The following is a 144179-nucleotide window of genomic DNA, read 5'->3' as shown; positions in this document are numbered from 1 at the left end:
TATGTTATATGTGACCTCACTAGTCTAAAAATGACAATCTGATTAATATTCCATTTGTGGATTATGAGTTATGACGCAAAATCTAGCCATTTTCATCCATCTCAGTGTGCGGCCATTTTGCCACTTGCTGTCGACTTAAGATGACATCAGTGTTGCTCTGGGCTCAGGCAACAACCAATCACAGCTCACGTGTTTTCTGAAGCTGAGCTATGATTAGGTTTTACATGTCATTTTCACAGTAGTAAAATGGCCGCCTTCTGATATTAGTAAAAACGGCTAGATTTTGCTGCTTAACTCATATTCCACTTGCGCAATATTAACCAGAATACCATATTTAGACCAGTGGGGCTGCCTAAAACATATTGTGAAACATTTATTGGGAAGGGGGTGTTAACGTCCCCTTCAACCATGTTACCAAGGGTATACTTTAATAAGATCTGTTTCGATTTATGCTGTTTTTTCCCCCTAGTTTTTCAAGCTTGTAATTACTCCATCTTAGTGTAAATACGTATACATTTATTTAATATATTTTAAGAAAACGGGGATCAATAGCTCAGAAACTTGATGTGATGGAGAAAAACAGAGGTCAGTTTTGGATCCGGCACCCCAAAATTTGTTCAAAACAGCTGTCAGACCTAACTCCAAAAAAATTGCATCTCTCAGTGTCGTCGATGCCATCCTTCCAGAGAATATAACCACCACACTGCATTATCAAAATAATCAAGAACTTAATTTTTTATTATTTAAAAAAAGAAGAAGGGCAAAACGGCAGTTAAACAGTGCCACATCACAGATTTGTGGCATATGTAAATAATGTGGGCACAGATGAGTCTAACACATCAAATTAAATATTGTAATACCCATCTAAAACAGAGCAGTCCATTTGCAAACAGAGGTGTCAAATCCAGGTCCAGAAAGTAAAAACCCTGCCACAGTTTGGCTTTTGCCACAGTTGCTTCTACTCCCAGCACTCCCAGGGAGCTGCCGTTTGAATAGAAGCATCTGTGGCCAAAACCAAACTGCGGCAGGGTTTTTACTTTCTGAACCTGGATTTGACACCTTGTTGCATTCGATCCAATGCCCTGAGAAAGAAATGACCTGGATGATTGGGAAATCCACAAGCAAGACAGAGATCTCTGTTTCCTCATTAATATTTCATTCAGTTGGAAAAAGGTTACATGCATTCCCATCAGGCAATAGCAAAAGCACCCACTGTCAAGTCTTCACATTCTCAACTAACATACCACCTCCCATTTGTTGTTCGAATGACACCTATCAGCTCAATGACACTGAAAACAAAATTGCCGACACAATTAGAAGGCTGTGTTCTCTCTGCCTCCCACCTTTGTACAGAATGTGTGAGTGAGGGTGGCAGGCGTCATTCTGTGTGGTCCACATTTACAAAGAGAATACCAGCTGCCAGTGGGATCGTTGTAATGCTGCGTAGGCCTGTGGTCTGGAGCTGACGCGGAGAGATAATTGCAATTCAAAGGGACACCTCTGGAATTGTCTTCATCCGCCGGTGCCAGCCACCGAGCCGTCCATCATATGTTGTATGTACTTGATGACTGACATTCTCGGAGGACAACCAAAGGCTATTAGCAGTGTATGTGGAGATCTGATGCGCAAACGCAGAATCTCACACTGAGTGCGATACACGGTCAAAATAACGCTTGTTTTTCTTCACTTCCCTGCCCATTATCATCCTTCATCCCCTCCTCTTCCTCCTGTGTGTTCTAATCTCACTTCACACTTGCTGGCTCTGACATATGAGCATGTTTCCCCTGAGAGAACAGAGTGAAGCTTGAGTGACGGGCGGAAGCTTACAGTGTAGAAGGTGGACTGAGTCTATTTAATACTACACCTGTCCTATTTGAGGCTTTGGAAAGGCAGCGTATCCGCCCAGTGGCGTAGAGACGGTTTCCAGTGCCAGAACGAGTCAAGCGTCCTCCGCAACCTCCAACGTTGCGTCATTATGGCCATTAACTCATTGCTCCCAAAAACAAAATAAAGCGTTCTATTTTAAATATTTCCATTATCCCCAAAACATATTTATATGTTTTTATGTTTTTTGTTTTTAATGCTAGAGCAGACAGAAAGCCTTGATGCACCTTCTGACCTGAATGGGTCGCTTAAAGCAATGGTAGTTATTACAAAAAACGTCCAGCAGGTGGCAACAGAGTATAAGAGATCAGCCAGGGCCATGTTGCAACAAGCTCTTTTCCCCAGTGTTTTCAACAGGTTTATGAATTATGATGAAACTTGGCTATATTCTAATGCTAATTGCTGCAAAACGGAAACAGATACAAATATGCTTTTTTTTTCTTGATAAAAGAAGAGAATCTGATATTTCTTTTTGGAGGTTCCATGTTTTTATAGCAATAGAACACAATGTTCTGTGGGCCCTGCGGAATCATTCAAAATCCAGTAAAACAGCCGGGATTGTAGGGGAATGCTTCATTGAAAATGAGTGAATGAGTTAAGGCCCAATAGTAAAGTTTATTTCTTTAAATATATATTTATATTAGGGCTGTCAATTGATTGATTTTGCAGTTGTAATTAATTGCATGATTTCCATGAGTTAACAGCAATTTAATCGCACATTTTATGTGTTAATTGGACATTGTGTAACACTACTACTGCCTACTAGACTATTCGGTATGTGGATAAGTAGCTTTGAGTTTGTATGTTTGTTTGTTTGCATGATCCACACTCTTCCATCTGTCCAAACATGGCAACATGCAGTAGAACAGCAACAATCAACTGAAACAAACAAAGTAGGTCAGGTGTAAAAACAGCAAATCTTTTTTCGATTTTGACGAAAAATTGATGCTATTTTTCTACTGTTCCCATGAGCTGGATCCAATGAATTACTCCTTCCTGGAAAGGTGTCTTTCATATATTCATATTCATTCTCCCTGGGAGGCTACTCTTGTGATTTTGTTTTCTTTGCATGGTTAGTCTGAAATTGAATTTCAGGCTCTTATTTCCTTTGCAAATTAAGGCAAGTCATGAAAATGTCAGTGTGCGCCTGTCATATGCTTTCAATTACTCTGCGATTAGCCCACTGTTTTGATAGATTTTAACAGCCATTGTAAAAACAACCAGTTAGTCTATTTTGAAGGGCTTGTCTAGATTTACGGCAATTGTGACCTATTCCCAACCACATACTTTCTATTTATTAGTTGACTTCCAATTAAATCTTGTGGGCTATAAACATAAAGTTATCAGGTTGCTTTTATGTGATAGTGAAGGATTATGTCGCTATTCTTGTTGCTCAAAGAATTATAACATAAAAGTAGGAAATTATATGGGGCTATCATCTGAGCAAAACATTAACAATACCAAGTTCTACATGTTTTTCTTTCCTTTGTTACCAAGGCCAAATTCAAAGTGGCTTGTGGGGCATACATTTATTTACATGTTGTGTAATTGTTGCATCATGTTTATGCTTTCATTTTATTCTTAAGAAATGTTTTTGAGCAACACAGAGTTCTAGTAGGGACCACAACTGTCTCACACTTAAGTGGTCTCCGGTTCCAATCTCTTCTCAAGACTTCCTTGTGGAGTTGTTACACCATCTTACTTCCACATTCCAAAATCACATAAGGAAGGTTAATTGAAGATCTCAATTGTCAGTAGATGTGAATGGTTGTTTGTTAATGTGTCCTGATTGGCTGGCCACCAGACCAGGGTGTACCCCTAGTGTAAAAGCTGGAACAATACAAGAGCATTTTACTTGCATTCTTCAGCCAGTAAAATGCTATAAATAACAACATTTAAGCTGTCAACTTGAGGAAATGTTCTTGCCTTCCTTTTTCTAACACGAGAAAATCTGTTCTCCTGCCGGGAGAATGGTTTGAGCCTTAGTTCTATTATACTCCAGATGACAGCTTCTTGACAGAGCTGCCTTGGCCCTCATTGCGACCACCCAATGTCCTACAAATCATAGCGTTTAAGGTGAAGAGTATCTGCTGTGCATTACTCTATTTCCCTATTTTGCCCTAGATTAGGTTGAGGGTATTTGGTTTAATCTATTTACAAACCCAATTCCAAAAAAGTTGGGACACTATACAAATTGTGAATAAAAAGTGAATGCAATTATGTGGAAGTGCCAACTTTGAATATTTTATTCAGAATAGAACATAGAGAACAGGTCAAAAGTTTAAATTGAGAAAATGTATAATTTAAGGGAAAACTATATTGATTGTAAATTCCATGGTGTCAACAAATCTCAAAAAAGTTGTGAAAAGGCCATTTTCACCACTGTGAGGCATCCCCTCTTCTTCTTACAACAGTCTTCAAACGTCTGGGGATCGAGGAGACAAGTTTCTCAAGTTTAGAAATAGGAATGCTGTCCCATTTTTGTCTAACACGCATCTCTCTAACTATTCATCTGTCTTGGACTTTCTTTGTTGCACCTTCCCCTTTATGATGCACCAAATGTGCTCTAGAAGTGAAATAAGTGGACTGCAGGCTGGCCATTTCAATACCTCCTTCCTTTTCCTACGCAGCCAAGATGTTGTAATTGGTGCTGCATGTGGTCTGGCATTATCGTGTTGAGAAATGCAAGATCTTCTCTGAAAGTGATGATGCCTGGATGGGAGCATATGTTGTTCTCCAATCTGAATATACCTTTCTGCATTGATGATGCCTTTCCAGATGTGGAAGCTGCCCAACAACAACAACTTGGGTTGTCCTTGTCCTCTTTAGTCAGTATGATATTGCGCCCCAGTTTTCCATAAAGAACTTGGAATCGTGATTCATCTGACCACAAAACAGGTTTCCACTTTGCCACACTCCATTTTAAATGACCCCTGACCCAGAGAAACGCCTGCGCTTCTTGGTCTGCTTTATAAATGGCTTCTTCTTTGTACTGTCGAGTTTCATCTGGCAACGGCGGCTGGCACGGTGGATTGTGTTCACCCACAATGTTTTCTGGAAGTATTGCTGAGCCCTTTCTGTGATTTCCCTTACAGTAAGCATTCCTGTTTGCGGTGCAGTGCCGTTTAAGGGCCCGAAGATCATAGGCATTGGAGGAATTGGTGATTCTCTACCCATCTTCGCTTCTGAGAGACACTGCCACTCCGAGAAGCTCTCTTTATACTCCAAGTGGCCAATGGACCTCATTAGTGGTAACTGGTCTTCCAGCTGTTTTTTTTTTTACAAGTGCAATTGATTTTTCCAGCCTCTATTGCTACCTGTCCCAACTTTTTTTTTAGATTTATTGGCACCATGAAATTTACAGTCAACATATTTTTCCCTTAAAATGATACATTTTCTCAGTTTAAAATTTTGACCTGTCATCTATGTTCTATTCTGAACAAAATATTGAAATTTGGCACTTCCACATAATTGCATTCAGTTTTTATTCACAATTTGTATAGTATCCCAACTTTTTTGGAATTGGGTTTGTATTTGAAAACTGCCGGAGCATATCTGTCAGAATCCGTTTAGATTTTATACTGACAAGAAATGGTTGAAGGTTGAGTGCTGACAAGGCTTCTTTTGTTGCTCTTTAATATTGTAATGTTCTCGCCATATAAAGCATATTCATCCCTTTTTTACTCTGCTTATCTTGTTCAGGGTCCTGAGGAGCTGGAGCCCATCTCAGCTGACCTTGGCAGAAAGGCAAACTGCACTCTGAATTGGTCACCATTCAACAGCCAATCACAGATAATATAAAAAGACAGACAACATTCATAGTGAATGGAAAATAAAACCACGCTTTCTACTGCATATGGAAGACAGGCAAGCCAACCACTACTTCATTGGTGAATGGAATAGACTCATCACACCTGTGATCCTACTGAGGATAAGCGGTGCAGAAAATGGATCCATCCATCCATTCATTTTATTGTTTAATATATATATTGAAATTCACTACAATGGGCTAAAATATGTTCAAAAGTCCTGTGGAGCTCATCAATTAATTTGCCCTGGCAAGCTTACTCACACAAACATAGTGAACGGCGTAAAATGAGAGTCACAATTTTCAAGGAAAAAACTCTGCAAACTCCGGCATCATCTTTAAGTGTTGTGAAAACCTCAAAGACTCAATGGAATATCGAAAGATAGCCAGAGTCCAGATCTCAGTGGATTAGTGATAATCCCTCTTCTAAAACCTGATCTTGTTTGGAAGAGAAAGCTGACACTGTGAATAAGAAATTGATTTGTCACTATAAAATGATCTCTCCCCTAAGTGAGACACAAATTCTGTCTGTGGGTGGGCCTGGTGAAACGAGACCAATGTTCAGTCAAGGATTAATTGGAGGGCGTGTAACAGTAATACAAAATGAAGAGAGACTCGGTATGTTGAAAACACATTGTACTGAAATAACTGTGTATGGTGATCAGCTTGTCTGTATTTGACTGTTGTCAATTTATTATCTTTACATCAACATAATGACTAGAAACTTCCATGCCAACTGTTTAAGGGGCATTTCTTCTATAAAATAGCACTTAAGGTTTTACATTACATAGGTAATTTGGTTGAAGTTTTACACTGGGCTCCAACAACGACCATTTGTTTATAAAATCAACATTTCGTTTGTATCTTTAAAAAAAAAAATGTTTTTTTTAATTTTTGGGCCGTAACATCACGTCAAATTGTGACGTCTAAAGTCTAGTTACTCTGTGTGAAAAGTAATTCTAGTAGTGTTCCCTATAAAATACAATATATACATATAAATTGTGTGATTTTATCACACCTCTTCCCTTAATAGATTTGAAATATGTAGGCTAATATATAGGTCAAAAACAAAAACACCAGTTAGACTTAATCATAAACCTAAGAAGACGATTGAACCATCCCCTCCCCCAAAAAAGAAAAAAAATCCCAAAACAGAGGAACCAACGATATGGAGTTGGACTTTACCGACCTCGGTAATACTTGTTGATGACATCATTGTATCTGCCATAGTATGACAAGGGCTTCAAAAACATCTGACCATGGAGCTGGAGTCTCTGCAAGTTGTACCTGCGTCAAATTCGAACAGTCATCCATTTTCCCTGCTTTCCCGGCTGCTTGTGAACTAGCATGTTAAAGCTATGTGCTAGGCTAGCTGGGGCGGCTTTACACTTCCCTTCCACAGTGCAGAGCTCCTTCTCAAAATCATTAATCAAAATCATTAATCATCACCTCCATAGTGGCGAATAAGCTACACTTCAAGTATTGTTAACACTCAAGGAGGACAAGGAGTATTCACACACCAAGCAAGAAGAGAAAACAGGAGAAAGCAACAAAGCCATGCTAAATGCTAAACATGAAATGCGGATTGGCAAAATACCAGAATAGTTATGTGGGTAGAGCGGTAAACTTTTAACGGAAGTTTGGCTACAATTTTCAAATTAGCAACTGAATTCAGTTTATAAAGAATATAATACAAACCACTCTTATGTTCTATTGTAACATAAATCACATTTTCCTGTCATCCAGTCAGTGGACAGTGTTTAGGTCAGTCGTAAACAAACAACTACACTCTCCTACAGCGAGTCCAGGTAAAATGTGCCTAAAAAATGGGACTGCAGTCTGATATTTTCTGGACAATGAACGAATATTAAAGAGAATATAATTGAACTGAATTGTATTGCTTGGTGGAAACAAGACTCCGTCTGCTTTCTGACCCTGACCAGGAGAAGTGGTAAAAAAAAAAGAATGGATGGTAATTGTCTCGCTCTTTCACCCTGTCTAACCCTATTCTATATGCTTTTGGGCTTTAGCTTCCCTTTCCCCAGCTCATCACAGTTTGTCACATCATTTTGGGGTCAGTTGGTCCAGACGCTCTGAGCAGGAATGCGCCGCAGGTTCTGAAAACAGATGTGACAGACATATTAAAATGAGTGATCTGGATTACCCCATTGCCCTCCATCACTGTAGCCACACTATGGCACTATGATGTCTTCCCTAATTGGGGCACAAATGGCCTTAAAGACAAGAGCGTCTAAATTTTTCTTCCTGATCAGCCAGAGGTCTCCTGTGCTGCTTTGTCAATGCGTTTGTTTGTGTTTTGGATTGTTTTTGTTTTCTTCGACTTGTGGATCAGGTTTTACTTTGAATGTTCATAAAGGGGCTCCTCAGTTTACGACAGTAGCAACATATGTTTTGAGATCACAAACAGTGGGCAATAAACGAGCTGCATAGCGTAGCAGTACGTTGCGATGTTCACACTGACTGTCACTTCATTTTTACATTTGATTGTTAAACAACTACAGTACAGTATAGCTCTTCATAAAACGTTCATACAAATAATTACTATAATTTTGACTTTAATGTTAGTATGCTTAATTTATGGGTGGCATGGCTTAGTGGTAGAGTGGCCGCATCTCCCAACCCCGAAGGTTGTGGGGTCAATCCTCAACCTTGACCATGTCGAAGTGCCCTTGAGCAAGATACTGAACCCCAATTTTCTCCCAGTGGACATGGCAGAAGCCTCTCATTGATGTATGAATGTGTCTGTGAATGGGAGCCTTTGTAAAACGCTATTTAAATTATGTAGATCAAAATGTTATGTGCACTCTATCTACTTTAACTTATTTGTTATTACATAATATACTTATTTAACTCGGAAAAAAATATTGTACATTTTATTGTAAATGTAGAACAAAAGTCATGCGATTAATTACTATTAAAAATCTTAATCCCCTGGCACCCCTAATTTGTATTATATTTCATTGTACAGTGTTCATTATTGTTTTATAGTTCACTGTTAGAATTCCTACAACACTGACAGGAATGACCTCCAAGCGTAAACGTGGATTACCCTTTGGAACTTTCATTTGCTCTAAAAGGACAAACAAACAATTAGAGAGATCATTTTGACCTGTGTCACTACTCTTCAAAATGGATGAAAGCATTTTTTTTTTCTCCTTCAATGCCCATGTCCATGTTTGAATTGTAAATTTGTTGGCATGAGGTGAAGCTGGAGCTGCTGTTCTAGAATTATCTATTCTGTTGGAAGGGTTGCCAGGATGCGAGAGTCTTCCTCTGAGGGCTGCTGCTCTGCAAATGCTGTCTGCTGCGATCCAGCCTGATCAATGGGTTGGCTCTGATGCTGGTGCAGCTCCCTCACTGGCCCCCCGCGGGACAAAAGGAACAAGGTGAAAAGAGATGCATTTTTCTTCAATGCTATTAATAGAAGATCAAAGTTTGCAGGATTACATGTCACGTGTACTCAATTGCCAACTTTTTCAAACCTTTTGTCTTTAATTCGCCCCCTCAAGTCGGCCTGCGATACACATCAGCATCTGCTTCTCACTGCATTGTAATAGTGTATGCATGAGCAACGAGTTACGTTGTGTTGTTTCAATGATGCTGACCCGTGCACTTTCTTCGGGAGGGGATGAAGGGTGGGTGAGTGTGTCGGAGACAAGGACTTGTCTGCAGGAAAGAAAAGGGCCGTGGAAAGTAAACTAGCTTGAAACTACCTTCCGTCATGGATAACCAAGGCAGCGCTTTTTATTACTGGCATTTCATTTCAGGATATTTATGGCAAAAGGACGTGTTGATGAGACACATGCAAAGCGTTTGCCCCAGAGATTGCGGGCTTGTGCGTGAAAGTGAGAGAGAGTTAAATGGTGCGGAGAGAAAGTGAATTGTGGCGGGAAATGGCTTTGGCGATATGCTATTTTATTGTCTATTTCACACTTGTATGACTTTGCTGACTGGGTTGTTTGAAGCCATTTGTAACAAGAAGCATGTCGTGGTCGAAGAATGTGATAATCTGGAAAATCTTCAAAATGACTTCAGAATGTGCTTCACATCCTGATATCACACATGATTGTGTCAACACCACCTACATCATGTCACTGTAACCGCAGTTTGGCAATTTATAGACTTCATAGAACAATAGCTTCTTCTTTTTTTAATCTCAATTTATTATACTCCTTACAGTAGCCTACCTGTAGATCACACACATGCAGGCTAATGCCTTGCTCAAGGGCACTTGACAGCAACTAGCATTTCTCCAACAACTAGTTGCAATTTTTGCATTTTTATCCAAAAGGGGACTTTAATTGTATGGACATTGTACAACTGTACATTTCATTACGCATTTCATTCTGACAGCATCATGCAGCATGAAACAAATATGAGAGCAGAGCGTTTTCATTTATTGATTGACACTTAATTCTATGTATTTATTTATTTTTGTATTTATTTCCACATGTATTTTTATATTAACTTTTTGAATCTCGTTTTTATTTTTGTATTTATTTTTACTTACTTTCATATATAGTTTTTATTTCCATTTATATTCATACATTTTTTGTATTTAATTTTTTAATTATATTTGTATTATTTATTTATTATTTTGCCATTTTTGGTCCTCCATAGAACTAATGTCCTCTGACTCCAAATCCTTTATATTTGGAATTCTGTCTTGCGATATTCTATGTGACTAAGACGTGATATTTTATTAACTGCTACATACAGCTTTCTGTTAAAGGTGATAAGACAAATCATTTAGGATTTTCAAGGTTCTGGGATGGTCTCGGCCCCTCTATCCCACTAGACTAGATTCACCCCTGCATTGAACAAAAGCTGACCATTTTTAAAACCGTTACTCAAAGATCATTATTGTTCCTTGACAAAGAGCAGAAAGTGTAAGAAACTATTTTCACCTTCTAAAATTTAATCATGTTCATTCCCCACATTATTATGCCCCCAAGCTCCAAACAAGCATGTCCTCCATTTTTGTTCTGTGGGGTGCCATTAATGGTGTGTACGCACCATGCGCGCACGAGTGAGTGCGTGCGCGCGTACATGGGTTTCCAATCACAGGATGCTGAAGACGGCTCGGTGCCCTAACGCTTGAAGGCAGCCATCTGTCAGCTGATGCTTGCTTGGCCGCAGTTATCCGAATGCTCTGTGGTTGGTCCAGTCTGCTCCACCGCAGGTCCAACTGTGGGAGGGCGGCCAACCCAAAAAAAGCATGCATCGCTTTTTTCTGCCACATGTCTGTGCAACAGCTCACTACTTTCTTTAGCACTGAGTCAACCTCATCGGTCTCACTTTATCTCAGATGAGTGCGCACTTTCAATCTTCGTTGTCGTTGTTTTTTCTCTCAAATTTGTTATTGGAACCATTGACCAGCTGAGTATCTTATGAGCATTTTCAAATAGAACTTCAACATTTGCCTAAATCTGTTTTGATTGGCATTTTTCCAATATTTGGATAGATTGTGAATAAATGATCTTCTGACTTTGTAAATTTGGTTTGGAGGAACTGATTTCCTTTAACTATTATTTATTATCATTTAAAGGTATAGTCAGTGATCCCTAGCGCCATCTAGTGGTAAATTAAAAATGCATTAATTTAAAAAACGACTATGTCAATAGTATGCAAAAAAACATATGTTGTATCGCATAAACATATATATTTTTTAAATAATCGTTAATTATTTTACATGGCTGTATAGTCGCATCTTACTAGAGGCTGCCATGTTTTGCCGCCATTTTCCTGCTACGGATACCCAAAGGACAACTTCGCGAGCGTAATTATGCTGCATTCGAGGATGGTCGGAAGTCGGACTTTTCCGACTTCAAACCAGGAAGTGTATACGAGAACGCCCCCTTGAACGGCAAAATTCCCCTTGCGAAGTCGAAAGAAAAAAGTACCCCGACTTCACTGACCGATTACAATGTGACGTCACTCTACAACGGCGAACTCTTTGGAAACACACACCGTGAATGGTAAAACACAATTTTCTCAAGTATAAAACGAGATAGCTTTCTTCATTCATAAATATTCGCCAAAACTCCATGTAACACAACATACGTGAGAGTATGCCGCTATCGCCCTGCATGAAATTATACTGTGAACTACTGAACTGTATGGAATGCTTATGAAATAAGATACATTTAAAAAAAAAAAAAGAAGCAAGAAGGCAAGTTTGCTGGAGGTCAAAATAAAAAAACAATTTATCACTATCCGCCGTTTTGGTTGTTTAGTTTTGCCTCAATTGCTTTTAGGTCAGAACTGTGAAAAAATAACTCGGATATATCTGACTTCCGACCATCCTCGAATGCAGCATAAGACTGCCGCTTACCTTCCACAGCTGGGGCCTGCAGGTGGTCGTCGCTGAGTCCCGTGATTCGGGCACCCTTTGCTGGTCACCTTCTGCTTTGCTCTCACAAGGTTTTTTATTTATTTACTAGCTTTTCCCGCTAGCCGCTATTATTAGCCACTCCAGCCTATGGCTCCGACTAACTCCCACAAGCCGCTCTTGTTAGCTGCTCTAGCTAAATCCGGCTTGCTCGATCATTCAGCGTCGCTTGCCGGGCTTCCCACCAGCTGCCAAGTCGCCACCGCTCCCTGAGGTGGTAGGTTTGCAAAGTGTGGTCTCTTTGAGCCACTGTAGTATTACACACTGTGCCTTTAAATGTAATGCTATGTGGTAGGAAGAGCGCCATCCTAGCAAGGTGCCACAACCCACAAATATTTAAATATACCGTTGTGAGGTGTATTGAGCGTCCGCATGTCAAGCCTCGATGGTGACAGGGGTCCCTCTTCCTCTGATGTCATCAAGATGGCAGCATAGTGCCTCAGTCGTTGCTCCAAACAGATAAATGCGTCTCGCTGCGTGTGAGCCACGGCAAGCACGATTCTTCAAGCTTCTTACTTGGCCCAGGGCCCGGGTGCTAATCTGATCAGAGCCATGCTAATGGCACAAGGCAGCCCTTCTGAGCAGGCAGCCAGCCAGGCCAAGAGGCCTGCATCAGTAGTAGAGGTGACATCCTGAGAGCTGCACTCCAAATTAATTATTGAACAGCACCCAGAACGCTGCTTTATAGCGGACTCATTTGGCTGGGTCTTCTCATTAAGAGTGTGAAACAGATGTGCAAATCTGCCACAGCTTGATTATCGTTAGTCTGAAAATGAAGAATGAATATGTGCCGTTGAGATATCATGGCTCATGAACCTACTATTTTATAGCTGACTTTTTTTTGTTGCTTTCTCTGAGCTGTTGTTGCTCTTGTATGTTTGTACATGCTCTTTGTTTGGGAACAAGCCCAGCATGCGATGACATAGTCCACTTTATTATCAGACGTCGATTATCTGTACTGGTGGAAAGAACCTGCATGCTTGTGTTGTTGTCTTTGTGTGGCCTTACAAGTCATTGTTCTTTTTGAAAACAAGGTTGCATACCAATTGGTGACATTTTCTGACTCAATGTTTATGTGCTGTTTGGCCACAGTTAGCATCAGTTTTATATGGCCACTCATTTCTTGTTTCCTTGTTCAGATATGACATTTTTGTGTCATCAACAGACTTCTGATTCTCTCTTCAGGTCGGGCTTCAGGAAGTTTGGTCTGAATTTTTTTTGGTAGCTCTTTACTTTCCATTCCACAGCCACTTTTCTGTTTTAGTTTATTTTCATGTTGAAATCACACGGATTTATATTCGTACAGGTGCGTAGTTCTTAGTTAAAATTAAAATAGAATTTAGGTTAAACGATAACTTATTTCCATCAAACCATTTTTTTAGATTTACAAATCTCAATTGTCTAAATGGACAGAAATTCCTGAAAGCTATCCTCAGAAACCAGAATGTTTGTGTGATCTGCAAAGAGGATCCATTTCAAGAATTTGGAGACGTTACTAATGTCATTAATACACTGTTCATGTCAAATAACAGTGGTCCCAGCACTGACACCTGTGGGACATCACACACGATTCGAACTGACAGCGAGGTAAAATAAATGGTGTATTTTGAACCCAAGTGGATGGTAAGCTGTCAACTAGGTGCAATTTGATTTGGTACTTTGGCTGGACTATTATGTATTTTAAAAGTCTGGACAAACCAAATATATATATTAGGGGTGTCAGGCGATTACAATTTTTAATCATAATTAATCGCATGACTTGAATAGTTAACTGACAATTAATCACAAATTTTATATCTGTTCTAAATGTACAATAAAATGGACAATACTCCCCCCCCCCCCTAAATTTTCTTACTCAACATAAACGTGTGTGGGAGTATGATGTTGATTTGTGTTGAGGCCTTTTTTCTGCCACTAGATGGCATAATTGCATTCGAAAGACATTGGTGACAGCTCAGTGTATTTTTCTTTTTCATATTAAGACTTATCTAATCTTTACCATTAAGCAACTTTAACATTAAGTAACTTTCAAAATGTAAATTACAACTTGACCCCAGTCTCCACAAATAAAAGCATTATTATTAAATGTATTACTGCAAAATTTTGGTGTGGACGTGTCTGCTGCGTTGCTACTGGAATTCTCCCAGTGCAGGTTTTTCCAAATAAAAAAAAACAGTGACATTAAAGGACCTTAATATTAACGCGCTAATCATGACAACCCTACAATATATTTTTTTTATGTTACTGTATATTTGCACTGAGATTGTATAGTGTTCTATTTGGGTGACATTTTGAGCAGGTGAGTTGTTAAGCTGACATACACAGAAGCACAGAAACGAACAACAGCTGACAGTTGATGACCAGCCCTGTCCAGCTCACTGACAGAATAAGTTGCTTATCCTGATGCAGCTGTGCAGAAGTCTGCTAGTGAGTTCGAACTTAGGTTACTTGCTGACTTTAACTGTCTTCCAGTGTTGACTCATGCTCAACAACAAAAGCCCTAACCGCCGACACGGGGGAGGCACAGCTCGGTGTGTAGTGTTTCTCACCATATACTTCAGCAAGATAAACCTGCTGTCACACATGTGACCCTGACGCAGGAAAATGTTATCAGTCATCAACCTCAACAAACAGTCTACATAAGACTAGGGGCAATAGAGCAGAAAGATGTCTGAAGTGATCACAATCAATTGGCTTGTTTTCTCCCAAGAAGCAACCAAACATTTCCTTCAAATATGACAAATGACTAAGAATATCTCAAATGTTTTTCTCTCTCATAATGTCAGCGCAATAATATATATATATTAGTGCTGTCAAAGTTAAAGCGTTAACTGATTAATTAATCAATTTTTTCTCGCATTAATCATAAATTAACGCAGATTAATCACACTAATAATTTTGACCATAGATTATCTTTTAGCGTGACAGATGGTGGCTACGTTTAAGGTAGCACACGTTGTGTTTTAGCAATAAACATAATTACATGCATTAAAGTAAAGCATTTAATAAATGTTTGCGTAATACATTTAGAATATTTGTTCATGTTAAAATATTGGGGTCATTTTTTTTCTATTTTAAATTATGCATGTAATTAACTGATTAGAAAAAGAGGAGGATGAGTGTGCAGTGGATCAAAAAATGTTGAACACGTCCTGACGTCCCACATTAAATGTCAAAAGACACATAACCGGCGCTCTTCAAATTTGGCGGGGAAAAGATGTTGATAAAAAAAAGGCTTTTTTTTATTAAGCGATTAATCGTGATTAATCAAAATTCTAAGATGTGATTAATCTGATTAAAAATGTAATCGTTTTACAGCTCTAATATATATATATATATATATATATATATAAATATTATATACTGTATATATACTGTATATATATATATATATATATATATATATATATATATATATAAATATATATATATATCAAGAAATATGGACACGTTAGACATATTTTTTGAGTAAATGTTGATTTAATGCTATGTGGAGAGACGTCCTTTTAATATAACTTATATTTTTTTCCCACCAGTTTTAAATTTTTAATTTTTAGAACAAACTATACCAGGTCTCCACAAGTGGCAATGCAATTTACTGCTTGGTGGCAGCCGTTTTTGCACATGGCAGCTTCAGCTGTTCCAGTTCTCTAAGGGCAGCGGTCCGGTGCCCAATCTTTTTTGCACCAGACCACTTCCACATGTATTTTGACAGTCCGCCGAAGCCTGGGTCCAACCTAGATGACCGGCCCGTCGCTGTCATCCCCGCATTTGGCGGCTCAGCCACCACTTGAGTCTCGCTAGTAATAGATTCCATGACCTTCAACAAAGTCAAGCTACCGTAAAGTTTGTTCATTCACTCTGTGATGGCAACTTCAAAATAAAATCCTCAAAATACTGCATCTGGACATTGATGCCTTAGAGGTATTTTATTCTGAAGTTTAGACTAGGAAGCAATCATTGAGGCTGCTCGCTTGACCGCCTTTTCCAAGAGCTGCTGCAATTAACAGACACCTTTGGAACACAAACGTGTATTGAGGCAATCGAACCTGGTACGCACCTGCCCTATGTGCTCTCCTGTTTATAAGAAAGTGCATCTAGACTGCTGCGGGCTGATGTTGCTATTGGAGACCACCTGCCACCATTGATTGTCTGTGCCCCGTCTCTGCCCCTCATAGCGGTACAGGACCTCAACAATGTAGCTGAATGATAGTCGGACTCTTCAACCAATTTCTTCGGATGTCGTGAACACTGTGAATAAGAACTTGTGCCCTTTTTCATCCAGGTGCTAATCCTTGATGTGATGAAACGATCTGCTTCTTTCTGTGATGCACACTTTTGGATTCACAGACCTTGTTTTTTCTTATAATAACATATAAATAACATAGACAAAGGCGTTGATACACTTCTTAGCGGAGTTTTACTGGCTGACTGCTAAGTGTTTAATTTCATTTAATCAGTTGGCTAATTATTCCAATTCACACAAACAATTCTGGGTGTCACGACGCATGTGCGTGCAACTCCCACATACAAACATCACAAATATTGAGACCACCTGAGTGTGTGGCCATTCAACATTCATCTGTGATGTGACAATGCTATGACCCATTCCAACTCGAATCCGAAGATTCTGATTGGACGCTCGTTTTTAACGGCCAATTGGCATCTCTGTTTGAGTCACCACCAATTCGTGCTCCGCCCTAGTTTTCAGACATTTAGAGAACGTAGACCACTGCATGTGTTTTTCTCTCCAACACAGTGCAGTGAGTTTTCCAACTAAATTGTACACGTATTCACGTTTCAGTTCATTAATTCAAGTCAGTTTGCTATGTGACACTAATGAGTGCATAGCAAAGGTTGAGTCCCCGGACCATTTGCTTGCAAGTCACAACACAGCTTTTCCCTCTTCTCCAAGCGTTATTAGGTCTCTCCCCATCCTCCAATTACAGTATGAACTGTTCTGCTAGCCTTTCATCCAATCACTTGTACATTGACGTTTTTTCGCCCTTACATTTGCTGCTCAGTTGTAGCCGAGAATTCTGTGAGCCTGAAATACAGGGCCGACCCAGGGCATAGGCAAACTAGTGGGTCGCCTAGGGCGCCATCTAGTGGAGGGGGTGCCAAATTCCAGGGCACAAAAAAAGATAAAAATATTTTCCCCCTCAGGTTTTCCAAAATAAAATATGTAAATGACCCTGCTATTATTTTCGTTTTTGCATTTTTGTATTTCAGACTTGCGTTGTTTTATTGTGCTATTATAATATAGTTGATACTTTTATTTTGAAGGATACAGGAAATGGTCTCATAAACCGGTAGGAACTGACGTAAGTAACCAACGTACTGCCATGCCATTCGGAGCGCCGTCTTCCAAGTGCAGAGAAGACGTGTGCGCGCCACAGGAAAGAAAGCTAAGAAGGGAACAAGGTTCGTATTGGAGCAATGTTTCATTGTTTAACTAATGTTGCTATATTTCATGTTCTATGTGTAATTTACTGCATAGTAAAACGTTACCGTTTTCGTCCAGTTGAGTGTGCTAACGCTCCTTGGTAAATATTTAGCATTGCTATTGCTCAAGTTTCTGTTTTATTGACTAAAAATCTATATTTCTGTATGGTTTATTTTTGTTTGAAGGTATTTATAAAGGCAATAGGCAAGGTTAAAATGTTTATTTACAATATAAATTGTATTCAAGAGATTGTCAAGGCTATAAAAGGTAATCATTTAAGGCAATTCATTTATAATATATGGTAGGGTGACCAAATATGGCCTATTTTGGGAGGACAGGCCATTTTCTTACATCTAGTTCGGGTGTCCGGGGTTTTTATAAATTCATGAAAATGTCCGGTTGGCATTGCGTGACTAACTGAAGGTGAAGTACACTGGGTAACAATTTCAAGGCCGCGGCAAGTGTCCTCTTTTTTTGGAAATGGGAATATGGTCACCCTATTATATGGCTTAAATAAGGTAAAAGGATACACAAAACATACCATTTGAGTTATTAATGGCAATTTTTGTTTATTTGTATTGTAGCTCTTACAGTGTGTTCACATCAAGGAAGGTCTAATAAAAGTTGTGAACCATCAGTTGGAGAGACCACCTTTAGTTCAACCGAGGATGCTACAAAATGTTTTAGAGAATATATATGTTTTATTTATTTTACAATAATATATTACATTATTTATCTATGTTATATTATACCTCATATAAATTTGATATATATATTTTTAATGACTTCTAGTCCAAATAAATATGAGCTCATGACCTGGCATCCTGAATCTGACCTGCTGCTGCTGTTTACAGTGAAAGGTAGGGGAGGTGTCGCACATCAACTCAGAGTGTTAGCGCTATTGATAGATGGATGGCTCGCTTATGTTGTTGTCTATACATCAAAAACCATTACAATTAAAAGGTCCAAGCCCTCAGGTACTGCATTAAGAAAGCGGCAAAAGGAGGAGGAGGAAAAACGGGCCCAGGGTAGAGAGGCATGTATGTCAGTCAATCAGAATTGTCTATAAAAAATTAACATCAAAATAGCGTAAATTTCCGTAAATTTTTCAAAGTTTCACGTCAATTGTTAACAAAATGGGCGTCCGTCATTGACCTCATTATTTTTATTATTTTTTATATGTATCTTACACAAATATATTGTACATAGTTTGAAAACATTTTGTAGTTAATAATGGCAGCACAGATTGCACTAAACAGTTGCATTGCACTGTACTTATGCCATTTATTTGTATTACTTGTAGTTATCTGGGGGTTACGATCTACACTTTCGCCTATGGCACCAAATCACATAGGGCTGAAATATATTGGTACCTTATACCTTCTATGTTACAAAGGTTTTATAATTTATATGATCAAAAATGATGAGTACAGATCATTTGTCCTCAATCTATATAAATGATCAAATTAGCTGTGACAAATAACATTGTCCTACTCTCTTTCATTCCAGGGCTAAAGTATTACACATGTTCTCACAAGTTTCTTTTTAGTATGTAGTTATAGCTCTCTGCAGGCACTCAAGCATGCCATCCACAACTTCCAATGACTGATCATGAAAGAATCTACAACATCATAACATTTACACAAGCGTCACACCTTGTTTTGACACTGGAAAATGCCTGTGGCTGATTTCCAACTGTTGTTGTTTTAAGACTTTGTTTGTGATGACAGATGACTGTTACGCCAGTAGGAGTGAAGTAAGAAATTGCGCTAAGACACCTAAAAAACAAGTTTTGGTTCTTATCAGAAACCATCACCGGAGCATTCACAGTTATACATGGAGGTTTGTACATTCTTCTGTTTTGTTTTGATGTTTTTGAGAATGTATGTGGAAAGCGTTGAAACAATAATAATCAACTGGAACCTCATATCAAAGCTGGTCAGGTCGAAGGTGCTTGTTCTGAACAGCGCGACAATGGTTCAGGATTGTATCTGTTATCTACAGTGAAGAAATTCTGACACTCCCAAAAACAAAAGCAAAACAAAGATATGAGGGATCATTTCCACCACCATTTTCTGGAGCAAGCAGATCGCTATCAGCAGACCTGTATGCAAGTAAACAGTATGCTATTGTATTATGCACTGCAGGCAGCAGGCGTGCCTAACCAGTATAAGCACAGCACACCAACAAAGGGACACAACAGAAACATCCCTGCTAGGTCCACCCAACAATGAATTGGATTCTTCCTTTTACCAACGAAAATTCCCAAATTTTAGATCACCAATGCCATCCATTCATTCTCTGTACCACGTATGCTCACTAGGGTCACTAAGAGCCTATCTGAGTGGACTTTTGGGTGAGATGCAGGGTACACCCTGAACTGGTCGCTAGTATGCGTCAAAGTGAATGCATTTGTATGCATGTAGAGTGTTATATCTATATATGTTTTCTATTTATTGTGGGAAATCATTAACATTAGGGGTATGCATCTTTCCACCTAAAACGATTGGATACCGTTTTTGGTACGTGCGGTGCAAAACGATTCAAGAACAATTCGGTTTGATTTGACTCAGTGGGATTACAATTTGATTCGATATAGGGAATGTTGCAATGACTTTTTTTGTTTGACTGCCGTGGCTCAATAGGTAGTCCAGTAACTGGAAGGTTCGATTCCCACTCTCTCCAAGTCATGTGTCGTTGTGTCCTTGGGCAAGACACTTCACAAACATTGCCTCCAGTGCCACTCACACTGGGTTGTACGCATGGTGCGAATGTTTGGTGGTAGGCGCACACTAGCAGCCACGCTTCCGTCAGTCTGCCCCAGGTTAGGTGTGGCTACATGCGTACTTGAGAGCCTATCCCAGCTGTTTTTTGGGCAGTAGGCGGGGTACACCCTGAACTGGTTGCCAGCCAATCGCAGGGCACACAGAGACGAACAACCATCCACACTCACAACTACACCTACGGACAACTTGGAGTGTTCAATTAACCTGACATGCATGTCTTTAGAGTGTGGGAGGAAACCGGAGTACCCGGAGAAAACCCACGCAATCACGGGGAGAACATGCAAATTCCACCCAGGAAGGCCAAAGCCCGGACTCGATCTCACATCCTCTGCACTGGGAGGCGGACGTGCTAACCAGTCAGTCACCGTGCCGCCTATTATTATTATTATTATTATTATTATTATTATTATTATTATTATTATTATTATTATTATTATTATTATTGCTATTAATAATAATTGTTGTTTTACATTCAATTGAATGAACTTGTCAGTACAGAAAAATGTGACACTTCCTTCAAATATATATTTCTCCAATAGAATACGGTTTGATAATGATATGTATTTTTATTTCAAACTGAAATGATTGTATTCGGTTCGATGCACTCAGATATTTTAAATAAAACAATGATTTTCCGATTCAAATAAATTTTTGTTACGCCCTTAATTAATATGATCAGTGTCATCACATAAATGAATATTATTAATTATAAATATGCAACACATTATAACAGTTTTAAAGCCACTTTAAGCAAGTTTTTTCCTTTGTTACCCAAGAAGTCAGTCTCATTTTCAAAAAGGTTGGCGATTTGGAGCCTTCAAAGGACTCGTTAGGCATTTTTTGGAAATATGGAGGAAATCACAGAGAGAACATGCAAACTCGACACAGATGGGCCGGAGACCAGATTTGAACCCCTGACCTATGAACTGTGAGGACAATGTGCTAATTTATACAGTATATTAGTTGTTTACAATATGTGAACTGCTTTCGTCATCATCTCAATGAAAACCAATATTATCATATGCACTTTGCTGTTTTTTTCTTCAGCACCTTGCCGCTTTAGTGTGTGAAGATTATAATGAAGATACCTGTGGAAGTGACAGCAGCACCCTCACAGCCTTTATGTCAGCTGCTCTCCTCCCATTCGTCATTGTCACAAGCGGAGGGAGACCGCCGCTGGTATTTTTAGCAAGCCGGCGCTCGACGCATGTGATAGATGTCACCTTCATGGCGCTACCTTGGAGACTGTACCAGCAATCCTGCCCCACTAACAAGCTGCAAAGTGCTCTGGATGCTTAGGGAACGGGTGGGAGAAGCGTGTGAGGGTTGGAGGGTGTGTGATTCCAGATTGTGTGCGGAATAAAAGATATCTGATGCTGACAACAAACAACTGTGCTTATCATGGCTTTGGATTTTTCACACCTGCTTGCCACTTGCTTTCTCGCCTCTTAATTAATGCAGCACTTTTTGTGGTTTGCTTGCTCGGTATTTGTTTCACTGCTTTGTTGCCTCATTCAAATAGTAGTTGATGATGGATGAGAGGAAGTGTGGAGAAGACATGGCTGACAGCAGGATTTATAAGATAGGCCTCTGTAAGTGGATGTAAATGGCTCAATGCAAACATGACTTGAGCCACCCAGCAGCAAATACTAAAGAAATATACGGATAACATCAAAAACTGTGCAAATAATCTGAAAACTACGACAACAACCACAGTATAGAAGCAATGAGCAATGCAAGCGCTCATAAAATAATCTACATTCAGTAAACTCGATAAAGTTTGTCAAACAAAAATTTTTAAGGTTACTTCAAATGTGATGATTTTATTCTCTAATCTTACAATAAACCATGATCCTAAATTCCAATCATATCTGAATAATAGCAACATATATTTCATTTTGTGGCTGTATTTTCCATAATATCATAACGGTACTCACTGCCATTATAATCACATTTAATTTGCTTTATGGCTGTCCAGAAAAGTAAATAAGCTTATTTAATCATTTACACAGACTAATCGTCTCTGTTTGCGATCCATCCATTTCCAGGAAATATTTTCAATTTTGATTTCCGTTAATATTTGTCAACTGTGGGCATGTGAAGACCTTTGAGACTCTTGTGTGATTAAGGGTTATAAATAAACTTGACTTGACTTGAACGATTCTCATTCACGTTACTGACCGAGTCCCAAATATGTCAAATCCAACTTGATCAAAATATTAACAGGTAAATAGAGTGTAAGAGCGCTTTGTCTTCAAACATTTACTCAGCCAAATTCACTTTATTTCATTCAAACATATTGAGGTGTCGAAGCCTACACTGGCCGTTGACACAGCATACCAACCCCACGGGAATAATAAATAACTTACTTTCAGCACACTTTTTTTTATTTATGAAGGTTTGAACATAGAGAATGTTTAAACAAGAGAGAAATGTAAGAAAATGTAAATGCCTCGATGAGAAAAGTGTATAAACTGTGGTGAGGGGTTTTAGAGCCTTAAAACATTTATAATAAATGTAAAACATAAAGCTAACTACTTCATTTATTGCGGGAATTTTTTGGAACCTAACCCCTGCGGAAAACGAGGGAACACAGTATTGCCAAAGTCCTAAACAAAACTGTACAAATATTAATAATAATGTCTGTTCCCAAGACATTTACTCCTGTCTGCCACTTACTTTGCAGATGATCTAATCTTTTGTAGCAGTCTTTCATTTCCTGTCGAGTATAAATAAAACTCTTTGCATGACATGCTTGAAATTGTACTAAGTAGGCCTAAACAGAAGTCTCTTGTTCCTATCCTTTGTCCACTAGCTTTGCATCAGTGAAAATATTCTCTCTACATTAGCGTTATGAAGAGAAATGGCAAAAAATAACTCTCCAATCTTAAGCATAGTTCAGAAGTCAGTGCCTTGTTTAACAATGTGAAATGCAAAGGCTCTCCATACAGCAATAACTTTGAATTTCGCCCCACTTAGTTGGGTGTGACAATCAGTGGTACTTGAACTTAACTTTGACATCAATTTTTGCATTAACAAAATAGTCCACTATTTTACCTGAAGAGCTTTCCTCAACAGCCTTTAGTTTTTTTCTTCTCTTACGGAGCAGTTGAACTTATATGGTGGTCCAAATCGCCGGCCCCTTTGTTGGCAATGGAGACGCACGTGCCAGCTTTGCACACCAAACATTCTGCTTCGAATGAATCACAACCATAACGGGAACGTGTATATTTCTTCTTGAGGTTGTCCGTAAACAAACATACATTTTCGTTTCAGCATTTTGTAGGTCTGGCCGCGGCGTCATTCCTGCTTGACTCTCCTTCAGCTGCTTAATGCCGCTGTTCCATTAGCCCCGCGCGGCACGCTACCACACCACACCGCACCTCACGGAACAACACAACACGGCCGCCATTGCATTTCCATTTACAGCAAGGAAGGGGGAGGGATTATTTGAACTGCCCAAGCCAAGCTTGCACTCCCGCAGTGAGTGCGGCTCTGCCATAACATTTCACAAGTGGCAAGTCACGCCAACATTGAACCGTATTTACAATTTCATATAGACCACAATGGATGAAATATTGCAATCTTGATTTCTTAACCAGCTCGGGAAGATCGCCGCCTGCGCTATTTCTGAATGGAGAGCTTAGCTTCATTCATTTAACTGCGGCTCGAGCTCTCATTCAAGTGAATAGGAACCTTTTAAATTATAAATATAGTTCAGCGTTGGTGTAAAACATTATTATATTTATTGTATATACTATATTTTTATGTCTTTGGCAAAGACAGGCAGGCGCCTCTTGCCTGGCTTGCGTAAAATACGGAAATGGGCGTGTGCCACGGCGGGATTTGATTGGCAGATAATCTGATAAATGACAGCGGGTATAGAGACGCTAAATCAGCTGTTGAGTGAAAGAGTGCTTTCGGAGTGAAACGGCTAGCGTAGACAGAAAATCCGGACATTTCACAGGGAATTTGAAAATCCGTCCAGGTAATTTTTTTGCCCCCAAAAGGAGGACATGTCCGGACAAAAACGGACATTTGGTCACCCTAGTTTGGTAACCATGTTACAACTAGCTTGTTGTAGCTTTGTCCTTTCTAATGCTAAGCTAGTTCGTCTCTACGGTCCGCCAGCGTCCATGTTTACAAACAAATCCCTTTTGTCTGTAGTTAAGAGAGCGTGAGAGGCGGCCAGCATCCATGTTTGCAAAGTCCATTTCGTTTGTTGAGTGAGAGGCCAACAACTAGACGTTAAAATTGTGAATTAGCGTTAGTACAACGGCCTATCCACTACTCATTCAAACCCCAAAATTTATACATTTGTTTTTGGGAGTGGATGACAAAGTAGTAAAAAATATATTTAAACTTTTTTTACTACTTTGTTATGCACTCCCAAAAATAAATTTATACTTTTTTTAACATGTTTTTTTTTATGCTAGAGCATACAGAAAGCTTTGATACTGCTTAAGAGGTCGCTTAAAGCAATGGTAGTTATTACAAATAACGGCCAGCAAGTGGCAGCAGAGTATAAGAGATCAGACATGTTGCAACAAGATCTTTTTCCCAGTGTTTTCAACGGGTTTGTGATTAATGATAAAACTTAGCTATATTCTAATGCTAATTGCTGCAAAACGAAAACAGATAAAAATATCCTTTTTTTCCTGATGAAAGAAGAGACTCTAATCTTTCTTTTGGTAAGTTCCATGTTTTGAGTCGAACACATGTGAAGTTATGTACTTAACAAAAAAAAAGTGATATAACTGAAAACTGAAAAAAAGTTTTATATTCTACTTTCTTCAAAATAACCACCCTTCGCTCTGATTACTGCTTTGTACACTCTTGGCATACTACCTCTTAAATTAATCGAGAGAATTTCAAGGGTGTAAAAAAACTGATCAGAGCAAATGGGCCCTATTTTGAAGAATCTAGAATCAGAATATAAAACATGTTTTCAATGATTTCCCCCTTATTTGTTAAGTACGTAACCCCACGTGTTCATTCATAGTTTTGATGCCTTCAGTGAGAATCTACAGGCTGATCTGGAGTCAGCCACAGTGGACATACTATCTCCCTGCTGACAGGTGTCATCAGCTCCAGCTGCTTGGGGGTGTTTGCTCTTGTAAGGGGTAGAGGGGAAGCAAGGGGTGTTAAGTGCTGCTGGGGGAGCGGTGATGTCGGGAGTAGGTCGGTGGGTTCAGCGGCTGATAGTAAAAATATTGGGCGGGGGTGACAACATGACCATATTGAAAGCAACTTGAAGCAATCCATGTTTCAACACCCAAGTCTCCACCTGTCATTTCCTCTTAAGCCCCTTCAACCGCCTCTTATACCCCCTTCACACCACACAAGAGGGAGATGGCTGACGGGGGGCCTGCAGTTAAAGGTCAACGGTACCAACCTAAAATGAGGCGCGACATAACTGCGGCATGTTTGCTTGGATTAGATCTGCATTGTCAGATGATTGGAGGTGGCCCGTTGCGAGGCATTTGCACTTCCATATATAGCGCACCATGCACAAGCCAAAAGACACACACACCCTGTGTCATCCACTTTCACAGCCATCATGCACGTCTATTAAAGTGCCACACTGGTACATTTCAGCTTGACCTTGTTTAACAGTGCTGACAAGGCAGAGAGCTCAGTGAGAGAAGCCAGTCCAGCAAAGTCTCTCTGCTGCTTGGCTCGACTCTTAATAATCACATTGTCATGTGACCATTAAATCATTTGTCAAGGGGTGTTTTGTGCCATTACCATGCCTTCGAATTTTGGGATGAATTGTAATCACATCAAATGGCGCATGGTTTCCAAATTCCAGCCTTCCTGTGTGGAGTTGGCATGTTCTTGTCATGTTTCAGTTTTATGGGATTGGGTTTTTGTTTGATTTTGGGTGTTCATGTTCGTTTTTTTTTGTGTGTTCAGTGTTTTGTTTTGTGTTCCTTGTCTTTCCCCTTGTCTCGTTATGTGTAACCACGTCCGCCTGTGTGTCTCCCCTTCCCTTGTGTGTCAACCTAGTGCTGGGCGATATGGAAAAATTATTCTATCACAATATAGGCTATTTTATATCACAATGACGATGTGCCGCGATATATGTTCAGTTGTTCTAAAAAATATATATCTACAACACACTATGACTGTTATGTGTTTAAGTGACATTTAACAGATGTGTATCAAATGAAAAATCCATCCAGTAGTAGTGCTGCTATATAAAATGCAAACAGAAGAGGCACATTGACATATTTTTCACAAAATGTATTCATCTGAATAAGAAGGCTAAAAAAAAAATGTTCGGACAGAAATCAATAAAAAAATAATAAAAAATGATGAGCTCTAATGTGCAATGTAATTTTGAGAACAGTTATTGTGTAGATTTCAAAAGTCAAAATCAAAACTCAGGACTGGATTGTGAAAACAAATAACATTTAGTCATGTTAAATGTATTCACTTAAGTATATCCATCCATTTTCTGTCTCATTTATCCATCCATCCATCCATCCATTTTCTTGACCGCTTTTCCTTACAAGGGTCACAGGGGATGCTGGAGCCTATCCCAGCTGGCTTCGGGCAGTAGGCGGGGTACACCCTGAACTGGTTGCCAGCCAATCGCAGGGCACACAGAGACAAACAACCATACTCACAATCACACCTATGGACAATTTGGAGTGTTCAATTAACCTGCCATGCATGTCTTTGGAATGTGGGAGGAAACCGGAGTACCCGGTGAAAACCCACGCAACCACGGGGAGAACATGCAAACTCCACCCAGGAAGGCCGAAGCCTGGACTCGATCTCACGTCCTCTGCACTGGGAGGCGGACGTGCTAACCAGTCAGCCACCGTGCTGCCCGCTGTCTCGTTTATCAATATTAATAAACGTTAAATCCTCCCGGCTGACGTATATGACGCCTCAACACCTCAAGTGTGTAATATGAATTTGCTAAGCGTGTAGCATTAGTTTCTCTCTCCAGATGCTCATTAAATTGCCTGCTATTTTGCTGTTCAAAGTTGGACATGCTCCACTTTACCGTGGTTCCAACAAGACTTTTGTGAAAAGTGTAATCAATCACCCAAGCACATTAAAGCCACGTCCACGATAACATTAGCCGGTTAGCATAACAAAGACAGCTTCTCCATCTTTCTCACTTGTTAATCACTCCTCGTAATTGCTGCGTGAGAATGTCGGTACTTGCAACTTTTTTACGCTGCCATGGAGGCTATCATTACTAACTTTAGGAGTGAAAGCGCAAAGTGTTTATGTGCAATATTAGCCAACTGAAGCTCGTTGCTATGCTAGTAGGACCGATCTCGTCTCGACTTGGGCTAAAGTAGTAGGATGCGTTATTTGCATTTACTCACCTTGTTTTCCATTCATTTTCATTGACTATAAGCGGTTCAAATAACGGATGGATGGGTGTATGATAGTAATGTATGACGACTATGTATCATGATTCACTGTTCAGGCTGCCACCTAACAGCTGTGTGAAATAAGCATGCAAATGAATGCTTTTGCCCGTCAAATCAGCGTTCTGTCACTAATTTTGTTTGCTGTAAGTGACAAATGGCGATAGACACGATAGGAAAAAAATATACAATACGACATTTTTTATCGTCTTCACGATAAAAAATGTCGTATTGTGATAGGACCTATTGATGATGACATCACGGCCACGCCATTGTTACAGCCAAGCGAGGCCATCGTCACAGTCAAGACTTCAACATAGTCATATCCACAGCCCGAGCCAAGTCATAGTCACAGGTAAGCCAAAGCCAGCCAAGTCAAGGTAAGTCACTCCCCGTTAAGGCAAGTCAGGTCCTGTCACGGCACGCTCGTTCCAGTCCAATCACGTCAAGTCTTTGTTTTTCTGCTCGCCTGTCAATAAATCAGTCTACGTTTACCCATCACCTCTGTTTGATCTTTGAGCCTCCTTGTATTTGGGTCGACATCTCTCAGTCCTCCTCATATCCATGACAGTTCTCCGCATCCATCTCTGGCTTCCTACCCAAAAACATGAGTGTTACGTAGGTAAGTATTTGAATGTGAATGGCCGTTATTGGGTAAATTCTTTAAGTCAACGCCCCCCCCCACACATTTTTTTTTTCAAGAATATGTTCTATACAGCCACATTAGTCTAAATGTGGTATTTAGGTTAATATTGTGTTAGTGAAAAATGAGTTAGCAGCAATAAACAGCAGTTTTTATCACTATAAGTGGCAGCCATTTTGACATCACAGTTGCTCAGGGCTCAGACGACCAATCACATCTCACCTGTTTTTTGAAGCTTAGCTGTTATTGGTCGTTTCCTGAGCAACTGTGATGCCATTTTCATTTATCAGCAAGTGGCAAAATGGCCGCCCCCTAAAAAAAGGATAAAAACGGCTGGATTTTGCTGCATAACTCATATTCCACAAATGTAATATTAATCTGAATGTCATGTTTAAACTAGTGAGGTCACATATAATATATTCTTGTCAAGAAATATTTAAGGTTGATTTCCCCTTTAAAGTGAACGAACAGTGAAAAAAAATCTACACACTGTCTCTTTAAACACAATGACAAAAAAAATGTGAAGGACCTTTCTTTCTGATGCAGATGATGATTTGCCAATGTGTCAAACATACAATAGCACAATCTAAAGTCATAAATAAACCAGCTGTTTTCAAGTTCTTCTTTGTGTCCCAAAACTTTTGTCTATAGAGTGTGGTTTCAATCCCCACATCCCATGAGCCACATGGCCTCGCGTTAATCTGCTTGTGTCTGTCAAGGGTGAAATGCAGCTGGCACGGATGTATCATGCTCACACCGGGAGTCAAGTTTGCTTAGGGTGTGAAAAAATGATCTGCCAGCTTCAATAAATGCTTCTAAGCAGTCTGATCAGTCACAGGCTTTCCAGCTATGTGAGGCCTGATCTGACTAAACCATCTCATTAGCCATAGGGGAGCTCATATTTGCAGCACAGTTTATCACCGACTACATTTAGATTCAGGAGGCTGCATTTTCCAACCAGATGAGGACCACGAGCCATTTATCCTGTGTTTTCCATTTGTTGTGCCATTAATGTGGAAATAAGCAAGTCAGAAGTGGTGTGTGATATTTTGCCATTTGGCAGGGTACTTGGGCCATTTTTTCATAATGTGTGTGTGAGTGTGTGACATGGCGTGTAATAAACTCATGCACATTTTTGATGTCCTTCGAGGAGTTTGGGAAAAGCTCCAGGATTAAACAAGTGAGTGTTAGATTTGTCATTTTCATCATAAATCCATCTTTTCCACCTCTTGAATTGAACTTGATATGAACTGTGCCGAGTATGGAATTTTATTGACAATAAATAACTGGAGGGAGCACATACCTCACCGTAGGTATACTTCTCAAAACCGGAGGATCTATTCGACTATTCTTGTCTTTTCATACTTCATACTTCATACTGGCGATTATTGGAACTATTAAACTTCTTGTCTCCAACCACTGTGATGTCACTGCCCATGTTATGCGCGATGCTCCAAAAACTAATTTACAAATGCACACAAAAGTCATAAATGCTTAAAGGTGCAATGTGTAATAAGTGACCACTAGATGTCGCAATAATATAGAATGCAGCCGAAGCGCATTTATTTCGAAGCACGCACTCTACTGTGACTCAAAGAGACCGCACAACACAAGCCTACCACCAATTCTTATTTTGCGTGATCAAACTAGCATCTCTGCGCGCGACGGCGACTTGCCAGCCGGTGTGAAGCCCGGCGAGCCACGCCAAATGAGCCAGATTTAGGCAGAGTGGCTAGCGGGAGTTAGTTGGAACCATATGCTGAAGTAGCTAACATTAGCAGCTAGTGGGAGAAACTAGTAAAAAAAAAAGTTAGTAAAAGCAGAAGGTGAGACGCGACGGGCCTGAATGACAGGAGTTAGTGACGACCACCTGCAGGCCCAAGCTATGGAAGGTAAGTGGCGGTCAACCGATTGGGTCCGGCACTCGATGCAAGCACCACCAAGGCTAACTACGTTCACAAAGTTGTCCTTTGAACATCCGTAGCAGGAAGATGGCGGTGAAACATGGCAGCCTCTAGCAAGATGAGACTACAACCATGTAGTGATATTATTGCATATTAGTGATTAGTAGACCTACAATTGTTTTTTTTTAAATGTACATTGTACATGTAATAGAACAGATTTTTTTTTGCATATTATTGAAATCAATAGTGGGTTTTTAAATTGAATGAATTATTACTTCACCACTAGATGGCGCTAAAGATTACACACTGTGACTTTAAGGCACCTACATTTTTTACATGCTTTGTTGGCTTGAAGACTTGACTTGGAGAAGTCCCATTTTACACTTTTTTTTTTACCCAAATCACAGTTCAGGGGACCACAAGTAGGGGTTGAGGGCCTGTCATAGATCATATATATGGAGGAACAAAGCTGCCCAAATTAAAAATAAATGAATAAAAGTGAAAATAAAACCGGATATAAAACATATATTTCAAGAATTAAATACAAATATAAATATATATATATATATATATATATATATACTGTATATATATATATATATATATATATATATATATATATATATATATATATACAGTACAGGCCATAAGTTTGGGCACACTTTCTTATTCAATGCATTTGCTTTATTCTCATGACTGGTTACTTTGTAGATCCTCACTGAGGGCATCAAAACTATGTATGAACTGATGTTGAGTTATGTATTTAACAAAAAAAAAAAAGGTGAAATAACTGAAAACATGTTTTATGTGATAGACTGTTCAAAATAGCCATCCTTTGCCCATGGTTACGTTTTTGCATACTCTTGACATTCTTAGTCTAGGAACTACTTAAAGACTGTTGGAAAACCCTTTCAGGTGACTACCTTTTGAAGTTCATCGAGAGAATGCCAAGAACGTGCAAAAAAGTAATCAGCGAAAAGGGTGGCTATTTATTTATGTTTTTATTTTATTATTTTCACCTGTTTTTGTAGTACATAACTCATCGTTTCGATGCCTTAGTGAGAATCCACAATGTACACAGTCAATGTGTGTCCAAACCTTTGGCCTGTACTGTATACTGTATATCTATAGATAAATAAATAAAAGTAAAAATGAATATAAAAATAAATGTCAAAACAAATAAATAAATATATATAATTAAATATTAATCAATAAATACAAACGTCTGCTTTCTTATTTATTTATTTCATGCTGCAGATGAAATATTATTCAAATGAGGGGGCGGTCCTAAGTGTGTCTTGGGTTTTATACATATATATACATATATATATATAAAAATGGCAGTTTTTACTCCTCAATACATATACAGTAGCAGCTACTGCGGATTTGGACTCAAGAAACAAAATTCCAAGCAAGCGAGTACACAGAAGCTGTTTTTCATGTTTTCTGTGGCCATAAAAGTTTTTATAAACAAGGCCCATCATTGTTGTATGTAAAATAGTCTGCACGGTCAAACAGAGACATGTGGTGGGGAATTACAAGGTACAATGTGAGAGGACAATGCCAGCAGTGATGAGCGCAGGCATGCATCCCTGGCCAGGTGGCGCTTCAGGAGAAAGTGCCAGGAGATGAAACCAGCTCAGTGTCAGCATTTTAATTTGATCTGCCATGTGCACATATGTCTTTAATGTCTGCAGGGAGTCACGTATCCATTGATGTGCTTCCCCGACAGTCTGCAGTCATACTGGTTTGCACTGCAGGCTAATCTGTAGCGAGTCGCACGCAAACCTGCACCACGTCGGCGCTTCTATGAGTGATCTCCTCTCTTCTGATCCCTGGCCCTCAGATGCCCACTGCATGCCAATTTTGAAAATGCTTTGTAGTAGTTTCAACATGCCCATAAGGGGAATGGAGGAGTAAAAAGGAAGGCAAGCCATACCAAGACTGGAAATTGTTGTCAGGGGGAACAGCAGCCGCACTGCATGCTGGCTTGAATCAAGCATACTGACACTGACAGATCACATGAGATTCAATGTGTCCTTTTTTTTTGTGCAGTACAGGAAAATAAAGTAATACATTCTGAAATGTTACTTTTTCCTATTAATTTTATTGATACAGCATCTTTGTGGTAATGAGAGGTTCTTTACACCTTTTTCTTATAAGTACAATGATAAGAAGACTTTCCTCCTACGGGTAATAGAGAGCAGTAATTCAAGTACATTAGTAATGTTTAGAGACCAACTTGACTTATTATCTCATGCAGTATTTTTGGGGAGTATTTTCACTAATGTGCTTGTTTGATTTATTTTATACTTGCTATCTGTCTAGTCTAGGGTTTGGGATAGGGGTGCACTATTTTTCATCAGTGTTACTCGGGGACCACATAGGACCAACAGATGTATGACAATTATGCTATTTTTTACATGGATACATTATTTTCTATTACATATGTCAGTGCATGTACAGTATAAAAGATCCACTATCCTAAACCAATCAACAACAAAAGGTTTGAAGCAAAGAACAAAATAAACACTTTTTGTCACCCCACCCCCCAAAAAAATAAACTCAAAAATTATTATTCAAGGACGACACAAAACTGCCATACAGCAAACCAACAGTAAATGCAAGAACTCATTTTGTGCATTTTTTCACAAAAATCAAGGCACTCACAATATTAATATTATTGATGTACAATGTTTGTCTTGCATATCATTACAAATCTGCCAATGTTTTTAGGCCTACTTAAGTATAGGACAGTATAAGACCCCGTATAAGCGCAAGAAATGTCTGCCATCTAATGTTGAATGGTGATATTACAACTTAAAACTACAGTTGATGCACATTCGCAGTGTGGCACCTACAAAAAAAAATTCTGTATTTTTTTTTAAATAATACTTTTTTTTCTGGGATAACCACGCTACAGAATTTACTGTGCATTTAATGGCACAAAAATGCTATGAATCATCAGCAAAATTCACATGCACATCTTTTCTCATGTCAACTTAACCCTCTGAAAATATCAAAACGATTAAGTATTTTGGATTTTATGGGCATCATTTAAACCTTTTTCTCAGCATGTGTGCTCATAACAAGCACAACTGTAAAATATGAGCTTGTGCTTGCACATGGTTAAGAGGTATTTTTCCTCCCTGATCTTGGAAATTCAGAACAAATCTGCTCGATAATCACAGATGTCAAACCTGTTCAATATTTCAAAATGCAATTCCTTTTGTGTGTGGTCAACATTGAGTCGGACCGAGCCACAGGCAAGTCATTTACCACAATGAAAATGACAATGAGAAGAGTTGCAACCGAAAAGTATTTTGAGTTTTTTGAGTACTGGTTTACTGTAAGTCTGGATGTGCCGTGGCACCACATTGCCTCACATGTCAGTATTGGTATATATATATAAAACAGTTTAAATATTACCAATCATTATCTGTGTATCCCGCTTAACTGCTTGGTATCCCATCATTTTCCCCGCCATATAAAAGTGTCCCTGGATTTAGGTATCTGTCTACACGCAGGCCTATGCTATTCATTCTAAATGGTTCAATTCTGCTGTTCAATTTCATTTGTTGAGCTGCTGCCTGATAACAAAAACTCCTGTTTAAGAGATTTCATGCACATGCATTTAACAAGTGTGTCATAAAAACACAGCAATCTGCATTAAATGACAATGCATGCACTCACAGCCTGTAAACACATTTCATTCTGCATCGAAAACGGGAGGAAAAACAATGAACAGCAATGAATGTAAGTGCATCTTTAGACTGAGTCACGCCAGTAAAACAGGTCGCGTGTCTATTCAGTATCTGTGCAATTTCACCATTTGAGTTGTGTGAAGAGCCCTCCAGAACGCTCCATGGACGATGGAGTTGTCGCGCCTCCTTTCTCTTCCACTCCACAGCCTATCCACATTAACTCTCCAGCCCATTCAGCTGTGATTAGAAAAGCCTCTCAGCTCCAGAGTTTAAAATCATTTGACCATAATGAATTCCAATCACTCCCTTTCTCCTGCCCTCTGCTCCCACTTGTATTCGAGGGCCTACAACAATGAGTAGAATGGAGAGACAACCAGTCAGTTTTTTATAAGAAACTAAAGCAGAATTATGTCGTGACCTTAAAGCTTAACGTAACAGCTTTAATAAGCTTTCACGAACCGTAACAGTGGAAACAAACGACTTGGACAGTTTTCTTAAAGGGTTCTACCTCAAATTACATTACTTACTGTAGCTGTACCTACATGTTCACACTTACTTATTCGTTTTTAATGGCCCAAAACCCATCTTGGTATTGCTAGCAAAACTATGTGAGTGTTATCTTACCTGCCTTTGGGTTTTGTAGTGAAGTTTGACATTGTTGTGTCTTTAATCTTTGAGCCACAAACCATTCATTTTGCCAACTTCATTGCCATTATCGACACCTTTAAAATAATCGCCTAAGTAATTCTTAAGAATTTTCAGAAAACTGAATAATTTGCATCATGAGGCGATGACTTAGGCAAAAAAATGACATAGGCAATTATTATAAGAGGGTGATGTTTAATAATCCCCGGGGCTCCTTCTATCGCTGTCGGTGTTCCGTAACTCTGACTGGGTTGCCAGGTGTTGATTTCTTTCATTCCTCCCTAAAAAGAGAAACTGTGTTAAAAATGAAGATTTCCAACTGTAAACAAGTCGCAAGCTCACAACTTCTTCTTTGCCTTCTTTTCCTCTTCTTTGCTTATTTGTATTCGCAAGGAATCTTGGTCTTTTAGTGTAAAGACCTAGATACACCAATCCAACGTTGGGAGTCGGACAGCGTTGGGCCGACGGCATGAGGCTGGTTGGGTCTGCAGCTGCAGCTTTTGGCCCTCTTCTGGCGCAGAGGGCTCTCTGAGATAGTGTTTTCGTTGCTAGGTCGCCCTGTGCTGAGCCTTAGATCATCTGTTTTGTTTTGTTTGAATGTTTGTTAATGCACTTTTTTTTTATGGCCGGTATTGTGGGGGGTGGTGGGCTGGGGATTTGTTTTTAAACTATGTAAAGCATTTTGAGTTTCATTTTTATGTATGAAAAGTGCTATACAAATAAAAATTGATTGACTGATTGATTGACTGATATTGTGTCTTTATGGCAAAAATGCTACAGTTTGTGTAACGTTAACTATTCATGTGAGACAGACACCAGTCATAATGCTTAAATAATGTTTATCTCCAGCTTGCAGTGTTCAAAAATACACATCCGTGTAAGAACATTAGATGACACACACATAGTTCCGCTTTATCCAAACAAGTAAGTCCGTGCTTCTGGCGTGTACCGACAAGAACCACACGAGCGAGAAGGAAACTGACGGTACTTTATTTAGCTGGGTGAGTGACATGAATATAATGTATTTCATTGATCGTTGAAAGTTAGAAGCAGAAATTACATCTATTTCCCCCATGTTGTCATCCGTGCTTCGCCCTCTTTATATCCGGTTATTCCGTATATATATATATATATATATATATATATATATATATATATATATATATATATATATATATATATATATATACACACACACGTATATGTCAATATATTCATATTATTTCTCATATTTAGATCTGCTCTGCTCAAGTACACACCCTCATTCTGCCGAAAACCCAATGTATTATACCTGTTGTGGATATTTTGTTGTCGCATCACTAATAAGTAATATGTCATTCTGCTTGTTGTTTTGCGTGGCTCCTTCATCCCAGTGTCGCAGTGATGATGCTGACAGTGCTGTGATGATGACCTTTCCCCATTGCCATGCCATGCTCCCATGTCCCTGTGGCCGGCAGCACCCGTCACCTATAATCAGTGGCACACTTTGACCACCAAGCTGCTCTCTGAATCTGACCAGTCCACACAAAAAGAGACGTGCAGGTTGTGTATAACCTTACATTAGATTTTTCCTACTTGAGCTACATTTGTACCAATCCTTGTAGTTTAGAATAGTACAAAGAAAAAGCAACAATTTAGAATTCCAGCTGAAGAGACAATGAACAGCGTTACAGTTCCACTCTTTTTTTTGTATTGTCATCAGTGTTGTTACAGATTACTTGAAAAAGTAATGTGAACACTAATTACTCCTCAAAAAGTAATCTAATTACTTTACTGATTACTTTATTGTCAAAGTAACTAAGTTACTTTTGACCAATTTCTGCCCTTTGCTGCCTCAACATAAGAATGGCAACCGGTTACTTAAATAATACTTATGAAAGTGCAAAAACTTGAAACATGAACATATTTCTTTGTTTCTGTTTCTCTGGTTTTACAACACACAAATTGGTTCATAACATGTTACACCTGCAAGCTGGTTACAAACTGTAACCATAAAATTAAAATGTAGGCTGGATGCAACTGTAACTATAACATTTTTCTATTTTCTCAAGTACCAGAGCTGAACTACAACAACAAGTGTTTCCTCAAATTGGATGTGGAGTTTTAAGCGGTCGACAGTGTTTTTGAGCCAGCGCAAAGTTTGCAACGCACTGAGAGGTCTTTGTCATCTTTACTGGACAAAAATGTGAAGTAATGGCAAATGCACCCGTTTGAGGAGCGCCTCCTGCTTCTTCCATTGTTGACGTCGTAGTGTCTATTGTTTTGGCCAGACTCCGTGCACTCACACATGTTGTTATACGTGACCTGGCATTGCGTCTTCCGCTGAGAAAACCTGACATGCGATGTAACGTCACTCCCAAATGCAAGAGAAACATTTTCTTCTCGAAATTCTCTTCAAAATGGACAACAAAATTCTGCATTCTACATATATTATGAGGTAATAAAAAATAGTAATGTACAGCCACTTAGGAAAGTAACTTTAATCAGATTACTGGTTTGGAAAAATGAACGCATTAGATTGCTCGTTATTAAAAGAAAGTAATCAGATTACAATACAAAAAAATCAGTGTTGTCATGTAGAAAAAGCTATTGAAATCCTGCAGTCAGTCATTTCTTTGGTGGCTGTAGGTGTGCAATAATGTGACTTTTGAAATGAATGGTCAGTAGTCATGTGATATTGCAGAAATCACTTCTTTCTGGCTCCACACTCCATCAAATAAGGCTTTTGTTAACTTCACTGGACACTTGCCACAGTCTATTGAGAGCCAACACAAACTTATTTCTTGCTCAAGTAATTATTTGCAGGACTACTTTTTACTTTTACGCGAGACATGAATTCAAAAGTAACAGTACTCTTACTTAAGTACATTTTTGGTTATCTGCCCACCTCTGTTATCACGTAGTGGAACTACAAATGAAACTGCAGCATCACTTTTATTGCTTTATTGTCCCACTGCTGGCTCTATTTCTTGCAGTGATGCTAATTGTGAGGTGAAACGGAAACGTCTATTCAACTTTTAGGTCTGATGGCTGCTAACAGGCACGCTTACATACCGACACAATATACACACACACACGGAGGATTATGGGTGTATTGAGCCACGTATATGGCTTCCTGGTCTCAGCACGGAGGTTGACAGATGTCAAACTGAATGTGTGTATTGAGGTTGCGTGTGTGTTTGTGATTTCTGACCGAGGCTGACAGTCCAACCCGCATCCTCCAGGGGGGAGGTTTGTTAGTGACGAGTGCCGACATGAATAAAACACACACGCACACACAAACACACACTGCTTTGCTAATGCAAAAAAAAAAGTCAATGCATTTGTACAAAAATAAATGAAGCATGCTGAATGCTGTGGAAGTTCAAGTGGGGATAAAATGACCCGTGCTAATCAAATTATTCTTGATGATGAGCCTTTTAAAAATGTTATTGCTGTGGCCTGTGTGTGTTTTAAGGTCATATGATATGCTTCTCTGCTCCAGCACATTGTTACCATACCCGCCTCCCAGTGCAGAGGTTGTGAGTTTGAATCTGGACTGGCTTCAGTGTCCTGTGCAGATAAAAAGTGGACAACGTAACAGAGCCAGCCAAAAATGAGCCGGCAGCAGGAACAGAATGTGGAGCCAAGAAGCTGGTAAGTAGCTGCATGGCATGTTAACATCTGTTGAACCAAGATAGCAATAGTATTTTACATTAGTTTTAGCAAAACTCCTGACCACCTGAATGACTGGCTATGCATGCATTTTTTTCTTACTGTCAGAGAAGGAGAAGGAGAAGGAGAAGTTGTAAACATATAAACATTACGTTACATGTTTATCAGTGTTTTTGTTTTCTTATCATGAGAGTGTATTTCAATGGTCGTATATATATATATATATATATATATATATATATATATATATATATATATATATATATATATATATATAACCTGGTCACAAAGACAACTGAGAACGACTGATGCCCTCCAAAAGAAAATCATATTCTGCAGACTACAAGCTGCAAGTATTGAATCTTCAATGTGTTAGCATATTTTACACCTGTTTAGCCTGTTCTCAATTATTTTATTAATGTAATAACTTGCCTTCCAAGATGAAGTAATTCTATTTTTGGTCAAGTAGTTTGGAAATTGCCCGCAAAAAATGTGACTTATTATCCCGTGTGGCATATGTATATATGTGTTTATTTAATTTTTTATTTTATTATGCATTTTTGACCTAGTACGATATATACTTCGAAGCAACTTATAGTCCATAAAATATGGTACTAAAGGTAGACTACAAAAAATTATATGAAATTTAGTTCAGAGGGCTCAATTGTAACTTCACCAGAGGCCAGCGGGGCAAAAAAACAAAGAAGAAGTCAATCAACCCTATTTGGGCTTGACATCACACCAGTTGTTCTGTACTCTCCTGTCCTAGAAGAACAATGTTGAAATTAAGATTATAATGTCTTTATATTTTGATGAAAAAAGCTGTTATGCACTAGGAATGATAAAGTTGTAACAGTCTGTGACCCACCTCAAGCATATGTAGCCTACCAATTTTCTCTTCTTTCTTTGACATCTTCAAATAGTCAATGTCATCTAAAGAGTTAATGTAAGTCTGTAAGTATGGCTTTTAAATTCTCAACCAGTCTTAGTGTCCATCTAATAATCCCAAACTGCTAAATCAATGACCACTTTGCTGGACGACTACACACCATTGTTTTCTACTTGTTACACAGAAACAGAGGACGGGTATTTGACTCCAGTGTTGGAACTGTATTTGTGCGCTTGCGTGTGCGTGCGTGTGTGTGTGTGTGTGTGTGTGTGTAAGAGAGAGAGAGTGTTAGAAAGAGAATCATTGGTTGCTTGGCAGCAGTGGTGCTGGCTTCATTAACCTCCTAATGACAGGCTGATGGAGGTGCCTTAAGAGGCACTCTTGTCTCTCTCTCTTTTTCCCATCCTTTATCTTGAAGACACATCTCCTGCTGATTGCCATCTCTCAGTGCAATGCCAATGACACGAAGAAGAAAAAAAATCCATCCATCCATTTGTTATACTGCTTATTCTTTGCAGGAGTCTATCCCAGCTGGCAAGAAGCAGTGCACTTGATGGAAAACCAGTCAATCACAACGAATGACAGCACATGGATGAAAAAGTCAACCCAATAGAACAGCTTTGGCAGGAATTTGATCTAAAACTGAAAGCCAGGCCTTCTGCGTCAGTATGCAATCTCACAAAGGCGCTTCTCAAAGAATGGTCAATAATTCACTTGTGGAAAACCTTCCCGTAAGAGTTGAAGCTGTTATAGATGCAAAAGGTGAGCGGATGTCATATTAAACACTATGGATTACAAACGGTATGTCACTAAGGTTTATATGTGAGTCAAGGCAGGTGAGCAAATGTATAGTGCTATCAAAAGTACAGCTAACATGCCTGTCCTGAACTAGTTCATTTTAAACAACAGGTTTTTTGACTCAAGTTAATGAGGTCATTAATTCAATAAACCCGGTGGTCCCGGTTGCTTGTTAAAAACATAAGCTAATATTAACCTGCTTAAACCATAGTCGTCTTGCTAGGATATAGCTAGTTGCTAGCCGAGGGACTAAGTAATGTCCTCTGTATACTTGATATTTGTATTGGCAGGTGAGATGTCAGTCTTTGTTCATAGACGCACATATGTATAAAAAAAAATCCTCATGGATCACTTAAGTATTAGTTCACACGTTCAGGAAATGCTTAGTAGAGAATGTTTTAAGCGCATGCTTCTATTCACTCTAGGTAATTGGTTGGCTGAAAATCCCCACCACACTAAATGTTCCAGAGAATTAAACCATAATAGTGGGGGAGAAAAGGACAAACAGTATCTCTGAATAACCATCTGGCGAGCCTTACTTGGACTGCTGTCCATCAACATTGAATAATAATGGAAAGATGGGCTTCAGGAGCATATTTGAAAACCAGGAAATTCATCTATCTATTCTCTGTGATAGGGTTACTTCAGCTAACAATTGGTGGCAACGGTCGACAAACACAATAACTTTTGAAGATATTGGCAAAATAAAGCCATCACCAGAATACATGATCCTTATTTACAATAATTCCTGGATGAAAATAATCTGCATTGTGCTGCTTGTAATGTCATTTTGCGCTTTCTGACTCTACTCAATTTATTTCAACCCACTTTGTTCTCCACATGTAAACACAATGCATTGTGTTTGCAACCATTCACCCACACTCATCTGTGTGATACCCAATTCTTCCCTCCTCTGCTCTTGTTATCTTACCTTACCTTCTCTCATTCCATTAGTAAGGGATTTTCAAGGTCTTGGAAGCAGAAGCCCATTTTCTTCATTCCCTCTCAGTGGCTTCAGCAACGGGATTCAGACGAACAGCCTCAAGCTAATGTTTTTAATTCAATTCAGCAATCCATCGTCAAACACCCATACAGGCTCTTTTAAGGAGGGGTGTTATTATGCATGTGTATGCATCCATGCAGGACCATCTTTAACCTCAGGGTTCACATCTGGCAACCCATGATAAGAGCAGCCAAGTCGAACACACCAATCACAACCACAAGTACAAGCACACACATGCTAAAATTACACAACCACAGTGCTTGAGAAAAAAACACATGCATCATTGCTTCCACCAAGGAGGTTATGTTTTCATTGGTGTGGGTTAATTTGTTTGTTGTGTGCAATTTCCTAAAAACTCCATTAGGAAGTCAAACCTTGGATTGAGAAGGAGAAGTGTCACACGATAGCCCCATTCTTTGGGCCCCATCTCCGTAGACTAGCGCTTGGCGTAAAAATGAGCGTAACCTCGCGTAGACGCAAGTGTACAGTACTTTACTGTGTTTGGGGCCGTGTTGCACCTCTCTGGGTGTTCCAGCACACAAAGCGGCTGCCCCCAAAGCACTTGATATTTTACCCATAAAAAGTAAACTGTGTTTGACGTAATAATGGAAGCATCTTTGTTACCCTCCAGTTGAAAATTACAAGTCCAAGTGGTTCTTGTTACAACAGGCATTTATTGCGGTTAGGGAGAACTGTAGAAAATACAGAAAACATCATATTAAAAGAGCTAAATAACACAAAATAATTCTCATAGACAACATAAAGATATTAAAATATCAAAAAATAACTTCCATTTCCATGATAAACGCCTGTTAACATCCACTACATAAGCCTGCTAACACGCTAACGATGATAGCATGCTAACGGACTAGCTCTAGCGAGCTAACGATAGTACACTACTTCCAAAAGGCATCGTAAATACTAACACAAAGAGTGCAAATCATTGCAAATGTTACCTTATTGGCCGCATGTGCAACAGAGGAGTAAAATAGCTTCTTCCAACAGCTACAACAGCAGCTCTTAAGGCTGGCTTTCAATAGTTTTACAAGGAATGACGTAGCAATGCGTCAATCATTAGCGTTCTCATACAACAAGCACATAACAAACATTGGTTCCACTATAAAAACAAACCGTCAAAACAACAAAATGCTTACAAACACATAAACTAAATCTTAATATTTTTTATATAATTACATGTTTAATTTGAAAGCTGACTCTAATGGCAGCTACAATCTTTATTTTCGTGCCTGGCAAGTCTAGTTTAGTGTGTCAAGTACTAGGCATTCCGCAGTACTATGTGTCCCCCAACCTCCTGATGGAATTATGCTACACGCCCAATGTATCATATCGTTGCTGTCCTGTGAAAAACACGTCTGTCCATTTTTGTCTTTTTTATTTTTTTACATTTTTATATTTGTGAGATGAAACTGAATGCACACATCTCCGTTTTGTTTTTTTTAATGGACAGAAGTGTTTTTCACAGGACAGCGACGATAAGTGTGCAATGTGCTACATGACTAATTATAAAGACATCTGAATTAAAACAGTATAGTATGTACTGTATGATCAAGTAGAGAAGAAAAGAGGCAGACTTGAGCGGCAAAAAAAAATAGACGACAGAGAAATGACAGCATTAAAAAGCAAAACGAGACCAAAGATAGAGAGTGAGCTTTTTTTGCTCGCAGATAAATGTGTAAGCAAGCCCCTCAGTCAGGCAGTCAGCCAGCCAAACAGAAATGTAGCATCCATGACATTGTGTGCGACACTGTTGTGTCACTCACACACACACGCACACACCTTACAGAACAAACACACCCTGTCGGCCCAGATGACTATCATTACCCAGCTAAATACATCTGGCCTTGGGAGCAGGACACACTCCCATGACTTCCCTCTGTGATGATGTGATTTTTTTTCTCCCAAACCTTTTTCACGCTCTACCTCCTGCCTATTACTCCCCCACCCTGTATGCAGGCACACACAAATACATGGCGCACAGACAGACAGAAATAAAGGTGGACAGCTCCGTATAACATTCCCAGTCTTCTGGTGGCTAATTATTTCAAGCAGAACTAAAAACGGTGTTTACTGCTGAAAAAACTCTTTTCTTTTCTACATTTCTTTTTAGTGTTTTCTTTGACAGTCTATCACCTCATTTGTTTTGGGTCCTTTGGACGTATTTTTATCCTTCCATCTATTATCTGAATTGCTTAATCTCCAGTACAAATCAAATGTATGGTCAGCAAATGTAAAATAAATGGTTGTCACAATCCAATCAATAGCTTACTAGTTTTAAATGGCAATTATTAGTTTACATCAGGGATGTCCAAACTACCGCCGGGGGGCCATTTGCGGCCCACCGTCCATTTTCTAGCGGCCCTTCATACAAAAAGTAACTTTGGCCTAATTTTGTAGATATACAAAGAAACTATTTAAAACTGAAATTAATGAAGTCAGACATTTCAGTTTTAGAAGCAAGAATGTTTTCCTCTATGTTATGCCTCAAGTAATTACTGCTTTAAAAATAGTATTTTTTTTTATCATTGATTACTCTTCCTTTGATTCTAAATGTGGAGATCAATTCAAGGCTGGGGAGGATCTATTCTAGTGAGATACAGGGATGTGGGCCGACCCAAAATCTTGAAAAATACTTAACTGTCTTGTCTAAAAATAACTAAAAACCTGCTAAAATAACTACAGTACATAATTGATTGACTTTTTAATAAAATCAGACGAAGTGGCCCTGGTGTAATTCGATTATTCTGTATGCTGTCCTCAAAGCAAAAAGTTTCCACACCCCTGGTTTACTTGAACAACTGCATGTAACACTTTTTAGAGTGCTCTGTAGATATTACTAATATATTACAAACTTTAACACATTTATAACCCAGATTGAAAAGTCAAATATAAAAAATTTAAAAAAAGATACAATTCATTGGGGGGAAAAAAGTGGTGATGTTATAAATTTTATTGTAATACAGGCAAAACAACAAGCTGTCCCTCAAGAATTAATGTGTAGTCTTAAAATGAGCCAATAATAATAATAAAGTAACACCTTTGATTGAATGTCTTTCACTAGCTGGGGGGAGTCTCTTTCTGCTCACATTGCCTAGCAGCCTAATTGTGGTTTTCATAGAAACGACAGAACAGATAAGCAGGTGGCTTGCAGCAGTGCATAAGCATTTAAATAAATGACATTGTTATTATTATGAATGCGTCATATTGGACCATGTTGTGACGTCACTAAAAGACACTGGCAAGACAAAAGAGAGAGAAGGGGGCGCCTTAGGGAAATGGTGGAAGTGACGAGGGGTTACATTGTGAATTATTCATGATAGCAGCCTCGTCTGGTCCTCTTCAGATGGATTCATTATAGGGGCTGGCTAGGAAATACAAGAACTGTCAAGAAAAAACATCAGCGACACAGTGGATAATAGCATAATAGCAAGTGTGTGCTGTGTATATACCGTGTGTACGTGTGTGTGTGTGTGTGTTAGACCAGCTCCTGCCCTGAGCAGTCGTGGAGAGGTGACCCTGCCACGGTAATAATGTGCTGAGGATTACAATTTGATGGAACCAAGCCACAAGGGTTCTTTCCTGCCCACTCAAATGACAGCTTGTTGCTGCTGGGACTGTACAAGGCCCGCATGATACGCACACGCACTTACACACACCTCTCCTGTTCTTTTTTGTTCACAATGTGGTTCTACAGAAGAAATGTGTTTCGAGAGATACAAAGCAGAACGAGATCATTAATGTGAGAGATTAGAATGAAGATAAACTACATGAATACAATTCTGACAAATGTAAACATTACGCCAACATGTAAAGTTGTTTAACTCTTTGACTGCCAGACGTTTTCAGAAAAGGGATGCCGTGGGTGCCAGCCGATTAAGCATTTTTGACTGATCTTTCAAGGTCCACAGAAAATTATGTGTTTGGACTATGGAAACACACATACTACCAAATGAAAGATTGGACTCTCATCTTTCATCAGAAAAAAAAGTTTGTTTCTACCTTATTCCGTTTTTCAGTAATCAACAATAGAAAATGGTTAGTTTCACCTCTGTTTTGAGAAAAAAAAACGTCTTTTAACGTATTTGGCACTCCTCCATAGGATTTTACTAAACGTTATTTAACGTTTTTGGCAGTCAAAGAGTTAAAAATGAAATAAAAAAAGAGCTGAAGAACTTGTAAAAGTGGTCATCCAGCTAATATCTGCTGCTTTGTGGACCACATTACACACGTCTGAAATTGCTTCAAGTCATTATTACACTTCCGTTAGTCTACAAAAGTGTGAATGAACATTTCACCTCCTCTTAATCTCACTTGCGCAGAAAGAAGTCATCCTCCTGTCTCAGCTCTGCCGTAGTAAACACATCCAATTAATTAGAACAATGTGATAGTGTCATTGAGGATAATTGTTCTGTAACGCACAGGGAAAATGAGAACGAGGAAGTCAATCAGACAAGATCAGAAGAGAGATGTTCACTGATCGGCTCAATGGAAAAGCCATATGGCTTTACTTTACGTCCAATTTCACCTCTAAACGTTCGCATAAATCAAATGTTTAGCCATTCGCACACAGACAGAAGATACCGTTCTTATTCATTCAAATGATTCAATTTATCATATTTTTTCTCAATGCTTACACCTTCCGTTATCTTAGTTTAAGTCTGCCTTTCATCTTGAGACAACGTGTCCTACATTTCTTTGAACTTCTTTCATACACGCACTGTTTATTGAGACGTTGTTGACATGCATTTGTTTGATTTCAGAATCAAACGGCTTGTGTCGCTGTAACAGACTAACTACAGTCTGTCGTATTTTGGAGTAGTTTCACTCAGATGACTTCCTTGTAGTCTGCGTGGGTACATTCCCATTTAGTTGTGGTGTACACGCAATGGTGAATGTCTGCTGTCAATATGTGCTTTGTGTTTGTAACTGACTGACAAGCAAGGATATTATATTTAACAAAAAATGACAAAGTAACACAAACTAAAATTTAATTGTTCAAGCCTCACAGTCCGTCTAATTTACGTGAGTGTGTGTGACTGTACGGGCGGGAGTTTGGTGTTTGCATTATGCAGTGACGTGCGGTCAGGGCAGACAAGGTAGGCACTGCCTACCCCAGGCGGACATGAAAGTTGAAACCGTTTGGCTTTTTCTATCTATTTGAATTATTTATTTCATTTCAGTGACAACATTTGGTGATTTTCATACCTCAATTAAAAATGACTCATTACTTCGTCTGGCCTGCAGGCAAAAATGCTGCAAAAATGATCCTCCTGAAGGCACACAGCTACTGTGCTTTTCCCACCCCTGTCGGCGTGGCGATGTGTGATCACGCATGTATAGTCAGTTTCCGAGTAGAAAAGTCCTTTACGCAAATAGGCAGATCGCTACGCAGCCTTTTTACGCCGCTGTATTATTCCTATGCGAACGTACATTCGCACGGTGCATTCGTGAATTCAAAACACATTTAGTGCACAGCAAAGCGGTAAGGTGACGCCACTCTGGAGAATATAAAACTATTTTCACGGCTTTTTTTTTAGGAAAAACGCCATCTTTTGAAGGATGGGAGACCAACGCCTTAGCTACCGGATCTTCAGCAAAGTAAGGTCCATAGAATTATTCGTACTTTTCACAAAGAATGGTGCAAAAAAAGATTTTGTGGATGCGCTTCGATAAACTGGCTGTTTCAATTTACATTGTGCTTGGCATTGCTATTGCTAACTTGATTTTGTGAGAAATTAGGCTTTTTACAGGGAAGATATTCACTTTATTGCATTCTTTCCGGGCGGGTTTCAAATTGTCCGTATTTGTGCGGCATATTGGAGGCAGAGTGCACTGCAACGTTTACTGTGGCTGGCAGACTGCGCACTGGCTAACGGTAGCCCAGAACTTTAGCTGAGAGGCAAGTTTTGAGCTGCCGCAGCCAAGGCGATGAGGACGAACCCTGCTTGAAGTAAAAAAAAGAAAAAGAAAAGAAAAAAGGATCGCAGAACAAAAAATGTAAGACTTTAAAAGTGAGTAATGTTTTTTTGTTTTATTTTCTACACATGTTAAAATAGTTTGAATGTATGGCATCTTGTGTCTGAGTATTGATAGAGGCTAATTATTTATCCTCTTTTGCGTGTTCCAAAAACTTGAAGATAGACTTCTTGTGAGACAAACTCCTTGCAAAGATGATTTATTACAGAGAATCTCCGGTCACACAAACACTGAACATCACGTAAAAGGTGGAATTCCATACAGCTTTTAAAAATCCAAATCAGTAAGAGAACACCTATTCTCCTCCCATCATGAATAAGTAAAACAGATTGGTTCTCACACAATATGTTACATAATATTATTTTCGTACAGAGTACGCAGCTGTGTTCATCTTTTTAGACAAAATATACTCTCAGGGTACTTTTCGTACTTTTTCCCAAAACAATATCTCACAAACAAATTGAACTGGATTTAGAGTGGCCGTGAGTGATGGTGCTCTCAGGGTATGTGTGTGGCAAAATCTGTTCTCACGAACAGAATGTGTGTGCGCAAAACACTGAGAAGGAATTTTTAGACAAAAACAAGGTTAAGGTCAAATTATACTGAGTTCAACACTATTTCACCTACTCTACACATCTATAAAACATTTCAACATGGTTAATATATGAAATAAAGAATTAAAAATGTTAATAATGTATAACAGTATCAAGTACCTCGGAGGATGGGCTGAGTGTCCTCTTTTTTTGGAAATGAAAATATGGTCACCCTCAGATACGTTTTACACTCGCCTGCCGACACACAAATTTGTAATTGGTGCGTGCGTCTGCCTGCCTACCCAAACCTAGAGCTCACTGCACGTCACTGATTATGTGTGAAAGCAAATGGACAGAGGGATGTTTACATTATGTAAGGGTGAATGAACAGGCAGATGTTTACGCTTTGTATGTAAATGTAGCTAAAAATGTTTACACTCTGTAAATCTGAATGTACAAGCAAATGTTTACCTAATGTGTTTGCATGTGAATGGACTAACAGATGTTTACATTTTCCAAGTGTGAATGAACAGTCAGACGTTTTGCTTGACAGATGTTTACATTATGTGTGTAGGACAATGGATGGCACGCGTTTACATCATGTGAATGGACAGGATGGTGTTTACAATTTGTATATGAATGAACACAGATGATTTTATTATGTGTGTTATATTATTGTACAGGCACTCATTTGTATTACCTGTGTATATGAATGCGTAGACTGATGTTTACTAGGGGTGTCAAAATTAGTGTGCTAATTTCGAGTTAGTTTAAAGTTCCTTTAAGGCCACTACTTTTTTTAACGCGCAATTAATGACCACCCCTTACTTGTAAAGCCTGTACTGGGGGAATTCCAGTCTCAACGCAGCACACACGTCAACGTCAAAATTCAGCAGTATTATATGTAACAAGAATGCATATATTTGTAGAGACTGGGGTCAAATTGTATTTCACAATTTTAGAAATGCACAGGTTACTTCATGTTAAAAATGAGATAGCTCTTAATATGAAAAGAAAAATGCACTGAGCTGTCACTATCTTACAAATGCAATTATGCCATTTAGTGGCAGAAAAATGACCTCAACACAGATCAATATCACACTTTTTACCATCCAGTACATCTTTTTATCATTAACTCAATTTTAGGAATTATAACGAAATCACTGTATCAATGACTAAAAGATGCAGCCATATTTGTATTAGTTTAACATTTTTCCACTTTTATGTTAACAAGAGTATGAAAATTAGAATACACATTTATTGTACATTTAGAACAGATATAACATTTCTGATTAATCGTGAGTTAACTATTGAAGTCATGCGATTAATTACGATTAAAAAAATCCTACTGTTTAGATTATGTAGGTGTGACTTGACAGATATTTGCATTGTGTCTATGAATGGACTGACTGTTTGCTATGATATATATACAGTATATATATATATATATATATATATATATATGTACACACACATATATATGTCTACAAAATCAGAGTGTGTTAGATTAAAATCCTAGTACGGAAGACAACCGCGATCTGGGGGGCTAAAAAAGCCAGTATCTGTCACCCAGAACGTGTGAGTCAAAGGAATATTGAATGCAGAAAGCTTGGTGAGTAGCAGTGAAGAGAATTTACACTCATGATTGGGTCCAAACCAGGGAGACAAATATAAGAAGCCCTTAAGGCCTTGTAATCAGTAAAGAAACAGACAAGGCCTGCTTGTTTTTACCTTCTTAAGCCTTGGTGGAGTTTGGGGTCCATTGCAAGTCTTTGAGTAGGCGCTGCCAAATGGCAGAAGACATCAAAGTGTTTTGCTGTTAGCCTTCTTGCCTACTCACGTCAACGTCGCAGGGATTAGCATTAGCATAATTGAGGTTTATGTACAGACGCTTAGTGCAAGACCTTGATGGATCACTACTCTGGAATGGTAATGTGTGTTGTGTAATGTGGATTTTGAACCCATTCTACTGAGGACTATAACCCCCCCTTCCTCAAAACCTATTATACTGAGTAGAGTATGCATATACAGACAGGCAGTTACTCTACATTATACTCAGCCTGAGTAAAGCGACACTGACAGAATAAAATGAAGACTTCATTAATGAAGCAAAATATAAAATATATAGATCAGTGGTTCTCAATTGATGATCACACACCCATTTTGGGTTGGTCACAATTATTAATTTTTTTGTGTCTATTACAGTAAAATAATGTACCAAGCTCCCACATGTAACATTTTAGATAAGCAACAAGAAGTGTAGCTGCCTCCGGCTTTAGACACTAGGTTACTCTGTAAACAAATACAGTGCAGCTCAGCCTCTGGCTGGCCACCAATATACTAACAAGCAAACTCATTTGAAATGGTGTTTGAAAATATAATACTTTATGCAAATGTTTTGAGAGGCTATTTTTAAACAAAACCCCTTTGTCATCCTTAACTTCTAGGCATGTGGGTCGCACAGTTGAGAACCACTGTTATAGATTAAATTTCTTTCCTCAGAGAATTTATTGCAATGTGAAGTTCATAATCAATTTCAATAAAAAATCAGTCATTGCTTAGCAAATGCAATTTTAGTATCTCAAAATGTAGAGTATGTGTATAAAGTAGGGCTGCTCGATGATGAAGAAAATATTAATCACGATTAATTTGGTAATAATTTAAATCACAATTAGGACAATCATTTGTTTTTTGGTACAAAACAAGAAAATGTTGAAACATGTAAAAAAATATTAAGACAAAAATGTATTTGAAACACTGTAATTATGCAAGTTTTGGACCAAACAAGATTTATTAAAGTAGTCATTTTAAAATAAAAAATAAAGAAAAGGTACAGATTAACACATTTTAAAACTCCAAATTAGTATTAATAATCTTTTATTTTGTTTACAATAATGCCGATTTTGTAATTGGAGTTTAATAATTAAAATTGTAATTGAATTACGATTAATTGCACAGCCCTAGTATAGAGTATAATATTTCAAAGTTTTCAATGGAAGATAAAATTGCTCACTACATTCCTTAGAAGGTTGATCACAATCGGATGGAGAGGCTTTGCTTTGACGACTTTGGCGTATAAAGTCGAGAAAAATGTCCAAGTGAAAGGCAGAATGTTGTACTCGTACCAAGGCAGCTGTCAGTCTTATCGCTTCTCTTGGCTCGATATGGTTCAGCTAGTGGAGGGTAATTGCATGCTTAAAGTTCTAGATGAACTAATTAGCGGGTGCATGGAAAGCATAGCTCATTAGTGGGCAGGAGAGGGACTTGTGCTGTTATGGCTCTTTGGGCTCTCTGCATGTTTTCTCAGCAAAGAGCGACGGCTGCTTCATAAGACTTCATTAAATTTCTCTCAAATGGGATGGATATTAAAAGTATAAGAAATAGATATTGAGGGATAGACAACATATCAAGTAAAGCAACTGTGTTGTATAGAAGAGGTGTTATAAAATAAAATATAAAAAATAAAAAATTAATTAATTAATTAAAAAAAAATAAAAAAATAAGTGCTTTTCGTTTAGGTGGTGATGGCGTTTTAGGGGCTTAAATACGCAAAAAATTGAAACAATCCGCCATTGTGGTCCCATGTGCACGGCGCAAAACTCAACATTCCGATCTGCTCACGGCGCATGCGCATTTACATCACATACATGTGCGAATAAAGGGAAGTAAATAAACATGTCTATATCCATCTGTTGGCCCTTCAATCTGCTCTGGCTGCTTTAATACGCCCAACAGGAGTCCTTCCAACCATTCTACAGACTTTGCAGAACAGAAGAACAGAATTTTTGCTTTTGTGATACTGATCTGACCTAAAACACAGATCAGAAACGAATAGAGATTTTGCACATGCACACAGACATGGCGGAGTTACATTACAGCACTACCCCATTAAAACCCTGATCTGACTCATGCATTGCACGGATAATCCAATAGAAGGCAGTATCACCCAGTTGATGGATTTTCCGACCTTTCAAAATTGGCCCAATTGAGAAAGGACAGACACCTATACATATTAATGGTGGGAAATGTTGTTTCTGATTTTTGATTATACAAATATGTTTGATGTCTCTTTATTATTATATTTTTTACATTTATAACTGTACGAATTGTGACCAAATGTATCAAATATGACACAAATCAAAAGTCATGTGGACGTTGATTTTCTCCAAAACTTTGTTTTGTTTGTTTGTTCAAATATACTCTTATTTTCAAAGAATCTGAATTTTCTCTCATATATTTCATGGTTCGGACTTTATATGCACGTCTTCAGATATTATCGTCAAACGTGTGTAATGTTTTTAGAAACAAGTCTTGGATTCACTATACATATAATTTTCACCATTGCCTATACAGTTCAGACAATTCGATGGGAAAAAAATGTCTTGAAAACCAAACAAATTGAATGTAGACCAGCCTACAGAACAGATTGAGGTCAGAGGGTCCACTGCACTATTATTAGCCTATTTACTTCACAGATAGTTGATTTCTTTTTGTTTTTTAAATATACTGTTTACCAAATTACCACCAATATTATTCCCAAAGCTGTGAGCATATCACTTGTATCACGCTGCAAGATGCCTAAAGTTTACCTTAAAGGATTGTGGTCCAGAGTAGCTAATAGATCATATGCCCTCATGTCACGATCCATCACACTTATGACTCCCCCGTGCCACTGTGGGAGGGCACCGTTAATCTGGATGGATGACTGCAATCACGGCCAGTCGGGGACTACAATATGAGCCTCTCTCTCCTGCTTCCTCCTCCAGCTTGATGCCCTTTAATGGCCACTTAATGTGGCTGACAAATTTACAAGGGATTTTAAAATGACCTCGTCAGCCAGTCAGCAGAGGGTAGGAAAGAGAGCGAGAGAGAGTTGTGGGAGGGGGGTGGGGGGAGGGGTGGGGGCTGTTAGTGTCCAATCTCATTTTCTACTGCAGATCACTGCGATAAACATGCTGGATTTATAACAGAGGTGTGTTATAACTTGCTTGCTTGTGTGTGCGTGTACGAGAGAGAGTGTGTCCAGTCCAAATAATTCACCCTGAATACCTGTCAGCATGAGTCACGACACCAGAGAATTCCTGCAATTGAACACATCCAACTAATTGGTGGCTGCCTGCCACCCTCTCTTACTCTTTTACTACTCTCACACGCACACACACATCCGCAGTCCCTTCTCCACCCCATACATTTATTTCCCACATCCCACGCACCCGCCCTTCATTGTGTCATATTTTTCAACCCCTGTCTATTTTAACGGCACATTTATGGATGGATGATTTAACTCCGGCTATCAAAGCTATCACTGTAATCACATCAGTAATTAGGATTAATTAAAACAGCCCGACGACTGCCACTGAAAGCAAATCATCCACAATTCTCTCTTGCTAAATGTCCTCCCCTGACTTAGCATTCCGTTGACTCACTCCAGTCCTCCGACAGCCAATCAAGCGCAAATTCGCTACCCAGCTCTTGTCGGGTCATTAATTAAGCTCCCGGAGCACCTAATGATTAAGATAACACAGCAATCTAGTGGTGAGTAGCCTCTTTCCTCTCTTCTCTTCCTACAGCTTTCGATTATAGCACCCTTGAGCAATCTTGATGAAATGCACACAATTGACAAATCAGTTACATTGACCTGGGGCTTATTAGCTTGCTGCATATTCATGAGCTGTGTTTTCAAGGGCGGGGTGTTTTCTAATCAAAGTCACAGAAAGTGATGAGGTGAATGTGGGAGCTCTGCTGCCGCATGGTGGCCCTGCCACCCCGCCCCGCCCGCCATGTTCTCCATCTCAACCAGCGTCCCCACTGTAAATAACATGCATCATTCATTGGATGGAGCTCACATTTGTGCGGATGCAGCTGTCAAGAACGTGCGTGTTTGCATGTTTGTGTGTGTTTAGATCATGTGAAGGCTGCTTCAAGGGGCCTTGGACAAATGGAGGTACCACATGGTCAGACCAGATGTTCTATTTTCGTATGTGCATAGCTCATCAAAAACCAACAAGCACCGCCACTATTGGACCCCTGCAATGCTCTTGGGCCAGCCAGCCCATCTGCTTCCTTCCTGACAGGCCCAGTGCATTGTGGGATCTGGCTATTTGCAATCTCCATTCTGATGAGAGGAGGGTTTGGTTGGTGGATGAATGACATTAATGGGCCTCTAAGTCAAGAGTTCAGATGAACACAAAAATGACCTGCAGCTATCGCAATTTTTGGTATTCTGATACCCTGCTGAAAATTCTATGATAATAATCTAATAATCTAATTGTGGGATTGATGGAAGCACCTTCACCAGATTGCAGTTCAAGTTCATAAGCATTCAATTTAGCATTCACCTATGAGCATTTATCTTCCAGCATTCCCACGCAATTTCTGCAAAAATTGCACTTAGTCAATAATCAAATAATTGAGTATTGAGATAAAAAAATATATATATACAGACGCTCCCCAATTTACGAACGAGTTACGTTCCGAGCGATCGTTCGTAAGGTGAATTTGTTCGTAAGTTGCTTCAGTGCTATATTTTGTATTATAATTTATGTTTAAAGAGAATACGTACAGTACTGTACTACGTATGTTAGAGAGAGAGAGCAAGAGACACACACAGTATGTACATGTACGTAATAAGATAAATAAAATGAAGTTTAACTTACTTTTGGAAGATGTACTCGATGCTTAAGGATTTGATGGAAGAGGAGGATTTTATATCATGAGAGGTTCTTCGTCGTCACTGGAATGGGCTTCAAAAGTTACTTCCTCCTCCGTAACTTCAATGTAGGAAGAAGTTGAGGGTCGCGGAGAAGAAGATGAGGGTTGATGAGTATCTTCCTTGGAGGATTTACTAGAAACTGGCCGAAAGAAGCGATCTAACGACGATTGCACAGTTTTCTTCTTTTTTCATCATAAATGATGCGGTAGCACTGTATGGCATCATTCAATTGATTTGCAACCTTTGTGCAACGTTCAATATTTGGGTCTTGCTGCTCGAAGAGTGCGATGGCTTTATCTATGAGCGACAGGCGTTTCTTCTTCTTCCTCCTCCTCGACACGTTGCTGAGCCTCCAATGCTGGGTGAGCTCTCACAGCGCCAAGCGTCGGTATTAGCGGCGGAAAGAAGCACTACAGTACTCGGAAAAAGGTGCGCAATAAAAAATCAAACTTACAGCATCTCTTTCCGAACATTTTTTGACATGCGTGCATGCGCGCAGACATGTTCGTATGTACCATTGTTCGTAACGCGAATGTTCGTAAGTAGGGGAGCGTCTGTATATAAAATAAAAATATAATATAGAGGTGTCAGGCAATTAATCGTAATTAATCGCATGACTTCTATAGTTAACTTATGATTAATCGCAAATGTCTTATCTGTTCTTAATGTACAATAAAATGTACAATAATTTTAATATGTTTTCTTACTCTCGTTAACATAAAGTCGAAAAATATGGCTGCATCTTTTAGTCATTGATACAGTAATTTCATAATTCATAAAATTAAGTTAAAATTTAAAAAAAATGTACTGTAGCCTACTGTAAAAAATTAGATTAATTGATTGATTTGTGTTGAGGTCATTTTTCTGCCAGTAGATGGCAAAATTGCATTTGTAAGACTTTGGTGACAGCTCAGTGCATTTTTTTTCCATATTAAGAGCTATCCAATCTTTAACATGAAGTAACTTGTGAAATTCAGCACATTTTTTAAATTCTAAAATGCAACTTGACCCCAGCCTCAACAAATACAGTATATGCATTATTATTAAATTTATTACTGCTAAATTTTGACGTGGACGTGTGTGATGCATTGTGACTGGAATTCCCCCAGTACAGGCTTTCCAAGTAAGGGGCGGTCATTAATCGTGCGTTTAAAAAATTAGGCGTTAAAGGAACTTTAAATTGACTCAAAATTAACACAGTAATTATGACACCCCTAGAAAAAGAAATATTTTTTCTTGGTTAAAGAACACTTATGAATACAAAAGACACACACACAAAAAAGACATTTCTATTTAATATTGAACAATTAACTTGTTTTTATTTTTAAATAAATCTTTACTTTAATATGAACTGTGCTTATGGAACACTAAAAATTAGTGATATTTTATCCTATCTGCGTCCCTGGTTACCACCATACATAGCATGGACCCGAGGCAGAAAAAAAAAAGCATTTTTTTTAAACCAAGGTAGTCGAATTACTCAAGGACTCTTTTCACCCTCTAACTTAAAGCAAGCTTTTTTTTCAACACAAGTTAATCTGGTGGATGGCTGCCCTTCTGAAAAGTTAACATCCTCAGTATGCACTAAATAACAGAAACACAGACTCTTCCCTGCAATATTAAAATGTATAAGCTTGAACGTCATACTTAGCTCACTGCGATTTGTTTATGCTCATGTCTCACCTATGATATTCAGATCTTCTCTTTTGAAAGTGTCAACAGATTCGCTTCTTCAATCAGTTTTCTCTCTCTAGCGGTGATAAACAACCATCAAAATCTTTCAAATGTGAGCCGCTAACAGCGAGCATTTCTGAAGCACAACTATGAATTATTAACACTCTTCTAACCTCCTTGTAAACACAACTGATGCTGCACCCAAAAAAATAATAAAAAAATGGAAAGGAAATCTGAATCTAAGGAGGACGGAATTAATCATTTATCTATGAAGAGTTCAAGGCAGCTAATTTATGTATTCTTTTGCACAGAAAATGATGAATTGATATAATTGCAATAATAACTGATTCTCTTTAATAGACACACAGTCTGTGAAAGCAGCAACGGTAACCAATAACATTTGACATCCATCTAGTTTGGTGACAAAAGCCAGACGGGTAGCAAAAAAGGAGTGTGTGTGGTTTTGTCTTTGCTAGATTTGTGGGGCCCGTAGACGCGTGTTTTTCCAGGTTTAACTACCATTGTGGGGACCAACTTGAAATTATGGGGACATTTTGGTGGTCCCCCACAAGTTCGGACCTCTTTTTGAGGGTCAAGACTTGGTTTTAGAGTTTAAGTATGAATTGGCTTATGGTTGAGGTTAGGGTAAGGAATGGGGGTAGGTAATCATTTTTGATGGTTGGGGTTAGGGGACGGGGCTAGGAAATGCACTATGTCAATGAGATGGGCCCCACAAAGATAGTAAAACAAACTTGTGTGTGTGTGTGTGTGTGTGTGTGTGTGTGCGCATGCGCACGTGTGTGTGTGTGTACAGTATTGCACGCTAACAGCCAGCCTGCATTCATTGTGTACAAGGATGGCATTTAACGCGAACATTCACTCGTCAATCCTTGCCAGCGGGATGTGGTCTGGGCTGCCTCAGTTGCCAGAACTGCTTGGCAGAGAAACTCATTGGTGTGCGGCTTCCACTTACAGCTTCCAGCTCCCTCTGCTCACTATTCATGGGTCTGATAGATGGACATCATGCTGCTTCAAAATCATTTAAAAAGGCAATAACCTTGAATCCTTTTAATGATGAGGCTTGAATTTTTCCCCATTGAAACCTCTGAGAATGGACGAACTCCATTTTGTTTAGAATTTACAGCATTTTTCCTCATTAAAAATATTCTGGGTCAGACTGCCATTATTTATGATGTGTACAGCAAGGTTCTTTGAGTTGACTAAAACTAACGAAAAAACTGAAACTAAAATTCAAAAAACAATTTCGTTAACGAAATAAAATAAAAACAAAAATGCTTTTTAAAAAACGAAAGCTAACTGAAACTACATTTTATGTTTACAAAACTAAGTAAAACTAACTCTAATTATAGCAAAAATTTCCTTCGTTTTAGTCTTTAGTAATCAATTTAATGCTTTGGGGATGATTTATTTTGATATTAACCAGAATAAGGACATTTGAAAGTGTGTCACACAAAAGTGACGTCATCTAGCAGCAGCCAATAGAAAAGCACCTTCAGATGACATTGCTCCCATGGTGTTTTTTTTTTTTATATTGCGTAATACACAGTAAGAAGTACAAGTAATACACTCTTTAAAAAACAAAAAACAAAACAACTAATACTCATACTAAAACTAACTAAAAATGAACTAAAACTAAGCATTTGTGAAATAACTAAAACTAATAAAAACTAACAGAACCAGAACCTGAAAACTAATTAAAACTAACTAAATTTAAAAAACAAAACTCAAAACGAAATAAAAACTAACAAAAATGAAAAATTCCAAAACTATAATAACCCTGGTGTACAGGAATTTTATTAATATTAAGTCGTATTTTAGGACCCCATGTAAACTTAATCGTATTGATTTGAACATTGTAATGAGAAACTGTATGCAGATGACAGCAGTAGTCAGGTAGATTTTTATTTATTTATTTTCTAAGTTAAAGAAGAAATGAAGTTCAGAATGTAGAAACAAAGGAAATCAAGCATGGCGCCAACTTGACAATATCAACATGCATATGGAATACATAAAATGCACTCTGCTGTCACCAATAACAGATTAGCAATGATGAAGTAGAGCCTCAAAAGGAACTAGACCCTGTGCTATTAATTCTGTCCCAGTCCCCAATTATAACAGCTCCAGTGTTTGAACAATGCTGTTGTCTTCTCTGTGTTTGCTTATTTAGGAACAAATATTTGCCTTAGCGCACTGCTGCTGCAAACACACTCTCCCAGGAAGTGTTATTAATAGGATAATTAGGTAAATGATAATGAGCAGGATTATGCCTAATTATGACAAGATTTGTTTTGGCATTTTGGCTCGTGTGGAGCAAATGAATGGTAAAGTCTACCTTGGAGTTTATTAGGATGATGTGCATGCACCTCAATGCACAGGGTCGGCATCTGGGGGCCCATGTAGGGGGAAAAGCAGCCCATTCTAAAATCTTTACTGCAGTTCGTGGGTAACTTGGTCTACATTAGCAACTGCCATTTTTCCTGTATTGTATTCGAAGACAAGACAGCATTTTCAACACTTTATACTAGTAAATCATTTTTAAAAATAACACACACACGTGCAGAGGTGGGTAATAACCAGTTACATTTACTCCGTTACATTTACTTGAGTAACTTTTTGGAAAAAAAAATACTTCAAAGAGTTGTTTTGCAACACAATACTTTTTACTTTTACTTGAGTAGATGTGTGAAGAAAAAACGCTTCTCTTACTCCGCTATATTGGGCTACACTAAAGTCGTTACCCGCCGCATATATTAGATTTATCGTAATTTCACGTAAGCGCTCCGCTTGACTGACTGTGTGGGAGCATTTCCGCGGACACATAAAGGAAATGTGGCCCTGGTTGAAGACTGGCAGACATGATGAGAACTCGAAAGACTCAACTGAAAGATGACGTCTTGGCGCTTTCGCTTTAAGCAACTGCCACCTTTGGTCGTTGGACTGGGAGGCAGCGCAGAACGAGTTATGCCACAATTTGTGAATGTATTGTGCATGCTTGGGCTAACGCACAGGTGTCAAACTCCGGTCCCGGAGGGCCGCAGTCCTGCAGGTTTTGGAGGTTTCTCTCTTCCAAACCAAGCTGATTCTAATCAGCAGGGTTGTTATTAGGCTTATGCAGAGCTTGCTGATGAGTTGATCATATATCAGCTGTGTTGGAGAACGGAAACATCCAAAACCTTCAGGACTGTGGCCCTCCAGGACCGGAGTTTGACACCTATGGGCTAACGTGTCTACTTGCACTGTTGTTCAAGCTCAAAAAGTTTTTTTTTTCTTTCTGTGTTCAATGAATGGATAGATGGAATTGAAATTCATTTCCTTCAACAACAAAAAAAGAATGATCACTTTTCATTATTTATCAATGTATTTATTCTGGTGGTAATATTTTACATTGGTTGTGGAAATGCCATAGCTTGGACTAAACGGTGTTTGCAGCAAGCCCAAAAGCTGTATTGGATTTTGCCTGGTGGGATAAGCCTTGGCAGGCTGAATGACATTGGTCAAGTAAAAGGTTTTCAGATGTCTAACAAGGATGTCAAAGTTCCTAGTCTTGATGTCTGGCTTCACACAATGACAGCATCCACAGAAATGCACTACAAAGCCTGAACAAACTGGAGTGTAATATATCATATCACCCAAATCTAATGTTCAAACTAAACATAATTAATTTGCACAATCTGTTTTGCATGGTCTCAATTAGATGGATGAAGAATGGATGGATGGATGATGGATGAAAGGATGGATGCACAAATGGATGCTTAGTTGGACGAATGGATGGATGGATGGACAGACAGATGTATGGACAAATGCATGTTGGATGGATAGATAGATGGATGGATGGTTGGAAGGATGGATGGATGGCACAAATGGATTGTTAGTTGGATGAACGGATGGATGGACAGACAGACAGATGTGTGGACAAACGGATGATGGATGGATGAAAGGAAAATTGGATGGATGGATGGATGATGGGTGGATGCACAGATGGATGGTTAGTTGGATGGACGGATCGACAGGCGGATGTACGGACAAACTGATGATGGATCGATGGATGAATGGTTGGTTGGATGGATTGATGAAGGGAAAATTGGATGGATGGATGGATGGATGGATGGATGGATGGACTGTTGTTTGGGTGGATATACTGTATGGGTGGAAGGATGGATGCACAAATGGATGGTTAGTTGGACGATTGGATGGACAGACAGATGTATGGATAAATGGATGATGGGTGGATAGATTAATGGATGACAGGAAAATTGGATGGATGGATGATGGATAGATGATGGATGGATGCACAAATGGATGATTAGTTGGATGGACGGGTGGATGGACAGACGGTGGAAGGATTTGTTGGATGGATGGATTGATGAAGGGAAAATTGGATGGATGGATGGAAGGGTGGATGCACAGATTGTTGGTTAGTTGGATGAGGGGTGGATGGATGAATGGTTGGATGGATGATGGATGAAGGGAAAATTGGTTGGATGGACTGTTGATTGGATGGATGGAAGGATGGATGATGGATGGATGCACAGATGGATGGTTACTTGGATGGAAGGATGGATAGACAGACGGATTATGGATGGATGGTTGATTGGTTGGTTGAATGGATGGATGATGGATATTGGATGGATGGACAGATGTTTGGTTGGACATATGGATCGTGGATGCATGTTCTTCGTGGGTATCATAGCATATCCTCTGCATGAAGGTGAGTAAGTGTGCTCAACAATCAACTCTTAACACACAAATCTGTTCATGTACAGTGCTAACTTATCATAGTCGGCGGCCATGTTATTTATTTTCATTAGATATTTCCTGCTTCCTAGTTTTCTAAATTCGAACATTGCTCACCACATGACTGTGAGAGCCATTTGACCAAACCATTTCTTCTTCCATCATGCATCCATTTTCTACAGCGCTTGTCCTCAGAGTTATGCCGCAGACATGCTGACCACTCACCCAACGTGCTGCCGCAGCCCCATAAAGCAAAACATCCAGTCAATTGCAAATCGCCTTCAGGTCCTTTCGACCTCGACATCTAGACATTCAACAAATAACAGTTTGATTTTAAGCCCTTATATTATACGAATGTGTTTGATGGCTTCTCATATTTGCTGACACATTTGATTATTACATTTTGGTTTTAATAGTCAATTGTTTGAATAATTCTTAGAATTTATGGAGGCCTTACAAGTGGAATTGTAAAGCTTTGAAAGAAAAATAAGCCATAACGCTTTTGCAACAGCAGCCTCTCGAGGACACACACACACACACAAACACACACACACACAGAGTAATATACAGATCTTTTATTAAAGCGTTCGTGTCGCTCCTGCTGCTGCCGATAAGAGAGCTAAGTCTGGGATTTAGAGCTTTAGCTTATCGTCATCTTTACAAGGCTTTCTCTGCAAAGTGCAGTAAGCAGGGCCCAGCAATCAGCATAGGACGCCCAGCGGATGATGGTGGGAGTGAGAGAAGGCAGACCACTGGGAGGAAGTGGGGAGTCAGAAGGGAGAGGGGCGTCAATAAATACACCTTCGTCTGGAAACGCGGCGGCAGTGAAACAGGTGGATTTGCATTCCCCGGGATTCAAAGCTGGTCAACTGCCTCGGTATTTGCGAGCACATTTTGTTTGGGTTAGTGCGACATAGGGAGACAGAATTCACACATGGAAATTGCACACAATGCGCAGTTAATTACTCAACACACTCAGCGAGAGCTCGGCTCTGTAACGGGCGACTTTTCATTTATTCAGGCAAAAAGATGAGATTATGAAGAAAGCTCATTTCCTGCTAAACTTGGACGCTGCTTTCCCAAATAAAATTGCTTTTATTCTTCACAACATGTGTTCCCGGAGATTAAGGGCCTGTAATCTTGCAAGGGCTTAATAAGACTCAGTATGCGAAGTGCAGCCATAAAACAGAAAATGTGGAACGAGCTTCACTGAGCTCTGTTCTACCCAATGACTTTAATCCTGTTTATTAAATTATAAAGAACCTTAAAGGATAAAGATAAAGAATACTGAGTGGAGGATTTAAATGATTCTGGGTTATTTTTTCCCCTTCTGTTTTACGGCGAGTTATTCGATAGCAAAGGATCCCGTTTAAAGATGGCAGATGTTTTTAACATTTAACATGAAGTATGTTGAGTGTTTTGGATGTCGATTATTCATTAATTTATTGACTTTGTTGTCTTGAACTAGTTTTCATGTGTTATTGTATACATTGACTGATTATATTTGCAAGCAGCAAAAAATGCACACAACTCACAAACACGAATATTGGCTAGATGCTAATGGTAAAACAACATGATTAATGCAATATTAAAAACCTGCTTAACTAAACTCAGTTATATGGTGGTCACCATGACCAGAATTGTGACACAATTCTTTCTCTTCCCTTGATAACCACCCCCCCCCCTCCTTTTTTTTATTATTATTATTAATATTATTTTTAACAACAAACACAGGATTTTTTTTTTAATAAAAAAAAACAAACAAACACGGATGAAGATAAAATGTATCATAATTTTCCAGTACAGAAAATGTGAACAAGTTGGGTGAGGAGTGTGTTTGAGCCCGGAAAAAAATGGGATAAATCAAAATTTTAAAAAGTATATTAAAAAGAAAAAAAAGGAAAAACAAAACAGCAAATATGTAAATCCACAGGTACCTAAATGTAGTTTTAAGTTGTAATATCACTATTCACCACTAGATGGCAGACATGTCTTATTTGCGTTCAAACTGGGTCTTATACTGCTCTACACTTTAACATGAGTAGGCCTTAAAAAAAAATGTGGATTTGGAATGATAAGCAGGACAAATAGTTCCTCAATATTATCAACCTTTTGAGTGAATTGATTTTTGTGGAGAAAAGAAAAGCAAAAAAAAATGTTCTTGCACTTAAAGTCATTTTGTTGTTTAGCAGTTATGTGCCATCATTGAATGCTAACATTTATGTAAAAGAGACTTTTGCACTGGTTTCACACTACGTGGTTGTTTTGTTGTTTGCTTCAAACTCTTTGCTGCTGCTTTAATATGGTGCATTTTTTTATGCATCCATTGAAAATAATCAAACATGAAATATATTAAGAGCAGGTACAGCATTTTGCACGTATGCACTATTTTGTCCATATTTAAAATAGCAAGGGTTCCCATAGAGAACAATACAGTCACACTCTTCTTCGTCTTCAATTAACCTGACATGTATGTTTTTTGGAATGTGGAAGGAAAAAATTCCAGCAGAGGAAGATCATGCAAACTCAGAGGTCGTAGTGTACATTTGAAACCTGCAGCACTGATCCCCACGCTAATTTAAAAATGTTGAGTAGATGCTTCAAACTCAAGATATTGCCGATATTGCTAACAGTCACGAATAAAAGAGCTATCGCACGTTGTTTGTGATGTCATTTGAAGATGTACGGTATGTACAATCTGCCACGGCAGATTACGAAGATTATGAGTAAACTTGGATTTAATGGCCAGGCAGAGCGTATACACAAGCTATGTGGACTTGTGAACTTGTCAGTGAGAACCTCTCCTGAGCTATCAGCCTAAGAGGATTGAATGCAACTAATCCAAATCAAAAGACATACTGTACCATGTGAATTATTACATTCTGAAGCAGATTATTTTAGCCCCCAGATTAAGGATTCACGCTAGACAAATCTTCTCAGGTCTTGCGTGAAAAGCAATGAAATATGCACATGTCCTAAGTATTTAGTCTGTCTAAATATTGCCATCTGTAGCTTTTTAGGTTTGGGGGATGAACGGCGCACACACGTTTACTCGAGCACATACACAAAGTCGCATGTTCAGAAAATATGGAAACGTGATCAGAACAGGTCAACTTGTCCTTACTTGGTGTGTTCCAGCTATTTCATGTTGGTTTGCTCCGCAGTCAGTGCAAAAGCTCTTGCACACATTCACGTTTGAGTGCAGCGAGTGTGCATCCGCATGTGAACCGAACACAAAAGCACTCACCTGCAAAAAGGTAAATTTGAGTGACAGTTCAATTTTTTCTTCTTTTTGCAAAGAGCTCTGTGCTCACACTGAGCCATCATATTCGATTTAACAAGATCAGCGGGGAAACAAGTAGAGGACATTTTGGAGCATGCCAAAAAAGGAAATTAGAGGGAAAGTGTGATTTCTGACCCAAGACAGGAGTAATAAAGCTTGACAAATGGAAGTTAAATTGAACGTGAGCTTTTTCTAGGGAAATGTCAACTAGAGAAGGTGCTATTAAGGGTTGGAAATGAATGCTTTTAAAGTGCTCTGTGCCAACTTTTGGAGAGAAAAAAATGAACAAGGCAACCTAACAAAACAATAAACAGCAAGAAATAATTATCTTTCATCTTTGTCAATGCAAAGTAGTGAGATTACTTGCCAAATTTAGTACCACAAGGGTTAGGAGGGTTACTTTTAAAATGTAATCCATTACAGTTACAAGTTACCTGCTAAAATATGTAGTTAGTAACGCAATCCAAGTACCATATTATTAGAGTAATGTAACTGGATTACTTTTGGATTACTCCAATATTGAGTATGCTCACGAAGACAAAATAAAAATAAATATCACCACAATATATATTCTAAACAATGTGCCCCTTTTGCGTGTAATAGGGACCCGGGCAGCCTACAAATAGCAAAAATCCTTGTGTAATAAAAAAGCATGTAGGCTATTGATTGATTGATTGATTGAAGGCCATATGCTGTTTTTGAACTGTCACTGAAAGCAACCACACCTCTAACCCAGTTAGATAGATAGATAGATAGATAGATAGATAGATAGATAGATAGATAGATAGATAGATAGATAGATAGATAGATAGATAGATAGATAGATAGATAGATAGATAGATAGATAGATAGATAGATAGATAGATAGATAGATAGATAGATAGATAGATAGATAGATAGATAGATGGATAGATGTGTGACATTAACTGCAAAATGAACTTTTATCCCCGTCACAAGTTTAGCCGTGTAAATGTTGTGTATGGTGTTTAAATAGTGAATTGGTGGGAGGAAGATTAGTTTGGAAGGTGTAACTCACATTATGGTTGTAGGCTAGCGGGCTAGCTAGCAAGAAGCTACAGCGCATAGTATGGCGCTGGACTCTCAGCTCAAACTTTTGCTCGGAGTTAGTTCCAGTGAATACCGGTCGTCATTTCCTCCTCCCGTCCGTGAAGCTTTTTCAAATTGCCCGCGTGTGGAGGACACGACTAGTCAGTTCGTTCGTTCCCACCTCCCCGACATGTAGGGCGTGTGCGCTCTCTCTCTCCCTCTGTCCTTCTCTCTTTTTCTATCTTGCTTTGTCTCTCTGTCTCTGTCCCTCTCTCTCTCTCTCTCTCTAACTCTCTCTCATCGTAGAAATTGTAATTCCACGAAGTTATCCCCATTTTTAATAAATGTACTTGTAATCTGATTACATGTTTTTTCCTGTAACTGTAATGGAATACAGTTTAAAAAAAATTTGCAATCTGATCGCGTAACGGTGATACGTGTATTCCGTTACTCCCCAAGCTTGAGTACCACATAGGACGTACTTGGGTTAGCTCCATCTATTTATAACATTGTGTATGAATGCTTACAATGCAAGCAGCTCATCCTTCAAATGAATGACTTTTTCAGTAAGTGGCCATAAAACAAGGACAATAACTAAAATCCCACTTTCACTTATTGAATATTACAATGATAAATGTTTCTTTCTTGTAGTCAAGCCTCGTTGTGTCAACTGCAAAAGCACCTGCTGGTGGAACATATTGTTTTGTTAATAAAGGTAGTAAAAATGATCTTTGGCCTAAGCTGATCTCATCACAAGAGAACCATAATTACCAAACAATAATGTACATAACAGCAGAGCATATTAACTTGAACACCTACCATTTGCATGCTGTGCTTTCTGGCAGTGCACCTGTGCTGTAATAAACACATGAGGCTTTTGTCTTTATCAAACACAAGTAAAAACGATCACATCTTGTTCGGCCGCACGCTGCCAAATTCAGCAAAATGTAAGTGGATGCAATATTTAAAAAAAATAGTTGCAGCTGGCTGTCTATTTGCATAGACAACAGATGGTAGGTGGTAGCCGTTGGATTGACATGTAAACAGCAAGCAAATAAAGTCCATTGGTAGTTAATCGTTTTAGACCAGATGCATGCTGTTGCAACAAAATACACTATAACTGCATTTTAACCACTACATTCTCATTTTTTTTTTTTTTTTTTTGCAAAATCCAACTGAGAAGTGCTCTGTTACTTTCTTCCCCGCTAAAAATCACTCAACCATTTCAGTTTTTGCAGTCGGTTTCCATGACTCCCAAAGCAGCCACTCACTCAGCGCAAAATATCCTCTGCTGGAGAGATGTCCAAAATCAAGACTGCTAAGAGCAGAACAATTTCATTCTAATCAAGTAGAGGGTTCATACTGCTTTTCGTTTTTATTAAAATTGACTTTTTGTTTTTCGATTACATATGTGTGAAAAGGCTGACATGCGCAGACAGAGTAAGGTCCTAATAAGAAATAGGTCGCAATGTGTTCAGAAATTAGGGGGACACTGAAGAACCAACATAGAAAAAGAAAAAAGAACAACAATAATAGCTTTTTATCAAAAACAAACAATGTAGCTTGCTGAGATGTGGCAGTTAATTATTGGGTACACCTGCAGAAAAATAATAAAAGGCATTTGCTCCTACCTGAATCAAGCTAAATGTAAAATAAGAAAACATTTAAAAAAAAAATGATGCTACTTGCACTATAGGAAAATCCTTATTGTGTTATTTAAAATGTACATTTCATGTACATTTTACATAATCATTTTTATTTATGTAAATTTGTTGTTCATAAATGATTCTTCATACACGAATGCCAAAAGTGTTTTATGGTGATTTATATGGTATTGCAGACAACACTTTCATTATGTGTGATTTATTTTTTAGCCACCATTTAAATTAAGAATTTTATTTACAATGGATGCAATGGATGCACCCCCACATATCTATATCCACACCCTCTAACAATTTCCTGAGCTATTCATCTACTTTAAGCATTATTTGAGGATTCATGGTTATCTGCTGCTCAATGTTGTCTCACTGTGAATCACTGTTGAACTCAATCTGCTGTAATGCTAAACATCTTTAGCGACTGTCAATCTGAGAATTACATTCCAGGGCCAATCATCAGATTTAACAGCATATTGTATAACACCAGTTCCGAGCCGCTTTAATCAGGCTGCCTGCTTAATTACCATGACCAGTGTGATGGCCACTGGCTGCATGAGGTGTAATCTGCATACAGCAATGGCCCTCAGCCAGACTCCAGGATTTGGCAATCTCTCTCTCTCTCTCTCTCTCTCTCTCTCTCTCTCTCTCTCTCTCTTCTCTCTCTCTCTCTCTCTCTCTCTCTGCTCTGTCCAAAAGTCTTTGTTTATGTCAAAACAGTCGTGAGCCCTTTACCCCCAGATTACTCCTTGCTGAGGGGAAAGAGACACACACACACACTGAAAACCTGGAAACAGGCCAAGGGATAAAATTAACGAGGAACCAAAACCATAGATAATTGATGTGTGCCAATGTGTGGTTGCAGTTTGAATCACACTTCATTAGTTCTATCTGCACCTCTGTTTTCGTATGGACAACGCTCATGCACTCAGCATAAACACTCAAGCCTAGTTTATTTGGCAGATTACACCATGCTGGGCATTCCGGCTGGCCTTTTACACGCACCCTGACGCACCTAACAATTTGCTGACTGAAAGTAGATGAGATTTTAGTCCAGCTCGGATCGGGTCTAAGTCGTGGTGCAGGTGGCGGAACGTAATTTTGGTCAATTTGAGTGAGGTAAAGGCAGACATATTTTGGACACAAACAATCGGGTGGAATGCTGTGGTCTCCAAGTGCCCACTTCGCTGTGATGATCTGGAGGGATCACAATGGCCAACATTATATAATTGATCCACAAGTGAAGATCTTCTTGCAGTTCCTTATAAAAGTACTTTGTGTGTGTCAAACTTTTGCATGGATTTCAATGAGTGAGTCCGCCATGTCAAAGATTGCATGCGCCTCTCCTGCCCTGAATTTAAAGGGGAAGTCACCTCCCTCCCCCCCAAATCCCCAATCTTGTCAATGACAATAATATGTTCTATGCAGCACCACTAGTCTAAAAAATGTATTCTGGTTAATATTGCGTTAGTGGATTATGAGTTAAACAGCTAAATCCAGCCGTTTTTATCCATCTCGGGGGGCGGCCATTTTGCCACTTGCTATCGAGTGGAGATATCAGTGTTGCTCAGGAATCAACCAATCATAGCTCAGCTTTAGAAAACAGGTGAGCTGTGATTGGTTGTTGCCTGAGCGCTGAGCAACAGTGATGTCATCTTCAGTCGACAGCAAGTGGCAAAATGACCTCCCCCTGAGATGGATTAAAAAATGGCTGGATTTTGCTGCCTAAGTCATATTCCACAAATGTAATATTAATCATAATGTCATGTTTAGACTAGTGAGGTCACATGTAAAATATTATTGTCAAGAAATGTTTGAGGTTGACTTCCGCTTTAACTCATTTAATCCCAGCCATTTTCTTTGGAGCAACCCCTTCAATTCCAGACAGTGGCAAAATGGCCGCCCCCTCAGATGGATAAATACGGCTGGATTTGGTTGCTTAATTCATATTCCACAAATGTAATATTAATCATAATGTCATGCTTAGACTAGCGAGGTCACATGTAACAAGAAATGTTTAAGGTTGACTTCCACTTTAAAGGGAATGAGAGTTGAACACTCAGCACCCTGGACAGTTCACAGTCTAAGGGTGCACTGACGCGAGGAACCCTCCAACACACACGTAAAAATACACTCCTTTTACACCTTTTATATTGCAATGCACCACAGAGGCCAGCCATGTGTGAGTACATTAGTGATGCTTAGATGACAAGATAACATTCGCTTGGATGGGAATAGATCAGGCGCAGTCCAATAAAAATCACTTTAAGCGATCAATGATTTTCTGCCCATTGAGGTTTATTGAACGTCTGTAGCGAAAGTCAGCTTGTCCTACAGTGTCAATAGTTGACACATATTGCTGTATTATGGGCTGGAAGCCGTGAAATAATATAATCATGTCACATTGCATGTACAGTTGTGTGAGTGCAGAATGCAATGTTTTATTGACTTGTTTCATTTTCCAAAGTGATCAAAGCGATCATCTTTTCCAAGACATTTATTATGTGCGCTTATTCTCCTTGTCCTCTTTAATACGATTTGCAGAATATTTAGAGCATGTAGAAAACATTTTTTTTGGTAACAAACTGTATGTATATCTTCCATTAATGGACTTGTGAGACCTTTAGCAAGGAATGACTCACTGTTGACCCACTCAGCATTTACTCATGCATGAAAATGACTACAGCAGGTGTTTGAAGAAGTCCAACTGAGATGTGTTGCCATGGGTGCCTTGAAGCATTTTTCATGCCAATGGACCAATGACTTTTTAACTGTAGAATGAGTTAAAGTGCTTTTTGGGTTGTTTGCCCTTGGTTACACTATAATTGGTATATAAAGTTTCTACTAAATATTTTATGTGTTTTAAATTAAAATACGGTACTGTCTCATGAAATTACATCTTCAACCCTATAAGGTCTGAACCATGAAATATGAGAGAAAATTATGATTCTTTATAAATGGAGTATTTATTGGTCCTTTTGAACAAACAAATATTTATTTTTTCCACATATGAGTTTTGATTTGTGTCATATTTGATACATCCGGTCACAATGCTTTAAATTCATACATTTATAACTGTCAAAAATATAATAATGAACAGACATATCAAACATATTAGTATTTCCAAAAATCAGAAAGAACATTTCCCACTATTAAAAAATATAGGTGTCTCTTTTTTCTCAATTGGGGCGATCTTGCAAGTTCGCTGGTAAAAGCTATCATCTGGGTGATACTGCCCTCTAATGGATTATCTGTGCAATGCATGTGCCAGATCATATACGTCTGAGTTTTAATGGGTTTTAATGAGCGCCGAATCACATCAACGTCACTGCCATAATGGATGAGGCAAAATCAAGTGACTGGTGAAGATGCCTCATTCATTTGCTGCTTGGAGATGTTCCAACTTTTAAAAACTCAAAGTCTGGTCAGCTCTCCTGGGATCAGCTCTCACAGCGAGGATTGACAACATTGTATCTGGACATTATATCATCATGTTGTGAAGAGAATTTGTTGACTTTCATTCCTGAAAATGAAGCTAACTATGAAAAGATTAACTGTTAAAATGCGTGCAAATGAAAACACTCTGCTGACTATTTGAATTGCTTTTTATCTCTCCCGCTCGGATGGAGTGATGGAAGGCGGACTCCCAATCAGTCAGCCAGCCATGCTTGAAGTCTCTGGAGGTTGGAGAAAGAAAAGAGAGAGATGCGCTTAAGTAAACAGAAAAGAACAAATGAGCTTTTGTGACTGCTCAGCAAGCGCAACCTCCCTCCTTGCGCCTGAATGGCCGACTCTTGTTGATGGCTGAATAGAAGGCTAAATGTTCCTTGAAATCAGAGCCAGCGTTGCCAGCCAACTCTCAGATGTGAGGCTGAAAACTGGATGGATTATGATTGGTGCGTTTAGGGTGTGAGGATGAGTCTAGCAATTATATTCAGTGGGCGATGATTGTCCGTTTAGATTTTTAGCTTCATGAACATGTTCAGCGGTTGACAAGATCCTCTTTTCAGAGGTTGACACCAGATGGTGTCCTGTTAACAAGAGTTTAGGAAGTCAAATAGAAGGCCTGAGAGTAATAAATTGTCACATCTCACTGAAAGATTTGTGTATGTTTGACGGGATGTGTTTAAGGGTGAAAACTATTTCTTAGCTCTAATAGTTGTTCTATGACATTACAATAATTTATTCCCAACAGTCTATTGTCTTTGTTGTGTTTCTCTAGGCTACGCTGCCTGCAGTACTGTATTTGGATGTTGGATTATTATTTTTTAATTCCCTCAGATTTCAGGTTGCTAAGTCAGTCAAATCTGCCCAGGTTTTTCGAAATCAGAAATGCTGGCCGATATAACTTAAACCATATTAGCTATGGGACTATTTCGTTAACCAATCTGATTTCAAATTTTTCCTAACAGCGCCAGACATTTCATTCTATTGTCCTCTGGTTGGTCAAAGCAAATCATGTTGTGGCCAAGTTTGACTCGCAAAACAAATTTGTAGCAATCTGTCACATTAAATAAACAGTATCTCTGATGTTTGTATCTCTATGAATATATTGAACTTTTTTTTATACTCCACTCATTTAGCAACTAATTTTAATTGGGTATGAAGTAAGGAAGAACACCTTTAGTTGTTGTCTATTGACTGGCCTTGCTTCCAGCATTAAACAATGTGGAGTCATTAATATCATTTACCAAAATAAAACAAACAAAAACAAAAACATGTTCCTATCGTGGGGTTAAGTGGGTAAAATTACTTTTACGTTTGGGTTTTTCCTGTTATTTCATATCTGTGGAAATAAAACCTCATCCAGTTGAAAAGTGAATTATGCTTTTCAGCCACTAAGGCTAATACAGATTGACAGCAGCAAACATCCATCCATCAATTATCGGACTTTGGTAAAGAAAGGCACGGCTTATATGTGTGCTGAATTCAACGTTGATCTTTTTAGTGTGCAGCAAACCTTGTACGTGCGCACACACAGTTCTGAACAAGACATTTAAGTGCCTCCCTGATATATTTACATCCCTTTTCGGATTGCTTGATAACTCCAACATCTCTTATGTATTTACCTACGACTCACCTATGAATTTTAATTATATATATATATTATATATATATATATATACACACAAACATGTATTTATTTTTTATGATATTTCGGTGTGCTTTGCTTTATTCCTTTGAAAGGAGCTATGGCTGCAGAAAACTTTACCGGTGGTAAATATATGTCAATATATGTCATTGCAGCCCCTAAATGCCACCACCTTCCCAGAGTTATCATCCCACCAGAGTGCAGCCCTTAATGTGTGGCTTGTAGAGTTTAAAGCCAGCTAAAAGTCAAATGTAGCAAGGATGCCGCCTCACTGAGTCTCATAATTGTCTCAGTTTGGTTGTAAAGGAGGGAAAAGAGACATCCAATTTCCAGCAGCCTTAAAGAATCCTTGACTGGCACTCTGCAGATTACTTAAGAGCAGCAGGAACACTGGCTTTTGTCAAGGCCACAAATGAGGGCAATTACCTCTGCCTCTTGCAATGCTTGCTGCTGCCTTTAATCTGAGGAGAGGCTGCAAGCAGGCGATGGAGGGTTACTTGAGTGCATTTATACTCCGTCTAAATATGAAGTAAGATTAGGGGCACCAATTGAAGGTGACCTGAGGATTTAAACATTTTGTAATGTGCTTTTCCAGGACTCTTTTGTCTTTGCCCTATGTAGTCGTCTAGTATTTATTTTCTTTTGCGGTGTGTGTGTGTGTGGGGGTGGGGGGGTTACATCCAACCGAGGAACACCTCTCCACCTCTTGGGCCAAACTCAGACCATCAGTAAGTTCAACTTTGCAGACATTAACCAGATACAAATTGGTGGATCTAATTTACTTTTGGTCCCATGTTTTGCCTGATTAGGAAATTTCATCACCTCGTTTAAGTCTGTTTCTCTTTTCTTGATTGTTTTAATCTGTGATTATTTGATCATTTCTATTCTTATTTCTATTTCTTATTACAGTAGTTAGAGTTTTCCTTCTTCTAAATTTCTAAGTAGGTTTTCCCAAGTAGATTAGAAAATAATCATGCACAAAACCTGATTGTGTACTGGGTGTGTGTTTTATCAATTAATATTGAAAAAAAACCTCACAAAATTATTAAAGGGTACAACCTTCATTTTAATGACTGATTTAACGAGGTTATCATCTGCTGTCCTGATAAAATTATCAAAAAACGATTTGGTGGTCCGCAGGCTAAATTTAATTTAAATACTAAATTTGATAAGTAATCATTGTTAATTTAATAATTAATTGAACCAATTTAGCCAGCAACTGTAATCCATTTTCTGTCAATTTTGTGTCAAAGGGGGAATGAGGGGGTGCCCTATACTGCTTATCAGTCTGTCATAAAGATAGATGTCCGATGTTATTAAAACTTCGATCAGTATTCTTAAAAAGCAATAGATACAGTACATATATATATATATATATATATATATATATATATATATATATATATATATATATGCATGTTTGCTATTTCTCAGTTTGTACTAAAATGATATTTCTATGCACAAAATGTGGTGTAAAATACATCTGCACATGGTATATTTGAAACATTATAAACTCTAATGTAATACACCTTTAAGACACATAGGATAGTCTCATTACAGTCCTATATGGTATGTTAATTCTGCCAAAACTCATGAATAGAAGCAGGTCGGAGTCAGAATTCAACTTAAACCTTTCCCCAGTTGTCCACTTGCTACTCCCCTCAGATAAAGTCAGAGTTAGTCGCAGGCCTTGGATTGTGAAAAAAGCCAGGAATTAGTCCCAAACTCAAACATCAGGAGCTGATTTTCCCACAATAGCTGTTGGGGCAAGCTGATCCCCGACCTCAACTGGAGCACAAATAGCAAACCTGAACTCATCACCTAATGTCTGTGCAATCTCACTTAATCGCTTGTGGCTTGACTTGGATTGGTTTTAAGGCAACAAAGACTCTGCTTTTGATGGTTGTGTATCGTCCAGAGGCAAATGTTTTATATTGACTATATTGACCAAATAAAGTGATTATTGGGTATTTTTTAGCTTTTGGAAAATGTATAGATCGGATGGGTAGAGTGTAGCAGACAACTAAGACATGTTTAGAGATCTTCATGAAAATGTGTATTTTTATTTTGTATTGGCTGGTCTAAAAGTATTCATACCCTTTTCCAATACAGCTTTTGGTTGTTGATGTGGCTAAAATGGTACCCAGTGATCTACCTGGGCATCTGGCATGAGTTGCCCCTTACCCACTGTCTAAATACGCCTTCATTCACATCAATGGTTCTCCATCAAAATTATCATTATTATGCCCATTTCTTCCATTACAGCATGCAGCTAGCTTGGCGTGACCAAATTTTCTAAATTAACTCATTCACTCCCAGCCTTTTTCACTAAAATAATCCCCTTCACTCCCAGCTGTTTTACTGGATTTTAACTGATTTTGCAAGGCCCACAGAAGATTATGTTATAATGCTGTAAAACATGAAACGTACCAGAAGAAAGATTAAAGTCTCTTCTTTCATAAGGAAAAACAATTCTATCTATTTCTGTTTTGCAGCAGTTAGCATTAGAATACTGTATAGCTAAGTTCTATCATTATTCACAAATCTGTTTAGAATTCTGAGGAATTTACGTTTTTTTCAACATGGTCCTGGTTCATTTCCTATGCTCTGCTGCCACCTGCTGGCGGTTTGTGTAATAACTACCTGCATGAGGCTGCTTCAAAGCCTTCTGTATCCTCTAGCATAAAAACAAACAAACATAAAAAAACGCATAAATACATCTTTGGGACACGTAAAACGTTTAAAATAGAACGTATTTATACGTTTTTGGGAGCAAATGAGGATGCTACAATTTTGCTGAAAATCAAATACAAAGTACATAAAATTTTCACCAAATGTAATTGCTAGTCAATTTTCCAAAGTTCGGAATGGTGGCTGGGCAAGCGGAAGACGGGCAACATACACTGAATCCTATTTGTCAGGTTGAGGGAGGCGGGGATAGGGATGTTTTTGAGTTGTGTTATTAATTTATCTAATGCTAAATGATGTCTTGGTTGACAGTTCAAGTTGGAAGCTGACTCTGCCGTTTACCTTGCACCGTTCCTGCATTTAAACATTGTAAATATGTCACCAGCAAGCTCAGCTTGTATTGCAATATTAGGATAGTAGGACAACATTTCCCATTATTCTTAGACACAAAAGCAAGAAGTATTTCTAGTTCCGGTATGACCAACGAAACACCGGTACGGCCCAAAAAAACCCCTACTAGCCACTAGATGCGGATGTGAATAAGAATGCAAACAATGTGGAAGTAAATAGGAAGGAATTTAACAATTAAATTCCCTTTTAATGGGTTTATCATATGAATCGCTATGGCAACTGTGTGATTGACATACACATGGCAAAAAAAACAACAACAAGACATCGGGACGGGACCTACATAACATAGGGACAAAACAATGGGATTGGCGAGAGCCACCGGGATGTGGGACGCAAGGCTAAAACGGAACTGTCCCGGTCAAACGGGATGACTGGTCACCCTAAACTATCTATGCCTATACCTTGAAAACAACAACCTGGTTGTCAGAATTCAGAGAACAGCTTGTGACATTATTTCCATTCCGAAGCGAGCCATAGCCTGTTAGCTCATGAGCTAGCTCACAATACCTTCACAAAAAAAGTGTCGTGATATAAAAACACAAGCGATCCATTTGCATAAGTGGTATTCCGTTGCAATTGCAAGTTACTTAGCTACTATTACTCCAATTTCTTACATTACAGCATGCTGTTAGCTAGCTAGCTAGCTATGTCTACACCTCTTAAAGTTCATCCATAAGGTCGGTGGGTCAGGGGGAAAATGATGGCTCAGCAACAATGGTAAATCCGGTATTTCTCCAAAACACAGTGCACACATTGGTGACTTTAGTAATAAATACACATGTGCACACACACGCACACAAACAAACAGCGGCACTCTCGCGCTGTTGCTTTTAAGACCGACACACAAAGGCCTTCTTGCACTTCTCCCGAGGACAATAGCTGTGCAGTGAGGTGAAACTACAAGAGGAAAAGCATTTATCCCAGTGGAGTGTTGCTGATGACCCTCCCTGCTGCTTCCCTCTTGAGCTCCTCCTCCCTGGGGAAGAACACAGGAAGCTTTTGTGTCTGTACTGGACAGAATCTGGGGCGGTACAGCATGAAGGGGGATAGGCGGACTGCTGTCACAGCGTGCACAGCTTTTTTTCCTGACACAGGCTGTACTTTTGATGTGTGTCTACTGACATTACCCATGGTGCTCCCCTTCCTTGCCACCGGCCCAGGGTTGTCTCTTCCTTTCACAGAGGTAATGGTGTGTGAGACAGGGGAAGAAACTATGTTGCATCTGTTTGTACAACAGCTGAAAAAAACATTTCAATTTTTTTTTTTTACTCCAAAGCAGGTCCTGACCCAAAATTAGCATTAATGGATAAAACTGTAGTCATCATTTTTTATACATTCCAAAAATCCTGTTTATGTTTGAACTAATAGGGTGTCATTGTTTTCATACTCATTTCTAATTGATAACTTCACGTTATATACTCCATACTTTCATTCTAAAACAATATATTAATAGTTACACCTAATATTTTCAATAATGATGATGAGCAGCAGATGAAGCAACAAGCAATATATTAATGATCAATGTCAATAAAACAGCTGTGGTCACGATATCCACCGTGCGTTGTCTGATGCACTCTTTTTTCTCTCTCACCAAGGCAGAGCTGAATACCCAAAGAAGAGGAAGGAGGGTTCGAGGAGGTTATTGTGGGCTAGGAAAAGTGATTTGAAGGTTGACAGGCAGTGTTTGCACTAGATGAAAGGGTCATTTGTTTCCGCGAGGGGGTCACGGCTGCTGGAGGTGAAATTCCAAGGTAACGTGACAAGCAGATGACAGCAATTTCAATGGGCTTTTATACAGAGTGTGAAATTGCCCAGCATACATATTAATGTGGCTTGCATACTCCTGCTAGAAGATTGTTACCTCAAATTTCAGTTCAATATGTATGGAATTTGTTTTTGTCCATGTTAATTTTTTTAAAATATTTATTCATCTTGTCAATGAACCGAATACATTTTTCATTCATTCATTTTCATTCATTTATTCAATTCAGACCAAATATTGAGGCAACTCCATACACTGTTTGATGTTTGTCTTAGTAAGTTTTTTTTCTTACAGCTGAAATGTTGTATTTGCAGGATACATTCATTGCAAGTAAATGACATTATGGTCTGTTAAATGTGTTTAGGACAGTGTGAGGTGTGCTGTGGATGTGACAGAGGAGTTCAGGGTAGAAGTGGGTCAGCATCAGGGATGAGCTCTGAGCCCTTTCTTGTTCCCTGATGATGGAAAGGCTGACAGATGAAGTTAGACTTGGATCCCTATGGACCTTTTTTTTTTTTGCAGATGATGTTATGATTTACATTGAGAGCAGGGAGCATGAGAAGGAACGTTTAGAAAGTGGGAGGTATGCAATAGAAAATGGAAATGAAGATTTGCTGAAATAAGGCAATGCATATGTGTGTGAATGAAAGGGGTGCAGGGGAAGATACAGAGGGAACAGATACATTTATATATAAAAATATATAATATCCATAATTAATAATAATAATAATAATAATAACTCTTTCACTGCCATTGACAGCTATAGACGTCAAAAATTTGACGTGAATTTGAATTATTTCTATTAGTTTAACATTTTATGAAAACCTAGAAAAATTTTTTTACTGTACATTTAGAACATATATAAATTTTGTGATTAATTGTGAGTTAACTATTGAAATTATGCGATTAATTACAATAATCGCCTGACGTAATTTATAGATTATTAAAATTTCGGAGCGTCGGGCGATTAAAATTTTTAATAGTAATTAATCGCATGACTTCAATAGTTAACTCACAATTAATCACAAATTTTATATCTGTTCTAAATGTACAATAAAAAAAAAAGAGTTTCTGAGCTCAAGTGAGGAGGTTGGTCAGTCAACTGGGAGCTCATCAGAGAAGAGCTGCTAATGCACATCGCCTTCCTGGTGAGGTGTTATAGGAATGTCCAACTAGGTGAGGCAGAGCTACAGGATATGCTGGTATAGGGCTGTGTCTCCATGTTGTAGCTTCTTTAGTAGCACAGTAGCTATTTGGATTACTATCGCTATGATCATCATTGATGCTCTTCCATTAAAAGAAAATACTACCAGGTATTTATCAGTTTTTACTTTGTTGCAATTAAGACTTTGACTTACTCCTTTAAAGTGGAAGTCAACCTTAAACATTTATTGGCAATAATATGTTATATGTGACCTCACTAGTCTAAACTAATTAACATTACATTTGTGGAATAAGAGTTATGAAGCAAAATCCAGCCATTTTTATCCATCTCGGGGGTCGGCCATTTTGCCACTTGTTGTCGACTGAAGATGACATAAATTTTGCTCATGGCTCAGGTAACAACCAATCACAGCTTAGCTTAGGAAAACAGGTGAGCTGTGATTGGTCAGCTTCAGAAAACAGGTGAGTTGTGATTGGTTGGTGCCTGAACCCTGAGCAACATTATTTCATCTTCGGCAGACAGCAAATGGCAAAATGGCCGACCCATGAGATGGATAAAAATGGCTGGATTTTGTTTCATAACTCATATTCCACTAACACAATATTAACCAGAATATCATATTTACACTAGTGTGGCTACATAGTACATATTATTGTCAAAAAAATGTTTTGGGTTGACTTCACTTTTAGCTTTCTGTCTACTTTGAGGTCTGGCCAGTGTCGTATTGTAGCACATTTCACTCTTAAATCCAATGGTAAGCCTTCAATTTGGTAATTTCTATTACGATAAATGCAAGGATGAAGAGGCAAACTTTAACTCCCACAACAAATCATATTGCATTAAAAATTTTAAATAAATAAATATTGTTTTTATGTGTCCACATTTTCTAGACAGACAGTGGTTTTGTCCAGGTACTCTTTGGCAAAGACCGTGTTGACCATAATGGCAACCAGAACAATAATTAGTCGAATGAACTTTGCAGGTCAAAATTCAAGACTGAGGTTAACTGTTTCCTGAAGGCATCCATCTTACATTTGCAACTTAACCGGAATGTTGTCAACTTGGATGCCTCCAAGCGATGACTTACAAGGACAATGGAACCTGCATCAATAAACCACATTTACGGTGGCAAAACCCCTTTCCAGTGTATATTAATTCTAAGCTTTAGAAATACTGACTGAAAATCATTTTAAACATCGATCCCACTAAGTGATCAAAGAAAAGGCTCTTGTGTGAAGCCCACAACAATGTGAACGTTCAACTCATTCATTCTTTGCCGATGGTTTGGGTGTGCTTGCATGGCCAGCAGGTGAAGGCTGATGAAAGTTTGACATCTGACGGACGGTCAGCATATGAGGCAAAGCAGGGAGTCCAATTACTCTCGGGAGATGGAAGACCAGCATTCCTTGGCTCTACATAGGCCTCCTTTAATCTTCCTCTGCAAGCACTGCGCTACATGCGGTGAGAGAAATACATTTTTAATCTATTCTCCTCAGTCTTTTTAAGGAGTTACTGCACCGTCAATCACGTTTTCATTAGTTGGTGCCAGCAGGATGGATCCATGTAAAAAACAAAGACATGGCACAAAGACGTTGGACTATCGCGGCTGAATGGACGTGGGGGGGGGGGGGGTGAGAGGTGTATGATGAAAATGAAAAAGGCTGTCGAGATGAGAAAAGAGAGATGGAAAAGGCTCATCAGTTTTGCTCTCCGTCTTGTCTCGCCGTGCTATAAAAGAAAGATGAAATGAGAGAGCTGTCGGGTGAAAAAATAGAAGCTTTACCTGCCTCCCGTAATGGAATGAGGAGGGAGACAGAATGACGTACATCATTTTTTTTTCTTCACTGAAAAAGCTGTTGACTGTCAAGAGAACAAAAGCATTTTGAATCAGTATTATATAGGCTGAGCCTGTCAAAGGCTAAGAGGCCTTCACTGGAGCTTTTAGCACAGTATGCTGCTTTTCTAACATTTAGAGTAGCATTTGTTGGGAGGATGACACATGGCAATTTACATCAAAGAAAAAAAGCTTCAAGAAAACCATCATTATATATATATATATATATATATTAGGGGTGTTAGAAAAAAATCGATTTGGCAATATATCGCGATATTACAGCACGCAATTCTCGAAGAATGTTCTATTAATGGAACATTAAGCCTTAATATTTGATTTCAGTGCTGTTCAAACATGAAACAGACTGCAACCTCTTTGTTAAATGCAGTGGCTTAGTTATAAGCCTGAATTTTCAGATAAATAAATACATTTTCATACAAATCTTACAGTGTACATGTACAAGTTTACTGATTTGTATTTTCTAAATTTGAGTTTTAAAAAATCGCAATAAATTTATAGATTCGTATCGGGATTGATCGGTATCTAATCGAATCGTGACCTATGAATCGTGATACGAATCGAATTGCCAAGTTCTAGGCAATTCACACCTCTAATACATATATATATATATGAGCTGTCCAGCGATTTTATATTTTAAAACAAATGAATCACACAATTTTCCACAATGAATTGCAATTAATCACATTTTTCTCGGAATTAGTGTGAAGTCATCAAATAGAAAGTATATCTATAATCAAAGATTGTTCTAATAGCGTTCTTTGATCCTTAAATAGAATCTTTCCCCTGTAAAATACGTCTGTTAAAAATAACAATCAAAATGGACCATCTTTTTTTCTCACCAAAACAATTGTCAAAATCTTTTTGCTTCCAGGTTTAGTTGTGCTCGTGCCCACAAGCAGCACACTTCAGAAGGGTTGATTTGCCAAGCGCCGTGGAGGGAACTTGAGCAGGGTAAATAGGCTATTTCAATTTGGCTTTGTAAAGTGCACAAATTAGCTACTTGGGATTTTTCCAACGAACGTTGAGTCTGTTCGTCCATCTTCGCTCCTGTGGCTCAGTTTGTCTGCAGGTTAAACGTCATTACAGGAAGTAAATAAAAGTGTTTACTTTGTTGCGTTTACTACACAACATGCATACATTTTGCCGTTTGCAAATCAACATCTGATGTAAAATGTGAGAAAAAAAAACATAGTTTGTAAGTTCCTACTGAAGCAGTCTGGTCTACAAAGCTGAAAAAAACCTGAACAATCGATGTGATCTTATGAGCAGTGCAGGAATACAGAAAACTCCCCGCTAATTATAGAAACAATCCACTGACGGGACCATACAGTAGACAAGATGGGCCAATATGAATCTTGAGCCCACACAGTGAGGTGACGCATGGCAAAGAAATGGCCCCATATTGCATGCCCAACCACACAGTCTACCTCTCGCGCAAACGAGAGTGGGAAAGGACATGAGACAGGAAGGAGAAATCGAAATTGAAATTGGCCAGCAAGCGCGACAGGATACAACATGTAAGTTACACTGCCTATTGGAACAGAATACAGAAGCAGAGTTGTCTCTTTTTTTTTTTTTTTACACAAATACACACTTCACACACATTCGGTAATCAAGCATTACATACATTAGCTGAGCACGAGTGGCAAATTCCCAAAGTGGTTTGTCATTGTTCTGAGAAGAGTGGGTGTGTGTGAATGTGAGTGAGTATCCGTGTGAAGGGAAGCATTTCATCATTGCTTTTGATTTCGGTCCAATAAGTGTTTTCGACGAGAAAATAGCCCATCAGTTGGGAACAAACATTTGGAAATGGTTTTGCAAACATGAAGCTCGAAAATAAATGTGCATTTGGGAAACTGACATGCCAAAGTGAGACTAGATTACCATATTGCAGAGGTCACTAAGGTAGCCAACAAGGACCACACAAGTTGAATGCAGGCCTGTTCTAAAAATAGCTCAGCAGTAGGGTGCCCCGAAAAATCCAGATTCGTCATCTACTCAATCATGAGTCTAATCATGCCTACTTCAGCGAATACACGTATTGCTGAGGGGGATGGGCCGGTTATTGCACACTTTAGTGTTGTAAAAAACATTGTAAATAGTCCTTACAACAAACTAGTGCTGTCACTATCAAATATTTTTTGGTGAATCGATTAATCGATTGATTGTTTAATCGATTAATCGACTGATCCGATTAAATTTAATTTAGCATTAAAATGTATTACAAAAGCATTTTTTACTTGATTACTGCTTATTAACCAGATTGGTGGTTATTTCATGTTTGCATAGTGATATTAAATAAAAATAAAAAAAAGTGGGGGGATGTTGTTGTACTATGTTACCGGTCCAGTCATTGTTTTGCAAAGTAAAAACATATGTTTGCAAATATCTTATTTTGATTAAACACAAAAGATAATCAGTCTTCTTTCATGAGGACTACAGAAATCAGTGAACCATTACTGGTGATGTGCTGAAATCAGATGATTTGGACAATTTTAAATAAAAAAATGGCTCCAAACGATTACTCGATTATTATAATAGTCGTCAATTAAATTGATAATCGTTTACTTGTCGATTAATCGATTAATTTGGACTCTACAACAAACATCCTGAATGCTGGATGGGTTAGCCTCCATGCTACGAGCTAGCTGCAAAGACCATAGATACAGTATATTAGCCATACAGAAGCCATGTTTGGCTCCACTAAGTTTATTAGAACTTATTGAATTCTTTAGCGATTTTGATACAAGCCACATTTCATTCTAAATAAACGCATTCCAAAATGTCTTGGCGGTTGAACTAAAACCAGGAAGAAAAAGGCATTTGTGTTTGCTTTACATCAAGCCTCTACAGAAGATTTTCAGGCGGTGCCATGAAAAGATTAATGAGGTATGATTTCAGCAGTAATGGGACATTGTGATTCCCTTGGAATGGTGACATTGGTAAATGTGTTTATATATATTTATCCATTTTCTATTGTGAAATCAATATTATGAGAAATGAAAAACATGATCAGTGTCTTCGAGGGTCGATGACCCCTCACCCCTGAGAGAGTATATTCTTCTGGCAGATAAGACAGTTTCTACAAAAAAGCTTTATTGATTTATTAACAACTATACATTTCTTCCCAGTGCTGACAGCATTTGCTACATACTTTGGTGTGATACAGTGGGAAGAGCAATCCCCTCCCCCCACACCCCCTCCCCTTTTGTGTCTGTAGGAAAGGCTGACGTTGTCAGGAGCACAGTGTAAAAACTGAAAGTGTTCATGTCAACATGAGCAACACTTGAATGAGTCTTTTGTCCATTTCGTTTCTCTCCCACATCTTCATCAAGAACAGGCACTGATCATTTCATTTCCTCGATCGACCAAACACATTCGAGGAATATCGATAAGATCAAAATGGATGCCAATGGCTTAGAAAGGACTTTTTGTCTGTAGTTAAAAAAAACAACGGTGGGATTCTGCATCCCTTGTTACGTAAAGTTAGCCACAAGCACATCGTCATGAAGTTCACGGCTGCTCCCGTGCTTCTGCCGCCAACTGAGGTCCAAGGGTTCGGCTCAACATTCAACTCCAGCAATCTCTTCTTTTCAATCAGTGTGGCACAAATGAGTCAGTGGCTCCACGATGCAGATCCGACCACATTATCTCGCAAGAGCATTGAGCTGAAAGGCCATTCAAAATGTTCCACAACGTCCTCGTTTCAAACATCCTGCTCCTCTGCCTCTTGTTGAAAAGGTCAGCCCACACACACAATGCGCTTCAAGGAAACAAAAAATGCTGCGTTACAGTTCAAAAGTTCTAATCTAGGAATTGCGCTCACATATTAAGTAAAACAGTGAGGGCCAAAACATATCACAAGTACACCCAGGACATGAAAATATATATATCATTTTTTATAATATATATATATATATGTATATATATATATATAAAATGTATTTTTATTTAATCCAATATGTACACTTTTCACAAGACAACTGTGGATTATGGTTCTCAGGGCTGAAGCACTGCTTCATTGGGTTATGCTAAAAAAAAAAAATACAAAAGAAATTAAGACACAAAAAAGGCTGCACGCTGTAAAAAATCTGTTTCCCTGTAGCGGATGCCTTCAGGGCTGGATAAAAGTCTTGAGTTCCACTTTGCAGATAGATGGCAGGGTCAGCGACAAGAGTCGTCTCAGTAGAAGTGCTCAAGCAGAGTGAGAGTGAGAGTGAATGTCTCTAGTAGATGACCTCGTAGACTGTGGCCTTCTTGTCACCGGAACCCGTCACGATGTATTTGTCATCCGCTGAGATGTCACAGCTTAGGACTGACGACGACTCCTTGGACTGCGCAAATAAAACAAAGTCACGTGGAGCACCACTATTGGATCCGGAAGAGGATTATGGCCAGTGAAGAAGGGGGGGGGGCAGAATTCTGACTTTATTCTCATAATTCTTGAAACTTTAAAGTGAGAATTCTCACTTAATTCACAGAATCTCAGAATTCTCACTTTAAAGTTTAAAGAATTCTGACTTTAAAGTCAGAATTTTCAGTATAATTGACTTTACTCAGAATTCAGACTTTATTCTACAAATTCAGACTTTAAAGTCAGATTCTGACTTTATTTTACAAATTCAGACTTTAAAGTCAGATTCTGACTTTATTCTACAAATTCAGACTTTAAAGTCAGATTCTGACTTTAAAGTGAAAATTCTGTGATTAAAGTTGAGAATAAAGTGAGAATCCTGCCAAACTTTTTTTTTGTCCTCTCTTCACTGGCCCTAATCCTCTTCTATAATTGGATATACATGAAACACTCATTAGATTAGATCATTAGATCAGAATTCTGACTTTAAAGTTAGAATTCTCACTTTAAAGTCAGTATTCTGCGAATAAATGACTTTAACTCAGAATTCTGACTTTAAAGTCACTTTAAAGTCAGAATTCTGAGAATAAAGTGAGAATTCTGAGTAAGGTCAGAATTCTGAGAATAAAAATAGAATCCTGCCATCCCCCCCCCCCTTTTTTTTACGTCACTGACCCTAAATCCTCTTCTGTAATTGAATATATATGAAACACTCATTATTAAACATTTACATTTCACAAAAAATAGCGCTCAAGATCTTTACTCTAGTCGGACCGAGACACACTAATAAACAACGGCAACGGTCGATGCTTCCCGTTTCCTTGAAATAAACAAGGAAATGTTAGCTGTGCAGCGTGTTGTGCATGTCAGTGTGCATTGACTGATGTCAATACCTGGAATATGCTGGCGCCGTAGGGCGTCCTCCATGCATTCAGCAGATTGTCCTTCCCCGTACTGACAAACCATTTACCTGCAAACACAAAATTGTTGTCTTGAGAAAAGAATGTAGAATCTGCACAGACAATCAGGTTCGAGCATCTTCTACAAAGGCAACATTTATGCCTTGAATCCATAACTGGAGCCAAGGGGCAAATGCATAATGACTTGACTTTATCCATCAATGGCCATAAAAGCTAATTGGGGAAAATAGTACAACATAAACGATCAGCAAAATCTCATTATGGGTCTCGCACTATTTCCACTCAGATAATTATTTCAATCAGCTTCTGACTAATTACCCAAATGACTAGTTGGCTAATGGTGTAATTAATGGCAGCAAGAGCCCGGAAGCATCATTTGAATTAACCAGCTCTGTAGTGGCTGAAATACGACAATGTGCTGAAGGAGGGCTTAGAGCAGAAATAAACACTTGCGTTTTGGGGGGGATGTTAAGTGATAGAAAAATCTCATTTGTTTGCAGCTTAAACTTGAACGCAACACTCCCACAGGCTTGGCAGGATATAATGTGTGTGTGTGTGTGTGTGTGTGTGTGTGTGTGTGTGTGTGTGTGTGTGTGTGTGTGTGGTGGAAGGGGGGGGGGGATCCTCACAAGCATCTACAGAGTGGCTTGAGCTCGCAGCGATTACATGTCATGCTGACAAACCATTTGGAATAGTTTTGTGAGCAGAATTGAGTCCACACTTTTGTTGTTACAATGTAATGCACTTTTACATTATACAAAGTGTAAAATAAAGATTCATTCTGCCATAGAAGGTCATCCTTAATACTATCGCGTTATATTGCAATAACTATATTTGTGATATAACGCAATACTATAGCAATGATTTTTGCAAAAATATTACGAAATAACGCAAATTATTTGCGAGAGAACGAGAGATTCCACTCCCGGTCATTAGTAATAGCCTTGGCTATCATCAACCTGATGATTGTTTTGTTAATTAACTGTTAACATTTAGTACATATGTCCTCGCCCCAAACATCTCTAGATGGTAAAAATCTCTCAGAACCATCGTCTATGCTCCTGCCAGCGCCGCAATACACGTGAATCGTTCCCCTCTAAAAATAACATTGCGTTGTTTTGCAATACATAATTATTAGGGGTGTCAAAATTAGTGCATTAAGTAATTTGAGTTAATTTTAAGTTCCTTTAACAATACTCATTTTTTTAATGCGCGATTAATGACTGCCCTTAACTGGGGGAATTCCAGTCACAAAGTCAGAATTTTGCAGTAATACATTTAATAATAATGTATATATTTGTATTTATTTTTTTAACATTTAAAAAAAGTGCAGAATTTCACAAGTTACTTCAGGTTAAAGATGATCTCAATATGAAAAGAAAAGTGCACTGAGCTGTCACCACCGTATTGGCAATTATGCCATCTAGTGGCAGAAAACTGACCTCAACACAAATCAATATCCCACTTTTACAATACAGTACATATTTTTAATTTTAATTCAATTTTATGAATTATGATTTTTTTTATTAAAAACTAAAAGATAAAGCCATATTTTTACTAGTTGAACTTTTTTTTTCACTTTTATGTTAACATGAGTATGAAAACTTTATGAAAAAATTATTGTACATTTAGAACAGATACAAAATCACGAGTTAACTATTGAAGTAATGTGATTAATTACGACTAAAAACTGTAATCGCCTGACACCCCTAAAAATAATATATATGTTGTTTTTTTAAATCATTATTATACATATTCACTAAAAGTGAATTAACAAAGCAATGGTGGTGTTTGTCATAGCCAAGCCTATTGCTGATTACCTGGAAGTGGAATCGCTCCTTACTCACAAATAATTTGCGTTATTTCACAATATTTTTTTAAAAAGTCATTGTGTTAAAATGCAATAGTTTTCTGTTATATATCGTAAATTATTGCGTTATAATGCAATTGTTATTGTAATATAATGTAATATAATAGCATTGGATAATATTGCAAAGTATTGCGTCATATTGCAGCCTTAAATATTTTTGTGATGTCCCCTGGCGGGCTCCATAGCAAATTGCACTTTGCCATGAAAAAAAATCCATCCTAGCCACCTGAACTCCAATAACACCAAAGTTGAAAAACCAAGGTCATCACCAACCTGACATGACACTAACATGAAACTTTGATCTCAAAATATCATCCTGCAGACCACAAATGGCGAGTTTGAGACATCTGTCTTAAGACAATATTGGAAACTAACAGACTTCTTCTCTACTTCTGGCAAGGCCTTGCACAGCTACCCAAACAATACATCTTTCATGCGTAACAATGCAAATTTCTTACCACAGTATGCAAACTTGAGTGAAAGGACGCAACTTTCGTGCAGATGTAGCTGGTACTTGTCCGGCTTGGTGTGGTGCAACACCTCCACATTGCTGCTCTCCATTCCTACAGCCAGCCATTCCCCAGTGGGACAGTAGCCTAAAGAAAAGATCTGGAACCGAAGATGTTTTCAAATGAATGTTGACTTTCAAACAAAAGAAAGTCAGCGTGAACGTTGTTTGTTTGGGATGTCTTCTTTACCTGCGAGGTAAAGTCATGCTGCTGGAGCTGCCGGCCTTCTCTCAAATCCCAGGAGCGGACTGTGTTGTCCAGGCCTCCGGTCCACAGCTTGGTCCCATCATGCGAGATGTCGATACAGCTGGCTCCATCCGTGTGGCCCTGGAACTGCCTGGAATAAGAAAAGAGGAGACGGGTTACATCATAAGTCCGTGAGGGGAAGAGGAGAAATTTTGTTGGACTACTTACCTGACGAGGGTCTGATTATGGAGGTCCCACACGGCGATGTTGCCATCCGAGCAGCAGGAGAAGCAGACCTTTGCGTCGGGGCTTATGGCCAGCGCGTAGCAGGCCGGGGCCGAGGAGGTCAACTCCGCCTTAATGCGTGGCGTCTGTGACGCCAGGTCCCAGATGGTCAGTGTGCTGGCCTCGCCGCCCACGATCAGGGTGCGGCCGTCGGGCAGCAGCTTGCAGGAGCGAATGTAATTGTCCCTGTTCTGAAGCACAAACACGAGGTGAGCGTTGTTTGGATAAATGGAGAACATCTTGATACCCTCTATTTGTCCCGCGCTAAACACAATAATGGTGGGCGGGATTCTGTCAGTACTGGCCGTTAATTAGTAGAGCTGGGTATAAAAAATTCCAATAATTGATATTGAATCGATTTTGCTCCTTGAGCCTGATATCGATTCATAAAACTATGAATCAATATTATTATAATCAATATTGAATCAATTCTTTCAATATCCCTTTTCCCATAAAATCTTATTTTTATAATTGACAATAAATCATTTAACCAGTTACTGCAGTTATTCATATTTACATTATTATAATATTATATATTATATATATTATTGATATTTACTTTCAATTTATAATTATTGAATTAGAATTATGAAAATATTTTCATCTCATCCTTGCTGATGTCAATGTTTGTATAACACATAAGTGATTATAACACTAAATCATTTAACCAGTTACTGCCGCCGCAAACTATAATTTGGAATTTAATGATTCTGGAGTTTTTATGTTGTCCTTGATATTTAAGAAGAATTGATGTTCCATAATTATTCAAAAGCAGATTGAATTGAAGTGAATCAAATCATATAGGGGGAAAAATTTTTTATCGAACTGAACTCTTGTGAATCGAAATCGAATTGATTAAGGACATTAGAATCGATACCCAGCCCTATTAACTCCCAGCCATTTTCACAGAAGCAATCCCCTTCGCTCCCGGCTGTTTTACTGGATTTTGAATGAGTTTGCAAGGCCCACAGAATATTGTGTTCTATTGCTATAAAAAAAACATGTAACATAGATGAAACATGGATTTTCTTTCATCAGGAAAAAAAAAAATCAGTTTGCGTTTTTGCAGCAATTAGCATTAGAATATAGTTAAGTTTCATTATTATTCACAAATCTGTATAGAACTGTGGGTAAATGAGCTTTTTTCAACATGGCCCTGGTTGACCTCTTCTGCTCTGCTGCCACCTGCTGGCCGTTTGTGTAATAACTACCATTTCCTCAACTGTTGCATCAAGGCCTTCTGTATGCTCAAGCATTAGAAAAAAATATTATTATTTTTTAAAACGTATAAATACGTCTTTGGGACACTTAAAACATTTCAAATAGAACGTATTTATACGTTTTTGGGATCATTTAGTTAATCAGTGCAGACTTCATCCTGTCAATTGGCTTTTCTTAGGAGTGCAGTTTTAGAAAAACCTCTTCCTGTTTCGTGATAAGGTAAAGACGAAGATGTCAGCTTTAACAAGAACTGCAGCGAAGGAGTCAGAAGTGTGGACGCTCTCAGCCGCATTAAAACGGCACCCTGACGGCTTTATGAGAGCCAATTGCACTCCCAACGCACCTCCAGGATGTTTGCGGCCATATGAAGAGGATGAAGCCACAAAATCAAAATGAGAACTAGAAGGCAGTTGAGGGGGAGCAATGAGCTTGCTAATGGCAGACAAGGTCAGCCAATCAGAACATTTTTACTCAGCAGGATTTTCCCTCCTCCCACAGAAAATTATTATTTCAGCATAGCACAGCACTGCCAGACCCTGCCAAATTGCTCACATTTCAGTCCCATTGGGACTACAATGGGAGGGGGAAATCAGACTCAAGCAATGAGCTGTCACAGTGAGTGTATAATGTATCGCAACTGGTTGGAGGTCTGTAAAAAAAAAAAAAGGCATTGTGCCATGACCATGTAAGAAACAATGACAACCAATTACCAGACAGTCAAGTTGGGACACGGGGCTCTTGCTGCCTGGTTGGCTGATGTCCCAGATCTTCACGCAGCCCTTGCCGCCCGTGTAGACGTGACGAGTGGGGTTGCTGATGGTGACAGCGCACACCACTTCCCCGTGGCTCAGCGTGTTGATCTGACGAGCGTGCCGTGGGATGCCCGGGCCTATCAGTGCGTCTGGGGGGAATGGCACGGGCTGCATCTGACCGTCCGCGCTCACGTGAAAGGAATACGCCCTGCAAAGATGCCAGGAGCAGTGAGGAGATCAACGTGAGAAATGTATGTCTCTTGTCAGAGTTGCTTTGTCCTTTTGACATAGGATGGTGAAAACATGCACCACTGACTGTAATTTTAGCGTTTACACCTTTGTGATAACGAGTCAGCTAAAAAAATAAATAAAAAATGTACGCTTTCAAAAAGCCAATATGTTATGCCAGTGGTGTCCAAATGTTTTTGGATTATTATTTTTTTATTTAATTTATCAACCACACCAAAATCACAGTCAATCAAGCAATTGCATTATTGTTTATATACAGTGGTACTTTGGAGTTATATAATTATATATTATATAATATATAATTTGTTCCTGCGAAGTGTTCAAAGTCCGAATTGTTTAACTTCCGAAACATTTTTTCCCATAGGAAATAATGTAAATGCAATTAATCCGTTCCCAAGCCCCAAAAACAAAAAATTGTCGTGGAATAATCAAAATGCACTCGCGAGTATGGAACACCTGCGGGAGTATTCACGATCTGACTGGAAATGAGCAGTGCATCGTCTCAACTACAGCAACGTGAGCATTCGGCATTGCTCGGTTTCGCTCGGCTACCCGTTTTCAAGGTACGTTCGGCTTAGCTTGCTTTGCTTGGGTGTTCGAAGTCCGAGAATGAGTTCAAACTCCGAGGCATTTTTTATTCACATTTTTTGTTTGAATCCGATTTGTACGAGTTCCGAGACGTTCAATCTCTGAGGTTCCATTGTCTTAATTTTTTTGTTTTGTTTTTAAATCTGTTACCTTAACCACTTTCTATAAGGCACACATTTAAGATTTTATAAGATTTTTTGGGTGGTCGAGACCCTGAAAGGCACTAGAAAATATCAGCCCTTGCACTGAACAGCAGCCGACTCCCACTCTTCATTTGAAGCAGTCACATGGGAATCATTCATCTGATATTTTCACAATTTGGACCTTTACACAAGTTCTGAAACTGTTTTAGCTCGTAAAAAATAATATTTTTATTCAGCACCAGTGTTAAGAAGAGAAATGTTACTTGTGTAATTGTAAAAAGTTCATTTGCATATTTAGAAAAATCTCTACTGTATATAAAAAAACAAATTTATTAGTAGCAGATGTCATTTTTATAATATGCTGTGGGTCGCTTAAAGTTGGATGGCGGGCCAAAAATGGCCCCCGAGCCATAGTTTGGATACCACTGATATTGTAAAACTAATGATCTGTACAAAATGTATTAAAGCAACACTAAGGAACTTTCAGTTTATGTTGACTATAGCGCCGCCATATGGACAAAAGCAGTAATGTTATGACTGAAGGAAGACTACGTTTCCCATGAGGACAAGCGCATTGCATCGTTTTATAGCTTAAGTTGATATTTCATCAGAAGAGTTATGAAAATATTTGATTACGGTTGAAAAGTTCTTTAGTGCTACTTTAAAGTTGAACTGGGAGAGTGATCTCTACAGACTCCAACGATTTAAAAAAAATAAAATAAAAAAATGTGATTTATTTTTATCTTTCAACTTTGCCACAAATTGAATCCATAATAACCGATATTTACAACCACAGGTGTTTTTCATCTCAACACAGCTCAGTCAGAGGTATGTGCTGAAAGCAACATGAGAAACTCAAACACTCACGGTTTTCCTCCCGAAATGGAAGGGAGGCTGGTAGGCAGGCCTGGAGCTCTCATGTGGGGATGGGGGTCAAATCCCGCCTGCATAAACAAGTAGAGGAAAGCATTAAAAACAAATGATAACCTGCTGATATAAATTGGGCTATTAAAATATTCAAATGGGAAATCTTTCATCTGCTAAAAGCCCTATACGGTTGTTTCGAGGCAAATGAAAAGCATAGATTCTACTCGATTGCGAACAGAGAAGCTTTGCACAAGCTAACACAACATCCCACTTGGTAATACTAATGAAAAGCTGGGAGATTTTCAAACATGAGATTCATTTTAGGGAAGCGCCTTTTTTAAGCCTTTAGAATGCTAACTAGTGAACTTCAAAGTAATGGGATCTTGGCAGTCTTTGTTCTTTTTCATTATGTACACAAAGCTGCATGCAGCCAGGGGAGAAGAGAAATTCACAGTTATGGATATACAGAATGAATACTTAAGTTTCTCAAAGTCATTTTGCATACACAATGTACAACTTAAAGCTAAGATGGCTACAGGTTACATGGTCAATACTTGCGCTAAACTGATGAGGCTAAAGCAGTGGTTCTTAATCTGGGTTTGATAAGTCAGTTTCAGGTGTTCGGCAGAGGTCAAGAGCATTATCATGGGGTTCATCAGATATCAAGACACCTGACTCACATGATTCCTGATGAAACACCCCACTGGCCATCATTGTCTGCCGGTGATCATGCTACATTCACTTTAAAAACAGTTGCCTCAAAAATAACCCAACTACAAGTCAAAAATGGAACGATCCTCTACTTTATCATTGTAATCCCTTCATACTAACTATGTCGAGCAAAAAAAAAGAAAGTAATCGGATGAATATGTGCAATTTGAATTCACATGTAATGGAACGTATGGTGTTCCACACGGTTCAATTCTGGGGTCTCTGCTGTTTCCACTGTATCTGCTGACCCTGGATTCCATCTTAAGAAAATAGTGGTGGTTGTTTTAGGCCCTCTATGAATATAGAAAAGAGTGATGGGATATCAGCATGATTAGCAAGGCCAAGATGAGCAATTCTAGGACAGCACAACTAGCTGTCTAACAAAAATTAACAAACCTTTTCTTAAGGTGAATTCAAGGTGAAGACAGCCAGATTCGATTAAAAAAAAAAAGGTAAACCTTAAACCTATGTCTTGAATCTGGTTTTGGGAAGGGGTGGGGGTGTGGGGGGTGCAGAATCATGTTTTATTTTTCAATAAAGAAGGCTTTGGTGAATGTGCATAGGTGAATTGGTGGGGTTCAGTACCACTGGGCTACAGTATACAAAATGTGTGAAAGTCGTATGTGAAATCGCTAACCTTATACAAAGTGAATAGTCAAGCAAAAATATTTACAATTGGTGAGCGTCCATAAGCTGCAGCAGCTGCAGCCGCCGCACTCATCTGAGGTGAAATCAGTCCGGGGTAGACGCCCGGACTGGTCAGGGATCCATTCATCTCATGATGACCCATCATGGCAAACGGGGTGGCGTAGGAACCCGCAATGGACAGGGGTGTGCGAAGGGCAGGGGCAGCTACAGAGGAGAAAATGTCATTTCAGGGTAATGCTAACATTTTTCATGATAAAAAGTGCAGTTTCTGAAGGTATTGAATTTCCAACTTAAACATAAGATAATAGCAGGTTCATGCATTTCAGTCAGACATTCTAAATAAGTTAGCAGCAGGTGCGCGGTATGAGTGCGCTTCATACCTAATGCCTCCATGCCGGGCGGTTTGCCCATAGTCAGAGGCCTCAGGCCAGGAGTAGTGCTTGTTCCTGGTGTGGGTGCCTCATTCCTGGGTGTGGGTGTGTTGGACTTCAGGCTTGGTGTCGATGATTTGTCATTCTAAAACAACAACATGCCTTTTACTTGTTTTGCACGTTTGTTTTCTTAGGCCACTAATGGGCTCTTTGCATAAATCCACTACTTCCTGAACTCAATACCACTCCTTCATTTCCTGTCTTTCATGATTTGACAAACTGAGTAATCCAGGTGTGCCTGGCCATTGTCATTGTGGTTACTGAGGTCAGGCACACCTAGATTGTCCAATCATGAAAGACAGGAAATGAAGCACTGGTACTGTGTTCAGGAAGTAGTAGATTTGTGCAAAGAGCCCATAGGGCTGGGTTTAAAAAAAAAAATTAAAAAATAAAAATAATTGATATTGAATCGTTTTTCCTTTTTCGAGCCTGACATTGAATCATGAAACCATGAATCGATTTTTTTAATATCTCTTTTCCCCATAAATTAACTCATTCAATCCCCAAAACGTATCAATACATTTTTAATACTTTGTCCTGCACCCCCAATATATATATATATATATATATATATATATATATATATATATTTTATGCTAGAGCATACAGAAAACTTTGATGCAGCTTCTGACATGAAGAGGTCGCTAAAAGCAATGGTAGTTATTACAAAAAACAGCCAGCGGGCGGCAGCAGAGTATAAGAGATCAACCAGGGTCATGTTGCAACAAGCTCTTTTTGCCAGTTTTTAACAGGTTTGTGAATAACGATTAAACTTAGCTATATTCTAATGCCAATTTTTTTGTATCTTACTGTTTTCTTGAAATTCACTGTTCACATGAATTTAAAAGTATTTTCTTCCATTTATGAAATAACTGATTTATTGCACTTAAAGACAATTCCGAATCTTTTAAATGTTCAATTATTGAATTTGAATTGTGAAAATACTTTCATCTCATCTTTGCTGATGTCAATATTTGTGTCACACTTAAGTGATTATAACACGTGTAACTTTCATTAATAAACTAAATCATTTAACCAGTTACTGCCGCCGCAAAATGAAATTTGGAATTGAATGTTACTGGAGTTTTATCATGTCCTTGATATTTAAGAACTGATGTTCCGTAATCAATCAACATCGGATTGAATTGAAGTGAATCAAATCAAATCAGAAAAAAATCGAATCGAACTGAACTGTTGTGAGACAAAATCAAATTGATTGAGGAAATTGAATAGAATTGAAACCCAGCCCTAGCCACTAAATCAAGTCATCCTCAGACACATCTGGGGGGGGGGGAGTTTGAAAAATGTTCATGTTGCCAACTGCCAAGTAACACCTGCCAGGTACAAAAAAAAAAAGCAGTTGAAAATAGTCCCGGGGAAATCCAGAGTGACAATCTGAGTGGATAGCTCAGGGTAATCCAATCCCTCACTGGCACTTCATCATTAGAGTCATGGTTTGAGTGGCTGGCATAGGGGTCGAGACATAAACCTTTGCTCAGAGGTCAAGCTCGTTAAACAGAGCTAGACAAGCTAGAGGATGATGGCCCAAACACTTCTTCATAATGAAGCTCTTTCTTCCTTAGCCAATCAAGGGAAGGGAGGCGGGCTTCTCAGCCTGTTAATGAGGAACGGAGGGAAGCTGCTTGTCGAGCCTCGTGCTATGGACCGTAATTCTTCAGTGTAACGGTTTATGTCAAACCAGTCCAGGTTACAACAGAGGAGGGAGAAATGATGGAGGGAGAGAAGATGAGAAAAAGCAAGGAAGCAAAATGAGGCATGCTTCAAGTTATTTATAGCCTCAGTGAGGAAGAAATGACCACTTATTGGTTAAGCCATAAAGGCGATTGAGAGGAGTAAGCCACAGGGTTTGATTTCCACAGTGTGCATCGACCCATTGCCCCTTCGAGACCCTCAAAGTAGCTAGCTGCTAAGCCTCCTCCATACTAGGCCTTCCAAAATACCCACTACACTCGAAAAATACCCTTTAGTCTGTCAGTTCAAACCTTTGGTCTTCTCTCTTGAACTATATAAATGTTGCTCACCGCCATATGAGAGTGGTCCTTTGCTTTGGAGGACGGCGTGCTTCCCGAGGACGCCACCGAGGCAGGGCTATTGGGCGCAGCGTCTTTCTTCAGAACCCGCGATTTATCCAAGCCGTTCTCTGGAGGAGAGTGCGCAGGGCTGGCGCGAGGTGTGGCTGGATCCTACAGAGGGAAACGAGACAGACATGGAGAAAGACTGAGCAAACAGAGCGGAGGAAAGCGACTGGCATGTACACGTAGGTCAAACAAACTGGGGCCTCATGTGCAAACACAGATAATATATATACTCGTGTGTGCGCAAACGCTCTCACACACAAACACTCATTCACCTGCCGCTCCCTTTTATCTTTAGTTTACGCATGGATGCCAAAAGAATGACAACAAAGAAACACATGCACACAGACAATCAACATGAGGTCAGACTATTTGGCAACAGTGTGGAAGGTGTTCTCCCCTACAGACACTGAGGAATGTGGCTGGGCAGCATTGTCCCAATGCGGTCTTACCTCGTTGGATACATCCACCACTAAGTCATCACTCTTGTCTCCGTCACTATCCTGAAATGAAGGCATGCCAGAGACAGAAGACGGTAAGTATAAAATGTCTACAATTAGTATGGTAACACTGGGTAACAATTTGAAAAAAAGATTAGAAAGTTAGAAAACTCCAAATTGGCATCCCAAGTATCTTTTTTTTTTTCCTCTAGCACGGAAATTTTTTTCTCCACTGATTTTTTGTTATTGTTGCAATTAGCTGTAGTAAGACTGTAGTAAGAAGAGTTGATTACGACAGCTATGTGGCAACTTGTTTGTGCAGTCACAATTGAGACGTTAAGAGATGTGTGAAGCCCGGAGTCCCAATATCTGCAGACAGAAAGCCAGCATAGTGCAGTTAAGAGGATTAGTGCTGGCTTTTCTCTTAACCTTATAACCATGGGCATACTGTTGTAAATTCTATTTCGTTTTATGCTGTTTTTTATTATTATTATTTTCTTGTAACCATTCCATCTTAGAGTTACAAACATACACGTTTATTTAATAGTTTTTAAGAAAACTGGGATGCTATAGCTTAAAATTTGACATGATATAGATAAAGCAAGATCAATTTTGGATTTCGTACCCAAATAAAATTGTTTAGAAATAGAAAACAACAATTTTGTTCCCCATTGTAATTAATAGTAACCAAAAAAGACAAGTTGTGTTTTAGTTAGATTTTGAGTGCACAGCAGACTGTGCTGTTCTTTGTTTATATAGTATGTCTGTTTCGCTTAAATCATATGAAAATCCACATCAAAAAGTGTTGCTCTATTTATAATTATGTTTTTAGAAATTACATTCCCCGTGCAGTATCTGTAAAAAATAAAAAAATAAAAAATAAACAAGTATGTGATGAGATGGAAATCATTACTTACTGTCTTAGGGCTATATTAGCCTGGCAATGAATTGGGTAATTAGATGACACACAAAAAATAGGACTATAAACGTCAATCGTGGGTGGGGCGGGTTGGTAACTGTTTCTGCAGAATCATACTTTTACAGAGACAACTGAATGCATATTTTTGGGATGGCTTCATAGATGGGTATCCTCTAACTTTTGTCAATTAATGGGTAAACTTTAAGGCCCAGCCGATATGGATTATTTTTTGGCTGATGCCAATTTTTCACTATTTCGACTTTCACAATTCGTGGGCCCTCCTAGTCCCGATTAACTACAAATTAGCGGGGGTCAACTGTAAATTTATTGTTTAAAAAAGCGTTCCTTTTGGGTTCCCAGAATGCATTGTGTGGCGCAATGCATTTAATTAATAGTTATAAGGACATAAATCAGTTTGTTTGTGTTACCAGTAGTTCATTGTGTGTCATATTTAAAACATTTGTTTGATTTATGTTGCACCGTTTGTATTTTATTATTTTTTTATTTTGTCAATCCAACTATGACTTAACGTTGTGTGTAAAATAGTGATAATCCAGGTCAATTCCTTGCACAATTTATTATTATTATTATTATTATCCAAAACATTGCTTGTAAAAGTTAAGATGTATGTTCAGTAATTAGGGATACAAGATTATGGTATAGATTTATATGTAATAAGACCCGTGTCACTTGTCTACAAAGTAGTTGTAAATGGTTAGAGTACAATGTAAGAATAATCAGGAATTTAATCAGCCGGGCCGATTAATCGGTTGGAACCTAGTACACTTTACTACCACCATTGGCTGTTTTCAGACCCTTTTTCAATTGATATGAATGAAGCTAATCAACTCACATATCTGTTCATGCTGTCCTTGTCGTCCACTTTGCGTTTCTTGGGGTCATGTCCATAATCCGACGAGCCGCGGTGCTTTTCACTTGCTGCCCGCAAGCTGTCTGACGGCGACACAGAATTATTCTGCCAACAAACAATATCGAGATGTGTAGGTGTAAATTCAGCACTCAAAAAGATCTCCGTCCTTTAATTTTACATGAAAGAAATATTAGAAAAAAACATTGCATCTAAGCCTCTAGTCTGTCATCTTCCACTATCTTGGCACTGACGGCAAGAAAACACAAATTGACTCGTTAGTCAAGGAAAGTGCCAGATGCGAGGGACCAAGAAAGTAATTCTACGCCAACTTCTAGCAAACACTTTACTTAAGTCTAGACATGAATCTGGCTACTACTCTTCAAAGCTGTGGCAATGTTGACTAAGTGCACAGTGGCCTCGGGACTGGTTTGTGATAGAAGGGGACAGAAAGGCCAGAAGTTTGGCAACTGGAAATACCAGTTATCATTCTCAAACATTTTTTTAAAAACAGTACCACCTAAAGCAAGGACAGATGATCAAGGCAGTAAGCAGAAAGGTCAGCCAAGGACATGCTTGTGTTCAAACACACATCCAGAGGTAATCCTCTTACAGACACTCAAGTATAGCAAAATATTCAGCAACATGCCTAAAGCAATGTAGTCATTTAAATCAAAAAGGATATGAGCACACATGCTTTATTATATTTGTAGATTAGAAACATGCATGTGCATGCAAACCAAACTAAATAAGTTTGAATGCAGATCAGAGACAATAATTTACTAAAAAGGACTGACAGCAAATACATCAAAGATCAACTTCAGGAAAATCAAATGAAATAGGCCGAGAGACAAGAAGATGAAAGGAAAGAGTGTAAAATGAAAGGAAGTTAGCCGGAGCAGCTAACAAGAGCAGCAAGCGGGAGTTAGCCAGAGCGGCTGACAAGAGCAGCTAGCGGGAGTTAGCCGGAGCGGCTAACAAGAGCAGCTAGCGGGGTTAGCCTGAGCGGCTAACAAGAGGAGCTAGCGAGGGTTAGCCCGTATGGCTAACAAGAGCAGCTAGCGGGGTTAGCCCGAGCGGCTAACAAGAGCAGCTAACAGGTGTTAGCCAAAGAGGCTAACAAGAGCAGCTAGTGTGAATTACCCAGAGCGGCTAAGAAGAGAACCTAGTGTGAATTAGCCTGAGCAACTAACAAGAGCAGCTAGTGTGTTTTGTAGTCTGGGCTCAGTGTGGCGGCCAAACAGGCTGACAGGCAACAAGCAACAGCAAGTGTGAGGAAGGAACTCTTGAGGGCAGGCCACACTGACTGCTGGTGGCGCCACAACAAACCTCCACTGGAAAAGAGAAATGAGCAAGAAAAGTGGTCTAGGGAAAGGTCCGACTCAGGCTAAGGCTGCCTCTCCTGCCTATTATTGACACATGCAGCCAATACCACCACAACCCCTTTGGAAAATGCTTTTGCCAGCAGTCTCACTTCCTTCATCCAATTAAGCACGATTCTGCCATTTGCAGCTTCCTGCAACTTGCGTCAAAATATGAACATTTGTGCAGTTAGTTACCATTCGTTTGAAGCATGGAGAGAAAGACAGTGATTGATGGAGTACAGCTTGTCTTTGTATGCAAGCCGGTGATCTTTAAAGGGCTGTTTGGACTCAATAACCGTCTACTTTCCACCTTGTCTGGTTTTGGATTACCCGTAACAACAGAACAGGAACCATTGAAACTTGAAAGAGGTGTGGCCAGATCAGGTACGCCGGCACTGGCGGGCACTTGTCACTACACAAGATGGAGGCATAGTTTGGGTTCCCTTCAGACATGAGTGGGCCCATTCAGAAAGGCCAGTCAATGGGAACGTAATCTGTTCCATCCAACAGAGCATTACGCTCCAGTTATCTGAGCGCTACGAGGCAGTCCAATAAACAGGGACTTTAACATGAGAGGGCGGGATGATAAAATGCCAAGAGACAGGGGTAGCAGGGTGACTGGTGAGCATTGTTAAATAGACGTACACCAACAGGCACACAAAGAAAAGTCAAGATGAAAGCAGTTGAAAGGGACTCAGGTATTGGGCAGCCAACAGTAAATGTACCAGGCGGCGAGAAAATAATAGAAGGACAGTCAAAATTGAGATGAAATCAAGGAAACTAGCTGCCTACTAATCCGCTCTGTCCAATTGGAGTCATTTTCCTCAAGGATTAGATGGCTTGAGACATTATTTGGTTAGACTTCAATATTTGATTTCAGTCAGCGAATATCCTCTTGCAAGTTCACTCGTATACTCAAAATGTGTGCTCATATATGGAGAACATGGATTTCGAAAGATCTTGAATCTCACTAACGTACACCTAATCACCAGCAGAAAGGACACACATGGGCAGGGTACAAGGAAAGAGTGGGGGGTAAACGTACCGTGCTCGACTCGCGTTCTTTCAGAGGAATAGCCAGAGGCGAATGAAAAGATGAGGGGCCAGGAAAGAGAAAAGCAAAAAGCAAATTAGTATGAGTGTCACAACGTCTGCTTTCATCAGATCAAAGTAATACATTATTCAGATCAAAGATTAATCTCATTTTCCATGTGATCAACTGCATAATTCATTTTAATACCTGTGTCTAATAAGGTGCAATTTATAACCATTTTACAGGTTATATTTAATACCTTTATGACTGATTAGTAAATGTTTGGTAATGCTCAATAGGCCAGCAACAAATTGGTCTTTAAAATGTCTGGGTTACAGTATGTTCAATTACCTGCACTGCAACCTGTATACCAGCTGAACCCGCCCCCAACCCATTTCATTTACTCAACCAATTTGAAACCTGAGTGAGTGAGTGAGTGAATGCGTTTGCATGCAGTCAATAACACTATAGAGGCCATGTAAGCACAACTAAAACCTGAATACAGTGTTCCCTCACTTTTAGGTGAATTTCGGCGAAGTAGAGGACGTTAAAAAGAAATATTGCTATTATTTGTTAAATAATAAGGTTAAACATGTTTGTTTGTCATTTAAAAAGGTTTAATAATCATTTGTATAGATAACTACTGATTTTATTTATGTTTAAAGGAAAAGTAGTATCGTCAATCGTACTTCCAGTTAACGCCAACATACTTCCTGAGCGAAGCATATCGGTCTTCCCGGAGCACTACGAAAATGCAATCTACTGCCATCCATGTTGTATTTCCAACCAGGAATACTTTTTTTTAAATATACTGTATGCATATGAGTGTGGATATTAATGCTTATTTTTGTCAAAATGTTATAAATACTTTGATGCACTTTTGATTACAATGGTGCAACAGTGTATCTAGTGATCGACTTATTATGTATAAAAATCCATGATAAAGTGAATCCGCAACAAGTAAACCGCGAAGTAGCAAGAGACTACTGTATGCTCTTATTCCGTTTTTTTTAAAACTCGAATAAGACCCCAGGTTACACCTTTTCTAACGCAAATATTTGGTCACATAAACATCTTCGGGGTACCTGCTGTGAACAGAACTTTGGTGTGTGTTTTATGCATTCTATATTTGTAAGAAATTTTGTCTTTTGAGTAGTATACATTACACTACTTTTATATGTGGCGGTCATCTTACGTTGACACTCGCTAAGGAAGCATAACTTGAATACATTGATTCCTCTGCGACATTTTCACATTATTTTCTGTCTGTACGGCATTAATGCCACCATGTGAATATATACAGTATATGTAGGCACAGAACAACACTTTTAGAGCAAAAAGGAAACCGACCTATATTAGTGTGGTGAGTGACATTAATATGTCTTTTATTGACCGTAGGAAGTTCAAAGTGGAAATGATGTCTATTGGAGTAACAACGTTAAAATCACGATATGTATAGAGAAGTAACTCTGTCCGTTCACGCATGTAAACACATTATCCCAAATGTTTCCGAAACGTGAATTTTGACCATAACCCGAATATTGCTAGCATGTCAACGTAATCATTGGCTGAATGAATGAGTGAGAGGCAGTGTTCCTCACCTCTGTGCTCCAGGTCGTGATGGTTCTTCTCATCCTTTACAGGCAGGTGCGCCTGGCTGCCAAGAGCACCAAGCGCAAGCAGGCCAGAGCCAGCACCCGTCACAGGGGGAATACCGGGTGGCTGTAAACCTGAAGGGTGCGGGGGCAGCTGCACAGGTGGTCCGTGGGCGGCGTGGGAGAGGTGCTGAGCCTGTAGCTGCTGCTGCTGAAACAAATATAGGGAGGCGGGAGGGAAGACAAGAGGACAAGTGGGTCGGCTGGGAAGTGAATCCATGAATGGCCGCACTCTATGCATGCATTAGCGCTGGCTTACACTAGCATTTATTTCCAGGTCAAACCGTTTATGGATAATAGCAAGATGACAGCGACTGCCAACAAGCTGATCCAGCTCGTTCACTGAGAGGAAAGCAATTTACTTTACTACTGCGGGGAAGCATCATATGGCGTTTCCTTCCATATTAGCTTTCCCCGATTCAACTCATAAAGGAGAATGAAGGCTATTTTGTTAACAAAAAATAAACATACACTATACTGTAGCAACAAAAACATTGAGTAGCCAATAACTCATTCACTCCCAGCATTCTTCACTGAAGCAATTCCCTTCGCTCCCAGCTGTTTTACTGGATTTTGACTAATATTGCAAGGCCCACAGAATATTGTTTTCTATTATTATAAGAATATGGAACCTACACATATAGAAAGATTAGAGTCTCTTCTTTCATCAAGGAAAAAAGTATATTTCTATCTGTTTCCGTTTTGCAGCAATTAACATTAGAAAAGTTTCATCATTATTCACAAATCTGTTTAAAACACTGTGGGAAAATGCCTTTTTGCAACATGGCCCTGGTTGATCTCTTATATTCTGCTACATCAAAGCCTTCTGTATGCTCTAGCATTAGAAAAAAAATCATACAAACATAAATAAGTTTTTGGGACCATGGTAATATTTAAAATACAGCGTATTTATACATTTTGGGGAGCAAATAAATTAAAGAAGGATTGGATATGATCCCATCTTTTACATGGGAGGAAGGGGGGCTCCAAGTGATTGGAGTGTGTCTGAGGAAATTTAATCTCAATGTGACGGGTCAAGGTTCTGCGAGGGCAGTTCTTCTACACCAAACCTATCATGGACCTTGGTTTGTTCTCAAGAACAAATTGATGATGCACCATAAGCATTTGAAGCAAAGAACTGTCCAAAACCTTCAGACGCTGATGTGTTTAGTTCCAAGTGTTCTAACTCAAGCCACAATGAATTAACGCTTTAGTTTAGAGCTACAGTACATTTCAATTCTGTCAACATAGTTGTGTAGATCCCAAAATAATGAGAATAGAATAATTTCCTCTAAACCCTTTTGGACACAGTCATACACATGCTGACTCACAACCCCCGAGAGGCCTCAGATGTCTGTGTGTAAAAGGCAGCCGGGGTGAAGTGAGTCGACAGACGTGTTAAACAGCCACTCAGGCAAAGGGGAGCAAGTGCTTTAAAACAAGGTTAAATAACACTTAGTACATCCATCAACTGCTCACAAAAAAATCATGACTGCTATTCTGATGCTAGGTGTTATCGCAATGACATCATCCATACATGCAATGCAGGAAACAAACTAGAACAAGGCTCATCACACAGGTTTATTTAACAGATGGAAATTGTTATATTCTTCGGTTCTGCGTTTCAAGCTGATCTTGGAACAGTATAATAACCGCAAGCATATCGATATAGTCAAGGTGCACAGGCTCAAGCACACCGTTTCCTGTGAGGATGCTGACACAAAATGTAAACAAAAGAGACAAAAGAGTGGCTTGACAGAATCAGTAGCTAACAAGAGATTGGAAGAGTGAGCATGGGATTGGGGCATGGGCATCCTCATTCAGTGTGCCAAATGAGGAAAAGTGTGCAGGGATCGTTATCAAGAAGCCTCATTAGTAAAATATGCTTGGGCAGGCGAGTGAGGAAAAGGGCGAGAAAAGGAACGGGGGGAAGAGAAGATGTGGTACGGGGAACTAAAATAAATTGCTTCCAATTCAATATTCATGGGTAAAGAGCTGGCTCCCTTTCACTCTTATCTTTTTTCATTATGCGTAAACGCCAGGCAACTTCCACAGGAAACAGGCAATTAAAGTTAACTAGGCGAAGCCGACTCCCTGCAGAACACAACTGTCAGGCAGAGCAAGCGTCAACGGCAGCACCAGCACAAACCAGCTGGCGCACTGGCTTAACAAGCGGGACAATGATCATTGATCACCGCATTACCTACCTGAAAACACACCTGAATGATTACACAAATTAATGAGCAGCAAATGTTTGTGTGGCTTAAGATCGTGTCATTGCTTTTTACTTCAACGTAATCATCTAGTTTCCTGCAAACCTGTGATAGCCCGCTAACATGGACGGCTAACAAGATGCCAAAAACACACAAATCAAGCGTCATCCGAAACACTATTTAGAAAGCGATGCATGTTATATTGGTGGAAAGCAGTTTGAAAAAAATAAATAAGTGTTTTGAATCATTTCTGACCATGAAGGTTGGATAGATACAGTGAGGAGGCTGCTGCTTCTGAAGGACGAAAGAGGACAGGAGGAACAGATTCAGAGAGATGAAGATAACATCGTGTATAAAACATTGCACTACCAACTACACCTCTGTGTGTCTAGACTTAACATCGCCTAGCATGATTTGGCTACCAAGACTAGAAATACAACTGCATATTTTCAGTATGAATGAAGCTATAATTTTCTAGTCAGCGGATTAATCACGACATGAAAAAATAGTTCATTTTGCAACGTTTTTGCTAACCAAGTTGAGCAGTTTAAAGCTTGGCTGGATGCAGTCGCAATTATAAGTAACATATTTTTCTGACCATAAGGCACACTTGAAACCCTTGAATTTTATCACAAATGTATGTTTTTGTCATACCCGAGCTAAGAACCATGGGAAATGTAGTCCTGTTAGCTGAAGGCTGTGATTGCCTGTAATCGACACCATAGATATCTATAAAGACTAGATGTCCTACGGTGCAGAATCCAACGTCCGCACGGGGTGGCCATCTTGTCACAAGCAGGCAGTCTGGTCTATTGTATTGACTGTAAGCGAGCCATCTGAACAAACGTAAATGAATTTACACACGGTTTGCTTTCTCACAAACTTTATTAAAGTAGTAATAATTCTGGATGGATATTTATTAACGATATGGATTTTTTTATTATTTATTATTTATATATTATTTTTCATTTAAGTATGTAGAATAATAACTACGCCTATAAACTAAACTGCTCAATAATCAGTTGATTTTTGATAAACCGCTATTTTAAATTATTTTAAAAAACAAGTACAATAAAAACACATATTGATGAATGAGAGAGGCGGAATGAGGTGACTGTGGCAAGATGGCCGCCCCGTACGGACATCCGATTCCATTGGCTAGCAGCTAGTCTTTATAGATATCTATAATCGACACCACCAGCTTCCAATGGCTGCCGGACCGAGCAAAAAAAAGTTGGGTAATGGTGAGTGTATTGACTTATTGACAGCTGTTGAACTGTCGACCAAAATAGCATTTAGCATTAGTCAAAACCATAAAACGACCACTGATCACTAGATTGATTAACAATGTCACACTTTTTTCCACCGTCTGTTATTTCCTCTAAACAAAGCAACCCCGTGCAATTGCATGCCGAACAAAAGCAAGCAAGACACGCAAAGCTACCCGATATAACCTAGCATTAATAGTGCTAAATCTAACAAATAAACATACCTATGATACAATAAGAATAAATAAAGCTTATGTATGAAAATATTTTAAAATAGACCCGTTCATTGATATTGCGCCTCATAATATGGTGTGCCCAATGACCAAAAAAATACAGTAAACAAAGCTAGCCAGTAAGAGGCCTACCTTGTGCTTTTCATCAAGCTATTCTTTTGTATTTATAACCAACTTCATGTGCGAAAGTACTAAATAGTCTTAACACTCAATGAGGCACTAAAAGACTGCATAAGCAAGACAATGACGTGACATCCTCATACGCACAGTATATTATACTTTAAATATGTTAAATATCTGGTGATAAACTAAAATCTATGTGGTTTGATTGGACTTTGGTATGCCAGTTTTTGAATGTCAAGTCCTGCACCCAGTCTGCAGGGAGATTGATTACCTGCCACGTCTGCTACCAAATAATAAAGCTTTTCTTTCCTAAGCCTGTGTTCTGTCTGTTCCTATCCATCTGTAATTAAAGAAAGGTCATTCCTGTTGCTGACAGTATGACCCCTTTCAAGGGGAAATAGGAAGTAATTATCTCTAAAACTGGGGGTTGTGCTCGGGGCTCATTTAGTTTAATCGAATTTCACTATCCACCTCTCATTAGACTTGACCCCCTGCCACTGGGACAAGCTAACCACTGACTAACCTCTGCTACAAAGATGACTAATCAAAAGGGTCACTTTAACATCTGGGTCCAAGCTGGCTATTAGCAAGCGTCTAGTGCTTAAATAAAAGCAGATGGAAGACCAAGTAACTAAAAGGTCTAGTTGGCTTGACAGCAATGTTGGCTTGTAACTATTAAAAGGCCAATTACTGTTTTTTAAAGTGCACTTAAGATTTGCTGCCTTTGAATTAAAAAGTGGAAAATACACAGTTTGAGGGAGGCCCCAAACATGGTCAAAGCACACAAAACGTTTGGCTCAGAAATAGCATCAACTCTCCGTCATAACAAAAAAGACTCCATTAGGATACTTATGGTAGCTGGAAGCATACATCTAATCAAGAGGCAGCAATTAAAATAATATAAATTGACAATGTCACTCATGCATGATAGCAAATCTGGTGTACGGACCAAACTGTAGGGAATAAGTGCTTTAAAAACATTCTGAATTATATGCTAAAAAAAATAAACATGCCACAACACTGAAATCAGGGTCAAGTCTGCACACGTAAGGAGGAAGAAGCGATTTGTATTATTTCTATTTGATTTGTTGCCCTTTCCCCATTTGTCTTCCACATATACCGAAAAGGAAACTCAGGCCAATTGAACTGAAGCACATGAACACAAGGTGAAAGAAACTTCCAAGCCTAATGTAGCACGCTTGAATTTCAAAAGTATTTGTTTCGCTTGCCAACACTCCTTTCTACTTGCAGGTTTGCCCCTGCCCTCAGGTGAAATAAAGAAAGAAGAGGGGGTATACACACAGTGAGAGGCAGATTGGGAAGTCCACGTACCCCGATGATAGCATTCAACTCAGTCATTGTCACCTGTTTAGCTCGCTCAACAGCTTGAGCAACTTGCTGTTGGTGCTATAGGAAACAGGAAGGAAAAATATGATCAACATTTAAACCAAGCATTTCAATTTACTTAAAAAAAAAAAGAAAGAAAACAATCCAGCTCGTGAATGTTTGCTAAATGGTTTTGTTTGAACTTGAAACTTGGTCATTCCCAGTATCAAGGTGTAAGTCTACAGTTGAACCTGCAAAGTCGTAGGGACCTGCAGTCTTGATTGGATTGTGTTCGACTTTGGAGGTTCCACTGTATGGAAGCGTGGAACTGCCAATGTGAAGAAAACATTTTTGACTGGTGTGTATGTTCAAATGTATTTGCAAGTTTGTATCCACGTACTTGTATGTATTTGCAAATACGTTTCAACGTACTTGCAAATATGTTCGAATGCATTTGCAAGCTAAATGCTAAGAATTTAGCACTTTTTCTCACAATGCCACAGTGTATTGACGTGTGTGCGCAAGTAAAAAAACAAAAAAGGCTTCTGGCCTTTTTGCATTTAGCCTACATAATACCAATACGTTCATAAATTACGCACATAAACGTTTGTTCATTCGAAAATTTTATGTCTGCAGTGCATGATTTCCGAATTTTCCCTCCATAATGCCACTGCGTATACCCATGTGCAGGTCAATAATCTGTGGCATTATGGGGAAAAATGGAAAAAAGTTTTTAGCATTAAGCCTACAAGTACGTTCAACTGTATGTGCAAATCCGTTCAAATGTATTTGCCAGTTAAAAATATTTACTCCACATTGGCATTTCCATGCTTCTGTACCACTGGTACTAGTTGGATTTTGGGAAAATAATGAGTCATAATCTCACACATAAATGGCTTGTTGCTACAGTGACACTTACCTCTTGTGACAAGAATGGCATTATCTGAGCCAGGATTGCATTGAGCCGTTTCGCAATCTCCGTCTGCAGAAGAAAGGAGACAAACTATTACTATTACAGTCTGTGTGTATAGTGAGCACAAGAAAGGCTTGAATGAAGCAGCCAAACAGACAATATCAAAAAATGTGGCATACGTTTGTCCATTTCTTCGAGTTTCAGTTGGATAGACCCCGCAACTAAATTGTACCCGCCCAAAACAAATTTACATCCCACTCTCTACTGCCACCATTAGCCTCAGCCCTTATATAATTAGGAGGCTGAAATATGTTAATGCCATCTGGCTGGAACGAAATTAATGAGGTCCATACTTCATAATTACTGCCCATAGAGAGCTTGGGGCAGGCTGAAGCAGTCATCTTAACTCTCGGACGCTATCTATTACAGGCATCTTTGGTATCGACCGGATTATTAGCTGGGAGAGTAAGACGATACTGCAGGGTCCCATGCACATAGAGTACTTTTCAGTGCTGTGTTTGGATTAATGGATGTTGCAGTGCCTGCCTGCAGCACTTGGATGTCCCAAGATATTCCTTTAAAGCTCATTTACCTTTTTAACCTTTTTAAACCTGTACTTTCCAGAGAAGACAAGCAGAAAAGCTTAAGGAAGGGTGGCGAAGATGGGTGACGTGAAATGCTTTGATTTGACACCAAGGTAATGTGGTTTGACTGAAGCAGGGGAGGTGAACTAATTGATTCTGAGAGATTAGGGGTGGAAGCCCAGCAGGTGTGCGTGCTACATTCCACTCATTTTCAAGCTTAGACTTGTTTGACTGTGAAAGTGGATAGGAGGAGACAGGAGGTGCCACTGGCCTTTTTCCACAACCCTTTGTGTCACTCTGTTCATTTTACAGTAGAGTGGGGGGCAAGATGAGAAGGACCAAATAGAAGAGGTAAGACCAGCAAGGAATTATCTTTGTGTTCTGTCTGACCTGGTTCACTGTTGTCTCTCTCTTCAGCCTCCTTCATCCTACCAACGCCTCCTCACAGCCCCCCGTTAATCTCCACTGCACACTACATCCCCACTTCCTCACGTAACATCCCGCCCCACCCCCACCACACCATCTCCATCCCACTTCTGTTGCTGGGGCAACACTATCTGGCAAGGATGATCGTTATGTAAATTAAACTGGGGTCCTGACCAGAACAGCTCGTAAAATCATATTAGGTGCAGCACAGAGGAAGGTCATTAAATTGAATTTTCAGCCTGTCGATGTGATCGGCACAGGAAATTAATGAGGGATAACTAGGGAGCGGGTAAGTGAGGAGGAGCCTGACCCCCCCCCCCCCCCCCCTCAAAGAAAAAGACGACAAGAGGGAACTCATAAACCATCATCATTAGCGGGGGCTAGATGCAATGACACACAGTAGGATGAGAGTATTTCACCATCACGTCATTTCGGAGCAACAAGGGGTGTGGAGAAAACAGTAACATGCTGATACACTTGGCTATTAGAGCATCAACAAATGAAAACAACACTCAAACTCAAAGGACAACATCCATTTATTCACAGTACCGTATTTTTCGGACCATAAGGTGCACTTAAAATTTTTGAATTTATCGAAAATCATAAGTGCACCTTGTAATCCGGAGCATAAGTATGGATGGATCCTCATCTTTAATTCAAATTCCTTGTGTTCTCTTTCGCATCTAATCGCTAGGAGCATCTATGTTTTCATCATGCCGGAACTAGAACTACTTCCTGTTTCTGTGTCTAAGAATTATGGGAAACATAGTCCTACTAGCCTAATGCTGCAGTCACCAGTTAAGCCCATACCTCATTAAGCAGCTTCCAAAAACTGCTGGGACCAAAGAAAAAAAAAAGTCTGAATAATAATGAGTGTATTGCTTTGTTTACAGCTGTTGAACTGTCAACCAAGATTTAGCATTAGCCAAAGTAATAACACGTTCACCGGTCACCAGATTGAACTTTTTTTTTTTCATCTGTTGGAGGATCCCCTGCTCCACTCAAAGCAACCCCCATATAGTTGCAAGGCAAACAAAATCAAGCAATGCATGCACCTCTCCCCCGATAGAACCTAGCATAATAGCACTAAGTCTATCAAATAAAAATACAGTCCAAAGAATAACCTATTTAACATACAATGCTTCAAAAAAATAACACTTTACAACACTGAACGCCTTACGTACAAAAATATTTTAAAATAGAGATGTTCATTGATATTGCGCCTAATAATACCAGTGGTCTGAAAAATATGCTAACTAGGCACAAGAAAGAATCTACATGATACCAAAAGCAATCCTGGAATCTATTGGCCATGTACGGAAATGCACAGATTTCTGTCAGCACTTTCTTTCACACTGGCGTGACGCAAAGTTGAATGTTTCTGAACCACTAGTCTCATTGGAAAACACATCACAGATTCAAACATTCATTTGGGCAGAGGAATAACACTATGTAGCCAATTTCACCTGCAACCATGTTTGCTTCCTGATTTTGGCAACACTGGCATACATTTGTCAAAAATATTAAGAATGTGCAGCATGAAACATGACTCAAGTAAACAATTACCCACCGCAATGAGCAACTATACAAGCGGCCCTTTCAAACCGACTCACTAAAGAACTACACTTTTAGCTTTGATATGTGAATGGACACTTGCTTGATTTTCATGACCACTTTAAAGAAGAAAACTACAGCTAGTAGGCCTACATCACTGATGCAGCATTCTTATATTATTCTCACTCCCAATTAAAAGAGTCTACTTGTCCGGGGCTTTTAGCAGCAGAGACAGGCACTGGAAAGAGTTTATTGTCACTTAAAATCATTGAAAACAGAAGCCTTAGAGGGCGACAGGGGCTTTTCACTGCAGAGCCACAATTACAGGTACTCTGGGTTGTTTAGCAGCAACACAGCATGGAGAGAGCTCTCCTTCTCTCCCTCTCTCTGTCAATGGTGCGTTGAAAGCCATTTGGCTGTTTGTCGCTGCAGGCATTAGTCCCCAAGTGGAGAGCAGAGACGAGGATTCAATTGCAGGGGAAAACAAGTGGCATACTGTATGATGTGGGAGGCTGTTTGGGAATTATCTTCTCAGCTAGAGCACAGGAAGAAAGAGGCACTAGGTGTAGTTGTATCTTGTTCATTAAAAATGCATGAAGGATATTTTGCATGTGTGTCATTTTATTGTGAGCACATACACGCAAAACTCAAGTGACTCAAGTATTTTTGTCATTTTCCAACAGATTCTTTTGGAGGAGTTGGAATCATCACATACAGTAGACAATGTTTTTATAATCCGCTCTGTCCTAAGCCTTTTATAGACACAGACCAAGCGTATCTTCCTTTCTACTCCAACAACCATGATCCAGTTGTTGTGAGTACAAAAGCATACACACTCATGCTCCTCTCTCCCACTCCTACCCACTACCAAAATAAAGCATGTCTCACACAGAACCCTAGTAACCTCATCAACTTCCCTTGAGAGACAGTGTGTGTGTTCACCCAGTTAGTTTGTTTTGGCTTAGAGACAGGTCGGCCATCATCACCTTGGCAAACAATTCCAGGAATCCTGTATAAATTATTCATTTGCACAAGCTTGCTTTCTGCTGCTATTCGCTGCTCCTCACACTCTTTTTCCTTCATCCAGGAAGCCAATATCCCTCTTGATGAGCACTTTCTCTCGTTCCAACACCTAGTCAGGACATGACACATCCACAGAATATCTACAGATTTTTTTTAAACTCCGCAAATGTATGTGTGTTTTCCAAAGTAAATTTCGTAGAGTACATTTTACTCTGAAAAACTATAATCGATCCCTGTCTAAACAGAGTGAACTTTACTATATATTATTATTACATATTATTATTACATATAATTAAAAAAAAAGAAAATCACTCAAGGGTTTAGCAACAATCCCTCAACCTCAATGGCCACTTATCACTTGAGCTATGCCATGTCCATTGTTGGATAACAATGCTGGTGTTTCCAAAAGGAAACCAAAAATGGTCAGATTCCACCTGACATCAGCGATATACTGACACAGGGCTGAGCTTTAGCGTTCGCCAGCTCACCAATGGTGACTAAAAACCGTGTCGGGCGAACTCAGTTTACATTACCATTCGCCCGGATAGCGACCTGAATATTGCGAGTGACAGCACGCGCTATAAAACCACGTTCATTTGGTGACTGAATCGAAAGAAGACGGCACCGTTAGTACTTTGAACTGCTCAAACACCATGATTTCGCGACGAGTATCGCAAGACCTATTCCATACATTGTTGCTTTTCCCATTTGAGTGTGCAAAGAGTGTGCTATTAGCCTGCGTTCTTTGTGGCCATTAGCATAGCATGTAACTTTGTTGCGATCCAATCACGGCAGATAAAAGCCTTTGATTGCCGCAAATAGTCTTAAATTGGGAAGGGGGCGTTGTCTGTGCCTGTAGCGGACATTGGGTTCGATTATCTGTGCAGTATTCTCAGCAATCGGTTTATTTATATTTAATCAGTCAGTAAACGATGCTAAAATCTATTCATCATCCGTGACTTTCTTCTTTGGCTGTCTCAGTGAAGTATGTCATTAGGTGGGTGGTACAGAGTGTGCCACCTGGTGTTTAAACTGCGACACCACAGATTGTGTTGAGCTCCAGATACATGTGAGCTACTGTACTACTAAACATACTTGAAGCACTCACTGTTGTATCGAATGTAGTTTAATTCCTTGCACTTGTCTTGAAAAAGCTTATGCAACCACAAAGTTTGAAAGGGAATTTTTAGGCACTAGATATTTTTCTTTCATTTTATTAATGTATAAAGTTTTTTAAATTAATTTTATTATTCTACAGGCTATCCATATAGTCTATGGCCTTTCACATTTCATAAATAAATGTGATAAAATCAACACTTTTAATACACACGATTTTTCACTCATCTTTTTTTATTACTATAGGGATCATTATTTTTATTTTATTACTTATTGTAGTTATCTTATTGGTGAATAATTTGTCAAAAAATAACATAGGGCTTGCACGTGTATCCGACAAATAGTATACAGTACTTCTTTTTTTTTTTTTTATATTAAATTGACCAAATTATATGTGAGGTATCGGACCAAACCAGCGATATACAGGGACAGTGCTGCATGGTTCTGGCAAAGCCACCATAATTTGGTTTCTGGCCACCAGCCGAAATGGCTTAACGTAACTCTTAAAACTTTCACGCAACTCTTTTTTCCCTCCCTTTATGAGTGCTAATCCATTGTGGCACAGTCCATGGTTACGGTGGCGCCTCGTGTACGCCATATCCTTCCAGCGACGCTGCAGCCAATCATGTTACAGCGGGGCGGATAGAGCGAATTCTCAGGTTTCATGACGCTAGTGTACACTACGGTGCTAACAGCGTTTAGCATCCTGAGCCATCACTCACAAGTGTTTACTAATCCAACACAAGAATTGTGGTACATGAAACCGACGCTGGAAATCGCTATGTTCATGACTGAGGTGTTTTGTTTTGAACGGGAGTTTGGTTTAAACCGAGGTCCGAGGATAATCGATGATGGCATAGCAGACAGCTAACCAACGCTAATAGGCCTTGAGCCCCATACCAGCTCATATGCCCAGAGACTTTCCGACTTGCGATGTCGTTTCCTGGGAGGTAAATGTTGAGCGTTCTGTAAATTCCCTCAAAATAAAGGTGGAAATCTGCAATTAAAGCACATCTTGTTCGTCTCGTTTGTAATCCAGTGTGGTGATGTTTACAACGTGAATGAAGAGATGAGGCTACTTAGGGAATGAGCTGAGCTCATTTGCACATCATGTAGAGGGAGTAATAACGAGATAAACATTACCCTATCGCCTATCCATATTAGATGTGAACTATGACACATCTTTCTCTTAGGTCTAATAAGACTTAATTATTAATTTCATGTTATATTAGTATAATTGTCATTTGATCTGAGAATTGTTTTCCAACCTGTGAAAAAAAACACGGTAAACTAGCAAACAAAAATAAAAAAAGTTGTCATACTGAAATGATCTTAACTCCGTTTAGTCACAAATGTACTTTGGGCTTGTATAGTTGAACACAAAGCTGATATATATGCAGGTAACCATGTTTAGTCTGTTGTATGAATGGCAACAGAAAAGTTGGTTTTACGCATTTTGCCATCCAATTGAAGAGCAGTTATTTGCTACGCCTAACAAACTATATGCCACTAGCATAAATATATATATTTTTAAATAATGCAATAATAATAATAAGAAGAAGAATTAATTAGCTGTGAATATTATACACTGTCACTTTTTACTCCAAGGCATAATTCATTTAATGACTCTAGTCTAGACTGGGACCTAATATGGTCTTTTTAGAGTAAAATTTACTCTGAATCTTCTTTCGTATCACTTTAGCAAGTGACATCTAAATGCATGCAAGAGTGCACAAGATAAGTAGGTACTACAAGAGAGAACAACGGTAGTGGAAAGGGAGAGCAAGCCCCACCACAAAGTCAGCAGGGCACGGCGCTAAGGCAGCCTAATGAGCTGCACTAATTAAAATCACTTATTGACAGCAAGCGAGGGTGATTACCTCCAGCGTGAAGTCTTTGCCATCATAGCAGACACTGTCAAAACAAATTACACCCTGGCAGCCGCGCCGATCTCCTCGGCTCTGTGGCAGCACGGAGACATCAGTGTAGGCTTACAGGTATGTATGTGTGTCTTTGTCAAGATATTGCTGGCTTTACCATGTGAGAGATAAGCGTATTTATTTATATGCACAAGGGAGTGCGAGAGCTCATTACTTTGCTTCTCAAATCTGCTTTGTACTGATAACAACATAGCCAGTTTATGTCTTTTTTTCCCCACACTGCAATAAATCTTCCAGCCAAGCAAAGTAATATGGCCGCCTGCATCCAATAATCCAAGGCCAGGGGGCTGTCCATTTACCTCTCGCTGATGTCATCACAAACACTCGCTCATCAAGGCTGGGATAAGGGGATAGCGGGAATCATGCATTATTCAGAGTGCTCCGTTGACACCGGCAGGCTTATTGATAAAATGAAAGGAGACTCACACACACAAACACACACACACACACACACAGGAGAGGATCAGTCGATTAACTCATTTACCCTGAAGCGTCTCACTCCTTTCCTGTCTCTTTCCCCGCGTTAACCCTCTTGTTTTGCACACCTCTACCAGCATGCAGACAGAACAACCACCAGCAGCTTTCTTGCAAGTGCCTAACCAACAACACTCAATACAGGAGGGAGAGGGACAATGACCTGCTTGATAAACAAAAAACATAAAGCACATGACCACATAAACGGCTCTGGCTGATGAATGGGGCCTGGCTTAGCCTCCCACTGATGCCATTAACCTTCCAGATTCGAGGGCCAGGACGTCTCCATACCTCCCCTCTCGCTCCCTCCGACTGTCATACATCATAATGCACCGCTAATGACACCAGGGCCACCATTCATTTCACATCATTGGGGTGCTGGGCTTAACCAGTAGAAGGGAAAGCAATTATTGAGAGGGCACAGGGAGGATGTGGAAAGGAGGTAAATTTGGCAGGAAACAGAGAAACAAAGGGATGACTGAGCAGACACCTGATCATGCAAGCTTGAGAGTTAGCTGTACACAAAATGATTAGAAGCCTATGACATAGGTGTCAAACTCAAGGCCCAGGGTGCACGAAAGCAAGGGGCTTTGGAGTAAAAAAAAACCCGCCAATCTTGACTTTGTTTTAATGTCTTAATGAGCATTCAACAATTTTTCAGACTTTTCAAAATGTAGATTGTTTTTTTAAATCTTAGACAATATAATTGATTTAAAAATTTCTAAAAAAAAATGTTCAGGGAGCTCCTAAGGTTATCAGTCTTAAAAAGTTAAAAGGAAACTTTAAGAACAAAAAAATACCTTAGCTCTGTTTCTTCCCCCCCTAAAAAAAAAACTGAACTCTTAAACTTCCACATTTCTTTGTTTTAAAAGGTTAAGATTGTCAGGGTCACTAACATTTCTTATAAAGTCAACTGAAAAATTTAATAGTTTCCTGAGATTAAAATGATTGTAGTTCTATATTTTATCGGCCATACGATTTTGAAAAAAGGTTGATACCAATATTCGTCAAAATGCCCAATATCGGCATTAATGGTCTATCCCTAAAAATGAGAATTTAAACTTTTACCGTTATGTGTTACTAACAAGTGTAGGATATTTAAAATAAGCCCCATTACGCTTTGGTCTGTAAATTTTCTCTTAACTGAAAAAACAACCACACACAAACCATGCCTGAAATTAGTTTGGGTCTGAAATGTGGCCATTATGTAAGGTCTTCCACATGTGTGATTTCATCTCATTTTACTAAGCTCGGCTGCGATACAAAAGTACTAATCACCTTCTCCTATTCATCTTTAGCAGTAGTCGTAGCCTACAGCATGACGCCCAGTGCAGGGTGGCAGCTAAACTAATGAGCTTTTTGTGCAGCTGGAACAAGGCAAGGGAGCAAGACATGCATGCACGTACACACAACCGAGCATTCAGAAGGGACACTAAAACACATCCTCTCAGACCGTCTGCCAAATATTTCACTTTAATCTTATCAAACCATCCCCATCAGGCAGCGTGCCCTTCATGTTGTTGTTTAGCCTGTCAGCATTTTCACTACAGAAGGCCAGTATGTGTGTGTGTATGTGTGCCTCCTAAAGGCATTTCAAGATGAGGGTAGGAACTAAGGTCAGGTGCGTGTGTGTATTCCACAAAGACGGGAGGGACAACAAGATTGTTTTGGCTAAACACAGACTGGGGCGATATGGCTACATACCTGTTTGTGCATTTCAATATTGAGCCCGTAGGACATCTCATAATACTGCAGGCCAAAGAGAAAACAAAGCATTAGTACATGCTACTGCTAGCTGGTGTATGTCATCTTTAGAAACAGAAGAAGCTTAAACACAATTACTGTACTAATAATCTGTATTAATAAGAACAAAATGCATTGGTTGACCATTAACTCATTCAAACCCAAAAACGTATTTATATGTTCATGGGGGGGGGGTGTATGCTGGAGCACACAAAAGGCTTCGATGCAGCCTTTCAACTGCAGAGAACGGTTGAGGAAATGGTAGTTATTAGAAAAACGGCCAGCAGGTGGCAGCAAAGCAAAAGAGATCAGCCAGGGCCATTTTGAAAAAAAGCTCATTTACCCACAGTTCTAAACAGATTTGTGAATAATGATGAAACTTAACTATATTCTAATGCTAACTGCTGCACAACGAAAACAGATAGAAAAATATTTTTTTCTGATGAAAGAAGAGACTTTAATCTTACTTTTGCTAGGTCCCATGTTTGATAGCAATAGAACACAATATTCTGTGGACCATGCAAAATCAGTCAAAATCCAGTAAAACAGCCAGGAGCAAAGGGGGTTGCTTCAGTGAAAATGGCTGGAAGTGAATGAGTTAACTGGTATGGCCAACGCTTTATAACCAGGGCTTAACAGACAAGCATGTTACCAAAATACTTATGAAATATTGCATTCGTAATTTTGTAAACATATTACAGAACATGATCTGAGTATGGAGTTTCTACTTCATCTTTTTGCAGCATATTGTTAAAAATGAAAATAGTGCTTGAAAATAGTGCTTTCTAAAAAAGCTACAATCCACAAAATAGTCATTAATATGGCCATTAATGGCCATTTTGCCACTTGTTGTCGACTTATAATGACCAATCACGGCACATCTGCTTTTTGAGTTTGGTTATGTGACATTCGCAAGCTGGGCTGTGAGCACTCTGAGCAACTGTGATGTAATTTTCAGTCATCCACAAGTGGCAAAATGGCCGCCCCCTGATATGGATCAAAACAAGTGAATTTTGCTGTTTAATTCATATTCCACAAATACAATATCAATCACAATACCTTGTTTAGACTAATAGGGCTTCATAGAACATATTAATTTAAATATTTTTTTAGGGTGACTTCCCCTTTAACCCATTTGCTCCCAAAAACATAAATATGTTATATTTTAAATATTACCATGCTTCCAAAGACATATTTATGCTTTTATATATATATATATATATATATATATATATATATATATATATATATATATATATATATATATATATATATATATTTTTTTTTTTATGCTAGAGCATACAGTAGGCTTTAATGAAGACTCTGAACTGCAGAGAACGGGTGAAGCAATGGTAGTAATTACAAACACGGCCAGCAGGTGGCAGCAGAGTATAAGAGATCAACCAGGGCCATGTTGCAAAAAGGCTCTTTCCCCATTGTTTTAAATAGATTTGTGAATAATGATGAAACTTAGCTATATTCTAATGCTAATTGCTGCACAACGGAAACAACTTTACTTTTTTTCCTAATGAAAGAAGAGACTCTAATCTTTCTTTTGGTACCATGTTTTATAGCAATAGAACACAATATTCTGTGGGCCTTGCAAAATCTGTCAAAATCCAGTAAAACAGCAACAGTGATAATGGCTGCGAGCAAATGAGTTAAACTCGTAATGGAGTTGTATTGGGTTCCAAGTTGATTACTTGGAATCTACCTTTAAATAGAGAGATGACCTCTATTATCTCATGGGCTGATGAAAAACACACCAAGTGCCCCTCATATCCCGAGACCCCTGGGTGTCAGGAGTGTCACGTTGGGATAGTTAAGAAGAGGGAAAAAAATACAGGAAACCCTTTGATTCGTGCTCAAAGCCTGCAGAGCAGCCATTAACCCGCCGCGGGTCATGCTTAGTGTGTCGGGAAGGGTCGCATCGGGTCAGAAAGAGGACCCCGAGGCCATAGAAGTGGGGGGGGGGGGTCGTCACACCCCACAATCAATAGCTGGACATTTGACCCCTGCTCGAGTTTCAACTTCCCCTCGACCACCCCCACCCCGCCCCCGCTAATCCAATGAATACACAGACGTGATGATTCAACAACACCACAGCAGGCACAAGCACTAACATGGCGCCTGTACACCACCTGTGACCGTTTACCTGAGGCCAAAGGGAGGATATGACGATCAATCATATTGACATCTTTATGATTCCACTTACCATAACATAGTGGCGCTGCATCTCCGTCTTTTCGTTGGCCAGTTTGTCGTACTCCACTTTAAGACTTGAAGAGAGGGAAGGATAAATATTTGATTACATACTCCATTTGTGGCAATCACAAAACAATCATGGTTTAGCTGGTGTTATCTCATTCATAAATTTACTGTCTTTAATTAGTTAGAGCTGTGCTTAAAGCAATTAATTAGAAAAAGAAAACAATGGAAGCTTTATACTTTCCAGCAGGAAGCCGGTAATGTTTAAGAGGGATGTAACGATATCCAATCATCAATCTACGATAAATATCAGGATATGAACCTCACAATACGAAAATTATCACAATATTGTGGGAAGGTTACTGATAATATATACAGTGGTACCTCGGAGTTTAAACATAATTGGTTTCTGCGAAGTGTTCAAAGTCCGAATTGTTCAACCTCCGAAACATTTTTTCCCATAGAAAATAATGTATTAATCCGTTCCCAAGCTCCAAACAGAAAATTCCTATTTTAATTTCTATTTATGTTTTTTACATTTACAGTACAGTACAGTATTTAAACAATAAAAAGACCTTAATTTACCTGTTGTGGTGTGCTGGCATAAACGCTAAATGCTATGCTAATGCTAGCTTTAGTTCAGTGATGAGTTTGTGTATTTTACATTGGGCATATTGTTAGACTACTAAGCAGTCCTTGCGTGTTTAACGTCAAGCACGTTGTTGAACAGCTAAGGGGGGTCCTCGTGCCAGTATATACAGAAGTAGTCACGGTAGTTACAACTGCGCGATAATCTCCTTCCTAATTCCACTGTGGTTCGTAGCACTGTATGTTTTTCTTTGCTGCCACTGGCACTGTTGTCTTTCTTTGGGCCCATGGCGAAGAAAATGGTCGTGGAAAAATCAAAATGCACTTGCGAGTATGGAACACCTCCGGGAGTATTCACGATCTGACTGGAAATGAGCAGTGCATCGTCTCAACTACCGCAACGTGAGCATTCGGCATTGCTCGGCTTCGCTCTGCTTCACTCGGCTACCCGTTTTCAAGAAAATGAGTTCAAACTCAGAGGCATTTTTACTCATATTTTTTGGTTGAAGTCCGAATTGTACGAGTTCCGAGACGTTCAAACTTTAAGGTTTCACTGTATTAAAAAAAAAAGTCACAATACTGTGTAAAAATTCACAATATTACTCCCTTAAAAAATTCTAAATATATTTGCTGGTATGACTGATTTATGTGAGGGATAACCGCAGCAGTGACCAAAACATGCCTAATTAAAATTAAAACACACTAATAAACTAGAGGGTACTCGAACTACACAAATGGAATACAACCTCACCTTTGTAACAGAAGTGCTGCTTTTAACATTGTGACATGACGACAACAGTTTTGTGGCAATTTTAATATCGCAACATCACGAGATTGCAGTTATCGTTACATCCCTAATTTTCTTCAAATATTTTTAGTAGAAGCAATAAACACTAAATGGTAAATAGACTGCATTTTTATAGTGCTTTGACTACAACATATGGTGCCCAAAGCTCTTTACAACTAAGCCTCACATTCACCCATTCACACAGGATCAAACCCACAACCTTACGGATGGGAGTCGACCACTCAACCACTGAGCCATACAAACATGCTTCAGTACGTTTAGAGGAAAAGGAAGTAAATGAATGAAAAATATATTCGTAATAGTAGTGAAAGTAGTAACGGCAATGTTCAACTGTACATGGACTTAGTACCCAAAGCAGGAAAATTAGGCAAATAAAAATGATTAATAACCAATAACTAAGTCATAATAAAAAGTAATTACAGTATATTATTGCCAAAAATAATATGTTACATAACCTAATATTGCCACAGTAGGTTCAGCGTTACCTGTGATACTGAGCCTGCAGAAACTGAAATTCGTCTTTGATTCGGTCACACGACTCTGCCACTGTGAACTTGAAGCCAGGCTGCCCTGGCTGGTGAGGTGCCTGTAAAGCAAAAACAACACTTTTTTTAAACGACCTTCAACTTCCTGTACACTACCATATATGGATGTTGATACATCATCTGATTCAAAGCACAATCAAAACCTCATTGCAACCTCTAGGCCACAACATAAATAGCAAGGTGTGCAGCTCCACACTGAGGAGGCTACCTGAAAGGGCGGTGGCAGCATGCATGTCAATTTTCAAACCAAACACGACTACTTACCGGATGCCGGCCTTGTGGATACATAGCTGCCCCTTCACGCGAGGGAATGCGTTGTTTTCCTGTATTTTTGCTTCAAGTAATCCGAGTGCAGCAGATCACCACCACCACACACCTCCTCCCGGGGCGGCGCGGGATGGCGGTGGACAAAGTACCGTTCGCGGCTGCGAGGCGCTCAGTCACCCGGCATCGGAGTTCACACTTCTCCTACACACACAAACACACCAGTGTGGACATGGATCTCACCTTCTTCTTTCACATCAATTGGAAATAATTCCAGTTATTCGAACAAGTCACAAGTGAGAAAAACAACACTCCAGGATTTACACTGATAGTTTGGATCACACTATTTGCGAATATCGTGCTTGTTCCTTCATAAATCTAACGAGTTGTGAGGTGTTCTATAAACACAAACTCTCTCTTCTTCTCTCTCAGTGGTTTGTCCTGGTGGTCCAAACACAGCTAGGGAACAAAGTCGACGCGCGCGCGCACTCACAATTACACACACACACACTCTTATTCGCGGATATGTCGCTCTTTTTACCTTTGTCTCCACTGACTCCCTCGCCTCCCCTCTTGCACAGGTTAAATGTTAATATCCACACAGAGGTTGCAGTATATCCTTCATTCGCACAAGTCACCGCAGGAAGAGCAAGAGAATAAAAATATCCGCTCCCTTTTCCTTGACGTCGTCTTTCCGCCCCTCCACAGTGCTATGTTGAGACCTCCGTGGTCCCGAGACGGTGGACGTCCTCCGTCCAGCCGGACTATGGAGCCCCTTCGATATTGCGGGCGGAAACACCTTCAAATGAAGGTTCTATTAAATCCAGTAGTAGGCAAAGTTGATTCCAACGAGTCCCGTGGATGAATGTTGGGAAATAATGCTGCTTGAATTTAAAAAAAAAAAGTCCGTAGTTGTGAAATAAAGCACAAGCTAGCATACAGCCGCTTCCTCCGCGCGTTGTACCACACACAGACTGAGCACTGACACGAGGACGCGACTGACGTGAGAGGACCACTCGCTAACCAATTGGGTACTCCAACCAATCAAGACCAGCAAATCCCACGTGGGGTGAACTCATTCAACCGTTGTTCTTATTGGTCGCTGATATGTGACCTCACAAACTCGCCATTTTGGATCTGAAGTGACAGTCGGTGTGTTCGACAACTTGTTCAAAACAAAGACGATAATTTATATATCAGTGCATTGTGACCATTGCGCGCACAAAAATAAACAGTGAGAGATGCAAACCATGTGTGCAGCGGTGAAACATACTGATAGGTTCGTCACGATCATTTCCGTCATGCTGTTTACATTTCACGTAAATAATATAAGTTCAGTATGCACACGGTGTAAAAAGCGCTTATTTCACAGTAGCGTTTCCATTAACAGACTCAAATTGATCGACCTATTTCAAATAAGACCTCAAACATTTCCAAGCTTTCTCTTTATCAGCATGTCAGTGGGCTACTGCGCGTCTGCTCTTGAGGACATCAGCCTATGACGTGGTGCCTTCAATGCACAACCCCACGTGGGTTGTCCCGCCCCCAAGCAATGCATGTTATCCAATAAGCTCTCAGCTGTCTGCCTACACAGCTTGTAATTGGCCCAGTGCAGGAGAAGCCGTCAGTCAGAGCGTAGGGGTGTCAATTAAACCCACGTTGGACTCTGCGCTGACAAATGCCGGCGCTCCTCTCCCTCCTGCCTGCGAATAGAGGCTGGAATGGCTGCTTAATTAGCTTCGAATGGCTTTTCCTTTCAGCTCAAACAATCTGTCACTACCATGTGGTAAAAAGAGCTTTGCATAAAACAAAAGCAAGGGGGGAACAAGCCAGTAGGGGCTAAATATCAGTTTGATTCCCCTTCTCGTCCTCCCCCATGAAAACGTTTTCTGTAAAACAAAGCTTTTACCTCGCTCAAACATTCGCTCTTGCACAGTTGTGTCCTCACTGTCTCCCGAAATGTTGAATTTCTTTATCATTTATGCGTAAAACCACAATGTGTCACACTGCGAATGAAGACGTTTGACAGGAGGACTCGTTAAATCAATTAAATATATGAATCATTCAAACAGTTGTGGTAGATATTGGGGGAGTCGAGCCCTCAATATGTCGTACTGATTAAACCACATGTACTGTATGAATTGTCTTGTTTGCTCCAACACACTGGGAATCAATCAAAGCTATTTGGATTTGAATGGTTGATTTGATAATGTATGTGTTTAACTACAACAGTCAAATGTTTTTACTTGGGGTTGTAAGTTTGTTAAAATTACCTTTTACCAGTGTGGCAATGCTGTTGAAAAGCATCGCAAAGCAAACAATAGCACACATTCTATCATCTGTACTTTAATTTGATTGCACCAAGGCAGCATAATATTATATATGAAATGTGTTTCTTTTCTACACCTTAACGCCACGAATAAAGAAAACAACTCGTAATAATCATAATACTATTTTCAACTACGATTGGGGGAGAAATGACTTCCCTGAAAATCATGAAGTGTATCACAATTTGAACATCATGTAGCATGGTGCAAACTGGAGCTGTTGCTAAGCAACAAATGTATCCCTCCTGGAGATGCATTGATATGCACTGGGGGCATGCAGGAAAATCAGTGCAAAACTTGACAACTCTGTCTGCATTTAGGTCTGCAAATGATTTGCACAGTCAGGATAACAGTTGGTTTTTTAAATGACACAAACAATGTAGCTGCAAATGAAACAAGTAAACATTTATTAAAATGTAGGTGATTATTTATTAAAAGTATATTTTTTTCTTTTTTAGTGAGCCACAAAATCGTACTTTCTTACTTCTTCAAATGTGTCGAATTGAAATGTGATAAGCCTTGGGGGGGGGGGGGGGGGGGGTGGTCAACTTTGAGGTGTCAATTAAGCAGCCACTGCTTTCCTTGAGAAGGGAATCAATTATTCATTATTTGCAAAATACCTTCTACGACAACAGTGAGACAATTAAGACAACATTGTGAGGAGTCTTGTGACTTGAATGATTCATATGTTTTGGTTTATTTTGGCTCGTCAATACTTGAGTATTAAACATATTTAAACAATATAGCAAAATGTTGTGTGGCTAAATCAGAGCGAATATTGTTTGGAACAACATCGCTGAAGGTGTAGTGGTTCACTCACCTGTGCAGACAGCATTGGTTTAGTGAAAGGTTGTCTGTTTGTATATGTAGCCGGTGATTAACTGGGAACCAGTAGAGGGTGTTGTCTATTTCTTGTCCAAAGTCATCACAACCCTGAAGACCACAAGCAATTTTATATTGAATGCATTATTTGAAACCAAATTCAGATTCTTGGTCAAATCCCGGAGAGTGGAAATCGGTTAACACACATTTTAACTCGAACGGATATGAAAATGCAGCAAAGGCACGACAAAGATTCCACAAATATGTTTTGTTGACTAACTGTGAAGACCTAATACTCTGTTTGTCTTGATAGCTAGTCCAGAGAAAAACTATATTCATGACTTTTAACATTTTTAACTAAATGGTCCTCAGATCTATTTTAATTGAAAAAGCAGCAAATGTAGAGGAGTTAGGAACAAACTCTGTATATTGCATTTTTGGATGACTCTGTATTAGGGGGAGTTTGTAGCTGTTGTTTTTAATGAAACCTCTAGAGATTGGCGAGTACTGATAACAGGTATCGGGCCATCCTTATTTTAAGGTATTGGATACACGTGGAGGCTGCTAATATCAGCCACAGATACTTAAAACAAACAACTCTGACATTGTGTAATTATTTCTTGGCAGTATATTGCAACCGTTTGACAGTATGATCAGCAAATTATCAGAAAGAAAGGTCAGGAAAAAAGATCTTTGTTCAGTGGCATTGGTTAGCAACATGTCTGCTCGACAGTTACATTTATGACCTCTTTAAAATATATATACTGTATATATTGATCGTACATTCCAAAAACAAAACTTCAAACCAATAGGTTTATTGCTATAGTGACACAAATATGTCATCTAATAAAATGGTGTCTAATATTGGCTTATTTACAGTGCTAATATTAGCTTTGTTATCGTTAACGTTTTCTGTGACTGACTATCGTAACTATGCATTTTCATAATTGCATGTCATTGAGGAGTCAAACTGGTCAGACTCTTGGGGTGGGGTGGGGGGGGACACAGCTTTTCTTAAAAAAAAATGTATTTTCTTCTAACAGTCATATAGCCTACATACCTTCTGTCCTATAGAATAGTGTCATGTTCCTCTTCTTTGTTGCGTTCACTGGTGTGTAACAATTAATTCTGATTTTGTGGTTATACGTACAATGTCACACTATTTATGGTGGAGATGCAGCAATTATCATCCAAATTAACCACCCCACTATAAAGCAACAATTAGATTCATCGTACTCAACCAAACTTGACCGTTTGTTGAAAAAGGTGGCTTTACATCATTTTAGGGTACATTGACCACTACTCCACTGCGATGTCATCACAATTGGGACAACTTATGCCAGGTTAAACACTTCACACACAGACACGTCCTTCACTTTGACAGACTGATGAACTCGAATCCTTTCATATAATGGCACCAAATCAAAGTTGATGTTCAGTGAAAAGCCAAAAGGCTGATTTGGATAGCATAGAATCTAAAACTTATATTAGAGCCAGTTTGCACAGTACCTTTTAGTCAAACTTTCTCCCACCTTATAACGTCCTCAAACCGAAATATTGGCCAGTTGTGCCAATATTTGTCAGTTCACTCAGTGCCAAGACGCGCTTGGGATTTCTGTATGTGTGCGTGCGTGCCAGAGGTCAAGGAAGTGGATGAAGTTAGAGCAGGCAAATACTGTGGCAGGCTCCACAGGTCTGAGATGCTGAATCAAGAACCCCATATAGGATGACATTATCATATATCTTTATCTGATCAGCTCTCTGCACAGAGTGGCCCTGATTAGGCAGCAACAACGAAGTGGGCTTCACCTCAGGGACAAGGGGGCCGGGGGGGTGGTATTCCTCACTTGCGGACCGCTTCACTGTTTATTTGCACAGGAAACCCAGACGCTGTGAAAGTCGTACTCAGAGACACTACGCAAATATTGGAGCTATTTGCAGGGGTGGTTTTAATTCTTTACAGAGCAACGATTGGCTCATTTCATTCCCATCCTGGCAAGAACTTGGCGAATGGATTCCTTCATCCTCTTAGCTTCCTTCACACCAACTTACCCTAAAAGAAATAGACCTGAAGTATATTTTCAATGGCTTTGGTGGCCACTAAAGACTCAAATCTCATTTCTTCTGCTTATGGTATCAGATTCTGATCTCAAACACATTCGCAGTGCTCAGACCGCAGCTTCTATAGTGACCGGGGAGGGGTTCCAGGTCCGGCTCTCTGCATGGAGCCTGATACTTCCTGAGAAAGGGGGACCATGTTCACTCACCTACAGTGTGAAAACAAGGAGAGATTGTGCAAAGTAATAGGATTGCTTTCGCATTACCTGGTGTACTGTGTGAGGTTCTAAAATATCAGGCTAACGTTGCTATCAGCTAACAGTGATAGAACTCCTGCTGTAGAGCCCATCAAATGACTACTTCATTCTCTTTCTCTCGGTCTTTCTTCCTTCGGATGGGAGCATAAGAGAACAGTGTTCTGTTTGGAAGGATGATCACAGCAATGCTAAGAAACCGTTCGCTGACGCAAGACTGATGTGCTTTCAGCGGAGTTAAGGCTATGAAAGCAGATATTGTGGCCCCAATTGGACTAACCAGACAGGAAAAGGGACTTTCACCAAATGCTGATCACAGGAACTAAACCATCTTTTGTCAATGCAATAATGATGAAAGGGCCTAGTCAAGAGCAAGGGCGGAGCCAGACTTTTATAAATGGGGGGGGGGGGCAGGGAGGGGCCAAGGATACTTAGTATGCGTATTCAAAGATTATGCCAAATACTTTTGTTTTATAAACAATTAATTTCAAACAGAGTCTCTAAATGTTGAAATATATTTAAGTACATATTATAGCACATGTAAGCGGTTCTGGAAATGCACAGATGGATTATAGCACACAGGAGATTTTCGCCCATAATGTGCTGGACAAAATGTACAATATTCAAACAATGAACAATTAACAGTGTTTAACATGAATGAAATTTGCAATTAGTTTAAAAATTTAAATTTGTTTCATTCAAGGAACAAGTCATATTTTCTTGTTTCATTTTCCACACACCCTATGAAAAAAAAAAGAAATTTGTTACTTCTAGCACTTTATTTACAACCACATAATGTTACTAATGTTATTATTTAATAACAATGTTACAAAATCATGCTATTAAAGCCCCCATTTCTAGACTAAAAACGTTAGGGCATATATACTAAGTGTGTAAGTGCTAAGCTGTATTCTTCAAGCTGTTTTGTGTGTGATGTTTAAATCTCTTATTTTGAAATCTATGCTTTTAATTTGGAAGCCCGCTCCGTACTTCTGTTTCCTGTTTCACGTCTTTGTTCGTCATTCAGCTCCTGCATTTGTTTTTAGCTTGTGCAAAACAACGTTAACTTATTGATGTCCTTTCAAAACAATCTATCTGAATATAAAATATATTTTAAGTCACTCACATCTTACGGGAAAACCAACATGAATTGCCAAAAACGTGTCATCTTGATGCACTGATCTGAAGTGTCTTGATGGAAGGTGGGAGATTCTTCCTCTCCAGACTCCTATTGAGATGGATTACAACAAATTGTGGTACATAGCGCCAACTACTGCACAGGAGGGGCATAACAATTAGTAGGTGTCTAATTGAAAAAAATGGGAGGCGGCGCCACTGAAAGAGAAAATAGAATGAAATAAATTGTCCTAGTGTCAGACTGTCTGGTGTGTACATGCAGTAGAGTCAGGGGTGGACTTACCATTAGGCAAACCTAGGCAGTTGCCTCCGGCCTCAAGTTACTAGGGGTCCCATCAAATTTCTCATACAGTAATGGCCAATACAGTTTATACTTATTTGCACACATTAATTATTATGTGCTGTTGGACAGTTTAAGTAATTTTATAGATTTGACTATTTGTATCATCACTAGTCTCTCCTATGAGTGGCAGCCAGCCTGTTTTCAGGCTTGTCATGATGCATTTTCCAAACTGGTCCAAGATGATTTCTTTTTTTTTTAATGTTTTGTCTTAAAAAGTCACCCTGCAAAGGAATACTCCTAGACTTTAAGCATTAAATCATCATTGTGGTTTTCTCTGAGCAAGAAGGGTTTGAAATATGTAACCAGCAACATAATGTACAATAGTGGAGTAGAGAGTGCAGTATTTGCCTCAGATATACAGGCAAAATCCTCAAATTTCTACATTGGCACTCGAGTATACCACTGAATATGAAGCTTTATACTCTGTTGTGCGTGTTTGTTTTCCAAATAAGACAGGGAAGTGCTGTGAGAGTTCCAAAATTATGTGATGCAATTTTAAGGAAAAGTACTATATTGGGATTTATAGGTTTGTCTTTAAAATTATCAGTGTCTTTTTGGTAAGGAATTTTATATACTAGTAACTAGTATATAAAATTCCCGTATCAGTATCTATGAATACTCAAGAGATGAGTATCGGTATCGATCTGAAAAAAAAGTTTGAACATCCCTAATTAAAATAAATGTATCTGTCTGGCCCAATGCCTACCTTTGCCTGGGGCCCCAAATCTCCTAAATCCGCCCCTGAGAAGAGTGTGGTGCTGCCGGATAACGAGCTATACTGTAATCCGTCAATCGCTGGGTCCAGATGGGTTTAGATGTATTCCGATTAGGATGAATCCGAACAGACAAACGGAATGAAAATGTTCCAATATAAACACCTCAATCGGAATGAGAAGGCTGAATCCAAATTAAATTTCACTCGGAATCACAGGGGTGGTATATTCCTTTTGCCAATCCGAACGAGCGCCATCTATCGGAAAGGTCAGGCTGCGTCCGGTGTACGCATGCTCTGTCTTGACGTAAATGCATTGTGACATTGTCGTCTGTTTACGCACATACAAACGGCGCTGTCTCAACAAGAGCTCGTCTGCGAGGGGAGACCTTGTTTTAAAGTAATTGCAACTTGTTTTTTTAATCAATATGTTGCTTTAAAAAAAGCGTTCAAACGATCACAGCTACTGTGCTAAAAGACAAATCAACTCCATCTTGACTAATCCCATGATTGATGTCTGCGTGTAACACGGCTGCCGTGGGGCAGGTCAGATTAGAGGGGAGCATGTGTTTTCATCATACCGGAATAAAAGTACTTCCTACTTGTGTGCCTAAGAACAATGGCAAATGTTGTACTATTTGCCAGATCGTGCGGTTGCCGGTCAGACCCCAATGCAAGCTGAGCTTTTCTGGAAGCATATTTCCAATGCGGAACTGGCACAAGGTAAATGGCACAGTCAGTTTCCAATAGCTGCTGGGACTGAGCAAAAAAGGTTGGATAAAGGTGAGTGCATTGTTTTGTTTACAGCTGTTGAACTGTCACCTTAGACAGATTTAACATTAGCTTAAAGGGAGTGTCCAAAGTTTTCACTCAGAAATAAACACTTCCTAAACACTGGATGTATACGCATAGAATCCTTCTTAATCCTCCTCTGGGCTTCTGTTAATGTGTGGCGGTGATTTTGTCATGAACCAGCACCCCCTCAGCCTGTATTTTGCCATTTTGTTGTGTTTTTCCATGAGAGGGATGTTTCTGGGAGGAACGGCAATATTTACCCCTCCAGCCAATCACAGAGCGGGGGGCGTGTCGCTGAAGGCTAGCGCAATGTTGATGAGAAGAGTGACATTTTCAGCGATAACACATAATGGCTGACAAAGAGAAAGTATTCCAGGACAAAACGTGCAGCGGAAAGTGCACGGTTGAAAACTAGAGTTAATCTTGGCTTGGCATTTACCCGCTTTCGAGCCCTAAAGGAGCGGCTTGGGCTGAAGAGCGACGCAGAGTTGGCCTTCTTGGACAGGTAAGTGCCAAACACAGCGAAGAAAATATTAGCTTGCTAATTTAGCAAAATGCTAGGCTGCTAAGTCACATTGACAAGGGTAATATGTAACGAGGGTCAAACTTTTCTTATATCCTTATATTTACACCGGGCAATAGGTGAAGCCAAGCCAAAAGACGAATGGCGTTTTCTCTTTTTCTTCACACCAGGACACGACTAGCCGCGAGGTGAGCTAATTATCCCTGTCGGCGCTCGCCGGTGCACAGTCTCGGATCAGTAATGTATACAGACACACTCTGCTGCAGTACAGCAAGCAACCAGTGATGGGCGATCAGAGGCAGGGGGCGTGAACATTGAGCTAGTATGGGTTGAGCCAAGGTAGGTCCGTTTTGAATTGTTTGCTTACAAACAGAAACGGTCAAAACTTAAGGCCCCAACTTTAAATAATAATGCAACCAGATAGACCATTGATTAAATTTGTTACAAGTTGTTCTTGGTGGTAATTTATTGTATATTGGATTTTCAACAAAATTGTATTGTCCCGGTTTTTAAATTAAAAAATCGGGTCTGCTTTGTCCAATGTTTTTGTGTAGCGCATATCAAATACACAAGTGAGTACGGTAAATAAAATGTGCCAACCACCGTAGCTTAATTATGAACACGTGTTTTCATTGGTTGTTTGGCTACCTAACATCAGACAATCTAGTCATGTTAAAAAGTCAAAGTCATGGTAAAGTGGAAATACAGGCTTTTCTTTGAAAGTATGCTGGTCAAAACAGAATTACTGTTTCAATTTGAAATGATTTCCCTTATCATCCAAATATGATGGAGTCATTGTATTTTAGTCTCTGAACTGCTGTTCTCAGCTATTGAATTGAGCGTGAATGCGGCTGTGGTGCAGCGCATGATTAATAAGCTCATCTAACACTCACCGTGACCAGGTCTCCTGCCTCGCACAGTGAAAGGCTCTTTAGAGGGGCTGGTGTCATTTTCTGTGATTTCAGTCCAAGTGGCTGCTATAAAAACCAGGTTGACACAATGACCTTTTCCTATCCTTCAACTTGAGAGTGCCAGGCAACTCACCGTTGATAGTGAGGCCCACTTTGTCGCTACGTTGAGAATTGTATCGTGCACAGAGAAAAAATAATCTACTGTTACTGCCGCAGTCTGTTAAACAGCCATCATTTTATGGGATGCCACGTGAGAAACAGGTAAAGATTGTTAAGTTTTACTTAAAATAATGTATGACTGCATCCTTGAAAAGGTTTTCTTTTGTCTTTGTGGTTGCTATGATCATTTAAAGGGGAAGTCAAGTCAAAAAAATGATTTACAATAGGGCTGATATTTTGCGGCCTCACTAAAAACAGCATTATAATAATATTAATATTGTGTTTGTGGAATATAAATTGAAAAGAAAAATCCAGTTTTTATCCATCTTAGGGGGCGGCCATTTTGCCACACTTGCAGTCGACAGCAAGCGGCAAAATGGCCCCCCCTTGAGATGGATTAAAACAGGTGGATTTTTCTGCTGCATATTCCATTTACGCATTATTACCGCCACCACTTAAAAGTCTTAAATTTTCTCAAAAATCGACGGTGCGCCTTATAGTGAGGTGCGCCTTTTGTGTGCACAGAATTCTTAAATCTGTAAACGTTATTGTGCGACTTCGGTAAGCGCTCCGCTTGACTGTCTGTGTGGGAGCATTTCTGCCGACACATAGCTTAAATACAGGAAATCGGCCCTGGTTGTGGACTGGCAGGCATGGCAACCCGAAAGACTCAACTGCCAGTCTTCAATCAGGGCCGGATTTCCTGTATTTAAGATACAGTTCGACGTCTTGGTGCTCTCTGCTTTCGCTTTATGGAAATGCTAGAGCGAGTTGCGCGACAATTTGTGAATGGATTGAGCTGAACGTGTCTGCTTGCACGTAACAAGCTTTTGCAAAAGCCGGCATCATTTCTGAGGAGCTGCACGGAATGAGACTGATGCTACATTCACACCAAAACCGAAAAGGTGATCTGGAACTCTTCCTTCGCTAGTGTTTCACCGCGTAGAGTTTTTGGAACGATTGCCGCTCATTCATGCATTTGCGCCCACCAGAGAGGAGGCGGCGTGTCCCTCGGTGAACATAGAGCACTTAAGCGAGTCAACAAAAAGAGAGCACCGTCAACTACTTCCACTTCTTTCCTGGGACTATACAGTCGGGGCACTATTTTCTCCAGCATTGCCTTTTTCGAGGTACGTAATAGCACTTGCGCTATTTTAGTGGCAATCCGGCGGTCGGCAGTTGCGCTAAATAGCTTTGGCATGGATGATAAACACGGCTGCTACCTCGGTACAGTTCAACAGCAAGTAAATACACTTACCAGCACTTGTATGCTACTTCCTTGCTCACCATTCGGTCCCGGCTGGCCGTGTTGTTGCGCTCGGGGTGACAACAGACAGGGCGCTGTGTGTGACTTAGCCGGTACTCGAAATGTTTCAACTTTGGCGAACATGCCAGTGTGCGGATTTTGGTCACGAATGTGCGGGTTTTGCTGTGCCGCACCGCGTCCCAGCGCTCCAAACACGTCCGCCCCACGCACTTTCGTTCCGGTCTGGTTTTGGTGTGAATGCAGCATGACTCTGACAATACTACAATGACGAGAGGGAACCTTGCGTGTTTGATGGAGAACTTGCCCAGCTGTTCGTTTCAGCTACCGAAGATGAGGACTATGACAGATTAGTGGATCACTGTTAGTGTTAACATTAACAAAATCACTGTTAGTGTTAACATTGTTAAATACTTCAATGAAGTACAACCGAACTCAGTTTTGCTCCGCTGCCTTTTTAAAAACATACGCGAGCGCTAGAATGTTTTAGTGTGAAAGCATGCTACCATGGCTAGCGTATGTTGAACGTGCCTTCAACCAATAGTGTGGTGCGTCTTACGTGTGTGGTAAATACAGAAATAGGACCCGTAACAGAGACTGCGCCTTTTAATACGGTGCGCCCTATGGTGGTGAAAATACGGTAATCAGAATAACGTGTTTAGACTAGTCACTAGTGAGGAAGCATAGATCACTCGACTTCCCCTTCAACTACAAAAGTAACAAACTAGATTTGAACAAAATTTTACTTTTTTTTACATCAATGTTTTTACATTACTATACTTTTTTGGTGTGTGTGCCAACTGTAGCTACAGAGAGAAAAAAAAGTATTATTGGCATCAGTGTACAGCCTTGCAACTTTGTCATAGTTGAGATGTCTTCTCAGTGTAATGATCTTTTTTCATCAGCCACTCAGTGGGGGACCTGAGAATGGAGTTCATTTTGTAGAAGAGAAAAATATGGTTTCCAAGGGAACAAGCCCCTCCATGTTGCCCCTTCAGATTGCAGTCTAGATGAGCTGTTTGAACTTGCAGACTTGCAGTGAGAATTATACAGCATTGGATGCTCCTGGAGTGTGTGAAGTACTATTATGTGTGAGTGTGTGTGTAGTGGCCTTGCATGTGCTGTTTGCAGTCACAAGCCTGACCCTCGCAGCCTTGCCAGATAAATGGAGTAAGATAAGTCACCTGGGAGATTGCAGCCAGGTCAGGCGTTTATAGGGTCATCAGATTGAACCAGGGATGGCTGAGGAAACGACCCTTCAAGCGTTTGGGAAAGGCTATCGTTTAACTTGATCAATAGCTCCAATTACCCTGTTTCTCCTATAGCTGTAAATGCAGAGGCGAGTATGCTATGTTTTCAAGGAACTGGAATTGTGAAGCATCAGTGATGTCATCACTCTAATTTACAGATGTGTGTGTTGTGTTTCCACATTTCAATGGAATAATCACAACATTGCTTATGTGAGGTATGGCACTGCAACAGGGTAAGCAAATGTTAGCTTGTGTGTTTAATTTTGACAACAAATGGTTACCTCAATTGAATCACTCTAATCACTTGTTGAATCAATTAACGTTTCACTGTATTTTGTTTTAGCATCAATAGCCCACTAAATATGAAACATGTCCCTGCATGCATACTTATAATACACCCACAAAGGTATTGTCACTTGCATAATTGTGTGCTCATTTGTACTTTGTTGCACTATATATTTTTAGTTTATGTGTTCGTCACAGGGTTTCTCACGTGTTGGTCATTGCAATGCAGGCGCAAGTCCAAACATATCCAATAATGCCTCACAGCTGGCTGCAGGACTATAGCTGTTTAGCCCGTAATAGTGACTGATTAGAATATAAGTGGGGAGAGGTAAATCCAAAGCACTTGTTGACAGGTGATATTAAACAAAGTGGGGAGTCCCACCATGAGGAATAAATGATGAGATTGGAGAAACATGCTCTGACTCACTCAGTGGTTCTATTTAACACCAGGGCAGCCAAACAGATGATAAAGCCATCTACGGCACCACCTAATTCCACAGCACAAGATTATACTCTGTGTTTCTGACAACACATTTGATACCATTGGACAGCCTGTTTATTTCCTATTTAAATAATGTCCCTGCCAAATGTTGGCATATTGTTTATTTGTTGGCAAGTGTTTGCAGACTCCCATTTAACATGAGCTTGAATATGATTGGTTGATGTCTGAACATGCCACATCCACTTTTGCATATAACTGAAATTTGTCCTCACGGTTATTTTTGTGTGTGTCATCAAATTTGGTAGCTTGTACAACCAGACTGAGTAATACATATTTTGAGTAGCATGAATGGTTGAAATGTTTTGCAATTATCTTGGTATATATATATATATATCTTCTTTTTTTTTTAAATCTAATATTGAAGACATTTTTAATGCAAACCAAAGGCCAAATCTGTTTTGTCTACCTCACAGGTGTGGCAAATCAATAAGCTGAGTAGACACCATAGAAACGCACAGGTGGTTGTCCACAATAAGGCCCCGTCCACACGAAAGCCAGTTTCAATGCATCCTCACAAGTTTCTTACCGTTCAGGCCGTTCGTCCACACGATGGCGCGGTTTCGGAGCTTGAAACCGATCACTTTTGAAACCGGGCTCCAGAGTGGAAAGATTCCAAAATGCGCCTCGTACGCGTCCGTCTGGACACCATATGCAGGATACTCCTCCAGCGATGACGTAATGGTCGCAGCTCGATGACGACGCATTGTCGCAGATTGATGACGTATGCGCCAATTCTCGCGTGACTGCGCGCGAACCATCAGTCTGTCGACAACAATGGCGGATAGCTGTGTCGTAGTCGTTTTGCGCAGCCTCCTTAACTTGCTTATGCTTTTGCAGCAAAATATTTTGCTTCTTTATTCCCACGTTCAACAAGCGGTGTTGTACTTGAATCGCCCGCCATTGTCACTTCTCCTGTGTTCGTCTTTTTCATGTTGCATGCAAAACCATGTTTGTTCTGTAGATTGCAATAAAATTAGGAAAAAAAGTGTTCGCCTTCTTTGTTGATTCTTCTTCTACGCATTCCGTTAACTCCCTATGGCTATGCTACAGCGCCACTCCAGACTTGGCATATACATTACAGCCGTTAAACGTCCTCAACGTCTTCTTTTGGACACACGCCAGTCTTGAAATGCTTCTGTGTGTACGATATTGGTTTGAGGAACAAAGGCTTTGCTTCCGTCTGAACGGGCCTAAGAGGCCACTTTAATGTGTAGTTTTACTCTTGTAGGGGCAGAGAAGCAGTCAGTATCTGTTGTGACCATTGGCTTCACAGTACAACAAAGCTGCTTGATTTGTTGTGCCATTCATCTACAAGACAACAACTGGCATTTGAACAGGGGTGTGTAGTTTTCATATTCCCTGCTTAAAAAAATAAGCATTGATATTTTTAACGGCCCAAAAAAAAATTGAAAATAAAATAAAAATATTGCGCTGAGCTCATCGGCTCGTGCAGGTGTACCTAATGCTATGGCTGCATGTAAATATGTCACAAGCGCTACAACTATCTCATTATACTTTCCAAAATGTTACAGTACCATGAAAATTAACACTTGCATTGCACACATTATTGTTTTTATTGCACTTACATGCTGTGTCATGTGAAAACTATCCATACATACAGTACACTTAGATACACAGAATTTTTATATATATATTTAAGCCTAATTTGAGATTTATGTAATTTTTTTACATGACAAATTCCCATTTTTTTTTAGATAACACAACCAAATAAACCTTATATTATACATATTCATTAGTCTAATAAAGCCTATTTATTTGAAATGCATAATCCTCAAGTTTATGTATTTTAGTATTAATAAAGTATAATTACTCTAAATTACTAATTATAATGAGAATATTCATTTAAAATACATGCTTGAATTGCATAATAATCAGGTTACCTATACACGATAAATAGCATATCATTGCTGCTATATGTGAAAAACACTTATGTCCATTTTTAAAAAAAAAAATAATTTAAAATACATTTTTATGTTTTTGAAATGAAACTGAATGCAGACATCCCAAAAACGTTAACAAGTAATTCTACTTTTTTAATACTATATACATACACCTGAGGTTTATGCATTTCAAATAAAATGGCTTTATTAATTTAATGAATATGCATCACATACGGTTGATTTGGTAGGTCTGTGATAAAATTATCTAAAAAAAGAAAAGAACAATTAAGTGGGAATTTGTTAGGTAATTTTTTTTTTACATAAATCTTAAAAGTTAGGCTTTAATATTTCTGTGTACATTCCATTTCCTGTCTTTGTTGTCGGAAGTTGTGAACTATTATATCCAACGGAACAGAAATACTCTAAAACCGACCGTAAAACTTGAAACACACTTAAGTATTAATGAGGTTTTGGTCTTTGGGGAAATTTAATGTTATTCATTTTGTCATCAACAGAGAACTGTTAGCTCTTTGAAACATCCCCCCAGAGAACCATCCTTCAGGTCTGATTGTGTTTCACCGCTCGACAAAGTGCCACCAAAGTGTAATGAGTTGCTTTAATCGGACAACCTCCATGCATCATTGAAACGCTCACCTATAGTTGGGCTTTGTTGTCCACCACGCTGCACTCTTCCAGGGAAGGCTTTTAGTAAGCTCTGCATTAGAAAGTATGTGCTGTTGAATTTGCGCAAGTGCATTCTTAAAAAAAAAGAGGATTTTCTGTTATTTACATTATTCATGTGGAAAAATGCATTTAGCGCCAGTCTTTTCAAAGCTAATGTTATGCTAATGGGGAGAACGTGTCGTGCCAGATGTTGCAGAAGAATACACAGCTTCACACATTAAAAAGATTGTATAGCACTACCCTCTCCTCTATCCTTGCTTTTGATGGGAATGGTATAGCCAGACGTTCACATTGTGAAATTAAGGTCATTATTAAAACAAGCTAGAAGAGTAATTCTCTTAAAAATTGCTTGTGAATGCCAAGAGATGCTATCACCATGCCAATGAAAGAAATTCATTGAGGACAATAATAATACTAAACAGGCCATATGTTGAAGCCCTGAGAAAATAATGTAGCCACTGTAAATAATTTGATCGTTCACTACATTCATACATATTGGTTGTTGGTTTTCAAATTCCATTCTTTCTTAATTTATTAATTTGACAATTGTATGTAATTCATAACAATTGTGAGAACAGACAAAAGAGATGTCAGCTGAGTGGCAGGACTGCCAAATTGAAATTCCAGTAATCATTTGATGGCAAGCTCTGTCGCATGGCTTATCAAGTTAAATGAAAATGGAAATAAATGACGAATATCTGTATAAATATAACACTAATCTTTATTTACAACCCCATTGTTGACGACACTTGCCTCCAAAAGTATTGGAGGAACTCCGTTGTTTTTGAGTTGACTGAAAACATTTTGGCTTGACATTAAATGATGAATATGAGACAAGAGATCAACAGTTCCGCTTTTATTTACAGGTATTTGATTTACATCAGATGTACAACTAACAAGATAGCACTATTTCTAATGAAACACCTTTTTTAGGTGAGGGAATTAGAACAGATATATTATTGCACTGTGAAAGCTGACATGAATGAAATGAAATGAAAACACATCATTGATGATGTGTTATTTGTTGAAGCAAAATGTGTTTTCTATCCACCTTATTCTTAACTCCCATGAGCCTTTAGTGTGACTTATGGGCATGACTACCGGTAGGAATCCAACTCTGTGTTTTCTTCCTCTACTTTTGATGTCTCACAGGAAGTTGCGCCCATTAATCATTTGTACATGTGAACCCCCCAGGAATAAGGTTGATTGCAGTGACTTAAAGAAGTTTTCATGCCCAATTTATGCAGACATTCAGGTATTTCCAAAGGGTTTACTTCATATTATTGTACTATAATTTATTAACTCTGTGGGTTATTTATTTGAAAGAATTATTAACTAATTGATATAAAAAAAACTCCCTAAAGCGGAAGTCAACCTCCCCCAAAATTCTTAAATATAATATGTTTTATGCAGCCACACTAGTCTAAATACGGCATTCCGGTATATATTGCATTAGTGAAATATGAGTGCAGCAGCAAAATCCAGCAGTTTAATTGTTGTTGTTTTTAAACAGGCGAGCTGTGATTGGTTGTTGCCTGAGCCATGATCAACTGTGATGTCATCATCAGTCGACAGCAAGTGGCAAAATGGCCGCCCCCTGAGATGGATAAATACGGCTGGATTTTGCTTCATAACTCATATTCCACAAATGTAATACTAATCAGAATGCCATGGTTAGACTAGTGACGTCACATGTAACAAATTATTGTGAAGAAATGTTTATTGTTGACTTCCAAATTTAAGTAATCACTCCCAGCCATTTTCACTGAAGCAACACCCTTCGCTCCTGGCTGTTTTACTGGATTTTAACAGATTTTGCAAAGCTCATAGAATATTGTGTTATATTGCTATAAAAACATGGAACCTACCAAAAGAAAGATTAGAGTCTCTTCTTTCATCAGGAAAAAAAAGTATATTTGGATCTGTTTTGCAGCAATTAGCATTAGAATATAGCTAAATTTAATTATTATTCACAAATCTGTTTAAAACACTGGGGAAAAGAGCTTTTTGCGACATGGCCCTGATTGATCTCTTATACTCTGCTGCCACCTGCTGGCCGTTTTTTGTAATAACTTCCATTGCTTTAAGCGACCTCTTCAGGTCAGAGGCTGCATCAAAGCCTTCTGTATGCTCTAGCATAAAAAACATTATTTTTTATTTTTTTTAAACGTATAAATACGTTTTGGGGACCATGACACTATTTAAAATAGAAAGTTTTTTAAATACATTTTGGGAGCAAATGAGTTAAGTAGGTTTCTAGAATCATTTACCAATACCAATATCAGTTTCCTAGTTCACACATTGATGATCTGTTGGCTCTTTGATCATGTAGCTCAGCAAATAAACTGCAAAAAATAAAGAAATTCTACAGTTCTGCTTGGATCTGCTGTCATTCGTTCAAAGGACCAATAACACATGAGTAAAAAGAAATATACAATTACCACCATGCAAGCGACAGCAATGGACATGCGTTGGAAGCACATTGTTGAAAATAAATGTGTATGCAAAAGAGGCCTTTCCGTTCAGTCAGGGTCGCAGAACTGTCAAGTAGAGGAGATTGCTGCCAGAGGGGCCTTGCCAAAATCACAATTAAACCGTCAGAACCAGAGTCAAGAGCAGCCACTTCAAACCTTTTTCTTATTAATTGGGATTTGGGGAGTACAGGGCTTTCCTTGGTTGGAGGTTGAAGTGGTGCTTAGTGAATGATAGAGCGACTCCTTGAGACGTTCCATCTTGTCGGCCTGCGAAGATGAGATTGCTGTGAAACGTGATCAACATCCTCTCGGGGGTCACGACGTGGGGCTTTACAGAACCTGAAGCGCTATGTGCTTCTGTCTCACGCTCTTTGTAGCAGCACTCACAAATATATTTTAGGAGCTGACTCGAGTGCCTCTCCAACGACACTCCCCTCCTTCAAAGATCCATACACAAAGAACACCACCTCATTGGTGTGCGTCACTGTTTTCAAGTGGACCTGGTATTTGATGTCTTTAGAATAGACAAATGCTATTCTATGTGTCACAAGATGAGCACTGAGTGTGTGCAGCACTCTTATAAAAGCTGAACAAGTACAAAAGGTTGCATTTGCGTCTACACTCACAATTGGGCCTCCATATTATTTAAAAGGGTAAATAATGGTGGAGGTAGGTAAGCATGGGGAGTGATTTGTCTCAAAATGATTCACACAAATACATTTGTGATTTTCATCTGTTTTTGAGATGCACAAATACGTCAGAGATTTTCACGTTTTTCTTTTGTTTTTTGTTTTTTTTCTTTTTTGAGAGAGAGCTCAGTATCGTTCATTCGGTAATCTTACCGATTCTATGTCATCATCATTGATCCCTCTCTCTTTTTCTTTCTCCTTTTCTTTTTTGTATGTGCGTGAGTATGTGTATGTGCGGTTGTGTGTGTGCGTGCGTGCGTGTGAGTGTGTACTCATTAATTCACCTAAAACCTATTAAAAATCCCATACCGTTCACCTAAACCGAATACTTCAGAATCCAGCCAGAGTCGTGTGGTTGTCAGGAGACCCGAGTAAGGATCAAAGAAAAGAAATCCAGCCAACCGACCAGTTACCAACCAGAATCTTTCACCAACCCCAGAAACATCTCAATTCCAACAAATTAGGAGACCTCAAGAGACCAAAGGAAAGACTGAGGAAAGAAAGGAAGAAAGGATAGATGAAACAGAGATTTTCACGTTTTTCAGATGCACAAAAATTTTCACTATGTGCACGTGATTTTCAGATCGACAAACATATTCGTAATTTTCACATTTTTCAAATCCACAAACATTTTCTTGATTTTCACGTGTTTTTCAGATCCACAAATATATCTGCCATTTTCACGTCTTTTTTAATTTTGTGTGTGCATTTTCCATGACTTTTGCTTGCAAGTTGTCGAAAGTGCTTTTGTGGATCGTGGCGCACGCTCATTTATTTTTGAGACATACATCACTCTGTTTCGAGATATTCACACACATACAAGTCCTCAGATATTCACGTGTCTAAGGCCCGTTGCTCCTCCGTCCACGGTGAGGCAGTATTGTTGTCATTTCTTGTTTAAAATTGGAAATTGAAAAACAGAAATCAAGTCTGACCTTCTATTATGTGTTTATTTGACACAAGTTGGCAAACAAAATGCGACCTGAGTTTGTTTCCTTCGAGCTTGTTTTGCCATCACTCGAAAAACACTCTTCTTCTACTGTTACCTCTTTGAATACATGTATCTCAAAACAGCGTGATGTTTGTCTAAAAAATAAAGGCGCATCCACAAACGCACTTTGGACAACTCGAAAGCAAAAGTCATGGACAATGCACACACAAAATTTAAAAAAGACGTGAAAATCGCGGATGTATTTGTGGATCTAAAAAACATGTGAAAATCAAGAAAATGTTTGTGGATCTGTAAAACGTGAAAATCACGGATGTATTTGTGGATCTCAAAAACATGTAAAAAATCCCAAATGTATATGTGTGAATAATTTTGAGACAAATCTCTCCCCATAGGTAAGGGGCGGGGCCATTAAGATGGAAAGAAAGCCAGTGCCAGTTTAGTAATTGTGTTAATGCCAGTGGTGAAAAACAGCAGTTTGGCTTCACACAAGAACCAACCCACGTCGACATCATCGCATCAACAATAAAAGGTAGTCTGTTCACACACGGATCTCCTGTTAATCACAAGGCTTTTCCACAAAAACAGATAATTATTCACTCACATCATTCATGGAATAGGGCAGGAGTGAATTGACTTGGAGTGAACTTCTAGAGCACATGCAAACTGCACTGCCTTCGTGCTGTGAGGTAGACATGCTTGCCACTCTAATTCAATCGTAACCACCGAGGCGATTACTCTTCGGCGTTTGTCAATGGGGGAAGGGAGTGCGCATGGCGGCCAGCGACATGCAGCAAATAATATTCATCGATCGGCCATTCAGGAAACAGAAATTCACAATGGCCTGGTTGTTATCATATCAGCAAAAACCAAGCCATTAGCTACGAGAACTATCAGTAACAGTTGCATAAAATGTCTCCTAGAGCACAGTGGCCTCTATTCTTGTATAATGGGTGTGGCGGGGGGAACTAGGACTCTTCCAAGTAGAATCAACCGAAGGAATTGGACAAGAGCAGTGAATTGATTTTCTCACTTCTGCATTACTAAGTATTTTATTTCATTTTATTCATCATTATTTTTGCCTTTCTTTATTTCTTCAAGAGGCTTCAAACGCTCTCATTTTATGATTTTCAGTTGCACACTACATTGTGTCTACCTCCTCTTTTTTGTATCACACTAAACATCTAACATTCCAATTTTGCTGTGTAATACAAAAAAATGCTATTCTGTTCTGTTACCGTTTGGTGTTGTCACTGAATGAAGCTGATCTTGTGTCCGGGTCAGAGCTGGTATCACGTGTCTTGCACGATCTGCTTATCTCAAACAGTTTCAGCTGACTACTTCGATCCTGATCACTGTTGTGTAATCTCATTAACGGCTATCTTTAGGAGCACATCTAAATGGCTTTGAAGCAGATGATGCGCTTTAGCACATATTTAATTGTTACTGCCTCTCTGGCCCAGGCTGTTGTAACTCGGCTTAACACAGCTTGGTTGGAAGAATGCTTAATGCTGAAGGAGTTGACTTGTGGGTCATTTCAATGTAATGAGACTCAACGCTTGTTACGAAATAGTGTAATCACACATTGTTATTATTATTATTATTATGATGATATAATGTGAACTATGCTGACCCAGTTATTGATGATTACATTGGAGCACCACATTGGAACAGCTCATCCACATGAGCACTCAAGTCAAAGAGTGTGGCCAGACGCAGCAAATTGAAAAATGCAGCTTTAAGCTCTCAGTCCACTTGACATTGTTTGTTATGTTACAAGTCTTTCCTCACTAATGTTGCCGCATATACTATGTACTGCCGACCTCCGCGCACGGCCAATGGACTACAGCTCCCCTTTTTAGGACCCTTAGCTGTTCAATAACATGCTTGACTTAAAATGGTGCACCGAAGGACCCCTAACTGTCTAACAACGTGCCTGATGTCATATAAATGAGCTCAGCATTAAACTAATGTTTGCAGTAATGAGGAATTGACCAGACTTGTCAACACTCACGCATTTAGTGTGAGTCTCATGCATTTCTTACGCTCTCCCGCTTTACTGTAATTTCTCACGCTAGGCCACACAACAAAATATATGACAATGTGTGTGACTCGTACAAACATGGGCGCAACATTGACAACTCCTGACTAATGAAATATTGATTAGTGTGCCAAATTTAACCCCATTAAATAACCAGCACTGCAGTTTAATTGCAACATCATCTTGATGTGATCTGAGCCTGACACTGAGGATGATTAGGCAAATCATCATAAATTGATGAAGCCAATAAATCACTGCAAGTGATTTATTATTATCGTCATTGTTATTATTTGCTTGCTGATGCTAATGAAGATTTCAACTACACTTTCCATGTATACTGCTCAGAACGAGTGGCTACTCACAACTTGGAACAAATTTTCAGCCCTGGAGTTTCATGACTCAGACCGGACCACTTTAGTTAAGAGTGTTTTAATGAAGATGTATATTTCATATGTATTCATGTATTCATCTAAAATTTATTAAATAAAATAAGTAACCAACATCAATAGTTATGTTATGATCAAAAATTAAAATAACTTACTAGATCATAATCAGTATATCGGAACAATTATGAAAAGATAAATAAAGTCAAGAGTGCTAAAGAAATTGATTTGACCACCTGTCATATTTTCTAAACATAAAGCCTAAATAAGGAGATAATAAGGCAAGGTACAAGACAAATGATATTTGTGCTGGTGAGGGTGTGGAGGGGAGAGAGTGCATCAGCGCAAATTACGTTTTTCTGCGCCACTCTTTTCTGCTACCTGACTTTCTTTACTTGTGAGAGTCCGGACACTCAGTGTTATTGTTTAATTAGTTTGGCTGTGCATGGACCAGCAGCCTGGCTAGGGTGGGGGGAGGGGAGATGGAGTGAGCAGAGAGTTCACGGCCGTCATGGGAGAGGGAGTGGCACTTAAAAATGCCGTATGATCCATTCTGCACAAAATAGCGGCCAAAAGGTCCATAATTAAAGCCGACCAAGCGGGAAGATGCAGACCACTCCAAGTTAGGCACTACTGTAGGTCTCTACCAAAAGCGCTTTAAT

The 144179-nt window shown here is 39.2% G+C and overlaps 1 protein-coding gene across 7 annotated transcripts; it reads right to left on the bottom strand.

The window, feature by feature from the left end:
* Positions 1–82670: 82670 nt before the first annotated feature.
* tle3b (TLE family member 3, transcriptional corepressor b) lies at positions 82671–122251 on the bottom strand. Of its 7 annotated transcripts, none has more exons than XM_077563467.1 (21): positions 121596–122251; positions 121055–121258; positions 120731–120831; positions 118857–118920; positions 116603–116647; positions 107788–107850; positions 106845–106949; positions 101653–101853; positions 100063–100122; positions 97639–97761; positions 95879–95929; positions 95373–95534; positions 93280–93415; positions 92925–93103; positions 91541–91617; positions 89652–89901; positions 87664–87911; positions 87439–87586; positions 87199–87349; positions 84844–84920; positions 82671–83930 (listed from the first exon to the last, which is right to left on the bottom strand). In XM_077563467.1, exons 2-21 carry the CDS (start codon positions 121076–121078, stop codon positions 83823–83825), a joined length of 2373 nt encoding a protein of 790 aa, XP_077419593.1. In that variant the 5' UTR covers positions 121079–121258; positions 121596–122251; the 3' UTR covers positions 82671–83822. The 7 variants fall into 7 exon arrangements, with proteins under 7 accessions (XP_077419593.1, XP_077419594.1, XP_077419595.1 ...); XM_077563468.1 differs by having other exon boundaries at positions 101653–101856; positions 106875–106949; XM_077563469.1 differs by having other exon boundaries at positions 106875–106949.
* Between the last annotated feature and the right edge of the window lie 21928 nt (positions 122252–144179).

The sequence above is a fragment of the Vanacampus margaritifer genome, chromosome 4 (assembly GCF_051991255.1).
Source record: "Vanacampus margaritifer isolate UIUO_Vmar chromosome 4, RoL_Vmar_1.0, whole genome shotgun sequence".
NCBI classification, from domain to species: domain Eukaryota; kingdom Metazoa; phylum Chordata; class Actinopteri; order Syngnathiformes; family Syngnathidae; genus Vanacampus; species Vanacampus margaritifer.
Note: the sequence above shows the minus strand (reverse complement) of the source record. Positions and strands in the feature narration are given on the sequence as shown.

Excerpts from the sequence above, each read along its gene's own strand:
- tle3b (XM_077563466.1), bottom strand. The coding sequence starts at position 121,078 with ATGTATCCACAAGGCCGGCATCCG. Across the intron at positions 106,950-107,787 it reads TGCCATTCTTGTCACAAGAG|CACCAACAGCAAGTTGCTCA; the intron begins GTAAGTGTCACT and ends TGTTTCCTATAG. Across the intron at positions 89,902-91,540 it reads TCCATTTCGGGAGGAAAACC|GGCGTATTCCTTTCACGTGA; the intron begins GTGAGTGTTTGA and ends GCATCTTTGCAG.